General features: G+C 46.7%; 1 protein-coding gene across 2 annotated transcripts; it reads right to left on the bottom strand.

Moving 5' to 3' along the window:
• Positions 1 to 58,133: 58,133 nt before the first annotated feature.
• Positions 58,134 to 107,073, bottom strand: RRM2 (ribonucleotide reductase regulatory subunit M2). Of its 2 annotated transcripts, none has more exons than XM_029595863.1 (11): positions 107,055 to 107,073; positions 106,196 to 106,292; positions 106,021 to 106,098; positions 105,642 to 105,794; positions 100,141 to 100,257; positions 92,034 to 92,167; positions 73,236 to 73,330; positions 71,989 to 72,122; positions 59,374 to 59,478; positions 59,091 to 59,204; positions 58,134 to 58,958 (listed from the first exon to the last, which is right to left on the bottom strand). In XM_029595863.1, exons 2-11 carry the CDS (start codon positions 106,286 to 106,288, stop codon positions 58,806 to 58,808), a joined length of 1,176 nt encoding a protein of 391 aa, XP_029451723.1. In that variant the 5' UTR covers positions 106,289 to 106,292; positions 107,055 to 107,073; the 3' UTR covers positions 58,134 to 58,805. The 2 variants fall into 2 exon arrangements, with proteins under 2 accessions (XP_029451723.1, XP_029451722.1); XM_029595862.1 differs by lacking the exon at positions 107,055 to 107,073 and adding an exon at positions 106,741 to 106,856.
• Between the last annotated feature and the right edge of the window lie 37,106 nt (positions 107,074 to 144,179).

Below are 144,179 nucleotides of genomic sequence, written 5' to 3'. Positions count from 1 at the left end.
CGAGTTCCAAGGAATTCTGCACTGGTGTCACGATACATCGAGCCGCTGCAAAGAGGGCCGGGTTCATGAGTCATAATGACTCCCCTGTACCCAAGGCATTCCCCACCAACACTGGTGCGGGGTTCTGACCCTCCACAAATTACTGTGGTAGCGCCAGACATGCTCAGCCTGTCTCCTCTGTACCTGCGCTACCATACCAGGTTAAAGAGTTGAGTCGGACGTTTACGTCTTTCAGGCTGTCCCTTGATGCCTCCTGAAACCCACGGATCCATCGATCTTCACCAGCTCGTCCTTCTGCGATCCACGACGGATGGTAAGTACTCTAATCCCGCTTCAGCGACAATCCCATCGAGAACTGTTCTCTAAATCGGGCCATATGGTTCGAAAGGTTCTAGGTCGTCTTGTCTTCCAAGAACCGTATTAGTGTCACATATCACTATTGCCAGCTATGTCGGACACAATACCAAGAGAACCTCTCTACCAATCATTTGGGATTGCATCAGGACATCCTCCTGTTGTCAGCAACGGGACTCTGTACTGATTAATTCTCTGGCTTCTGGTTCCTAATTAAGGACTGAAATCCCAGATGCAATCACTGATCTGCTAAACACAAGATCCATCAAAAAACTGCCTCAATTGCAAATCCACCTCGAGGCCTGGCGACAGGTCTCGACGTTTTCTTGTACAGCACACAGAAATGCGGGTAAAACCTTTACCGCTCACGCTCCCGTGGGAGATTACGTGATATCCAGATTACATCAGCCCCGCCAGTTGGACACCTCCTGGTCTCTCAACTTGCCAGATATCAGAGCGGCCACCCCACTTGGTACCAAGGTTCAGGGTACAGTCCCCCAGATGCTACAAAGTGCAGTGGGGGGGGGGGGGAGTTTTAATCTCACTATTCTTTCTTTCAACAGAAAGTAGTTACTCTCTGCCCATCCTGGACCTCAGAAATATCAACTTTCTTCAGAAGGGACAGGTAAAATGGTGTCTCTCACCATACTTCCATACCACAGTAAGTAGGTTGCCTCTCTCCTCTAATCTTTCTATGTGCTTCATGGTGAGTCAACAATATTACAATCCCAAGCTCTGCCAGTTGCTCCAGCTTCGGCAACTTGGTATTTCATTAAATCACTAGCAGTGACTGCTGTTTCTCTATGGAGTAAAACATCATTCACGCTTTTCCTTGCATGGACAGCTGCATAACAACAGTCAATCCAAGCAAGGAGCTCTATCTTCTTCATGACTCACTATAAATCTACTACCTGGGATTGCTGTTAACTACCATAAATCCCACATAGAACACTTCTGGACACCACAGTCACAACAAACTTCCTGTCCAACAACCGCGCAGACATTCTGACAAATTCCTATATGTCTCTGCGCGCATACAACATAACCTCAGCCCCTCAATTCTTTCATTGCTGGGCCACGGGATTTTTTCATCATGCACTTACTCCTAGGTCCAGATTTGCTATGAGTAAGATTCAGTGAAATTTCAATTATCAGTGGATCTAAGCTGTTCAACCGCTTTCATCCCTGATCCATATTGCAGATCTAGAACCAAAACCTAGGCTGGTCCTGCTCATGCTCGCATTTACTCAGGGTTGCAGAGTTCGAACTAACATCTTCTCAACCCAATATGTGTATATTCCGCTCCATGCAGAGTTTCACATCAACTTCCTGGAGCTTCAAGTCATGAGTTACGCCTTTATGCCTTACAATACTGCCTCTGCAACAAACCTTTGTGCATACAGACAGCATAGTGACAATGTGGTGTTTCCAACGCACAAGCACGCACAACCTGCTTGTTGTAGAGCTGCTCTGTTAGGAAGCTGCGCAGCTCTACCCTTGGCCCTTGCTCAATCCATGCATCCCTGGGCCACTTATCTAACAGACTTACTGAACGCACTAGCAGACCTTCTCCATATAGGTTTCCATCCTCTCGGATGGTCTCGGACTACATGTGTAGCGAGAAAAATCTTCTAGCGCTGAGGTCAACCGACCTTGCCCTCTGCGTCTGAATCAAACCATACGGTGGACAGATTCTACTCCCTACACATGTCTCGAATGCATTCCCATGGATGCCTTTGCTGCAACAAAGGCCTCTTATATGTGTCTCTTTTGATGCCTCTCATAGCCAGCACTCTTATTATGCTGCACCGGGACGGGGTTCACTGTTTCTCAGACCCACGTCCTGGCCGAGACCAGTATGCTTTCCCATACTTCTCAATCTATCACACCAGTAACCAATTCGCCTTCTCACAGGTCAGTCTCATATCACGGACTCACTGATGTTCTCAGGTACTGGTAGCATCACAAAAACCTTCCACACATAAATCTTACCATTCAAAATGGCATGATTTGCCACATGGCACATACAGAAGGATATTATCCCCTTTTTTTTTTCTACACCACTCTTTTCTCTTACTCCCTCAGATTCTGCTCCCCAGACATCCTCCGCATGGGTACTGCTCAGTTCCAATTGGCGTACCACTTGGGAGAGGGGATACCCGATTAATGGTTCAACCCCTTCTGAGTCAGCTTACCATGGATTATCCACTGATTAAGCCACCTCTATTTTTACTGGTTATGGAATGGGGCCTATATTTAGTGCTTACAAGACTCATATGTTCCCCGTTCGAGCCTTTCCATTCCTCTCACTTAACAGTCTGGCATGAGAAATTCTTTCCCTCGTAGTCATCACTTCTGCCAACAGGGTCAGTGAGTTCCACACCTTGTTACATACTCACCCAACCCTGCGTTTCTCCGTGACCGAGTGGTCTTACGTATTCAACCACATATCCTTCTTAAGGTAGACGCAGCATCTCACCTTACTCAGAATATACTCTGCCCACTTTTTCCCAACACCTCTCTCTCACCAGGCGAGAGGGTTTTCCACTCCTTGGACTGTAAAAGTGCACTTGCATTCTATCTAGACCGCACTACATTCCATAGGAATTATACCTAACTCTTTCCTCCTGTGGCAAAAGCCAAGCTGCGAGTTCCAGTGGGCAAACAGACCTTTTCCTCCTAATTGACGGTCTGTATCTCTTTTTCCTACCAACAAGCAATGTAACCACACTCTGTTAGGGCCATACCAGCTTCAATAGCTCATCTTCAGCTGGTGCCACTTGTACATATTTGTAAGGCTGCGACCTGGAGCTCTCTCCATACCTTCGCAGCTCATTATTGCTTAGATACGACTAGCCGGCATGCTTTCATGTTTGGCCAGTCCATCTACTCATCTTCTTTTCGGTTTAACTACCCAACATCCTTCCACCAACCCGTTAAGGGTTTTAGGATGCCCTCCTTACCAAATTCCACCCCCTTCATTGCGCCTTTTGCACATCTTTGGGTGCATTTGGTGCACTCTTGGGCATCCTCAGCTCGGTACTCACCCATATGTGAGGACTACCATCCTGCTTGTCCTATGAGAAAGCAAATGTTGCTTACCTGTAACAGGTGTTCTCTCAGGATATCAGGATGGTAGTCCTCATGAAACCCACCCACCACCCCGCGGAATTGGGTCTACATATGTTTTACTATTTTAGTTTCGATTACGCTTTTTGCTATAAGACGAGACTGAGGGGAGACACCTGTGGTCACAGGGATAATTGCAGGCTAGGCATGCTCAGTGCACTCAGTGTGCCAGTGTCAAAGCTTTATAGAAACTTTGACAGAAAAGTTTTCCGTAGCAGGGCTCCATCCACTGATGTCACTCATATGTGAGGACTAACATCCTGCTGTCTTGTGAGAACACCTGTTACAGGTAAGCAACATTTGCTATATGCTTCATTGACTGAAATATCAACAGTGTCTTTTCCCATCATGGTCAGTATCCCAGGTGGAGAAGACTATTGAATAGTAGGCCTCTTGGAAATGTTCTTAATTTCCTGTATATGTCTGGGAAAACTGGACTACATATGTGTGGGAAAACTGACTTTCTCCTTTGGAGCAGCTATTTTGGTCTATAAATAGTGGGTTAAATTACTTTAAAACTCACTTTTATTCTTCCTGTAGTCTAAGAAGAGGATGTTTATGTCTACAATTGTTTTATTATTATAGAAAATAGAACATGATACATCCCTTCAAGTCTGCTCATCTACACCTCCCACTTAACTTTCCAATCACATCCTCTCGCGAAGAAGAAATTAAGGCACTTTTAGATTTTAAAAAAGACTTGAGATATTCTGGAAGAAAAAAAATGAAACAATCATTTCTATATCTAATAACATATTTGCAGGGATAGCGCAAGTCAAAGGATCACCCTATAGAAATAGCCTTAGGCCTAAGCTAGAAATTATTTTCTTCTCTTTTGCGTAGAATGAGCAAAATCAGGAAAAATATGTACCAACTGACCAATAAGTAAAGAAAGCATATTCCTAAAATATCTTTTCCTCACCTCACTTTGCTCTTGCTCAGAGATAAATGAGACTAGTAATGGTGAACGTTCAATAATCTCAATACCAAAATTTTCTAGGAAATCTGTCAAATTTTCAGCAACAGTTGGGTAATTCACAGAATGAGACTGCTGGGAGTTCAATCTATTTGATACAGGAAAATTGTAGACTCTGTTTATTGAAGAAATCTTCTCAGTGTCAAATTGTAAAATCTCCAGAAAATATTTCCACAAAGTAATATAAGGCATCTCCCCATTACTTTTGGAAAGTTTAAAAATTGGAGATTTAAATGTCTTATATGGTTTTCTCTGAGAGAGAATATTCCGATTTTTAAATGCCTGTGTGTCCTTAATAGCTGTTTCCATATCCACTATTTTAGTTTTAATATCAGCAATCTGAGAGTCACAATTTGTCCCCTGAGATTCCACTTTGTTGGATAAAAGATCTATTTTCGAATTGCAAGTTCCCAAAAAGTTACCAGAACTGATCAACAAGTCCCATATAGAGTCTGATATGACTGTCATCGATTTAGCCTGTAAAACAAAGATCTCACCAAGGGATTATTGCTAGCCCATTCATAAAATGGCAACAGAACCTGGCCCCAGCTCCATTGCCATCTCAACTTGATCCTCTGCCAGCAAACAAGAAGCCACACAAACAGCCAGCTGGAGTCTCTGATCAGGAGGACTAACTGTAGCTTCTCCAGGCAATTCTGGTGCTCCTCTACCTAGAACCGCAACAGAGCAAACAGTCCTCGAATCCACTGTCAGTGCAGGCATGAAAGATGGCATAAACTGCTGCCCAGGTAAAAGGAGGATGTCAGGGGGATACACCAGCATTTTCCCTTTATATTTAAATTGCATGATAAGTTAAAAGTTCAGCATACAACAGGAAAAAAGCAGGGAGCAGTTACCATGTCCTGACTCTTGCCACCAACTTGCCTCTCCAAGCTTCTCTTAGTAGCCAAACTTTGACCATTCCTCAAGCTTCACTAGATCCCTCCTCGTGTTTTTCACACCTTTCCTGGGAGGGGGGGGGGGGGGTGTCTATCTTTTTGTAGATTTTGGTATCATTTGCAAGTAGAGAACCCCCTATATATATATTTATACAAAAGGAAGACATTCTTTTGATACCTTAAAATTCTGGATTTATTATCCCAAGATGAGAACATGATTGCCTAAAGGAATTTTGCATAGGTTGAGTAGAAAATAAAAGATACCTTTTATGTAAGTATAAAAACTGCCAGGCAAACATTCAACACATATGAAATTGAGATTTCTATAGTGAGAATGTAAATACTTAGTGACAGGCAAGATCTACATCTCCACTCATGGATCCTTCCTTTAATCTGGGTCATCTACAGGCCAGGCTTATAGTATTGCAAGCACAGATCATGATAATAAAAAACTCAGGAAACTTGAGGACCAAATTCTCTGATCATACTGGGGAACATCCTCATTTTTAACCCATATTCCTGAATTCTCGTTTTTGTGATTTGTGGCCGCAATCCAATAAGCTCCAGCCACAGATGATCTTAACGATTATGGACAGGGTTTGTGCTCAGTTCATATTCTAGTAGTAACGAAACATTTCTGCAGCCCCCACTTTAGAAAATGCAATTGTACAGGGATTTCATAACTTCCAACCATTTATTGTAATGTAATGTAGATAGAAAAAAAAAAAAAAACATTCTCCCCTCAGTTCAACTGACCTCATTTTATGTGTGCAAAAGTAGCACATTCCTGCTCTGCTTGCCACAGTGCAGAATTGGAAGTATCAAGAGTATTAATATTATCTTTTCAGCTGTGACACTGTAGACTTTCCAATTTAAGTTTAAAACTTTCTGATATTCTTTTGATTTATTTTCCTGAGTATTGCGCTCTCAGCACCCTTTTCTCATACATTCCATTTACCTTAAAGTAAACTAACCACTTGACTAAACACAGCCCTGCAAACCCCTTTGTGACAGCGCATCAATTCTGCTGTGGAAAACAGTAAGTGAAGTGTCTGACTGGCAGGATGAGTTCCCCTCCTTTTGGGACTGGAGGGGGGGTGTGCGCAGGTTTGCCAAATGTCTCCCTTTTATTTATTTAATTTGTTTGACAGTTGCGATTTTAATTAGACCACGTCCACAGACCCCCTCCTGAAATGTGCTCCCCTCCAGGTCCTGTTCCGGCTCTATCGTTTCAGAGCTTATGATGTCTGTCCAGTGCTGTCGAGCACGTGCATGCACACCCAGAGGAGAGCAGCGTAGGCCGGCGGCCATCAATCATCTGCAAACCACCATCAACGCAGAGGTCCCTTTCCATAAAAGCAGGCTATGGTCAGCGGCAGTCAGTAACAAAAACAATAAATAGTGTGCACGTTTTTACCCCAGCCGTGACTACTACACAAGGGACCTCACAATACATTGATAAACTATAACAAGCAATCATTCCATTATCGAGGTAATACAGTGCTCGCAAGTTAAAGGAGCATTTCAACAAAGCAGACCTGACTGTAGGGGTGTGGGGATGCACAGCCTTCTGAAGTAAAAGAAAAAGTAACTTTGAAAGGTCTTGCCCTTTATATGGGGACCACAAAATGCTTTTTTTTTTTTTTTGGTTGGGGGAGCAATCAAGCTCCACCCACATCCCACTGCCAATTTTTTTACTTTACATTTAGTCATTCTTTCATACGTACATTCTTCTCATATATCATAAAATATAATTATTCATTCTCAGATCAATTGAATGCTTGATGCTAGAAATCCAGACATAGTGATAAAATAGAAAACGACAAAAAGAGAACAAGCCAAGCTGCTATAGATCCCTGCATAGAAACTACAGGCTAGCACACATGCAGAACATAGGACAGACCATCACCAAATACAGAATAAAGTGACAGTAAAGTATAAATAGAAACGTGAAGACAAAAACTGAACAGGAAACCGCAACAAGCTAGATTCTGTTTGTAGTGCAACAATGGAAAAACAGAAACATCACCATGCCTCATAGAATATCAAACAACAAAATCCATACACAACCAACTTCCTTTAGACCTTCGGTTCCCTCTCAAACTATACACTTCTGCAAGACCCATCAGAGCGGCACACAAAGGAACCCTTCAAGTTCCCCCAAATAAATCCACCCGTCTAACCTCCACGAAAGAACGAGCTTTCTCCACAGTTGGCCCCATCATCTGGAACAACCTGCCGACTGACCTAAGACTGGAACCCTGCCTGACTACCTTCCGAAAAAAACTCAAGACTTGGCTTTTCGTCCAAGCCTTCCCTGAAACCTAACAGTGCAACAGTTTTCGTCATATAGCTCAATAGACTAAATGTCCGACCCAGCCATTGTATATTCATTCGTGTTCATTCTCCAGTTCTTTCTGTCCTTTGTTTCCTGGCCACTCTAGCCCCCAAGTTTATTCTCCATGTTATTTGTATCTGCGCCTCGGCCTTCTTGTTATATGGTTCTGTCAAGTTAACCCCTAAGTTTGATGTAAACCGGCCTGATATGAAGCTTGTCATGAAGTTCGGTATAGAAAAATGTTAAATAAATAAAATAAATAAAATAAATAAAATAAATAAAGAAATATAAAATATCAATCATAATAGTAAAAACATACTAAAAAAAAGAATATTTCAAAACAGTTGACAAATAGAACATTCAATAATCAAACTCATATAAAAATATTTAGAAAGTTCCCAAAAATTAATGAAATAGTTCAAAAGATCAGACATTTGTTACAGGACGTTCTAATGATGGAAATGGTTTGGGCACCTATCTATTGTGTTATAGGTGTATAAATCAGGTGCCCTGTAGTGAATCCCACTTGGAAAGTAGGATGATGGGCAGTGTATACTTACAACTGAAAAAAGGAAACCATTCAATGTTAATTTATATCAAACGCCACTCACAACTTCAAACAACTCAAAAAAAAAGTCTTTCTTTGAACATTACTTAATTAATTATTTTAATTTTTTGCCGCATCATCAAGCCTGACAACGCACCTCACTAATTTTCAACAGTCTTCTAATCATTTGCGGTCTAAAGAAAATTTGAAAAAAATGTATTTTTTCAAAATGAATTTTTTCGAACCACGGTGAAGTATTAAGATCAAGCCTGTTTAAACTCTCCGCACTTGCTCAGCTCGACAACGGCCGATGTTTCGCAGATCACTGCTTCATCAGGAGCTATCAGTATATAATTTAAAATGAATTACTTCACCGCTGTTTCCAACTGTTTATATACCATTCATCAGGACAATCATTGTCTCGAACGCTTGAAAGACTTACCACTGGGCAGTACACACTCAGGTAGTTTGTAGATTATCTTTATTATTGATTTGATTTATTATATATCAGTGTAATGGTTCCACATTCCATATGATATGCATTATTTGTGCCTATCTACATTGTATGGTAGAGGGGCTTTTGGATACGAGGTCTTTTCTGATTGGTGTTCCCACATAGGATACTTCTCAGCCTTGGTTAAAACCAGGGCTGGCAGAACCACTAGGCGAACTAGGGGGGGCCTAGGACACCAGGGTGCCAGGGGTAGCAGCTGCAGCAGCAGGAGGCAGCAACCCATCCATCCTCACCTGACCCAGTGCTTCTCTCAGCCGTGCAATAACCTTGTCTCCCCCCCCCCCCCCCCCCCCCCACCATCGTGGCAGCTCCCTCAGGCCGGATCCCAGCTTGCGCCACCTCCCGCCATCTTGCTCCAGTTTCCTCCAAGCGAAGGATTAGAAGAGAATACGCGAGCCTGGGTTGGATAGGGCAGAGTGATGTGACGGGGGGAGCAGGGGCAAGGCAGAAGGCACCTAGGGCACCTAATATCCTTGCACCGGCCTTGGTTAAAACATACTCTCTGATATTTGTAATTTTCAGCTTTTCAATATTTTGCAATGCTGAAGCTACTGGCTTGTTCCCAATTATGTTCTTATCAGCTGGAAACTGCCAGTTGTCCACAGAGCATGTTTATTTTCCAGTGAACGGTCCAAATGAAACTTAGTCTCTTAAGTTTAATGACCATTATTCCTTACATTTTGTCCATCTGAGAGGCTTATATGGTAGGCCAGGATAAGACCTTCACTCCAGATGTTTCCCTAATCTATCTACTAAAACTTAATTATACTTCTCCAGCCCTAGCACTGTTATAACAAAATAATGCCTAATAATTAGAACTAATGAAATTTTCCGCTCTCCATACCTGAACCTTTGATTTCCAGTCACCCTCATATTGTTGTGGATTAGATGGGGGAGGAGAGGGATGCACAAACTTTGGCCTCTCTCTCTCCCTCTCTCTCATTTATACACACTAACACACACATGTTCATTCTCTTGTACATGCATGCTGACACTATCTCACATGCTCACAAACACAAAAATACATACGCGTTTCTCCTTCTCTGCAACACACAAGTTGCGGCAGCTTCCAACTTCAGCCCACGCAGCGATGGGACTCCTCTTTCATCTGGAGGTGTAGGCCGATGCTGCTCCTACTCCTTTCTTCTGGCCACATGGGACAATAATGCTCCTGATCCTTCCCTTTCACTCACCCAAACCCCTTTCTTTCCCCACTTCACTACCTCTCCCTCAGTCCCCCCCCCCCCCCTTTTTTCACTTCCCTCTCACTTCCTATCCCATCCGCACTGTTCCTCTTTTTCCTTCACTCCCGCTTACCTCCTTCCTTTTCACTCACTCCTCCTCCCTTTCCTTCCTTCTTCCTTACCTATTCCTCCTCCCTTTCCTTCCTACCCCTCTTAACCTCTTCCCTTACGTTTCCTTCCCCCAACCACCTTCCCTCTCACTCACTCCTCCTTCTCCCTTCCCTCCCCCTCACTCATCACCTTCTCCTCACTCACAATCCCTGCCCTTCCCTTTCACTTACTCAGCTCAGTTCCCCTTTCCTCCCCTCTCTTCTTAATATGAAGGAAGGGAAGGAAGGTAATATGAAGGTAGGGAAGGAAGGCAAGGTGAACTGAGTGAGGGAGAGAGATGGGATGGGATGGAGAGACAAGGCGGGGGAGTAAGAACTTCTCAATTCCCCTGCCTTCCCTTCCCTTTCACTGCCTGCCTCGGTCTTTTCACCTCTTCTGGCATGCTGACACCTCTTGGGTGTCGATGCGGTTTTCTTCAGCCCACAGGGGGTAGGGATTCTACAGGCATGTCATCACAGCACCGTCACGGTATTTTTCAGGTCTGCCCACGTGAGGATCATGGCCTTGGCAGTAGCTCAGGCCACTTCCTTCTCCTCAGCTGTCAGAGTCTGATGACGTCATTCGAGCGCCGGCAGCCGAGGAAGAGGAAGCAGCCACAGGCACTGCAAGGCCGCGATCCTCCTACTCTTTCAGCGCATGGAGGGTGTGTGAGGGTATCGGAGCAGGGGCAGGGGGCACAATAGCAGAGGCAGAAGCTGCCACAGGGGGGCACAGAAATTATGGGGGGGCATGGCTCCCCTGGCCCCCCCTCAAATGCCTATGCCTGCGTATGCCAAAAGGCAGCATGTCCTGGAGCCATTGACCCTCTAATAAGACTGCCTATGTTCCATCAGCAACTCCCTGATCGAGCACAGCAGGGAAGCATAGAGACACAAGAGGCGTAGCATGTGAAACAGCCATTTCAAAATATAAAATATAAAGGAAAATAATAATTATCCTCCAACAAGGACCCATGTTAACATTTCATGATGCAGACCATGATGCAGACCACTTTTTCAAAATGTTTGATGTCAACCAATGGCAAGACCGCTTTCAAGATGCTCAATAACATCAGCGTGCTCTCTGACCTTCCTGAGATGTCAGCTGAATTGCACTGGACTGACCTGTTTCCATACCTACAGAAAGAAAAAGAAACAGGGATTATAAGCATCTGTTGGCGATGGGAGAGGGGGTATCAGGGGGCACGTGAAAAATGTGAGCCAAGGGACACGGGGTATTTTACTATCTGTGACAGAAATTCAAATTAAATTCAGTGAACAGTTCAAAAGTTATTATTGGGGAACACACTTGCAGGAGAAACAGACTGACATGATGACTTTATAAGGTCAGTTATCCTGTAGAAAACTAGACTAAAAAGTTATTTTTACCTCTGGAGAGAATATGGTGACAATGACAGTGCTTTACACTAATGAGTATGTATTTCAAGTTTCAACATAGATGAGAATAAATTAGCAAGTTAGCAATGTTACTTTGAAAAGCCTTTAAATTGACAGCTTTTTCTTAAACCTCTTTCATGGGGGCATATCTAATGGCTATCCATATAGCAAGGCCACAGCAACAAAAACCAGATCCTGAATTCATTAGCAGACAGCTTGATCTTTGGAGGAGCAGAGCAGTGGAAGCAGAGGTAGCTGTCAGACAGGCTACCTAATTCTTGGAGGAACCCACCAGTGGAAGCAAAGTTTGCCTTCAGGCAGACAGCAAATAGACCCTCCATCTCACTATGTATTTGTGTGCCTGGTGGATTACATGGGGAGGGGGGGGGGGGAGGCGAGAGAGAGAGAGAGATAAAAAAGGAGGGATTATGCACAACAGCAAATAAACCCTACAGGATATTTCAATGCACAAATTAATTAAACACAAATAGAAGGCAAAGATGTAGGGAGAAGGAGTCTGGTAAAAATAAAACAGAGAAAAATCAATGCATTCAAAATTGTGATAAAACTGAGAGAAGTAGATAGGATTGTATACTCTTTGTTTTTCACTGACGTTTTCATATGGCATCCTCTACTCAGAAGGATGCGCCAGAGTAAATTTACTCTGGCGCATTCCCAGTGGACACTATCGTTTGCAGAAGAAAGAAGACAAGAGGTCCTAAGTGGCCCAAACATCAGGACCCGGTCCCTGGATCAGGCCCCAGCCTAGGATGAGGCCCTGGTGTTGAGACCCAGCCTCCAGACCGGGCCCCGGCCTTGGCCAGGCGAAAGCATTAGGAACCTGCTTCCAGACCAGGATCCAGCAGCAAGCCTGGGTTTGGGCTCTAGCTCAGACCCAGGCCCAGGCATCGCAACCCAACCTGACTGCAGCATCAGATACCCAATGGATCAATTAAGTAGCGATTGGGAAATTTCCAAACCCCAGCAACATTTTTCAGAGGGGCCTGGGCCTTTGTTGGGGGTCTCAGCTGAGGCCCCAGCATCTAGGCCTAGAGCGAAGCGCTGGCATCTTGCTTGGGCGCAGGCTGTGGTCCCTGCTTTGGGCCTTGGTCTATGCCCTAGGCCTAACCGGATGTTTTAACCAAATTAAATGAATGAGTCATTTAATTTGGGGGGGGGGGGCTCTCAGTTTGTTTCAGGGCCCCCAGAATGAAACAAATTGGTCCTTATTCATCATGTTTTGAAAATTCGGTTAAAACAAATGCACATCCCTAGAACTAGGACAGTTCTCATTACAACCCAACATGCAAAAAAATATATTCACATTCTGGTGTCACCTCAGCAAAACAAAATCCCTCCACTGCCAAACACTTTGCAAAATAACATTAACCCCTGAAAAAAAAAAGAGAGACATCCAGAACCTTGCCATACCATATCATAATAACACTAACCCTCAGGACTAAAACAGCAGAAACCGCATCTATGAAAAGACAGGGATAAAATATTATACCAGGCCCTAGATAATTAATACCCCACTTAATGGAGTAACACAACAAGCCAAACTGCTATATATCCCTACAGAGAAACTATACACTAGCAGAAATACTGCACCTCAGTCATACATGCAGAACATAGACTGACCCTTGCCTCTAATGTTGCACTTCCCGGCCGCATTGGTGCCGTGACATAAGAACATGCCATACTGGGTCAGACCAAGGGTCCATCAAGCCCAGCATCCTGTTTCCAACAGTGGCCAATCCAGGCCATAAGAACCTGGCAAGTACTCAAAAACTAAGTCTATTCCATGTTCCTGTTGCTAGTAATAGCAGTGGCTATTTTCTAAGTCAACTTAATTAATAGCAGGTAATGGACTTCTCCTCCAAGAACTTATCCAATCCTTTTTTGAACACAGCTACACTAACTGCACTAACCGCATCCTCTGGCAACAAATTCCAGAGTTTAATTGTGCATTGAGTGAAAAAAAACTTTCTCCAATTAGTTTTAAATGTGTCACATGCTAACTACATGGAGTGCCCCCTAGTCCTTCTATTATCCGAAAGAGTAAATAACTGTTTCATATTAACCTGTTCTAGACCTCTCATGATTTTAAACACCTCTATCATATCCCCCTTCAGCCGTCTCTTCTCCAAGCTGAAAAGTCCTAACCTCTTTAGTCTTTCCTCATAGGGGAGCTGTTCCATTCCCTTTATCATTTTGGTGACCCTTCTCTGTACCTTCTCCATCGCAACTATATCTTTTTTGAGATACGGCAACCAGAATTGTACACAGTATTCACCATGGAGCGATACAGAGGCATTATGACATTTTCCGTTTTATTCATTATTCCCTTCCTAATAATTCCCAACATTCTGTTTGCTTTCTTGACTGCTGCAGCACACTGAACTGATGATTTCAATGTGTTATCCACTATGACGCTCAGATCTCTTTCTTGGGTGGTAGCTCCTAATATGGAACTCAACATTGTGTAACTATAGCATGGGTTGTTTTTCCCTATATGCATCACCTTGCACTTATCCACATTAAATTTCATCCTTCATTTGGATGCCCAATTTTCCAGTCTCAGAAGGTCTTCCTGCAATTTATTACAATCTGCTTGTGATTTAACTACTCTGAACAATTTTGTATCATCTGAAACAATCACGGTGAACCTAGAAGATGTGGTAGGCCTGATTGACAATCTGAAGATTAGTAAATCACCTGGACCGGATGGCAATTAGAGAAGAGTACCTCCCCAACATCCTCTTCAGTAAACACCGAAGCAAAAAAATCATTTAATCTTTCCCCGATGGCCTTATCTTCTCTAATTGCCCCTTTAACTCCTCGATCATCTAACGGTCCAACTGACTCCCTCACAGGCTTTCTACTACGGATATATTTAAAAAAGCTTTTACTGTGAGTTTTTGCCTCTACGGCCAACTTCTTTTCAAATTCTCTCTTAGCCTGTCTTATCAATGTCTTACATTTAACTTGCCAACACTTATGCATTATCCTATTTTCTTCTGTTGGATCCTTCTTCCAATTTTTGAATGAAGATCTTTTGACTAAATAGCTTCTTTCACCTTCTCTTTTAACCATGCCAGTGATCGTTTTGCCTTCTTTCTCTCTTTCTTAATGCGTGGAATACATCTGGACTGTGCTTCTAGGATGGTATTTTTTAACAATGACCACACCTCTTGCATACTTTTTACCTTTGTAGCTGCTCCTTTCCGTTTTTTTCTAACAATTTTTCTTATTTTATCAGTTTCCCTTTTGAAAGTTTAGAATGAGGGCCGTGGATTTGCTTACTGTCCCCCTTCCAGCCATTAATTCAAATTTGATCATATTATAATCACTACTGCCAAGTGGCCACACCACCGTTACCTCTCTCACCAAATCCTGTGCTCCACTGAGAATTAGATCTAAAATTGCTCCCTCTCTTGTCAGTTCCTGTTCACCTGGCGTGCCCATCTACCAGCTCCTCACACGCAGTCTCCGCCAGCACTGCTCATCCGCGGCACCCCCGGGCGTCACCAGGCCCATCGGGGCCTTCTCCCTCGCAGAGCTCCTCACGTCAGGGCTCGGCATCCTCCACGGCGTTGGCCCCACCCCCTAGCGCATGCACAGAACTCCTGGACATTTAAAGGGCCAAGCGCAGGAAACTCACCCACGGCGCACCCCGTGATGTCACCTGAGCCCTTTATATAAGCAGGGCTCAATCCTCTGCTCTTTGCCTTGACAATCGGGCCATTCCATTGCTCCCTTTTCAGTTGCTTGTCAGGACCCATTCCTGGTTGACCGCATCCTGGGACCATCGTTCCATCTGGCGTCCGTTCCGCGGTGGCCAGGGTTCAGGTCTGGCAAGCACCTCGTTTGGGTCAACACCATTGGTGTGATAATTTGCCTCTGTTCCAAGTGTCTCCTGTTCCAGCATCTCCTTGTTCCTGTGTCCTTCCCAGGTAGTACCTATCTGGACTGACCTATCCGAACAGACGACTCTACTGCCTGCCTCATTGAACTGACCACTGCCTGTCTGACCACTCTGCTGTTTGCTGCCTGGAATTGACCACTGCCTGCCTGTCCACTCTACTGTCTGCCACCTGGAACCGACCCTCGCTTGTCACGACTACTCACGGACTGATTCTGGTATTGACCCCTGCTTTGGCTGACCTCTCTTGGACTGATACTCTGGCTCTGACCCTTGTGCTTCACTTGGACACTCTCTTCTGGCCCCTGATGACCATTGGTCCAATGTACTTGGATAACAACCGCGGCCTCCATGTGGCTAGACCTGCAGGCGCTGCCTGTCTCATCCAGAAGACCTCCATGATCTGTTGCCTTCTCGAGGTCTCTGGAGCTTCTGGTTCTAGTCTAGCTCATCCGCTCTGCATCAGCCATGCACCCTTGCTCGTGGTGGGCACACCTCTCCAATACCTCTCCAGGAGACCACCGGAGGCCCACCTAAGTCCAGGCAGTCCAGGTACCCAAGGGCTCAACCTGTGGAAATCCCGGACTGTTATTGGTGAAGCTCCAGTTATTTATTTATTTATTTATTTATTTAACATTTTCATATACCGAGGTTCTAGAGATAAAATCACTAAGCACTTCGGTTTACAGACAACAGATGAAATGACTGACGAGAGTCTTACAAAGAACAGGAGATAAGAACTGGGATAAAAACAATGAATTCGTAATGACTTAAAATCCTTAAGTAAGTAACAGAGTTAGTAAAGATTGGTAGTCAATACATGTAACAGGCGATTAAATGAGACAAGAATATTATGAGATTAAGTCTGTGGTTGTGCAACAGGTATGTAGGAATGATTACGTCTGTATTAGGCATAGGCTAGGGTGAAGAGCCAAGTCTTTAGTCTTTTTTTGAAAGTAATTGGACAATGCTCAAGTCCAAGTTCTGAAGGGAGAGAGTTCCAATGATTCGGGCCGACTGTAGAGAAGGCTCTTTTATTTGAGAATGCTTTGATTGGAGGTGTTTTAAGAGAGCCTTTTTGGGCAGCTCTCATCGGACGGGAAGATGAGAATAATTGTAAAGGGAATCTGAGGTCGAGGGGGGAGGATTTGTAGATGGATTTGTGTATGATAGAACAGGATTTATAGAGAATTCTATATTTTATAGGGAGCCAGTGGAGATACTTTAAAATTGGCATGATGTGGTCCCTTTTTTTTGCTTTTGTAAGAATCCTGGCTGTGGCATTTTGTAGAATTTGTAGCGGTTTAAGGGCAGTCGCTGGGAGACCAATTAAAAGGGCATTGCAATAGTCAATTTTAGAAAATATGATCACTTGCAGAACTGATCTGAAATCATGGGGGTGAAGAAGGGGTCTGAGTCGTTTTAAAACTTGAAGTTTGAAAAAGCAATCCTTCACTGTGTTATTGATGAAGCTTTTGAAATTGAGTTGGTTATCCATGATCACTCCTAAGTTTTTAACCATGGGAGAAAATGTAGGTGATTGAATTGGGTGAGATATAGAGTGTTGATAATTGCCATCTTGGGTGATGAGTAGAAATTCCGTTTTGTTGGAATTGAGAATTAAGCAGAGGTCCTTAAGGAGATTGGAGATGGAAGTAAAACATGTATTCCAAAAATGAAGAGTTTCTTGCAGGGATTTGGTAATTGGAATGAGTATTTGGACATCATCCGCGTAAAGGTAGTAGGTTAGATTCAGATTAGATAATAAGTTAGCCTCTGTCTCCTTGTTTGCTCCGCCTCCTAGTGGCAGGCACTCTCTGGGTCCGACCAGAGGGATTCAGGGTGAGAAGACAAGGGGTTCTGAAGCTGATTCATCTTTAGAATTAAAGCGGTAAGAAGAAATGTAAAAAAGCTAATTGTATTACAGAGGTCGCAGGTACTTCTAGCTTTGAAGCAGCATGGCTTAGACTGACTAAGTCTTGGAGAGTGATTACAGGAAACATCCCCACAAGCTGGGACTAGAGGGCGAGATCCAATGGTAGCGAACCTAGGATCCATGTGACGCAGGGGGAGCATGAAGGGCAGTCCCTTGAGCCAATAAGACACTCAAGAAGACTCAAGTTAGACTGAGAGGGTATACAAGCTCTTCCCATAGAGAGAAGGCAAAGGGGGAGGGAACTTCTCTTAAGGGCAAAGTTCCCCTTAAAGGCAAGGCTCACAGGCTTTTCTCATGGGTTACAAGGTAAGGACTGCACTAGACACAGTTAAACTGCAATGTATATACAGATGCCAACATGTACCCACTGCTGGGGACAGAACAGCATGCTGGCAGTTGGCTGGCGTGTATAAATTACTTCAGCTGAAGAACAAAATTGAAAAACAAAGAAAAAAAACCCCAAAAAGGTAGGGTTTAGGGGGTGGGGAGAAGAGGGGAAGAGGAAGGGGGTTTAGGTAGAGGGGTAGGAAAGTTTCCTCTCAGTCTGATCCTAAATTGGAGTGGACTAGAAGGGAATGGGGAAAGGCCCGATTTCGTCGCCACACATGCGCGTGCCAGCATGCGCATGTTATAAAATTGGCGCATCCATGTGTGCACGCCTTGAAGCACGTGCACATGGACACATGCCGCACCTTTTAAAATCTACCCCTATTTGAATACCCAACCTGTGAATCATGACTTGTCTATTCAGATACCTGTACCAAGGAGCTATGGTAACATACATACATGGGAGAACACTAATGCCTGGGCCAAGAAGATTAGCTTTTACCCCCACAGAAAAGACCCACACCTTGGGAATATAGGAGAGGGAAATGAGAAGTGTGAAGACAGCCCCAGTTATGAATTCTTTTATGGCCCTTCAGGAAATTCACCATCCACCAAGAAAGGGTTACAGAACTATTGGCATCCGATAAAGTTCCTCTAGTAATGATGAGACAAGATCATATTTTCAGGCTCCAAAACTCAATCTAACAGCCGTATTTTGAAGTAACTGAAGTCTTTTAAATTGAACCCCTAAAGACTCAGGAACAAACTGTTACAATAGTCTTCTGTATGCCCAGATTGGCAAGGGTTCAGCCAGTTTCTATCTGCCAATCAATTGTTTAGTTGAGCTTATAGTATTTGTTCTACTAGCTTCCCCAGGAATGGAATGTTAGACATTGGGCAATAGTTTTCAGGTTTTTCTGGATCCAGAGTGACCTTTTTTAGAAGGGGCCATACCATGGCTTTTTTCAGGTCTGTAGATAGCAATGTTTCAGAGAGGGAGGAATTTATAATTTTGGATGCCAGGCCCACACTTGATAGCTTCACTAATTTGAATGGGCAAGCGTTGAGGGGGCAGGTAGTTGGGTATAGGGCAGCCATAATTTTATCATTACCTTTTTCAGTGATTGAGGTAATGTTATGAACTAGCTCCTACGAAGGGAGGAGTTAGCAATCTGATGTAAATCTGATGCCTGGTGGGCGGAGCAATCAGATAGGAGTTAGCAATCTGTTGTAGAACGGCTCCTGAGGAGGAGGAGTTAGCATTCTGTTGTGAACCGCTAGGGAGTTAGCAATCTTGAATGCTATGACTCCTATGGAGGGAGGAGTAGCAAACTGTTATGCTCAGCTTCTGTAGAGGGAGTAGTAAACAAACTGTTAAGGTATAGACTACGAAGTAGCAATCTGTTATGAATCTGTTGCTGAAGACTCCTGATGGAGAGGAAGTAGCAATCTGTTACCAGCAGAGTGCTTGGGGAGGGCACTCGGCTGTAGAGGAATGTAGATAGGTGGATCCTTGGGCCAATGGCAGATGACTGCGTCCCCAAGAGGATATCTTGAGAGGGACCACCGGCTAGGCTTGGGTATGGAGACAGACACAGATAGTTCTTTTATTAGACTGGTTAATAGAACCACCAGAGGTGGCAGGAGTGAGCTGATATGCCCGGCAGGGCTGAAGTCCCTCAGGTACTGGAACAGCAATCCCAGGGTTGAGCTGTAGAGAAACTATAGACAGTGAGTAGATAGGGTATGCTGTGTTCATAGCCAGAACTGGATGACAAACTTACATAAGGTCTTTAAGAAGCTCAGTAGCTGGAAAGGGTTAGGCACTCGAGGAATGAGTACCTGGTTCCAGGGAAAGCTCTGAGAGAGCGGTGGTAACTCGCAATTGTCTGTATCTGCGATAGCTTCCAGGCAGTAGAGAATCTTCAGAGTGTTTAGGAACATGGGCCCTCAAGGAGCGAGTACCGGTTCCTATCAGCAATCTGAAATAAAGAAAAGAGAGCGAGGCCCCCGAAGTCCGAGGAGGCAGAGTAGCTTGGACAAATCCTTAGACGAATCCTTGCTAACTCGATGCATTAGCAAATTCTGAGACCTTTTATATTGGAAGCAGATGATGTCATCTCAGGGGGACGCCCCCGAGGTTCACGCCCTTGCTGGTACATCAATCGGAGCGCACGCCCTACGTCATCAGGAACATGGCGGATCCACAGCGTCATGCTGGTCCGTGGACACCGGAGAGAGACGGCATGAAGACGCCGCGGCTGCTAACCGTCCATCAGACCTGGAGGGTGTTGCTACAGAGGTAAAGAGGGCAGAGTGAGGGCGTCGAGCAGCGACGGATGCAACAGGTAAATGAGTCCTGTACCATTAAAGTACATGAGATGATCTTCATGTCTGTATAGAAACTGTCTTGAGAATTTCAACAAAGGCCCTTGAGTTTGTTCTTGAAGAAGGAGGAAAAATCATTTGATGTTAATTTAGATTGAGAGGTGGGGGTTGTAGAAGGTCACTTACTATTTCAAAGAGTTTCTTGGTTGGGTTTAGGGCAGGGCTTATTCAATACACCGAGAAAAGTATTTATTTACTTAAAAGATTTCTTACCCGCTCTTCCTGTTGCATCGGAGATGGACCCTTGGGCCAAGATGAGGTTAATGCAACCTGTAGGCAAGGACCTACGGGTCCCCACCGTCGGCAGGTGGAGTGGGCTGATAGGCAGAGGCCGCTGGAGCTTCACCTATACCAGCCTTTGTTCCCCATGGGTTGAGCCTTTGGGTGCCGGGGCCGGAAGGACTTAGGTGAGCCTCGAGGTAGGATAGTAAGAGAAGCTGGTTCAGCCCAGAGACAGCAGGCAAGGGATGGAATAGTCCTACTCTGGAATGGATAAGGTTCCGGAAACTTGGGCAACAATGAGACAAAGGCATACTGAGGGCGCTCGAGCAAAGATAGGCCGAAGCCTTAAAAGTCCACGTCCAGGGAGTAGGCAGAAGAGGCGTCCAATGGTAGGCTTGAGTCAGGGCCAGCGGCAATGCAGGGGCTGTGGCAAGCAATGCTGAGATCTGATCACGGAGATAGTCAGAAGTGTAGTCAATCAAGCTGAGGTCAAATCGCGGAGAAGTCAATAGCGTAGTCAGGCGAAGAGGAGCTCTGGGTCTGGAGATAGGCTGTAGTGAAGTCAGGTGAAGCGGAGGTCTGGGTCTGGAGATAGGCTGTAGCATAGTCAGGCAAAGCGAGGTCAAAGTCCGTGTAATCAATCCAAAGCATAGGCAGGGTAGGAACAAGGAAAACAGGAACCAGGAATGAAGAGGATCAGGAACAAGGAGTACTTGAGTAGCGAGGAGACCTGTTGCAAAGGCAACGCTATGGAGCGGGACCGCTGGAAGCTGCAGCGGGGCCGGAGGCACCGGGGGAGGCCCGAGGACGGAGCTGGCGGCCCACCACTGCCAGCGAGGAGGAACCAGAGGCTGGAGTCCTTAAGAAAAGGTGAGAGGGCCATGCCATGGGTCTGCCACGGACAGCATGCGTAACACTTCCACAGTTCAGGGCGGGTTACTAGAGATGTGAATCAGGTGCCGGAATCGGTTCCAATTTCGGGATCATGGACACGCAGGAAATTCCATTTCCCGTGGGTCTGGACATTTTTTGGGTTTTTTTGGCTGTCCTGAGCCAAAAAAAAACAAAACACCCCAACCCTTTAAATCTAATTATTTAGAATCCCCCACCCTCCCGACCCCCCCAAAACTTTCCTAAAGTACCTGGTGGTCCAGCGGGGGTCCCGGGAGCTCCCGCTCTCGGGCCGTCGGCTGCCAGTAAACAAAATGGGGCCGATGGCCCTTTGCCCTTACCATGTGACAGGGACTATCGGTGCCATTGGCCAGCCCCTGTCACAAGGTAGGAGCAATGGATGGCCGGCGCCATCTTAAAAAATGGTATTGAATTGTTAATAGGTTTTACGTGCATAAGTGCACTTTAAGAGGTGAATTTTAAGAGTTACTCATGTATAAAGGCCCACGTGAGTATATGGGCCGTGCGTATTGTGCGTATTGTGTGGATCCTTGGTCCGAGGCGGGGTTGATGCTACCCGTAGGAGGGATCCTATGGGTCCCCACCGTCGGCAGGCAGAGAGGGTTGATGGACGGAGGCTGGCTGGCGCTTCACCAATACCAACCCTCATTCCCCGCAGGTTGAGCCTTTGGGTGCCGGTGCCGACTGGACTTATTTTTTATTTTAGTGCTTTTTTTTATCGGCATTCATGATACAATCACATCATGTCGGTTTACAAGGAACCGGGGTACAAAAACCTTAAACATTAACATAACGAAGAGAGGCAAAAAGTTACAATGAAACAGGGGTAATGGAACTGGGGGAAGAAGAAGACAAAGCAGAAAGTAACTCAATGACCATAATAATTATTTACAGTGTGCTGAATGCTCAGTAATGATAGCTATGGCGGATCAGTCAATTTAGGGAAAGGCTTGTTTAAATAACCAAGTCTTAAACCTTTTTCTAAATGTCAACAGGCAGGGTTCTTGTCTGAGTTCAGGGGGAATAGCATTCCATATGGTTGGTCCCGCTGTGGAGAAGGCCCGTTCTCTGGTGGCTAGATGATGGGTGGATTTGGTTGGGGGGGCATGCAGGGATCCTCTGTAGGCTTCTCTGATAGGTTTGGACGAGGTGTGTAGTCTGAGTGGGAATTGAAAGTTAAGAGGGGCTTGGTTATGGATGGTTTTGTGGATGATGGTGAGGGACTTGTGTAGAATTCTGAAACTTATTGGTAGCCAGTGTAGATTTCTGAGGATGGGTGTGATGTGGTCTCTTCTGCAAGTGTTTGTTAGGATTCTGGCTGCCGTGTTTTGAAGCATCTGCAGAGGTTTGATTGGAGGAGGCGGGGAGACCTAGCAAAATGGAATTGCAGTAGTCTATCTTGGAGAATAGAACAGCTTGGAGGACAGTTCTGAAATCTTGGAAGTGTAGAAGCGGTTTAATTCTTTTTAGTACCTGCAGTTTATAGAAGCAGTCCTTGGTTGTGTGGTTGATGAATGTTTTTATATTCAGACGGTTGTCGATTAATACTCCCAGATCTTAGGTGGCCTCCGTCAGTGGTCATCGATGGATGGATCAAGGTCAGCCTAGAGGCAGCAACTAATGTAGTGATCAGTCTGCACTGGTCGAGGCGGAGTCCCGGAGACCCAGGAACACAGTCTGACAGAGGGCGCCCAAGCAAGAGCAGGCCGAAGCCTGAGTAAAACACGTCCAGGACAAAGGCTGAAGAGGTGTCTTGAAACAAGCTGGGATCAGGGCTGGTGGCAGTCTGGAAGCAGTGGCAAGTAAGCTGAGGTCAAACGAGGAGAGAATCAAGGATGGTCAAATGAAGCAGAAGTCCAGGGCTGGAGAGAAGCAAGGGCGTAGTCAAATGATGCAGAGGTCCGGGGGCTGGAGAGAGGCAATGGAGTAGTCAGGCAATGCAGAGGTCCAGGGCTGGAGAGAGGCAACGGAGTGGTCAGGCAATGCAGAGGTCCGGAGATGGAGAGAGGCAACGGTGTAGTCAGGCAATGCAGAGGTCCGGGGCTGAAGAGAGGCAATGGAGTAGTCAGGTGATGCAGAGGTCCAGGGCTGGAGAGAGGCAACAGAGTAGTCAGGCAGTGCAGAGATCCGGGGCCGGAGAGAGGCAATGGAGTAGTCAGGCGATGCAGAGGTCAGACCAAGTTAGCAATCTGAAGGAGAGACGAAGGAACAGGAACTCAGGAACAAGGAAACAGGAACGAAGACAATCAGGATCAGGAGAAGCAACGAGTACTCGACTAGCGAGGGGACCTGTTGCAAAGGCAATTTGAGAGAGCAGAGCCTGGGCTTAAATACTGGAGCTCAGCCGACGTCATCATTTGGGTCCTTGGCCAGGTTCCCACCGCGGGCCCTATTAAAGGATCAGCTGTGCGCGCGTGCCTAGGGAGGGGCGCGGCGCTGGTCGGGACGGCATCTCTCCACGGGCCACGTGGAGAGGCCCGATGCGGAGCATCAGAAGCTGTAGCAGAGCTGGAGGCCCTAGGGGCGGCCCAAGGATGGAACTGGCGGCCCACAGCCACCAGAGACGAGGAAACAGGTGCTGGATCACTTTGAGAGAAGTGAGGGGGCCGAGCCGTGGTTCTGCCGTGGCCAGCGCACGTAGCAGAGTGTGCACAGCTCTTATTTTAAAAGCTGCAATTTACACACGTATATGCATGTGCACGAGCAATAGAATGCACATAAAAAAGGGGCAGGTCAGGGGCCTTCCAGGGCGGGGCCAACATTAATGCTCATAAATCCCAATTTTAACTCCCTTTGTACGAATTAGGACTGTTACTTGTGCATATTACTTCTGCTCTTTATCAGGTATAAGTCTGAATAAAACTTATTATAACCGACTGGGTGAGGGATCTGGAAAACTGGGGGAAGTGCAGGCTGAAGAACCAGAGGGGTCTTGATGACAAAGAGATAGACTGGGCAAGCTGGAGGATTGTTTGGTAAAAATTTCCTTCATGCACGCATGTTATAAAATGTACTCCGTTACGCATGTAAATGCCGACAAGTCCTAAGGAAACATACGCAAATAGCATTTCCTTGTGTAACTGCTTAAAATTAGAAGCAGTCATATGTGCACTAGGTCTATTTTATAGAATATACACGCATTGCGTGAATGATTTAAAATTGCAGTACATCTGTGTTTTCGCCACATATGCACGTACATGGATGCGCATGTGCTCGGTTTTAAAATTACCATCCCTGCACATAAATGGGCTTTTGAAAATTGCTACAATATATGCTACTATTACATGTGTAACTCCTTTGAAAATTCAATCCTAAGTATACCATGTTTGATACAATGACATACACCACGCAATAGCTGTTGGATGTGCTGGGTAACAGAAACCTTATAAACATTTTTTAAAAATTGCTTTTGGAATAAAACAAGCTGGAAAGAAAGGGAATTCTTGTTTGTTTAAAGTGCTGACTGCACTATGAAATGTTTATTTTTTTTAAACCTATCAAGAGTCTTTTGCTTTTGGTAACTTTTCTCCAGTTCACCTCAATTAGTGCAGGAATTGCAGACTTGTCATTAAAAAAGGTTGCACATTGCAATTACCAAGCAGTGAAACCTCATTAACTGCCTCACTTCTCAACCCACAACAGACTTCACCAACAGAATAAAGAAAAACTTCACTCAGCAAGCTAATAATGAACTAATTATAGTACAATGTGATGGCAGCAATCACCTAAAATTCTTTACACATTCTTATATCAAATGACATAAACATGAATAAATGGCCAACAAACTCCTGACTAGTCTTCATTAACTTCATCTGAAAGCATGGATTGATAGAGATGTTGGCCCGGATATGATTTTACTGTATATTTCATCTACAGAAATGTAAATAGTTCTCAAGAGCTATACTGTTTGTTAATATCAGTGGGCTTTCATCCATTCATGGTTCTTGAACATAGCTGTTATGCTCAGGCTTGTGAACCCTTGGGCCGACGGGAGGATGGAATACCTTGGGATGATGGTCCGTAGGTTCTCCCGTCAGGTGGCGAGGCAGGAACAGAAGACGTGGCCAGCTGACCCTCGGCACAGGAGACAGAGGCGACTGTGAAGGCAGACGAAGAGTCATGAGATGAAGAAAGGAAGTGTGTCTTCGCCACTGGAAGTCCGCGGTCCCCCCAGGAGGAGCCCGTAGGACCTGGACCGCTGGGACTTTGGTGGACCTTTGAGAGGTCAAGAAGTCGGTGCAAGGGCTGACTGGAGCTTCACCCCTGGAAGCCCGTGGTCCCCCCGGGAGGAGCCTGTAGGGACCCGGGCCGCTGGGACTTAGGTGGGCCCTTGGAGACGATGGTCAAGAAGGAGTCCAAAGTAAAGTGCCAGAGGGTCGTCGCTTACCAGTCCGAAGTCACACACCAGAGAATCACCGCTTGCCAATCCGAAGTCAATACCAGGAATCACCGCTAGCCGATCCGAAGTCAGGATCCAGGAACTCCAAGACAAGACAGGAACGAGGATCAAAGCACAGGAATACTCACCGAAGCAAGCAGACCTGACGAACGAAGGACATTGCCAAGTCGAGGAATGAGCAGAGGAAGTCTCCTTTTATACTTCCTCTGCTCTGACTCATAGGGAACAGCTGAACCTGATTAAAGGGATCATGTCCCTTTAAAGCTAATGAGAAGGCGCGGCCTCACGCCTAAAGATGGCAGTGGCCATCTTGGATTTCCTCCACGGAGGAAATGCAGCCGGACGCCGCGAGGGAGGAGCAGGGATGGCTCCCTACCCGGCGGCCAGGGCGGGAGCATGCGCCGAAGTGTCAGGCATCGGGTCAGGGGTTTCCCCCAGAGTTCCCGTGGCGGGTCGCCGTCACGGGTGAGTAGGGAGCCGTGCTTATGGCCTTCCACGAGCGCGGAACACAACAATAGCTCCCTGGTATATTAGGGCACTTGTAGTCCTCCTTTCAGTTCTAGTCAATGCTAAAGATGCCATAATGCATCTGGGTTAGGGGGTAAAGGAGGGGAAGATATCAAAAAACAGGACTGACCTGAACTCTGCCTGAAGAACATGAATTATATGGCCACTGGGCTTATTAAGATATTAATAAATCCCCTATCAGACTATCCAGCATAGTCTGAAATATTTCAATGCACCAAATTTAAGCTACAGTGGCAGCATTCACAGCCCCTAGAAGGAGGGATTCATGGTCATCATTCAAAGGAAAACAAAACATAAAGATAGGGCTCATGATCATCATTCAAGGATGACAGCTTGTGGCCAGATTCAGGGTCCATGATCATTGATTACAGGGTTCTGAACATAAGAGCTTGCCATATTGGGCCAGACCAATGATCCTTCAAGCCCAGTATCCTGTTTCCAACAGTGATCAATCCAGATCACAAGTACCTGACAAGATTCCAAACAGTTTAATAATAGTTTATTTACTTCTCCTCCAGAAATTTGTCCAAATCTTTTTTAAACCCAGCTATACTAAATATCTTAACCACATCCTCCAGGAATAAATTCCAGAGCTTAATTGTGCATTGAGTGAAAAAGAATTTTCTCTAATTTGTTATGAATGTGCTACTTACTAACTTCATGGAGTGTCCCCCGTCTTTGTATTTTTTGAAAGAGTAAATAACTAATTTACATTTACCCATTCTATTCCACTCATCATTTTATAGACCTCTGTCATATCCCCCCACCCCCAGACATCTCTTCTCCAAGCTGAACAGACACAGCCTCTTTAGCCTTTCCTCATAGGGAAGCTGTTCGACCTTCTCTGTATCTTTTCCAATGCAACTATATCTTTTTGAGGTACAGTGACCAATGAAGCGAAACAGGGACATTATGACATTCACTATTTTATCTCCAGTCCTTTAACAATTCCTAACATTCTATGTGCTTTTTAGACCTCTGCCACACACTGAACTGAAGAATTCAAAGTATTTTATGATGCCCAAGTCCTTTTCCTGGGTGGTAACTCCTAATATGGAACTTATAATTGTGTAAGTACAATGTGGTTTATTTTTCCCCATGTGCATCACTTTGCACTTGTACACATTAAATTTAATTTGCCATTTAAATGCCCAGTCTTCTAGTCTCGCCAGATCTTCCTGCAATTTTTTCTCATTCCTCTTGTGATTTAACAACTCAAAATAATTTTCTATCATCTGCACATTTGATCACTTCACTCGTTGTTCCCTTTTCCAGATCATTTATAAATATATTAAAAAGCACCAGTACCAGTACAGATTCCTGAGACACTCCATTGTTTATCTTTCTCTACTGAGAAAAATGACCATTTGATCTTATTCTCTGCTTCCTATCTTTTAACCAGTTTGCAATCCACAATAGGACATTGCCTCCTATCCCATGACTTTTTAATTTTCTCAGAAATCTTTGATGGAGTACTTTGTCAAACACCTTTGGAAAATCCAAATACACTGTTGTGAAAAGAGTCTGTTAGTGGACCCTTGGGCCGGCTGACTGGAGACGGGCTCCAGTCAATGGTAAGGAAGCCGGGAGGCGGAACAAGGCTGGAGCGGGTGACAAAGTCTTCGCCCTGGAAACCCGAGACCCCCCCAGGAGGAGCCCGTAGGGGTCCGGGTCGCTGGGACTTAGGAGATCCGATAGTTAAGGCAGGCGAAAGGGCAGGAGAGTTGAGAGGAAGTCCGATGGTCGCGGCTGACTGAAGACGAGGAGAATCGAGAAGAAGTCCGAAGGTCGAGGCTGGCTGAAGACAAGGAGAATCGAGAAGAAGTCTGAAGGTCGAGGCTGGCGGAAGGCAAGGGGAATCGAGAAGAAGTCCGAAGGTCGAGGCTGGCAGAAGGCAAGGAGAATCGAGAAGAAGTCCGAAGGTCGAGACTGGCTGAAGATAAGGCAGGATGCTGGGAAGGCTGGAGCGGAACCACGGAGCGGAGGCTGGAACAGGCAGGGTCACGCAAGGCAGGACCAAGGCTGGAAGCAAGGCACGGCTGGAACAAGCTGGAACCAAGGCTGAAACGGCAACTAAGCACTCAGGAGAGTGACCTCGTTGCAAGGCAAGGTAGGGGAGACAGACGCCGGTTTAAATAGCCAGCCGGCGTCTGACGTCAGGAGAGGGGCGGTTCAGCACCGCCGCTACCATGCGGCCGGGTAGGCCCAACGGACCGCGGGTCGCGGCAGGAGCCGGGGGCCCGAAGAGCAGGTAAGGACCCGGTCGCTAGCCTGGCGACCGGGACCGCAACATACACTGCATCCACCAGCTCACCATTATCCACATATTTATTAACCCCTTCAAAAATGTGGCAGATTGGTGAGGCAAGATTTCCCTTGTGTAAATTCATGCTGACTGTGACCCATTAAAGGAAGGAGCACTAGTGCAAGGCCCCTGGCTAAAGGACTATCACTGCAATTATTCTAGGTATTTTGGATGCAATATATAAGAATAGGGAAAAAATCCTGGGCTGGTTGTGAATGCATGTTTATTGCTAAAATGACTAAAGAAAATAGTAATTAAATTAAATTTAACAATCTTTTATTATAAATCTATACATAATCTAAACAAAATTTTAAAGAATTGATTTATACATTTGGTTACAATAATGAAAATGTGCCCCAAACATTCTTACTAACCATATGTAAACATTACCTACAAATATAATAAAACCAGCTCTTAATCCTATATTGAACCATACACATTCACACTACACCCATACATATACACTCAATTTAAAATCATACATCAGTCGTGTTGATGTAACAATTTATTGTGTATTCCAACAGAGGCCACTGTTTCACCAAAGTTCAGCTTCTTCAAGGGGATTTTTTTTTTGTGAAATAGATATTAAACAAAGTTTTTAGGAGAAATATTCTCTGAAGGTAATGCTATCCATGGCACATGTCTGGGAACCTTTCACAAATGCTTCAAAGGATGTCTGATGGGATTAGAGAACAACTGCTATTGATGTGGAATCCCACCAATTTAATTTTTCAAGGGAATTTCTTGTACATCCGCATTCTATGATTCGACATGGAAGGATAACCTCTAATTTTGAAGTTCTGCAAGTTATGAGTCATAAGCCTTTACAACGCTCTAATACTTCACACTGTGGATAATACCTGATTTCAGAAGTGGGACAATGCCATTCTAAGCTAGAAGCCTTTTTTGTGCAACTTAAACCCGATCAGACATCCCAAAATCTTTATGAGAGAAGCAGAGAGTAAATTATAAACGCCACCTCGAGAAGAACACCCGGCTTGACAACCCGGATAACAGCTCTGAGGTGGAGGCCCAAAGGAACAGGAGGAGCGTTGGGGGAATAATATGAGATACCCATTAACGGGGCAATAATCAAAACATTTTACAGGGGAAAATGCATGTTTGCCCACATAAAGCCACGTTTTGATTATTGCTGCTCCTCAGTGCCAGTAAAAGTGTGTATGCTGTTCACAGTGCATGTAGTTTTACCTGCATAAAGAAAGGTCCTCTCTGTAAATTACTATCTGATCTCATCATAAACCTCATAATTTATGCCAACATCTTTCAGGGTTTTTTCCCACCGATATTCCTGGTCTTTTAAACTCAGTTCTCTGAGTATATACTTAAATGCAATACAATCTTGGCTGTTACATAATAAACTCGAGCTAAATGTGGATAAAACTAAAAACTGTAATTCTCTCAACTAAAAAAAAATGCAGAAACTATCTTCCCTACAACATTTTAATTTAAAGGTCAAAATATACCAGTGTAACCCCACCACGGTTACAACAAAGGGGTCAAGCACGGGTGAGTTCATAAAGTTATTTATACTCTTCGGGGCAGGGACCCTGACTGGCTCTTGTACTTCCTTTACTTCCCAAGGTGTGGATTCGTTGGACTTGGGGAAGAAAGGAATCCTTTTGGGTCCCGATATGATAGGAGTGGTTTCTTTACACCTTTCCATGTGTTTCCCGGATGTGGGTGCAGTGAGTGCAGAAATAAATACTCTGTAGCCACTTGGTTAGTGCCCAAAATAAAAGTCTTTACTGTTAATCACTGATGGTGAATGCCACAAAACTCAAACTGCAGCACCACAGAAGTCTCTCTTCAGTTCCTTTACAGCCTCTTCCCTCAATCTGTGCAGGACCCACTTACATCAGGACAGGGAAACCACGCCATCTCTTGGTTTAAAGTGAAGTGGAGCTCCCAGATGGGCAGCGTCTTTAGGATGGTCAAAACTCTTTCCAAGCTGGAAAAAAAAGAAGTCTACAGCACAGAGAGTAAATCCTCTCTTTCTCTCCCCAGGCTGGTGAATACCAGATGGGTGTCCTCAGTGATGTTATTGTCCTCTGCAGTCGGTTAGCAGATCTTCAGGATCTCCTTGATCTTTCCAGTCTCTTTAGTTCTCTCTCTGGATCTTTGATGGAAAGGATCTTCTCTGAAACAAGCAGTCCTCTTGCTTCTAGCAGGAAGGAAGGGGCAGCCAAACTTCCTCCTGGAGCTTCTAAATCAAAAAATCTTCCCCCCCCCAAACAACTGAATTTAACAGCGGAGTTGTTCCTTGCAGCAGGTCAACATCACTCCCTTTCTCACCGCGGTTATAGAGGGCAGGTCTTCCCTATCCCTGGGCATCCCAAACACAGGGTTCCCCAATCCCTCTGCCCAAGAAAGACCCAGGTATCTCACAAGGCTCCTCCCATGAAAAATCTCAAAACCTCAAAAACAACCCAAAGGGATATCCCAGCCAGCTAGTGAATAGAGAGAAAGGACTAGCCTGCTTTTACCGACTGGGCCTGCTAAACAATAAAAGCTAAAGTTCTCTACACCTTCTCTACACCTCTGCACTCTTTGAAAACCTAAAGGGACTGCTTCCCAAGCTGTAGCAAAGGCGCAGTAATTAACTGTTACAAGTGGGACAGTCGTTCCATACTCCACAGGAGGAGGGTCTGCATCTGAATGGAGCCTCCCTCTACTCTAACCTATTTTCTCTCTAGCTGAATTAAGGCCTCACCCAGGTCTTACTGGTAACCCGGAAAAATGCCCGGGTTACACCAGTCAAGCAACAAACCTGCAATATAGGAGTAATCCTAGACAATACAATATCCATGAAGCTAATGGGTAGATTTTAAATGCCTGGTGCTTGTAAATTCCGGCCTTTAAAGCTCGCCGGGCAAATTTTCCAAGAGGTCCTGCCATGCATGTAAAGGCCGGTACGTGCTCAAGTGCCTGGCCTCTTGGAAGGGGAGGGCCAGGGGGAGGGGCGGGCCGGGACAGCGGCATTGTTCACTGTCCTGGAGCCTCGCACGCTGGCAATTCTTTGAGAATTCCGGAGTTTCCGGGCCAAAACCGGAGAGTTCCCAGGTATGGTTATATCCAGCATCAATGTGGGACCCAATCAGAGTTCCTCAAATGCAGGTCATAGCATTCTGATGAAAGAGGCACCTGCTGAAGCCACCATCTCTATAGCTCACCAGGCTAGTTCTTGGTTTAAATTCTAGTCAGAGCCACATCCTGGTAGTTATATATTAAGACTAGCACATTACTCATTCTTCACAAAGGTGTACTCCATTGAGCATGCAAAATTTCCAAAGGTATTCTTTACTCATGGTGTACTCACCATGTGCTTTCACTGCCCACCCCCCCTCCCCCAATAATTTGAGAGGTTCAGGGGAATAAAGATAAGAGGATTTACATTCAGAAACTACCAACTAGGACTGAATTGCATAGTCTGGGAAAACAAATAAGCGTGGGAGTAGCTTGCTTGTTGCGGCGGTTACTACTCCACACCAATACTTCACTTTGAATACATATACAGCGCAGCTCACTGCTTCAACGGTAGGGGGGATGAAGAAAAGAGGATTTATATTAAGACAACCAACAAGGACTACATTGCACAGGCTGGGTAAACAAATAAGCATGGGAGTAGCTTGCTTATTGCAGCGGTTACTACCCCTAACAATTAGGCTTGATACTTCACTTTAATGCAGCTCCAGCACTGCTCTCTACATTAATGGCAGGGGTAGAAGGAAAATTAGAACCAAAAAGTTACCAAAAAGGACCCTGACCTCAGCAGTCAGAGTAACAGATAAGTATGATAAAAATAACTGTGAAAGCTTGCTGGGCAGACTGGATGGGCCATTTGGTCTGCTTTTGCTGTCACTTCTATGTTTCAGAGTATTTCTTCCATGCCAAGGGCACACACTATTCCCATGGAATCCTCTCTCTTCATACCACACCCCCTCCTACTCAGGTGAAGTCCTCTGCACTCCCCCCCCCCCCCTTCCTCCATTCACTCTTTTCTCCCTCCCTCATTCTCCCTTGGTAGTCTTCAGGGAGGAAGAAGAAAAGGTCATGTGATCACAGGATGGGGGACATTGAGGAGTCCCACCCCCAGAACCTTAGAATGCTCCAACCCATATCTACTGAGCACTTTTGCATTTTGTTTTTTTTTAACTGCTTCTAAAATAGATTTCTATTACTGAAATTACTGCAGAAATCTATTTTAAATCAAGTTTCCACTGTGTAGACATAAAGGCCACACTGTGCCTCTGTAGTGACTTTCAGAAACCAAAATGCATTCCAGAATTCAAAATGTTTGACTTATTTTTTTACCCTATATTTTTCAGTTGCCTTCTACGCAAGAAACAAGTTTTAAAAGACCAATTTTTGAAAAAATGCATAAACTTTTACCTTCCAAAGAACAAAATATATTTTATTTTAGTAGTATGTAAATTTTTATTTTAAAGCAGTTTGTTTGTTTTGTTTTTTTTTTTAGTTACCTGAACACAAAAATCTCATTTCTTAAGATTTATTTTATTTATTTATTTAACAGTTTTTTATACCGACCTTCATAGTAAATAACCATATCGGATCGGTTTACAATTAACAATGGTATAACAGTGGTAACAATTCGGGTAAACAAAAAATAAACAATAGGAAGGAATAAGTCAAAGTTACAATCAACAGGGAAAGAGAACTTGGAAGCTTGTAACAAGCTGGAAAGAAGATAAGGCAGGAAATAAATATAAAGTGATATCATAGAGCGTACGGGTTAAAGCTTAATGGTGCTTTAACCTGGAAGATGAAACTCATGATGCAGTAATATAATAGAGATTGGAAAGTTTAGTGTTTGTAAAACCTAGGTACTACTGGGTAATTTTCGGAGCTATTTACATGCATAAAACGCAGTTCTATGCACATAAATGGCCTTCTGAAAATTGCTCAGGGGTTGTGCTTGTGAAAATATGTGCAAAAGCGATTTTGCACATACTTGTCTGTGCACTACAAATAGACATTTGGGGAAACAGAATGGAGGCAGGGAAATCACTTACATGGATACTTTCAATTTCCAAAAGTATGCCTGTAAACCTACTCACATTTGCAGCTGCTCCTGAGCAGATGTAAAAGCGTGCGTTCATATGCTGGCACTGTTTCTGTGCACATTCAGAAGTTTTCAAAGTAGACCGATATGCAAAAGCCTGCTTTGAAAATTCAAGCTAAAGTCTGCATGTACTTTCTACATGCAGATATCAGCCCTATCTGGGCCGCAGGAAAATCACCCTCTCTAGGGTCTTGCAAGAGCATGATTTCTAAGTAGGTTTTTTTTTGGAGCAAGGACCTTACTAGTTATTCTAAGTAATGGTGGGGACATAACAGGGCCGGCGCGTCCATTAGGTGAACTTCGGCGGTCGCCTAGGGCGCCAAGCCATAGGGGGTGCCGAAGAGCAGCCACATGGTGCCACCGCAAGCGGGGCCTATCCCGCTCACGGCAAAGAGAAATAGAGACTGTGTGCTTCTCAGGGCCGTGAGCAGCGCGGGTTCTGCAACTGAGAAGGGCCTTTCGTAGTTAATGCCAAGGCTGGCTGCTTTAATAGAGGGAATTTCTAATAGATTTTTGCCTTCAACTCTAAGAACACGAGTTGGTTTGTAGGAATTGCAAAGGCCCACTTACACGGGTAAAATGCATTTACACTTTTAAAATTTATTTATTTATTCAAAAGCTTTTATATTCCACATATTCATTAGTTCATAGCAGAATACAAATTGACCTACAAATCAGAAGTCGTATAAAAACATTTAAGTCATATAGACATGAGGAAGTAAAAACAATAAAAGAAAAACAAAATAAATGAGATGAAACAAGTTAAATATAATAGTAAAAATATAAAAAAAGAATAAAATGTAGAAATAAGAACATTACAATTTTTACCTGTCTTCAAATGCAATTTTAAATAGGTGAGTTTTAAATGCCTTTTTAAACATCTTGCTGCAAGCTATTAAACATATGTTTTCTGGGATCACATTCCAAATAATGGGTTCTGCAACTGAGAAGGGCCTTTCATAGTTAATGCCAAGGCTGGCTGCTTTAATAGAGGGAATTTCTAATAGATTTTTGCCTTCAAATCTAAGAACACGAGTTGGTTTGTAAATGTGAAGGATAGCATCAGCCCATGGTGAAGAAGCATTTTTTGCAGAGTTTTATGTATTGTAGATATTATTTTGTAATAAATTCTTTGTTTTATTGGAAGCCAATGTAGGGCTTCTAAAAACTGGTGTGATATGTTCGTGCACTTTGGTTCCTGAAAGTAAGTGTGCCGCTGCATTCTGTACTATTTGTAAGGGTCTGAGAGTAGTATTAGGTAAACCATTTTATGTACGTAAAACTTGCCCCCTTATACACGTAACTGTCACCTTTACATGTGAATGTGGGTATATAAGGGCAAGTTTCCTAGTCTGTCTTCCTAAATGCACCATGCCTAAAGAAAACAGACCCTGCTTAGGAAGCCTAGTTTCCATCAGTGGGAAGTGGACCTTCTTGTCAGGGAGGTCTTGAAGCTCCAGGACATTCTGTATGGGCAGGAAAGGTAGGATCCTACAGAAAGGAGTAGACCTGGGAGAAGATACGCCATAGATTGACTGTTGTCTTTTACAATAACAGAAGTGTGCCATGACCTCAGTCACGTGGTGAGACCTTAAACACAAGATTAAGGACAGAATGAGAGTAGGGGGATCTACCAACCAGATAACCTTCACCCAGGCCTAACAGATGGGTCTGAGCACCATATCAGAGGCTGCAGTGTGAAGAGTCGTGAGCAGGACACCTCACGCTTTCATGGGCAACAAGGTGAACAGTCTTTATAATGAAACCTATATACAATTCTTGTATATAGTACCTACTGTAAAGTTTCTATCTATACAGATATATTTATATACCTATTTATAGATAGTATATGGTCCAAAACCAGTTAGGGCCTGCCATCATGAGAAACACCTTGCTGCCAGCCCTCTTTTTGTTCAAGCTAGGAGGTTTATTGGAAAAAAAAAAAAAGTGCTTATTGGTAGCATTTACACCCTAGGGATTGCTAGATTGTACAGTAGCTGCAGGCCATAGAGTGGGGTCCATGTAGCAGTTTTCCATGCCTATAATGAAGTGCCAGTGGGTGAGAAGAGAGAAGGCCAAATAGAGAGTTTGAGAATTTTACCTTCTTGCAGGAAATAATACACAACGTAACTGAGATGGCCCTGGATGCTTGGAACAACCTCCCCGTGGAGGTGGGAGAGGCCAAAGTAACCACTGAATGCGTGGAATCTTTCTTACATACGCAGTTTGTACTGCTTGGTTATAGGTCACTTGTTTCCCCCTTCTGGTTTTAGCCAGATTTGACCCTGCTTTACAAACGTATGAAAAAGGCTCCCAGTGAGAACACTGATCCAAATGCTCCCCCTGAGTCATAGGATAAGCACCTTTATCCTTAGATGCAAGGATAAAGCCTGAGATCAGGCAGGCTGAGCAGTATTGCATCAGGAACGGCAGACTAGATGGGCCCTGCAGTCCTCATCTGCCCTTCATTTTCTAGGTTTCTGTGCCTCAGAGGGTAAGCTTGTCTCACCTGGCATCAAATATGTGGATGCAGATCTTAAAACTGCAGGTGAAAGACTTAATGATGATTAGCCCTTCCGCAAATATGTTTTCTATATTATTTCCTGGGAAACTGAATTTAGGGATGTGAATCGTTTTTTGACGATTTAAAATATCGTCCGATATATTTTAAATCGTCAAAAAATCGTTAGGGCCACGATACAATACCAATTCTCCCGATTTATCGTTAAAAAATCGTAAATCGGGGGAAGGGGGAGGGCAGGAAAACCGGCATACTAAAACCCCCTAAAACCCACCCCCGACCCTTTAAATTAAATCCCCCACCCTCCCGAACCCCCCCCCCCAATGCTTTAAATTACCTGGGGATCCGGCGGTGGTCCAGAACGGCGGCGGTCCGGAACGGCCCCCTCAATAGAATCGTGTTGTCTTCAGCTGGTGCCATTTTTCAAAATGGCCGCCGCAAAATGGCGGCGGCCATAGACAAAAACAATTCGACGGAGGAGGTCGTTCCGGACCCCCGCTGGACTTTTGGCAAGTCTTGTGGGGGTCAGGAGGCCCCCCCAAGCTGGCCAAAAGTTTCCTGGGAGTCCAGCGGGGTTCTGGGAGCAATTTCTTGCCGCGAATCGTTTTCGTACGGAAAATGGCGCTGACCATACGCGTATGGCCGGCGCCATTTTCTGTACAGAAAATGGCGCCGGCAGGAGATCGAGTGCAGGAGGTCGTTCAGCGGCGGTCCGGAACCCCCGCTGAACGACCTCCTGCAGTCGATCTCCTGCCGGCGCCATTTTCCGTACGAAAACGATTCGCGGCAAGAAATCGCTCCCGGAACCCCGCTGGACTCCCAGGAAACTTTTGGCCAGCTTGGGGGGGCCTCCTGACCCCCACAAGACTTGCCAAAAGTCCAGAGGGGGTCCGGAACGACCTCCTCCGTTGAATCGTTTTTGTCTATGGCCGCCGCCATTTTGAAAAATGGCGCCGGCTGAAGACAACACGATTCTATTGAGGGGACCGTTCTGGACCACTGCCGGATCCCCAGGTAATTTAAAGCATTTGGGGGGGTTCGGGAGGGTGGGGGATTTAATTTAAAGGGTCGGGGTGGGTTTTAGGGGGGTTTAGTGTGCCGGCTCACGATTTTAACGATTTTTCACGATAGTTTACACACCCAAACGGCAACAATACGATTCCCTCCCCCTCCCAGCCGAAATCGATCGTTAAGACGATCGAGGACACGATTCACATCTCTAAACTGAATATTAAAATTGAAACAACTTAGGGTTACTGAGATGCCAAAGTTGATTATTGTTAATAAGTTGAATGTTGTTAATAACTTTAAAAATCCAGAATTTGTACATTTTTCATACTGTTATGGAAGCTATTTTACAGAGGGAATGGAAGAACAAAGCTGTCTTTTTAAAGCAGTTTTGTGCCCTCATGGGCTGGGGAAAGTCATACTAGCTGTAAGAAATAATGAACTCTGTATTTTAAAAGCTTCCTGGAGAGTGATTGTCAGAGAGTGCATTTAGATGGGAAAAATGAGCTGCCATTTCATTACTCCTGAAGGAGTTCACAAGGTGTACAAATCTGGTGCATCTTAAACTGACATAATCCCTCGTTGAAAAGTTCTGATATGTTTGCAAAGTGAAATATTCATGGGCATACCTGCAACAGAAAGGGTGTGGTGCACTTAGATTTCAGTATATAGCACTAAATTCAAACACACAGTCTCTTCTTACCCACAACAGGTCAGCAATTTGGGCAGGTACCTTTCCTCCCTGGGCCCTCCCAGTACTTTTTGGGTGAGGCTGATCTTTCCAGTTCCTCTCTCTCTCTTCTCTTGGATGAGCTTCTGGCAGCTTTGCTTGATCAGCCAGCTCTACACTCGTCCAAGATTCTGCGGAATCCCCTTCTCTCTTGGGTCTCCTCAGAATCTGACTGCACTAGAGAGGTGGCATCTGTCCTGAGGTTGACAGGTGAAACAGAACCTGGGTGATCCCGGTTTCTCTTCAGGGGCTCGAGCAGGATTTCATGAATAGGAATAGACATGACTTCCTTGGGAGCATCAAGAAACTGGAGTACTTCCAGCATCTTGTGCCTAGAGTCCTCTTCTGTCTGAAGTTGGAAAGGAATGGTTTCAGACATTTCCTTGATGAAATTAATGAAAGACAGATCCTCTGGTGGAGAGGGCTCTGATGGAAGATAATCATCTGTATCCTGGGAAGTATCATCTGTCCAGGGATCATAAGGTTGATCTCCAGCACTTAGTGGATCTCCAATAGAGAGAAAAGGTGCTAATCCTGAAGGACCTGGCCTGGGCATCAGAGGTGGCACCGAGGGCATCGATGGAAACACCGATGGGTCCAGTGACATCGATGGACGAGTCGGTGGTAAAATGCCATTCGGTGGAATAGGTATCTGTGATTCCACATCCGAAGATAATAGAATCTGAGAAGGCACTGGAGGTACCAGTGCTCTCTGTTCCATCGATGGCAGGGTACTGATCAACGCATCCAGTCTTCCCAGTAGCGGTGCGAGGGCTACGGGAATTGGATCAGTGATCAGTACCGGCGTTGACGGAGGCTGGAAGCCCTGAAGTGCTTTACCGACGGCCTCTTGGATCATCTGATCCAATTCCTCTCGGAAGCCTGAGACATGGAACCCCAGCTCCGGAGTAGGAGGCAGCACTGGCATCGCCGGAGGGTCCACCGGTGTAGGTGGAATCGCGGATCCCTGCACCACTGAACGTGGGAAACCCCTCGGTGACTCACGCCTTGGTGACCCAGTCACAGAAGAGGATGGGGACTTTTCTGTACGGGGCTTCTTTATCGATGGCTCTATCGACGCCAAGGACTGGCCTGGATCGGTGGACTGAGCCTTCCGATGACTGTGTCGACGCTTCTCACGAGGATCTCCTCTGTCCTTTTCCTGAGGAGGCAAGGAGGGAATCGACACCTTTGGGATTGATGGCAGTCAGGCAGCAGCAGTGTCCTGTTGCTGGCGAGAGGTCGATGGTATCGGCTCAGATGCCGCCGAAGCTTATCGATGGAGTCGGGGTTTTTAATTGAAAGAGAAACTCCATTTTCCCTAAACAAACCTTACGACCCTTCGGTGTCATTTGGGCACATTTGATGCAAGTTAAGACATCATGGTCTGACCCCAGACACAGAACACAGACCCCATGCGGGTCAGTGATGGACATTGATCGAGTGCAGTTGGGGCATCGATGAAAACCCGACGCCATGACTCAGACAAAAATTTACCCGCAGTGCAGTCTATGGCCGGTAGGCCCCGAAGAAAAAAAACTATGGGAATCGACTGCAACAAGGGTAAAACCTTACCTGTCACCCGCGGAGTGTGGATATCAATAGGGGGACCCCTTTGGGGTAGAATTGTTTGAAAATATTTGAAGTTCCATGAGGAAAATTCCTGTCAGGAATCTCAAGAGAGCTCCTTAACCCGCGTGGCTACTGCTGTGCGTAACAAAGAAGACTGAAGGGGGACCCCTGCTGGATGCAGGGTTGGTACTATACTGGGCATGTCCAGTAGGTGCCAGTCAAAGTTCTAGAAACTTTGATAAGTGTTCCATATGTGAGGACTACCATCCTGCTTGTCCTGTAAGAAGAAAAGCTCTACAGCACATACTGGGAAAACAAAAACTACATTGCTGCGCTAGACCCAACATTGGCCCGCAAATCTAACCCATTGGTTCGGCTCTGTACCAAAACTCATCCGATAGAGAAATGGCAAGAGGCTTATAAAGCAGCTGACTGCGGTCCCCCCACCACTGAGTGAGGGCTGCTGGGTAAGATTGATGCTTGCCCAAAGGGGATCCTGAACAAGAAAGCCCCTTTACCTGTTTGCTCTTGGCTGTGACTGGACTTAAAAAAAAACTTTTACTCCCCCCCCCCCCCCAAAAAAAAAAAAAAAAAAAAAAAAAAAGAGGAAGCTTTACAACTGCTGCTTCTCCCAGCTGGGCCCAAGAAATGAGGTAAAAGGTAAGGTAGGGACACAGGAGAAGTGGACTACCCTAGCCCCAGGAAGAAATCTGCCTAAGGGTACGTCTCCAGCGCATACCTGACTCCTCTCTGCTCAACCAGGTGAACCTGAGAGCCACCTCTCAGGCCCTGCTCTACATGGGAACTCCTGGAAGCCAGAGGCCACAGCCTACTCCACTAGAAAAACAAATTATTAAAATTCTAGGAGCTGAGATCATGCACTACCAGGAGCTGTTATCCTAGTAGCATGCTCTACCAAGAAGAAGGCCTGAAGACCAGCAACTGGGAGCTGAAGAATCCTGCTGCAGCATCCAGACCCTATCTAGCACCTGCTTCAGACAGAATATTGGCAAGTACTTGTGCTGTATATATACCTTATAGCAGTGATGATGTAATGGAAAAGATGTGGTCTTCTATCTCCATCTGCTGGCAAGTTGATATAAATTCACAAGTTTGGAGTGTTTAGCAAAAGTGAAAAAGGTACGTAAAGAACTGGTTGGTAGAGTTTCTTGTCAAAAGACATCAAACCTTTTCAGCCTAAACATTATATACCAAAGAACACTTTGAAGTTTTATAAAACTTCATGTTTCAAATAAAGTTCAGTACTAAATCAGAGTTTACCTATAATTACTAACCTTAATAATCTCTATAACCATATAAAATGAATTAACTATTTTAAATACAATTTTACAAAAATCAAAAAAAGATTTAAACTTTTTTTTTAAACTACAGTTCACAGAGAAAAAAAAAAAAAGTCTGCTAACATACTATACATCTGATATCCAAAACAGCCGATTCAATTCTCAAAGATGACTGATAAATTAAAGGCTTCAATCTGATCCATGTTTTGCCCATTTGGAAAACTTAGGAGTAGATTTTAAAAAGGTGCGTGTGGGTGTACATGTGCACGCGCTACCTGGCACGCGCATTTATACACCTGATTTTATAACTTGCACACGCAAGTTATAACATCAAGGGTCGGCACGCGCAAGTAGGTGCAGAATTGTGCACCTTGCGTGCACTGAGCCACGCTGCCTTCCCCCATACCTGACCTTCCCATCCCTACCCCTAACCTTTCCTCCCCCTAGCACTACTCTAAAATTTGTATTTTACCTCTTGCGTGCTGGCCCGTGTTGCAGGCCCCTGGCCCCGCCCATGACCCAGACCACCCCTTTAGTAAAGCCCCAGGACTTACACGCGTCCCGGGGCTTTACGCATGTCGCCGGGCCTTTTTAAAATAAGCAGTAAGGGCCGGATTTTTAAAAGCTTACGTACGCCGGGCCTAAGAAAAAAAAACAAAACACATGGGAAATATTTATATACAAGTGTGCAAATCCCAGCAACTTTGACATGTTCTCCTTCATAATAGTGTGTTTTCAAAAAGGTTTTTGATCATTTTTTGTTCCAGAAAGAATGAACTTAAGAAAATTAGTAATAAAACAGTGGCCAGTATAACTTCACATAGCAGGAAACATGGTATCAATCTGTTACAGCTGAGGATTCAGGAAGAAGTCAGTGCAGATGCCAGCAGTATTTGAAAAACTATGCTCAAAAATCACATCTAAATCCTGCAGTCATATTGACCAATTGTTTACTTCTTGGTTACATCCTGAACTGTACCAATCGTTATTCTGCAGCAATCAATGGTAAATGAAAAAAAATGTAGATATGGATAAATCTTTGAATATCATTTTGCCAGGGGAGGAAAAATGTTTATTGCAATACAAGCCAAAAGCTTGTACAGAAGAAAAATTTACCATTCAGATATATTGAACATTGTTTGTAATGTCTTGGCTGTTGCACCTCCCCAGGAACATTTTTTGAATGACCCAGCAGATGATTTATTGTAACTTTCACTATGGAGGATAGTTCTACAAGTTCTTTATAAGCTGTGACTTAACTTTCTGAATGTTATAGGTATTCATTTAGATTGTTTTAAGCTATGCTACTTAATAGGAAATTGGAATATGAAATAGTTGATGTTTTTTCAAGTTACACCCCCTCCAAAAAAAAAAAAAAAGACACCCTCTATTCTACTGTTTCCCCTTTATATCATAGGCTAAAAGGAGATGATATATGATATATTGGGGAACAGCTCAAGTGCCAGGACACATACAACTCAGTATCTGGTGCTAAAGGAGCTAGGGACAGGGGCAGGAACAGGAGCCACTCATACTAGAAAGCAGAGTATTTGTAACAGGTGTTCTCACAGGACAGGAGGATGTTAGTCCTCACATATGGGGGACATCATCAGGATGGAGCCCAATTACAGAACACTTGTCAAAGTTTCTAGAACTTTGACTGGCACCTACTGGGCATGCCCAGCATAGCACCAACCCTGCATCCAGCAGCGGTCCCCCTTCAGTCTCGTATTATAGCAAACAGTACATGTGAAAAATAAAATAAGAAAATGTAAACGAACCCAATACCACGGGGTGGCGGGTGGGTTTCGTGAGGACTACCATCCTGCTGTCCTGGGAGAACACCTGTTCCATGGTGAGACCGCACCTTGAATACTGTGTACAATTCTGGTCGCCGTATCTCAAAAAAGATATAATTGCAATGGAGAAGGTACAGAGAAGGGCTACCAAAATGATAAGGGGAATGGAACATCTCCCCTATGAGGAAAGACTAAAGAGGTTAGGACTTTTCAGCTTGGAGAAGAGACGTTTGAGGGGGGATATGATAGAGATGTTTAAAATCATGAGAGGTCTAGAACGGGGTAGATGTGAATCGGTTATTTACTCTTTCGGATAGTAGAAAGACTAGGGGGCACTCCATGAAGTTAGCATGGGGCACATTTAAAACTAATCGGAGAAAGTTCTTTTTTACTCAACGCACAATTAAACTCTGGAATTTGTTGCCAGAGGATGTGGTTAGTGCAGTTAGTATAGCTGTGTTTAAAAAAGGATTGGATAAGTTCTTGGAGTAGACGTCCATTACTGGCTATTAAGTTCACTTAGAGAATAGCCACTGCCATTAGCAATGGTAACATGGAATAGACTTAGTTTTTGGGTACTTGCCAGGTTCTTATGGCTTGAATTGGCCACTGTTGGAAACAGGATGCTGGGCTTGATGGACCCTTGGTCTGACCCAGTATGGCATTTTCTTATGTTCTTAGGTAAGTAACTCTGCTTTCTCCCAGGACAAGCAGGATGGTAGTCCTCACATATGGGTGAGTACCGAGCTGAGGATGCCCAAACAAAGCACAAAATGCACCCAAAGACATGCAACAGGCACAACAACAAGGGTGAAATTTGGTTAGGAGGGCATCCTAAACCCTGTACAGCTCAGTGGAAGGATATTGGGAAGTTAAACTGAAAACAGGTTGCGTAGAACAGACTGGCCAAAGATGGAATCCTGTCTGCCAGCCTTATCTAAGCAATAATGGGCTGCGAAGGTATGGAGAGAACTCCAGATCACAGCCTTACAAATATCAGCAAGTGGCACCAAACGGAGGTGCGCTACTGATGTCGCCATGCCCCTGACAGAGTGAGCTTTTACATGGTCTTGCAGCAGAATGCCTGCTTGCTGGTAGCAAAAAGAAATGCAGTCCGCGAAGCTGGAGGAGAGGGTCTGCTTTCCCACAGGATTTCCCAATTTGATGGTATCGAAAGAAACAAACAATTGAGTGGATTTCCTGTGGGCTGACCTGCGGTACAGATAGAAGGCTAGAGCATGTTTGCAGTCCAAGGAATTCAGAGTCTGTTCTCCAGGGTTTGTGTGGGGCCTGGGAAAAAAGGTAGATAGGATAAAAGATTGGTTAATATGAAATTCCGACACTACCTTCAGTAAAATTTTAGGGTGAGAGCAGAGCACTACCCTGTCATGCAGAATTTTAGTGTAAGGCGGGTAGGTAACTAATGCCTACAATTCACTAACTCTGCAAGCGGACGCGATAGCGAAAAGGAAAACTACTTTCCACGTGAGATAACGGAGATCACAGGAGTGGAGAGGCTCAAATGGAGGTTTGATGAGCCGCCCCAAAATGATAAGGTCCCAAGCAGGGGCTGGAGGGCACAGTGGATGTTTTAAGTGGAGCAAACCTCTCATAAAGCATGCTAAGGGTTGTGTCAAAATAGGAACATCCCCCATGCCTTTATGAAATGTGGCTACCGCATTGACATGGAGCCTGATGGAGGAAGTTTTCAGGCCTACTTCTGACAAGTGCCAGAGTTAGCCCAGAAACTTCGCCGTGGAACAAGTGAAGGGGTCTAAACACATAGGTGCGCACCATACTGTAAACCTCTTCCATTTGGAACGATAAGACCTTCTCGTGGAAGGCTTTTGTGAAGCTACCAGGACTCAGGACACAGGTTAAGCGGTTGGACTATTAACCTTTCAACATCCAGGCAGTCAGTGATAGGGCATGGAGGTTGGGGTGGCGCAGGCATCCTTTCTTCTGAGTTATCAGAAGTGGATCCTTCCCCAGAGGAACGTGGTGGCGTACTGATAAGTCCTGGAGGATTGGAAACCACACTGGGCATGGCCAGTGAGGCACTATCAGACTCATGACACCCTTGTCCTTCCATAACTTCATGAGAGTCTTCGATATGAGTGGAAATGGAGGGTATGCATAGAGGAGACCGCTAGCCCAGGAGAGGGCGAAAGCGTCTCAGTTGCGAGTGGTGACTGTGAGTGAGGGAGAAGTTTTCTACTTTGCAGTTGTGGACTGACAGAGAGTGGTCTATGTGAGGGTAACCCCAACATTGGAATATTGTGTCCGCTACCGTGGGGTTGAGACCACATGTGCGGAAGAAATATGCAGCTCAACTTATCCACCAACATATTGTCCATGCCTGACAAGTCTGTGGATGTGAGGTACATCGAGTGGGAAAGGGCCCTCGCCCATATCTGTGTAGCTTCCTGATACAGGAGGTAGGAGCCTGTTCCCCCTTGTTTGTTGATGTACCACATTGCCACCTGATTGTCAGTCTGAATCAGGATGGCCTTGTTTGAAAGGCAATCCTGAAAAACCCTGAGGGCATATCTGATCACCCGAAGCTCCAGGAAATTTATCTGGTGTTTGGCTTCCTCTGGAGACCAGGTACCCAGAGTCTGCAGGTTGCTGACATGAGCACCCCCACAGTAAGTTTGAGGCGGCTGTTAAGATAATTTGAGGTTCTATAGCCTGAAATGGAAGGCCTTGAGTTAGATTGGAGAGTTGCATCCACCAGGCCATCGATTGTTCTCATTACCACACAGTTCTGACTATGTTGGACATTGGCTGACAAGCTTGAACCCACTAGGATTTTAGGGTCCACTGGATGATGCTCATGGCTAGGCAGGCCATCGGAGTGACATGTACCAAGGATGCTATGTGGCCTAGCAGTATGAGGAAATGACGAGCAGTCGAGGATACTCAAGTCCAGGGGTGGGCAATTCCGGTCCTCGAGGGCTACAAACCAGGCGGGTTTTCAGGATATCATTAATGAATATGCATGAGAGAGACCTGCATACACACTGCCTCAGTTGTATGCAAATCTATTTCATGCATATTCATTAGGGGTATCCTGAAAACCCAACTGGTTTGCAGCCCTCGAGGACCGGACTTGCCCACCCCTACTCAAGTCTGTAAAAGATGCGCCAGAGAGGCCAGGGTGAAAGCCTGATCCTGAGGGAGGAAGGCTTTCGCCTGTATAGTGTCTAGGTCGGCCCCTATAAGAGAGAGGGTTTGGGATGGAACCATCTTGGATTTGGGATAGTTGATTAGAAACCCTAGGGAGATCTGGGTATAGAGAGAGAGACACAAGGACGCCAATGCGGCTTGCTGAGTCGGGGCCCTTATCAACCAATCGTCGAGATAAGGGTAGACATGGACACTCTGACTACTGAGGAAGGCTGCGACTACCACGAGGCACTTGGTGAATACTCATGGAGCAGACGCCAGGCCGAATGGCTGTATACGGTACTGGAAGTTACGAGGGCCTACCAGGAATTGCAGGAGTTTGCGATGAGATGGAATAATTGAGATGTGTGTGTATGCATCCTAGAGATTTAAAGAGCATAGCCAATCTCTTTTTGGAAGAAGTTCAGATCCCAAGGTTACCATCTTGAACTTCTCCCTTTACAGATATTTGTTTAGGGTGTGAAGGTCCAGAATTGAACTAATAGTACCTGACTTTTTTGGGATGAGGAAATACCAGGAATAGAATCCGTCCCCCCTTTGGGAGAGGGGCACTGGTTCTATTGCTCGGGACTGGAGGAGGGTTGATAGCTTCTGTTCCAGAAGAAGAGAGTGGTTGGATGATCCCCACCTCAGGGAGTCCGCCGGAACAGTCAGGGGAATCAGGAGAGTCTGCCAGAACAGTCAGGAAGTTGAGGTGGTAACCCTGAGTGACTACTGCAAGTACCCACTGATCAGTGGTGACTGTGTGCCAAGTGTTGGTGAAGTGGTACAACCGACCGCTGACCGGTACTGATGGAAAAGGAGGTTGGCCTATGCTCTCCAGGAAGGAGTTAAAACCCTGACACTGGTCCTGGCTGAGCAGCAGGTTGGGTCTTCTGAGGTCGGGACGATCTTTTTGATAAGACTTGAAAGGACGACATCAGGAAGCCAGAGGATAATACCTTCTTGGTTTGTAGGCCGGTCGCTTAATGTCTCACCTGAATGACCTCTTGGAGGTAGACGAGAACGCAGCAGGCACTGAAGAAAGTCGATGCAGTGTTCAGGGTGGTCCTTGAGCTGCACCAGTCTCCTGAATTTTGTCTCCGAAGAGATTATCCCCAGCACATAGCAGGTCAGCCAACCTGTCCTGTATCTCTGGGCTGAGGATTTCAACCAGGCCCACCTTCTTGCACTAATCCCCGCTGCAGCCACCCTAGAGGCAGTGTCAAATATGTCGTACGCAGCGCAGACCTCATGCTTACCAGTATCCAGGCCTTTCTGAGCTAGAGCATTAAGCTCATCCTGGAACTGGTCAGATAAAGGTTCAGAGAAATCCTGTATCTTCTTAAAAAGGTTTCTGTTATACTGGGTCATGTACAACTGGTAGGAAGCAATGCGCGATATAAGCACTGAGCCATGAAAAACCCGTCTGCCAAAAGCATCTAGGGATTTCTGTTCTGTTCCTGGAGGTATGGGTGAATGTCGTTTGGAATGTCATGCCTTTTTCTGGGCTGATTCCACAACCACAGCGTGATGATCCATTTGTGATCTTTGAAACCCAGGAGCTGACTGCACAAGATAGGTGGCATTTGTCTTACAGTTGACAGCTGGAACTGAACCTGGATGCTTCCAATTCCTCTTCAGCAGGTCAATTAGGATTTCATGTATGGGAATTTACATGATTTCCTTAGGAGCATCAACAAACTGGAGTACTCCCAGCATCTTGTGCCTTGAATCTTCTTCTGTCTGAAGGTGAAATGGAATTGTTTCAGACATTTCTTTAATGAAATTAAAGGACAGATCTTCTGGAGGAGAATGCCATCTCTCTTCAGGAGGGGAGGGCTCTGAAGGCAGATCATCGGTATCCTGGGAAAAATCATCAGTCCAAGGATGATCACCAGCTCCCTGAGGATCTTCAGAAGGGAGAAAAGGCATTAATCCTGAAGGACCAGGCCTAGGCATCGGAGGTGGTACCGCCGGAATCAGCGACATCAATGGTTGAGTCTGTGGAGGAATGCCAGATGGTGGTATGGATATCTGTGTTTCTTCATCTTCTGATGACACAGGTATTGAGAAAATGCGCTTGTATATTCTCTACCCCAGCAACATGCAAAGCGGCAATGCCCCCCGAGATGGCGTTCCGCCCAGGCAAACAGAAGTCGTGCCTCTAGCACTACAGCAGGACTTTGTGTCCCACCTTGCGAGTTAATGTACACCACTGTTGTCGCATTGTCTGAGTAGATTCACACCATTCTGCCCTGAATCCAAGGTAGAAAGGCTTGTAAGGCTAGACGCACCGTTCTAGTCTTGAGGCAATTGATGGACCACAGACATTTCCGCACAGACCGCTCCCCAACCGGAAAGACTGGCATCGGTGGAGATTAGCCGCCAATTCGGAGGGTCCAAATTCACCCCCCGTTCCAGATTGTTGTGCGACAGCCACCACGACAGACTGACATGGGACTCCCAAAGAAGTGGCATTGGGAGTTGGAACTGTTCCGACACCGGGCTCTACCAAGACAGAAGAGCCCGTTGTACTAGACGTTAAGTGAGCGAACACCCATGGAACCAAGTCCAGTGTGGAGGCCATGGAGCCCAGGACTTGAAGATTATGCCATACTGTGGGAGTGCACCTCTGAAGAAGCGAGTGGACCTGGTCTTGCAACTTTGTTATCTGATCAGCTGATAGAAACACCCTTCCTTGTATGGTATTGAATTGGGCTCCTAGATAAACCAACACCTGGGCGGGTTCCAAGTGACTCTTCTGGACATTGATCACCCAGCAACGTGAACACCGATCTCTTGCAGTCCTCCCGAGACTTTGCGCGAACCAACCAGTCGTCCAGGTATGGGAGGACCAATATTCCCTCCTTGTGAAGGAATGCCGCCACCATCACCATTACTTTCGTGAACGTTCGAGGAGCCATTGCAAGGCCAAAAGGAAGGGCTTGAAATTGGAAGAGTTGTCCCAACACCTCGAAACTTCTCGTGACTTAACCGGATAGGGATATGAAGATACACTTCGGTGAGATCCAGGGACACTAGAAATTCCCGTCCAAAACGCATCACCGTCCGCAATGTTTCCATCCGAAAACGAGGAATCTGGAGGCAACGGTTTACTTTCTGCAGATCAAGAATGGGACGAAATGTGCCCTCCTTTTTGGGGCAACAAATTAAATCGAGTATCGGCCTCTTCCTTGCTGCGTCTCCGGGACAATAGCCTTGAGGTCGAGAAGTCATTACAGGGTCCCCTGGACCACCTCATGCTTGCTGTGTCTAAGGCCAAACACCTCTCATACCAGTCGTGAGAATTCCAAGGCATATCCGTCTCTGATTACCTCTAAGACCCAATGGTTTGAGGTAATTCTTGCCCATTCCGTGTAAAAAATTGGACAATCTGCCTCCTACAGCTTAGACGACTGAATAGGTGCTCGTGGCTTCATTGGGAGGCTTTGGTGCTGCCTGCACCCAGATGTCCCGAGTCCCTACCCGGTCAGCGACCCCCGTGAAAGGACTGCTGGCGCCCTGTAGCCGGTTTAGAAGCGCCCGGTGCGGTGTATCTACTAGTCCTATAGAGACGTGTGTCCCGGGCAAAAGCTCGAGGGGGGAAGGCCTTCTTGGACGATCTCCTGTCTTCCGGCAACCGATTGCTCTTGGATTCAGCCAGCAGCTTTACCAGCTGGTCCAGTTCCTCCCCAAACAGGAGTTTGCCTTTAAAGTGCAGGTTGCACAGCTGGGATTTAGAGGACAAATCCACTACCCAATTCCTCAACCAGAGGAGACGCCGCACCGACACCATGGAGACCATACTCCTCACTGAGGTCCTCACCAGATCATACAGGGCTTCTGCCACATAGGCAACATCCGCCTCCAACTGGGTGGACTGTAACGCCCCTCCGCTGCCTGCTCCAGAACTGGCAGATGCCTCCTGAACCCAACACAGACATGCTCTCTGCCTCTGGCTGGCGCAGATTGCAGCTCGAAGACTCAGTACTGCGATCTCAAACACATGTTTCAACTGGATTTCCAGCTTCCGGTCCTGCATGTCTTTCAGGGCAGCCGCCCCAGCGACCGGATAGTGGTCGTCTTAGTGACTGCCTAGACCGCAGCATCTACCTTAGGGATCTTCAATAGGTCTAAGACATCCAACGACAGGGGATATATAGTTTAGCCATCGCTCTGCCCACTTTCAGACCGGCATCAGGAGCCCCCCCACTCCTGGGTCACCAATTTGTGTACTTTCTTCAGTAGAGGAAAAGAAGTACTGGGACCCCTAATGCCATCGAGGATGGATTAACCCCCTCATTGTCCGACTCCTGAGATAGCTTAAGGCCCAGGACCTGAGGAATAAGGGGATGCAGTTCATCTCATTTAAATAAAAATCGGACCACACTGGGATTGTCACCCTCTGCAAGTGGCGTATTGGGGTCATCTGTATCCACATCCGCCTGATCCGGGTCCGTCCCCACCCCTGCTCCCGCAGGCGGGCCAGACCCTGAACCCGGTAGTGGACCCTGAAGGCCCCGAGTGTCCTTTTGTGGGTGTACCGGATCCACAGGGCGCTGCCCAGGATCTGCAGCCCTATTTAATTTCTCAGAAGGGTGACCGATGTTCCCCTGGAATCCGGGTCTCTTTATCGGCAGGTTTGCGAGCTAAAAAGGCTTCGTGCATGAAGAGGACAAACGCTTGAGAAAACCCCCTTCGGAGCCCCCTCCCCTTCCGGGGAAATCACTGGAGGTGTAGCGCTCGCTCCCCCATAGGGTCCTCCCCGACTGGGGAGGGGGGATCCTCCTCCCCCGAAGCTAGGCCCAGGGCACCCAGGTCGTCCCGGGGGGGGGGGGGGGGGCCTTCCAGTCCCGATAACTCTACCTTCCTGAGCGCACTCAGGACACAAAAAAGCCGCATCTAGAGCCTGAGTGCCGCACACGCAGGCCGGCGATTTTGAGCGCAGCCCTATCTATGGAGTCACGCCGCCTCATGGACCAAGAAGGAAAAAAGGCCACGACTGCTGTACTACCACTCTCAGCTGCAGGGAAAAATTCAGGCAACGAGGTGAAAGGAAACCGGTCCTAAAACAGAGGAAAAAACCCTTGCACAGACGGGCTGCAGGAAAAAAACCTGTCTCCTATCGAAAACGCTGCTGCAGATAATTAAAAACAGCTGGGCTAACCAGAACTCTTACCCCGTCCCTTTCCCGGCAGCTGAAGGAACCAAAGACAGCCTCCCCACACGGCCTCTGAGGGTCCGATCCCACCACACCAATTCCTTACCTCAGAGTAGACTGCCTCCGGCCAGGCGCAGAAAATGAGAGTGACACTGCTAAAATTTTTTTTTTTTTTTTTAATGTATTACAACTTTACTGAGGCCAAAACCAGGGATGCCCTAGCAGGGATCAAGGGAGCAGCTGCAGCAGTGTCTGTGGTGAGTAACCAGGAGCCCCTGGCCTTCACACAAGGACCCGGAGCGGGCGAGACTGATGGAGATATCCAATCCCCCAGTTTCCACTGAGGGATGGCCCACAAAGGTGCCTAACACCTCAGGAAGCAACGGCAAGTAAAAGAAAAAAATTCCAAGTACTAAAAAATCAGATAAAAACTGCAGGTGTGCATCTCTGCCAGAGTCAGAGAAATACTGAGGGACTGCAGGTGGCACTCTTGTATATACAGCAGTGCCCAAAGCTCTGTTCTCTGACTCCATCTGCTGGTAGGGATACACAACCCTCTTCTCTGGACTGATCCTGGTACATACTGTGACCGTGGATTTAGGTGCACACATGCGTAGTCACAAAAATGTGAAGGAACTGCCATGGAATACAAGGCTTGGGAAGAAAGCATGAGAGCAGGGCCTAGCCAAAAGTATACTCAAACCGCTGTGCCTGAGCTGCCTCCACACATCAAACTCCCCAGAGATATGAGGAGATACTGAATGCTAAGAAGGTCCCGCTAGGACCTAGCCTTACCACAATTGTCTACTTTTTCCCATTAAAAACAAAAACACACACTTACCTGAGCTCAGCACTCCTTGGCTGAGAGCAGGACAGGTTACTGGCTTAGGGGAGGGGGGAGAAAGGGTGAAAGCCTTCACTGCTAAGCTTCTCTGGGCCTGTATTGCTTTAAAAAAAAAAGCCCATGCCAGAACAAGGCTAAGACTCAAGTGAGAGGGACCCAATGGTAGCATATCAGAAGGCAAGCGGTGTTATATAATCATTTTGTCGTTCTGTTTTCTTCACTCCACCCGTATTCTCCTTGAGTCAGCTTCTTACTGCATCTGCTGGCAGAGGCACATAACCCACTTGTGGGGATTGGCCTACCTGAATGCAGAGGAAGTTCCTGATAGATATGACCCTGCCACACAGGGTGACATCTCTTAGAAGCCATTAGTATACTTTCATCCAGCGAAGGATAAAACTAGGATAAAATCAAATTATGACTGCAGGAAGTGCACTAACCAGGAACAAAGGAACTTACACAAAAAATGAATATGGGGGGGGGGGGTAAGGGCAGGGAATGACACCTTGCTTAGGGACATTAACAGGGAGAAGAGACTGTATGGCCCCATGCTAAAATACTCATGCCTGTTTTTGAAGAACCCCCTCCCCAAAAAAAAAAAAAAGCAGGAGAGAGAATATGCAAGTAGTGGGTTCCTTGGAAGAGAGGCTGAGCAGCCCTGGGTGGACATGTGCAGGCTGCCATAACCACATGCCCACTAGGGCACATGGTCAGAATTATAGAAACTAAAAAATTCCAGGCCAGGAATCAGCTGTCACCCACACACACACACACACACACACACTTGAGGACTGTCACCCTACTTGGCTTCACAGAAACAGAGGACAGATGCAGAGTTAAGAAAACATGCATAACAGGAGAGGTATTTTATTCCAGCAATGTTGCACAAAGGCAGTAGGATAGCAGTGAGATGCTTATGTCAAATCAAGAACTACATTTTCCTTTAGGATAGGGCTAAAATTACAGTAAAGAAAAAGGGACACCTGACCCAAAAAGCACTAAGTAAGAAAGACACATACTGAGATAGGGTATTTTACAGCTTGGAGGATGTAATTCTGTTAATTATACACTACCTATGTTATGTAATGGGTTGAGATTTTTTTGGAACTTGCTTGGAGCTGTTTTGGTAGAGTTGAAAATAAAATTGATATCACAAACAAAAAAAACACTAAAGACAGGGAATGTGCCAAGAACCTTCATTTTCTGGTACATATTTATAATTTGTTAGTTGTTATAGTATGGGACAGCAACCCTGAGAGAAAAATGGAGGTGGTTTTGCTTTTCATAGGCCCTATGTACAGGCGAGGGCCAATATTATGCTACTTAGCTAGTAAATAGCAACTTTATCCAGCTGCAATCAGCCATCCCACTTAGGAAGATAAGAAAAGTATTCCTTGCCTGCTAATTTTCGTTCCTGTAATACCAAGGATCAGTCCAGACAGTGGGTTATCTCCCCCTTCCAGCAGATGGAGTCAATTAGAACGTTGAAGGATGCTTCCTTATAAGGTAGTGCACCCTCTACTAATCCTCAGTATGGAGTATATCAAAGCAAAGAGGAAAAGCAGGATGGATCAAGAACAGAATTAAGTAACAAATAACAGTGTGCAAAAGGCACAAAACAGTGTCAAACAAACTTGCAGAATGAACCATTAATCAGCCAAAGGAAAAAAGGCACTGAAGAACAATTTGAGCAGGGAGGCAATCCCAAACCCAATAAAACAGTCAGGGAGGTAGTCTGGACTGATCCTTTGTACTACAGGAATGAAAATTAGCAGGTAAGGAATAATTTTCTTTTCCCTGTACGTACCAGGATCAGTCCAGACAGTGGGATGTACCAAAGCTTCCTTACGTAGGGTGGGGCCCCAGAAAGCCCTGCTCAAATGACCCTAGAGCCAAAGGAGCCAAAAGTAGACGACTGTATGTGTAGACGACGAGCAAAGGTATGTAACGATTTCCAAGTTGCCGCTCGACAAATCTCCTGGAACGAGACCGATTGCATCTCCACCCAGGAAGCAGCCTGAGCTCGAAGAGAATGGGCCTCGACACCCACCGGAGATTGTCGACCCGCTCCAATGTAGGCCGAGATCGCCTCCTTCAGCCAGCGAGCAATGGTAGTTTGACGCCTTGGTCCCATTCCTTGGACCATGCCAGAGAACAAAAAGATGGTCTGACAAGCGAAAATCATTAGTGACTTCCAGATAGCGAATGAGGATCGCTTGACATCTAGCTTGCGTAGATCCACCGATGCGTCCGCTGAGAAGGACGGAAGCTCTACCATCAAGTGGAACTCTGAAACCACCTTGGGCAGAAAAGCAGGCACAGCGAGCAAGGAAATTCCCGAAGCTCCGAAATTCTGCGGGCAGAACAGATAGCTACCAGGAAAACAGTCTTGAGAGTGATATCCTTGAGGGTCGTGGAACACATGAGTTTCAAAGGGTGGACCGACCAAGATTCGGAGAACAAGATTGAGACTCCACGAAGGATAAAGAGCGTGGACCGGGGGTTTCACGTGCTTCACCCCCCTGAGGAATTGGATGATATTCGGGTGAGATGAGAGAGAAGTTCCCTCTCGTTGATGAAGTAGAGAGCCTAGGGCAAAGACTTGCACTCTCAGTGAGTTGTAGGCCAGACTGTTGAAGAAAGATAGGATCTGAGCCACCGAGGTGGTTCGTGGTGACACAGGTATGGAGGCACACCAGTTCTCAAAAACTTTCCATACCCTGATATAGGAGATGGAGGTAGACTTCTTTCTAGCCTTGAGGGTCGAGATAACAGCCTGTGGGTATCCACGCCTTCTCAGCCGGCGCCTCTCAAAAGCTAGGCTGCAAGACAAGTGATCGGCCTGGGCGAAAGATACCGGACCCTGATGCAGCAAGCGTGGAAGGTGACCCAGACGAAGAGGTCCATCCACTGCGAGGTTGATCAAGTCTGCAAACCAAGGACGACGGGGCCATTCCGGCACCACCAGCATTACCGGACCCTAGTGGGACTCTATTCTCCGGAGCACCTTGCCCACCAGAGGCCAAGGGGGAAACACGTAGAGAAGAACGTGACGGGGCCAGGGAAGGACTAAGGCATCCACTCCCTCTGCGCCATACTCTCTTCTGCGACTGAGGAACCGAGCTGCCTTGGCATTCCGGGAGGTTGCCATTCTGTGGAACAGGAGATTCACCGCCTCCTCTGAGATTTCCCACTCTCCGGGATCGTTCCAAGAGCCAGAAGCCTGTCGAGTGTCTGCCGGACTATGAGTTGTTTCTGGACTGGGCCACATGGAGAGAAGAGAAACCTGTCTCTTAGCGGCCGAGCAAATTCTAATGCATAGCCGTGTCTTAGAATATCCAGGACCCACTGATCTGACGTGATGTTGACCCACTCCTTGTAGAAAAGGGAGAGACATCCCCCTATCCTGGGGATCGGGGAGTGGGCCGGCATAGCTTCATTGTGAAGACTTGGAGGATGTCCCCAGTGTCAGACCAGAGCAGGGCTGTCTTCGAGCATGAAAGGACTGAGTCCAGGATTGAGATCGAGAGGACAGCTGATGAGGAGCTGCAGTCCTTGCCTGGCGGAAACGACGTTGATTCCTGAATCGGCTTCTAGTGGAATTAAAAGACCTAGAATAACGAGGGCAATCCTCTGGCAGTTTGTGTACCTTATTCTCTCCGAGGGACTTGATAATCTGGTCCAGATCCTCCCCAAATTGTAGCTTGCCCTTGAAGGGTAGGGATCCCAGCTGCGACTTGGAAGAAGAATATGCCGACCAGTTGCGAAGCCAGAGGAGGCATCTAGCCGAGACTGCAGAAACCATAGATCTGGCCAATACTCTCAGAATGTCATATAGAGCATCTGCTCCATATGCTATGACGGCCTCCAGGTGGTCTGCCTGAAGTGCTTCCTCAGGAGGCAACTCCTGGGAGCTGAGCAGCTGAAGCCAGCTGAGGCCTGCACGCTGAGCGAAGGAACTACAAATGGCCGCCTGGACCCCCAGGGCGGACACCTCAAACTCTTAAGATAAAACTTCCAGCTTTCGATCTTGAAGATCTCGCAAGGCTGCACCACCCGTTACTGGTAGTCACCGCTGAGACTGCAAAATCTACTTTGGGAACCTTAAGAAGCTCCAAGAAATCATCCGGGAGAGGATATAGCTTATCCATGGCTCTGCTGACCTTGAGTGAGGTCTCCGGAGAATCCCATTCCCTGGATAACAGTTGAAGGAATGTGGGATGGGAAGGAAAGGACCTACACTGCGGACGTAGACCAGCTAGAAGGGGGTCCCCTTTCTTCGCTGGTGGATTAGGCTCAGGTGGGTCCTGAGGAGCCTCAATGTCCAATTCCTGTAGGATATGTGGAATGAGGGGGTCCAGCTCATCCCTCTGGAAGATCCGCAGGACTCTAGGATCATCCCCTTCCAATTGAGCCGTAGTTGAAGGTTCATCCGGATCCTGAGGAAGAGCCCCCCCCCCCCCGCAGAGGGGTGTACCAAACGGACCCTCTGAGCGCTTGAGGTGGTCGGAGGTACCACTGGTCCCGGGACCACTGACCCTTGGGCACTCCCCACGGTCTGGGCATAGTGGAATCAGCCATTCTGGGTACCTTAGGAGGAGGAGGTCCCGCCAAAAATTCCTGGTGCTAGCCCATTCTGGCTAGGTAAGCATTGTGAAGCAGGAGAACAAAATCCATGGAAAATGGAGGTGGCCCCGATAGGGGATCTTCCCACTCTTCCTCCAACGGAGGAAAAGGCTCCAGAGGTAGATCGGATGTCAAAACCGGCAGCCGAGATGAAAAAGGAGCGTCCTGCTCTTCTCCTGTTAGCGCTGGAGCAGCTGAGTCTGGAGACAAAATGGCTGTCGTTCCCGTGGTCAGCAGGATTGGGGACGGCCCCTGAGCATCGAGGCACGCCAGAAGACTAGAACCAGAGTGGCCCGGTGGTTGAGAGGGTCCCTCCTCACCAGGGAGGCAAGCTGTGCAAATCCCCTCGCGGGAGAGCCTCAACCTGGGCTCTCCACAAGTGCAGCACCTGGACGAACAAGGCATGGGGAACCCCGGAGCCGCGTGGGAACCAGCTGTTCTTAATGCGAGAAACAGGTAAGGTTTAAAGCTGCGGGAAAAACCTCCGCTTCAGCCTGTTCTTCCTCACGCTCACCAGGTTCGAGGCTGTAAGAAGCGGGTATAGTCTCAGCTTCAGTCCTGCTCTCTCTATCCCTCAGTGACCCTCAGATAGAGGCAAAGAGGAATAACACCTCTGTGCCAGCTGCCCCGAGAAAAACGGCATCTCAGGGGCAGTGGGTCAGATAGCAGCCACAGGGGGAGAGGTCGGCACCACCAACTTGCACCCCGGAGAGAGGAAAAGAGGAGTCAAAAGGAAATAAAACAAACTTACCCCGACAACAGAGATGGGAGGGGTGGGGAGAGCTGCAAATAGTACTGCCTGCAAGCTATAGAATGCTCCCATTAAAACAGGAGCGGAGACTACAGGAAAGCTCTCCAAATAATTCCCTCAGAAAATTCAAAGATTTTTTTTTCTTTTTTTAATTAGACTTGATCCATCCAAAAGAAAGGAAAGCTGAGGAAAATAGAGAAAATTCCTAAAATAGCTTTCTAGTCATCTCAGTGGGGAACGAAAGCCACCACTGTCATCTGCTGGAGTCAAGAGAATACTGAGGATTAGTAGAGGATGCACTACCTTGTAAGGAAGCATCCTTCAAAGTTCTATTTGACTCCCATCTGCTGGAAGGGGGAGATAACCTACTGACTGGACTGATCCTGGTACGTACAGGGAAAAACAGTTAGCGAGATAACTTTAAGATGGATCAGGGAGGGATGACATCCAATTTACCACATAAGTGCAATATTTTGGCTTATGCAATTAAGTTAACCAGATAAGTTACACCTGCTCAACAGCATTGTCTAAAGTTAGCAGGATACATTTATAATCCAGCTAACTAGAACATCCGGTATATTCAGTGACATTGCTAACTGAGAAGGGATATTCAGCAGCATGGCTAAGTTATATCAACTTAACTTAGGCAGCCACGTATCTGAAAACTGGGCCCAACATCTGCTATGATTTCAATATAGAAACACTGAAGGGCAGACCTGGCAAGCCTAGCTCGTATGAAGAGTAAATATTGCAGTTTTAGTACACATGGTTTAATGCAAATTCCAACTAAATTCAAATGCAGGTAGCAAATACTGATATAGTCCATTCTTCATCTAGTTTCGTAAATAATTGTCATTTTATACTTTATAATCATGTTACTCTAATGTAAGTTTTGTGTACATCAACTATGAATCCAAGCAAGAAGTCCAGCATGACGACACAAAGATATGGCCTTAATATCTTCCAGCTAAAGTCAGCCAAGAGAGTGGTCAGATACAAATAAAGAATTTGCACTAATTTTGGCACCTATGAGGACACAGACTTTATATGGTATATTTACTGCATGCAAAATCCCCACCTTCTCTATACAAGTTAAGCAGAAGAGTCAACTATTCAAGCAACTTAATCAGTTGAACTTTACTGGAAGATTTATAGTACTTTAACAATGGAAGTAGTTCATTGATTGTGCCATCCAAAACTAGGTAGATATTATAGGATGGAAGCATTCCCTTACTAAGTCCCTAGCAATCCCTCCCCCCTCCCATTATTACAAACTATACAGTTGAAAAAAATGAAGGTACATGAATATGGTGTTTCACCATTTCCTCTTACAAATTAAGATGTTTAGTCATTTAATAAAGTGCCTTGTTTATATACAAACTTAAAGAATTTAAAAGTAAACCTAAAATCTGCTAACAAGTAGTGAGGTGATAAAGCTAATCCTGCAGTTTTCTTAATTAGATGTCCCATCACAATGTAAGTTTCTTTAAAAGGCTACACCATTTCCTAGACATGCACCTGTGTAGCCCACACAAAGAGCTACATGCTTTGCGGCTTGATGATGCAATTCAGACTTTGCTGAGATCTTATGAAAAACCTCGAAACACTTGCTCCCAAGTAGCAGTTACAACAAAACCATCTACAAATAGACCAACTCCAGTCTTTCAGGAATGCACCAATGCCAGAGGTAGTTTCTGAGCACTGCAGGGCTTCGCCGCATTCACCAATGTACTAAAAAATAACAGATGAGGTTTAGTGACCAAGATGACTAAGAGCTGTATTTTCACTGTTTAGAAGTCCGCATCCAGGGTAAAAGCATTCTCTGTTGGCTTGGACATTACTCCCATTCTCTGGTACTCGCCTACTCTCTTCTCAAAAAAGTTAGTCTTTCCTTCCAGTGAAATGTTCTCCATAAAATCAAATGGATTCTCCGACTTGAAAATCTGGGGAAGTATAGAGAGACCAGGTCAGAAATCAACTAATTCAAAAGAAAGCAACACTCTGGGCTATGCTTTGAAGTAGGTGTAACATATACAAAAAAAACCCCAAACCCACAAACATAGGGTTTTTTTTACCTTGTCAAAACCAAGCTCCAACATCAATCTGTCTGCTACAAATTCTATGTACTGTTTCATTAAAGTGCAGTTCATTCCAATCAGCTTTACAGGCAGTGCTTCTGTCAGGAATTCCTGCAAACACAAGAGAAATGCATAGGCCTTTGCTCTAAGAAAGTGAATCACTGCATGTACATAACATCAATATTAGTGCAGACTCCAAATTGAACCCACCCATAAAAAAAAAGTGGTAGGTTTTCATAATTCAAAAAGACACCTTTCATGTTTTCCCCAAGCAATTTACCTGTTCAATGTTGACAGCATCAATTATGAGTTCCCTCACCCTTTCCTCAGATGGCTTGTGTACCAGGTGTTTGAACATGAGGCAAGCAAAGTCACAGTGCAAACCCTTAAAGAAACAATTGGGAAACTAGATTATTAATGTCTTGTAGTAATTTTTTTAAACAGACTAAGAACCATTTTATGCTCAGCAAATGTAGTGCTATAATGTAGCTCATATTTCCACTATGGAAACCACAACCTAACAAAAGATGCTTCTACTGGATTTGGTTATACAATAGACTTGTGAGAAAGGTACAAGGGAAGCAGCAGATATGATCCTCCTGCCCTGATGAAGCATGCTTGGACATCACTTCACTTACTAAAGTCTTGGAGGGGGGAAGGAGAAAACTGGAATGGGCATCTCCCTTTATCATACTGATTACACTAACTCCCCATTCCATTACACACTAAACTTATAACCCTTTTACTTAAGGGAAAAAAAAAAGGGTATAGTATGCACCCTTCCCCCCATTTGACAGATAAAAAGGGATACCATCCCATCAAAAACCTATGTTCTTCCTATCCCTCAAGTCAAAAACAAGAACATTTGAGGGTGTAGCTCCCTCCCCCCTACCCAACTTGTGAGCAGATTACCAACAAAAAAAACCTGGCCCTACAGTCAAGAACTACAAGCTAAACAAAATACTCGATAGTTCAGATCACAGCGCACCAGACAAGACATCCCACTTACCTCCGAGAAACCACATAGATCAGATTCATGAGCCCAGACTCCATGTATACTATGATATTGCTATAAACCTAATGCATCTTACTTTCCGTAAGTAAATATGAGCAGGCACTTGCAGCAAGATAGTCTGCCTGGCCTCAATTTTTATCAAGTATTTTATTTAGCTGAAACTAATATGTACCTCCTCTGTTCTGACCTATAATATATTCCTCAGTTCTTTTTGTAAGTATGACTAACTTTAGCCACCTTTCCTTAATCCCATTTCACACTTTGGAGTGGGTGTACAGCCATGAAAGGTGGAACAGAAATAAGAAGTGTGTATTGCTTAGGTGAAAATATTTATATCCAGCTTTACCCAAGCTGCACAATGTACCTGAAGTGCAACTTGTACTCCAAGGAATTGGAACAAATTTTAATTTAGCTTCTCTATGCTGGAAATTATTTCAAGATGAATCCAGTGCACTGTAATCCTAATGTGCAGACTAATCCAATATCCATCATAGGAAAATTGGTTCTTACCTGCTAATTTTCGTTCCTGTAATACCACAGATCAGTCCAGACCAGTGGGGTGTGCATTCCTACCAGCAAATGGAGTCAGAGAACAATTAGAACTTTGGGCACTGCTACATAACGAGTGCGCCACCTGCAGTCCCTTAGTATTGACCTGTACCCAAGCCTACACAACCAAACTTTACTTAAAAGATGAAGGGGGTTGGAACCCCAAACTTAACCGCCAACCTCTCGCCTGGAACAGATAAAACAAAAAAACCCCACTAGACCACCTTGGAACTTGCCCCTTCTGGAGCATTTGCAAAAAGACTAAATTGTTTCTTCAGGAAATATCACCTCAAGGTAGTCTTTCGGAATCTGAAAAGGGGGGACGGGTCTCTGGACTGATCTGTGGTATTACAGGAACGAAAATTAGCAGGAAAGAACCAATTTCCCTTCCCTGAGCATACCCAGATCAGTGCAGACCAGTGTGATGTACCCAAGCTACTCTACACTGGGTGGGAACCCGGAAGACCCGCTCGCAGTACAATCTCCCCAAAGGACGATTCATCTTGCGCCCTCAAATGATAATGCTTGGTGAAAGTGTGCAGGGAGGACCAAACAGTTGCTCTGCAGATCTCCTGAGGCGACAGAAACTGACACTCTGGCCAGAAGTCATTAGTAACCTCCAAATAGTGCAAAAGAACGCAGCGCACATCCAAAAGATGAAGTTCCCTCTCCTGAGGAGAATCCCTGAACCAGTTCGGAAATCCTGGCATAACCACCGCATGATTGACATGAAAAGCAGAGGCCACCTTGGGCCCGAAAGAAGGAATAGTGCGCAGCAAAAAACTTACCGAAAATCCTAAGAAAAGTATCTCGACACAACAAAGCCTGTAACTCTGAAATGCGTCTAGCAGAACAAATGGCTAAGAGGAAAACTGTCTTTAAGGTCAAATCTTTAGTGGGAGCCCTCCTTAAAGGTTCAAAGGGGGCTCCGCAAAACACCCGAAGCACCAGGTTCAATCTCCAGTCCAGACATAACGGGCGTACGGGAGGAAGTAAATGTTTTACTCTTTTGAGAAAACGTGAAACGTATGGATGCACTGCCAGTGACCGATCATGAACTCTGCCCTTTAAGGCAGCTACCTGAATCCTAAGAGTTGAAAGCTAAACCTTTGGTCAACCCCTGTTGCAAGAAGTCCAACATCTGGGGAATCTCTGTTAAAAGATCCAAAAAGCGCTGGCAGCACCATGCCTCAAATAACTTCCAGACCCTAACAAAGGCCATAGACGTAGAAGGCCGACACGCCTGAAGAGTGGAAATGACCTGCTCTGAATATCCCCTCAATCGCAATTGCAGCCTCTCAAAAGCCAGGCCGCAAGAGAGAAGCAATCCTCCCAATCCGAAAATATGGGCCCCTGATGGAGTAGATATGGAAGATGCGCCAGCTGTAGAGGACCTTCCAAGGCTAATCGCACCATGTCTGCGAACCACGGGCGACGCAGCCACTCGAGCCACCAACATTACACTGCCTGGATGCCGCTCTATGTGTCGTAGAAGCCGACAGATGAGAGGCCAGGGAGGAAAGGCATAGAGAAGAATGCCAGTGGGCTACAGACAAACCAGAGCATCCAGTCCTACCGAGCCTATTTCTCGACTATGGCTGAAGAAGCACTCTGTCTTTGCATTGGCTCGAGTTGCCATCAGATCCAACTGGCGGAAATGAGGTTCCATGCTTCAGGAGCCAACTCCCACTCTCCTGGATCGAGCTGTTGCCTCCTGAGGAAGTCCGCCTGTATATTTTCCACGCCCGCGACATGAGATGCTGAAGCGAACAATAGCCTCTCCTCCAATGCCACCACAAGACTCCGTGTCCCGCTTTGCCAGTTTATGTAAGCTACCGTCGCCTTGTTGTCAAAGAACACTTGAATCATTGTGTCCTTGACCAGAGAAGAAATGCTCGGAGGGCCAGCCGGACAGCCCTCCTCTCGAGGCGGTTGATGGACCAGGATTTCTCTGTTGGAGACCAAAGCCCTTGGGTGGATTTGTTGAGGCAGACTGCTCCTCATCTGGATAGACTGGTATCCGTGGAGATAACCGCCCAATTCGGAGGGTCTACGTCTACTCCCTGTTCCAGGTTGCTGTGTGAAAGCCACCATGATAGACTGACTCTGGACTCTAGAAGGAGAGGTAACTGTATATGGAATTGTTCAGACACCGGACTCCACCACGATAAACAGCGCACGCTGCAATGGATGCAAATGAACAAACGTCCACATGACCAAATCCAAGGTGGAGGCCATGGATCCCAAAACCTGTAAATGATGCCAAATCGGATTCTTCCTCTGAAGCAGGGCTTGGACCTGATCCTGCAGCTTTATTACACGGTCCCACTGCCTCGGAAAGTGTCGAAGAGCGCTCCCAAGTAGACCAATGACTGCGTGGGCTCCAAATGACTTCTGGACATTTATGACCCAGCCAAGCGACTGCAAGGTGAGGATCACCCTCTGAACCGATCTTACACAGTCCTCCTGAGACTTTGCTCGGATTAGCCAGTCATCGAGATCTGGGTGAACAAGGACTCGCTCCTTACACAGGAACGCTGCCACGACCACCATGACCTGTGAAAGTACGTGGAGCTGTTGCCAGGCCGAAAGGAAGAGCTTGAAACTGGAAAAGTTGGCCCATCACTTTAAAGCAGAGGAACCGCTGGTGAGCCCGGTGAATCGGGATGTGGAGACACGCCTCGGCAAGGTCTAACAACGCAAGAAACTCTCCTCTGCATACTGCGGCCACCACAGTTGACGTCTCCATGCGAAAACGGGGAACTCGCAAACACCTGTTCACCTTCTGCAGATCCAGAATGGGACAAAAGGTGCCCTCTTTCTTGGGAACCACACAGTAGACCGAATACCGTCCCACCACAGAAACTGGAACAATGATCAGGAGATCGAGCAGCCATTGTTGCATCCCCTGTACTGCCTCACGCTTGACCCGCGAAGCAACGCAAGACTCCACAAAGGCCTCCCACACCTGGCGGGGGGGGGGGGGGGGGGGGGGGAACCTTCCCTGAAGGTTTCCTATCCTCTGGCAAATCTGTTGCCCTTGAACTCCCCCAGCAATTTCACCAACTGGTCGAGATCCTCCCCGAAGAGAAGCTGCCCTTAAAGGTTCTTGTGGCCTGGTTTGGCCTCTGTTGGAAACAGGATGCTGGGCTTGATGGACCCTTGATCTGACCCAGCATGTCAATTTCTTATGTTTCGTCATTAATGGCTGTGAGTGTTTCCACTGTCGTTTGAGTCCCCATTGCAGATGACGTATATAATCTCATGTTGGGAACAGTGTGAATGGTCACTGCCATGTGCCCCAACACCATGAGGATTTGATATGCTGAGGGCCTCTTCATTAACTGGATGGAGCGAAATAAGACACTGCATTTCTAGCCTCCGTTCCATCAGTCAGAAGGCTCTGGTTTTGATAGTGTCGAGACAAGCTCCTATGGATTGAAGAGATTGTGTCGGGACTAATATGGACTTTTGATAATTGACTACAATTCCAAAATTGTTCAAGCACTGAAATGTTTGGTGAAGGTAGTTGTTGAGAATCTGGGGTTCAGATGCTACTAAGAGCCAGTCGTCAAGGTATGGAAATATTCATATACCCCATTGACATAGATGCTCCACCACCACTGCCATACATTTGGTAAAAACCCTTGGGGCTGATGCGAAGCCAAACAGAAGGACTTTGTATTGATAATGTTTGCCCCGAAACTGGAAGGACAGGTACTGCCACGAAGAGTGGTGGATAGGAATATGGGTATAGGCATCCTTTAAGTCTATCTAGCACATCCAATCTTTGTGTTGAAGTGGTAAGATGGTTTTCAGCGATACCATCTTGAATTTCTCTTTGACCAGGTGTTTGTTCAACTTGCGGAGATCCGAAATGGGCCGGTGACCATTTGTCTTCTTGGGAATTAGGAAATATGGTGAATAGAATCTCTTGTTGCAAGCATACGGTGGAATAGTTTAAATTGCTTGCTGTTGCAGAAGGGACATTATTTCCTGTGCCAATTGATTCTGATGGCTTCGGGGTGTTTTTGCAAGTAGATGTGGAAGAAGTGCAGTTGGTACCCTTGCCTGACAATTTCTAGAACCCACTGATCAGTTATGGCCTCCCAGTGTGGCAGGCATGTTATTCTGCCTGGTGGGTTCTGTGGCAGTGATGGCAGGACTCCAATTAAGAAGATGGGGTTGTCGTGCTTGGGCGCGCTGCGCTCTAGGTCCACCTCTCCTATTCTGTAGCGGCTGAGGGTGAGCTTGTTGAGGAGAATTGTATGTGGTAGGCTTATACGTCTGATATTGCCGGAAAGGACGATGCTGATATTGCTGCCAGCGGTCTGCGGTAGGGATGTGAATCGTTTTAGGATGATTAAAATTATCGTCCGATAATTTTAATATCGTCTTAAACCGTTATGGAACACAATACAATAGAGATTCTAACGATTTATCGTTATAAATCGTTAGAATCGTGAGCCGGCACACTAAAACCCGCTAAAACCCATCCCCGACCCTTTAAATTAAATCCCCCACCCTCCCGAACCCCCCCCAAATAACTTAAACATTTCCTTGCCAAATCCTACCCCCTTCAATCCCCCCCCCCCCCAAATGACTTAAATTACCTGGGGGTCCGGAACGGCAGCGGTCCGGAACGGGCTCCTGCTACTGAATCTTGTCGTCTTCGGCCGGCGCCATTTTCCAAAATGGCGCCGAAAAATGGCGGCGGCCATAGACCAACAGGATTCGACGGCAGGAGGTCCTTCCGGACCCCCGCTGGACTTTTGGCAAGTCTTGTGGGGGTCAGGAGGCCCCCCCCCAAGCTGGCCAAAAGTTCCTGGAGGTCCAGCGGGGGTCAGGGGGCGATTTCCCGCCGCGAATCGTTTTCCGTACGGAAAATGGCGCCGGCAGGAGATCGACTGCAGGAGGTCGTTCAGCGAGGGTTCCGGCGCCTCGCTGAACGACCTCCTGCAGTCGATCTCCTGCCGGCGCCATTTTCCGTATGGAAAACGATTCGCGGCGGGAAATCGCTCCCTGACCCCCGCTGGACCTCCAGGAACTTTTGGCCAGCTTGGGGGGGGGGCCTCCTGACCCCCACAAGACTTGCCAAAAGTCCAGCGGGGGTCCGGAAGGACCTCCTGCCGTCGAATCCTGTTGGTCTATGGCCGGCGCCATTTTGGAAAATGGCGCCGGCCGAAGACAACAAGATTCAGAAGCAGGAGCCCGTTCCGGACCGCCGCTGGACCACCAGGTAATTTAAGTCATTTGGGGGGGGGTTCTAATTTAAAGGGTCGGGAGTGGGTTTTAGCGGGTTTTAACGATTTTAACGATATATCACGATATTTTACCCCCCCAAACGGCAACAATACGATTCCCTCCCCCTCCCAGCCGAAATCGATCGTTAAGACGATCGAGGACACGATTCACATCTCTAGTCTGCGGCATACTATCGTCGCTGTGTAGCGTAGGAAGATGGTTGGATTAGTGACTGCACTGCAACTGCTTGCTCTTTCAAAGTTGGCCACCATCTCTTGAAAGCGGTCACTGAACAGGTTATTGCCCTTGCACGGCAAGTTCGCAAGTTTGTCGTGCAGATCTCTTATTGCGCTGGAATGGAGCCAAGCTATTTTCCGAGCTGCTATGGCCGACGCTGATGCATGGACGAAGATTTGACTGCCTCGTACATGGTGCGTAGGAGGTGCTGTATGCCCTCTTCCATGTCTTGGATAGGCGATGCAGATTGATCTGCTGTAGGAAGTGCTGTCTTTACAGTTTGCAAGCACTTGTACAAATATTGTACCAGATAGAACTGATGTTGATTTATCTGAGCCAAGAGCATTGCTGACTGGAACGCCTTTTTTGCAGATGTGTCGAGGCATGCAACCTGGATTTTTTGGCACGTTGCATGGCCGATTCTACTACCAGGGACGAGTGTGGGAGTTGTGGCATGGAATAAGACTGATTGTTTCATCTTCAACATTAAATCAGCCTTTCTGGAGACTGGCGGGATGGTAAACTGCGTTTCCCACGATTTTTCTAGGACCGAATCCAACATCTTGTGTGATGAGGTGGGTTCAGCCGGCAAATCAAATATTTTGAAGAGACCCAATGTCTCCGCCCAATGATCTGGGATCTTCTATACATCCAGATTGAGGACTGCACCCATCTTCTCCAGGAATTTGGGGTATGAAATCTTCAGGTGGCGAGTATGGCTCAGTGGGATCTTCGGGAGGATCAGACTGGTATCCAGTAGATGATTGAGGGGAGTCTGAATCCCCCCGATAGAGTTGACTCCCATAAGACAGGGTGTGTCACTGGTTGGGGTGACAGGACCTGCAGTGAAGGGGTCCTTGGATGTTCAGGTGATTGTGGTTGAGGTGATCCAGGTTCGCTACCTGTTGGAGACTGAGGTAGAATGAATGTAGATTGTAAGATTTCAAAGAAACCAGAGAGAGGGCTGATAGCTGTGAAAAGGCTTGTTGCGTTTGTGGTGGCATACACGGTTTCGAAGGTTTCACAGGACCTGATGGTGATAATGCCGTAAGCAATAAATCCGTGCCTGGTGCATCAGACTGGATATGTCTGGGGTGTAGGTCCTCCGAGAATTTCCTTTTCTTTCGTAATGGTTCTTGTAGCCCCCTGTCGGAAGCCCGGTGTCCAGAGATGGACGAGAGATCCGAAAACACCCGTTGTGGTGAAGACGAGGAAGATGAAGTTATTCGAACGTACTCTTCGGACTGTACTGGAGAAGCATGGGAGTTTTTACCTCTGTGCGATGTTGCATGTCCTGATAGATGAGGGTTAGAAAGTCGTATCCCCTGATGTTTGGAAGGGTCTGATGATATTTTCCCTGAAGACGTGGAAGAGTGACGACTTCCATGAGCTGATTTGATAGAATGCTTTCCTTTCAGTTGCTCCTGCGTCAAGTGAGACTCCTCTCGTGGATGAATCGATGTGTGCATCATTGTTTGTTGAGGCGTTATCGGTACCCTGATTGGTGTTTGGGATACCACCTACACCATGCGCACTGATGAAGACGCTCCCCCTGCGTCGACTTCGACGCTGAACGTATCTATTGTTTTCCATGCGTCTATCCCGGTGCTGTAGATGTTGATTTCGACTTCTTGTGAGTCTATGATGGTGTCGACGCAATGGGATTTCTTTCCTGGTTCCTCCTGCCTTGACTTGTGCTTCGATTGGGAAGCGGAATGCGTCAGCTGGAGGGTTTGCGTCGGCACAGACACTAATGCGGGTTTTCTTTGTCGCAGGCTGCTATGGTTCACCCCCGTGCGCCGCGGACTCCTGGGACGAACGGCGCATCGATTGCCAGTCCTCCCCATGCGGCCTACCACTCAGTCACAGGTACTCTGGGCCTCCGGTGATTCCTCCAGTCCTGGAGATGGTGGGCTCCAGGGCCGCCGCTCTCCTTACCTTCGGGTTTTTTTTGTTTAGTTGGTCCCGGAGAGGAATGAGCCTCAGATGGTGGGGCATATGAGCCCCCTGATGCCATTCAAAGGTCCCAGATCATATACAGGCCACATGCACGCTGGGCTTGCGGTGACATCCTTCCACAGTGCGTGCATGTGGCCTGTACGTGGTCTGGTCTCAGACAGCGATAGTAACAATCATGTCCATCTGTAATTGACACGATCTTGCCACAATCACAAGGCTTAAAGCCAGTTGGCCTCTGTCTGACTTTAGACATTTTTTAGTGAAGAGAAAAATATTCAGTCTAAGGAGATGAAGGTCCGCGTGCAATCCCCGTGCGTGGAAAAAACAGACTGAGGAGAGTTTTTCTGCGTGGGAAGGCACGCGCAGCCGTACAGAGCAAAGCTCTGAACTCTTAGAAGCTCTGCCTCCTAGGCCCTGATAGTTCTCATGACAGCAGGGCTGAATTAGCACAGTGGACCTCCTACTGGAACATGCGATAGTGGAGGCTAAGTGCTGCTCTCTAGAAAAAAAAAAAGAAAGTCAAAAACCAGATGTTGGACTTGGCTGAGGGGCCGTCTGTGGTTTTTGTCTACGAGGTTGTCTGGACTGGCCTTTCTGGTAAGGCTTAGTTGAATGACCTCTGATCGGTGGCAGATATGACTTCCTTTGGCAGTAGAAAGACTTTTTGGAATCCTTTCTGAATGTTTGCTTAGCAGGTATTCAGAAGGCAACAAGGAGAGTTGGCGAAGAGTCTCATGGTGACCTTTGAGCTGTGCCACTGCTTGCTGTATCTGTTCTCCAAAAAGAAGATTGTCACCAGTGCAAGGCAAATCAGATAGTCTGTCCTGGACTTCAGGTCGTAGGTCTGAAGACTTTAGCCAGGCCCACCTCCTGGAAGCGGTGTCAAAAATGTCATATGCTGATCTTATTTCATGTTTGCTAGCTTCTAGGGACTCAAAGTCCTGCATTTGCTTAAAGAGGACCCTGTTGTACTGGGTCATATAGAGTTGGTAAGAGGCAATGCGGGATATAAGCATTCAAACGTGAAAGACGCCGACCTATGGCATCCAGGAACTTTTGCTCTTTCCCTGGAGGGAAAGAGGAATGAGGCTTAGAGTGTCGGGCCTTCTTTTGGGCTGACTCAACCACCACTGAATAGTGATCCAATTGAGTTTTCTGGAAACCTGGAGTTGACTAGATTAGGTATATGGTGTCTGCTTTTCGGTTGACTGGTGCCACCGAACCAGGGTGCTCCCAATTCCTCTTTAGAAGATCCAAGAGGACATCATGGATAGGGATAGAGGTGATTTCTTTAGGAGCATCCAGAAATTGCAGAAGTTCCATCATCTGGTGTCTAGCATCCTGTTCTGCCTGAAGCTGGAATGGAACCAATTCGGACATTTCCTTCACAAAATTAATGAAGGACAAGTCCTCTGGAGGAGAACACTTCCTGCTTTCGGTAGGAGAGGGTGGTGATGGTAAGTCATCAGTATCCTGGGATGAGTCATCGGTCCATGGATCATAGGGTTCATCACCAGCACCCCTAGGATCCTCAGAGGGACAGAATGTTGGTATTCCTGAAGGTCCTGGTTTAGGCACAGAGGGAGTCACCGGAGGCATCGATGGACGGATCGGAGGCACCGATGGCAGCAAAGACGCTATCGGTGACATTGATGGCTGAGGCATTGGTAGGACTCCCAATGGAGGAAGGAATAACTGTTTCTCCTTCTGTTGATGAGAGGAATTGGGGAGGAGGCCACCAGGCCCATCGGTGCCCCCGGATCCATCGGAGGAAAAGCGGCAAGCAGCGCTTCCATCCTCGTCCGTATCAGTGCCAGCGCTATGGGAATTGGATTGGTAGCCGGTTCAGGAACTGGCACAGCAGAATCTTGAAGCCTTGCATCGCTCTGCTGATGGCCTCTTGAATCATCTGATCCAATTCCTCACGGAAACCTGGAGCATGAAGCCCCAGTTCTGGAGGCGGCGGCGGAGGCATAGCCGGAGGAACTACCACTGAAGGTGGAATCACAGCTCTCAACACCTGTCCAGGTGAGGGTTGCCTCGGTGACCCAGACACAGAGAGAGACGGTGCTTTTTCTGGACGGGCTTTCTTCGGCGGCAGCTCAAACGATGGAGACGTTGAGGGCTTGCCTGCGTCGATGGTCTGAGGCTTACGGTGTCTATGTTTTTCTCTATGATCTCCTTGGTCCTTCTCCCGAGGAGGATTTGGGGGGGGGGGGGGGGGGGGGGTGTCGACAGCCGCAGAGTCGTTGACGCTGGTCAGACACTGGCATGATACTGGCGCGATGTAGACTGTGTCGGCTTGGACGGAGTTTGTGACCGAAAGAGAAGTTCCATCTTCTCCACTCTAGCCTTGCAAACTTTTGGTGTCATTAGGGCACATTTTGTGCAAGTAAGGACACCATGCTCGCTCCCTAAGCACATTACACAAGACCTTGTAAGGGTCTGTAAAGGACATTGTGGGAGAGCAGTCTGGGCATCAACGGAATCCTGATGCTATGGCCTCAAAAAATTTAGCTGCGGTGCGGTCGATGGCCAGTAGGCTGCGAGGGCAGAACTCGATGGGAATCGACCGGAACTGGGTCAAAAAAACACAAAACACACACACTTACCAGACCACCGTGGAAGTGAAAAATCAATAGGGGGACCCCTGTGGGGTATTAAATTATGAAGTAGCTCCATGAGGAAAATTCCTGTCAGGAATCTCTTTAGAGCTCCTTAACCTGCGTGGCTACTGCTGCGAGGAAAAAAGAAGACTGAAGAGGGACCCCTGCTGATTGCAGGCTTAGTGCCATCCTGGGCATGCCAGTAGGTGCTAGTCAAAGTTCTAGAAACTGACAAAAGAGTTACGTGATTGAGCTCCATCCTGTGATGTCACCCATATGTAAGGACTACCATTCTGCTTGTCCTGTGAGAAGCTACATTACTAACTACAAACTAGCCTATCCTAGGGAAAAAACCTTTCCCTAATAATTTTTTTTTTTTTTTAACTAATAGAAGCTGGATGGCACTCTTATATAGCAGTGCCCAAAGTTCTAATTGTTCTACGACTTCATCTGCTGGTAGGAATGCACAACCCACTGATCTGGGTATGTACAGAGTGGGTTGTGCATTCCTACCAGCAGATGAAGTCTGAGAACTTCACACAGGACAAGCAGAATGGTAGTCCTTACATATGGGTGACATCACAGGATGGAGCTCAATCACGTAACTCTTTTGTCAGTTTCTAGAACTTTGACTGGCACCTACTGGGCATGCCCAGGATGGCACTAAGCCTGCAACCAGCAGGGGTCCCTCTTCAGTCTTCTTTTTTCCGCGCAGCAGTAGCCACGCAGGTTAAGGAGCTCTAAAGAGATTCCTGACAGGAAGTGTTTAATTTAGACAAGGGAGAAACTACATTTTATCTCCATTTCTAGTTTTTGTGTAATCTAGGTGCTACAAATCTGGCACAGCTGCATGTTTCTGAAAACGTACAGCTTTAAACAGTTTTTTTTATATACCGTTTTTGGTTTGGTTTTTTTTACTGGAGAGTAGTCAAAACGGTTTACAGTGCATACATGCATAATAAAACAGTTAAAATGACATCACAGTAGCATGTTAAATAGGTATTAAAAAATAAAAAGGAATTAATAAAAATTAAAAATAACTTATAATTAAATTATAGTTTCCTGCGGCAATGTCGGAGAATGGAACTTTGTTAGACAAGGCAGGAGAAACAAAAATCAAAGACCTAAGGTAGCGGTCAGGACATGCATTTAGAGCTGGTTAATTATTTCTGGTAAATGCTTTGGTTGGATAGTACTACATAAATTTCTTGAACTGGAGCATTACCCTGTACAGGTCATATATACCAAAGTTTACAAAATTGCCCCAGATATATAAAGTCTTTACCTCATCTCTGCTGATAAGTTCATTAGAGAATGTGAGTCCTGGCATCAATCCTCGTTTCTTCAGCCAGAAGATAGATGCAAATGACCCTGAGAAGAAGATGCCTTCAACTGCTGCAAAGGCCACCACACGCTCCCCTGTTAAAGAGACAATTGAGTAGGAATATTGCTCAAGTCATTTTACTTCTACCCCTTTAGTGGACCCCCAACAGTATACAAAACCTTTTCATTACTGGTTTTTTTTTTCAAACCCAGATTAGAAATATACCAAGTGGGAGGGTACAGGGTGCACACAAATCTTGGGGCATCTTATCAGATTCTGGCTGGCAGCCCCTTTCCCTTCCCTCTTATCCGCAACAGCTTCCTACCAGTCCCTCTCCTTATAGCATCCCCCCCCCCCCCCCCCCAATCAACAAGACCCCATCCTCTGCATGTTCTAGAAGCCTGTATAAGTTAAGATATGCAGTATCTACAAAGTTCAGCAAAGTACCAGAACCAGTGTGAAAAGCAGTAGCCCCAAGTCCCTGCATCTTGCACTGGCAGAGCCAGGAAAGATGTCAGGACTAGCCTCCAGGGAGGAAGGGGATGGACAGAGGATAGTTGAGAAGAGTGAGTGAGAGACCATATAAAAGGGGAGAAGGGTAGTCCAATGATCATGGCTTTGCCATTTTCCTGTCATCTATTGGCAGGAAGACTGCATGCAATTCATTGGCCTAAAAAAACAAAAAAAAACAACCCCACTCAGTCACAGACAAGTGAAGTAACTTTTTCAAGACAATTAGTTTAAAATGAAAAATAGCATGGGTTAAATGTTTAAGGAGAGGTCATCTGTCTTTCTTCATGAAAGGCTCAGATAGAATTGCAGAGAATTTGAGATCTACCATCAAATGCAGCATTACTGATCATTTCCTATTAAACTGAAACAGTCTCTATCTACCAATCATTACAATGTTTTACTTCTCGTTAAACTGTTTATCTTTCCTCTAACTCTAATCCCAGTTAGAATGACCCCGTTTTATTGTAACTTTTTTCTTCCATGCACTTGTTTTACCTTTTAATGTATACTCTTATGTTATTAGTTATTTACGTTATAATGTATTTCTCACCCCTTGTTTTATGTAAACCGACATGATACGAACTCCGTGAATGCCGGTATAGAAAAATACAAATAAATAAAAAAAATAAATAAATAAAAAAATCTTTGCACCAGAGAAAGGCCCATGTCAATGAAACCCAAACAGAAGCGCTTACCATAGGTGGCCCTTTTGTCTGAGATCCAGCAAATTGCCCAGTCAGCCTTCTTTTTAACACATGGCAGTGTTTCAATTGCATTGAATAGGAATTCCCTATAACACAAGATATTAGAATACAGTTAATGCACTATAAGTAGCTCATTAAGATGAACTTTATTCATTGTGAAAAGTATGCAGAGGGAAAGTGATTGGATGTCTAGAAATTTCCATATAAAAAGCTTCAGACATGAGGGAATCCACGTCAGATGGCAGAAATCTCATTACCACCTTAATTTTAAATCAGCAAATCCAAGTGAAAATTGAATCTGAATTAAAACTGCACTTGAGATGGAGAAATTACTATTTACCTGATAATTTTCTTTCCTTTAAGGAAGGCAGGCCAATCCACACAAGCAGGTTATGCACCTCTAACAGAGGATGGAGACAGGAAAATTGGTTTTTACCTGCTAATTTTTGTTCCTGTAGTACCACGGATCAGTCCAAACAGTGGGTTGAGTCTCCTGTCCAGCAGATGGAGCCAGAGACAAAACTGAAAGGGCATCCCATATAAAGGCGTATGCTCACCCTGCGTCCCTCAGTATAAAACGTTAAAGCAGATAACCAAACTGGGAAATGAACCATATGAAAGTCAAGCAAGTAACTGATCCAAAAAGGATAAAACAATGCAAAAACTAGAAACAGTGCAAAAAAAACCAGCTCATCTAAAAGATATAAACATCCGGTGCCTTAAGGTCCTTCATATATAATAGTTCTGTAAGGAAAAGGCATTCTCCACAGCTGAAAAGACAGACAACAACAAGCGGACAGGATATCGGGAGGGAGTCTGGACTGATCCGTGGTACTACAGGAACGAAAATTAGCAGGTTAAGAAAGGAAAATTAGTTTCTTACCTGATAATTTTCGTTCCTGTAGTACCAAGGATCAGTCCAGGACACCTGGGTTGTGACTCCGCACCAGTAGATGGAGACAGACTAAAACTTGTGGGCGGAGCCATATATGCCCCTGTGCCAGTCACAGCCCCTCAGTCTTACGGAATGTCAAAGTAGAACACAACCAGAGAAGTGAACAAAACTAGATACCGCTAACTAACGGGGAAGAAACACCCCTTCTGGAACCGGGCTCTCCAACCGAGAGAGCGAACAAGCGAAACAGAGCAAATCAAAAACACAGAGCGGACTCCCCATTACTTCAGCGCAGCACTGCGGGCGGGATCCTGGACTGATCCTTGGTACTACAGGAACGAAAATTATCAGGTAAGAAACTAATTTTCCTTTCCCTGTACGTACCAGGATCAGTCCAGGACACCTGGGATGTACCAGAGCAACCTACTGAGGGGTGGGAAGCAGAGAGTCCCGCTCGGAGAACCCTCTCTCCAAAACCCCCGGAATCGGTAGCCCGGACATCCAGCCGGTAATGCCGGATAAAAGTATGCAACGACTTCCAGGTGGCCGCCCTACAAATCTCTTGAGGCGACACCTGAGAAGCTTCCGCCCAAGACGCTGCTTGAGATCGAGTCGAGTGAGCCCGCAGCCCCACAGGAAGAGGTTTTCCCCTCACCAAGTACGCTGAACCAATGGCCTCCTTGAGCCAACGAGCGATCGTTGTGCGGGACGCTGCAGCTCCTTTCTTTGGTCCAGAGAACAGGACAAACAGATGATCTGTGACCCGAAACGGATTAGTGACCTCCAGATATCGGAGAAGGGATCTCCGCACGTCAAGCTTCCGTAACTCCCTCTCTTCTGTAACAGAGGAGCCTCCGCACGCAAAAGCGGGCAACTCCACCGATTGATTCACATGAAACGACGAGACCACTTTCGGAAGAAAGGAAGGAACCGTCCGTAAGGAAACCCCCGAATCGGAGATACGCAAGAAAGGTTCCCTACAAGACAGGGCCTGTAACTCGGAAACCCGCCGTGCCGAGGCAATCGCCACCAAGAATGCCGTCTTTAAAGTGAGATCCTTAAGAGTTGCGCGTTTCAAGGGCTCAAACGGCGCCGTGCATAGAGCGGAAAGAACCCAATTGAGGTTCCAAGCCGGACAAGGAAGACGTAACGGGGGGCGAAGGTGCTTAGCACCCCGAAGGAAACGAGCAATATCCGGGTGAAGCGCCAGAGACTTACCTCGCAAACACCCAAGCGCCGCCACTTGGACCCGTAGGGAACTGCACGCCAGACCTTTGGCCAGACCCGCCTGGAGGAACGCCAGAACATCAGAGACGGAAGCCGAAGTGGGGACCACCCCGCGCTGCACGCACCAGTCTTCAAAGACTACCCAGACACGGACGTAAGCCAAAGACGTCGACTGCTTCCTGGAACGCAGCAGTGTGGCCACCACCGCATCTGAATAACCTTTTCTCTTCAGACGATTCCTCTCAAAAGCCATGCCGCGAGACAGAAGTGATCCGGATCCTCCAAACAGACGGGGCCCTGATGGAGTAGGGCCGCCATTCCCTGGAACCGAAGGGGTGCCGCTACTGCCAGTTGTACGAGGTCTGCGAACCACGGCCGGCGAGGCCACTCCGGTGCCACCAAGATCACGTTGGCCGGATGCAACTCTATGCGCCGTAGAATCTTGCCGATCATCGGCCACGGGGGAAACACGTAGAGCAGCACATCCGTAGGCCAGGGAAGCACCAACGCATCGACGCCTTCTGCCCCCCGCTCTCGACGTCGACTGTAAAAGCGCGGGGCCTTCGCGTTGTGCCACGTGGCCATCAGATCCATGTGGGGCACCCCCCACGTTTCGCAAATGAGAAGAAATGCTTCGTCCCCCAGCTCCCACTCTCCGGGATCCAGACGATGACGGCTGAGATAGTCCGCCTGCACGTTGTCGACTCCCGCTATGTGAGACGCTGCGAGGTTGCTGAGATGTAGCTCCGACCAGGCCATCAAGCGCTGAGCTTCTTCTGCCACCTGGGGGCTCCGTGTCCCCCCCTGCCGGTTGATGTATGCCACGGTGGTCGCATTGTCCGACAACACTCGGACTGCCTTTCCCCGCAGCAATGGTAGAAAAGCCTGCAGAGCCAGACGGACCGCCCTGGTCTCTAGGCGATTGATAGACCACTGGGCTTGCGACACTGACCACAGGCCTTGAACTGAGCTCCCTAGGCAGACCGCTCCCCAACCGGAGAGGCTGGCATCCGTGGTCACCACTGTCCAACTGGGCACCAGGAGAGAGACTCCGGCGGAAAGATGACTTGGATCCAGCCACCACCGCAGGCTGGACCTCGCGTGTCCCAGTAGAGGAAGCGGTAAATGGAAGTCCTCCGAGACCGGCTTCCAACGGGAAAGCAAGGATGACTGTAAGGGTCGCAGATGAGCGAACGCCCAGGGAACCAGCGCCAGCGTGGAAGCCATAGACCCCAGGACCGTAAGGTAGTCGCAGACCCGCGGCTGGCGAAGAGACAATAAGCGGTGCACCTGAGTTAGCAGTTTGCCCCTCCTTTCGAGCGACAGAAACACCTTGCCCTGCTTCGTGTCGAAAAGAGCTCCCAGATATTCCAAGGACTGCGTGGGTGTCAGATGACTCTTGCTGAAGTTGACCACCCATCCCAGGGACTGCAACAGATGGAGGACCCTGGCCACCGCCATCCGACACTGATCCTCGGACTTCGCCCGAATCAACCAATCGTCCAGATAAGGATGGACCAGAAGACCTTCTCGGCGCAGTTGCGCCGCCACCACGACCATCACCTTCGTGAATGTACGAGGGGCCGTTGCGAGCCCAAACGGGAGCGCCCGAAACTGGTAATGCCGGCCCAGAATGCAGAATCTGAGGAAGCGTTGGAACGACGGCTGAATGCCTATGTGAAGATACGCCTCCGTGAGGTCCAGGGAGGCCAGGAACTCGCCTGGCCGGACCGCGGCGATGACTGACCGGATCGTCTCCATTTTGAAGCGAGGAACGCGAAGGCATCGGTTCACCCCTTTGAGATCCAGAATTGGTCGGAACGTGCCGTCCTTCTTTGGTACGATGAAGTAAATGGAGTAACGGCCTTCGCCGTGCTGGCCGACCGGAACGGGGGAGATGGCTCCCAAGTCCTCTAGGCGGCGGATGGTGTCTAGCACCGCCGCCTTCTTCTCGGGAGCCTTGCAGGGTGACACAAGGAACTTGTCCACTGGAGTGCGAGCAAAATCGAACGCGTAGCCGTGTCTTATCACGGTGAGGACCCACTGGTCCGACGTTATTCCGGCCCATCTCTCGTAGAACGACAGCAACCGCGCCCCGACGTTGGGAACGGCGTGCTGAGGCTGCGGCGGGAGAAGGGCCGACCTCCTTTCATTGTGAAGATTTGGGCGCCATGATGGCCAGGGCACCTCCTGGTCTACCATAGCGCCTCCCACGAAAGGACTGCTGATGCTGCTGCTGCCGCCACTGTGGGGTACGGGAGGAGGAAGACCTGTACGATTGCCCCGACGACCTTTGAGGGCGCGCCTTCCTGGGCCCCCGAAAACGGGACCTGGATGCAAAGGAAGACCGCGACCTGGATCTATCTTCAGGCAACCTGAAAGCCCTATTTTCCCCCAGGGAAGCCATTAAATCATCTAATTCCTTGCCAAACAGTAACTTACCCTTGAAAGGCAGCGCCCCGAGGTGAGCCTTAGAAGAGCCATCCGCCGCCCAGTTGCGGAGCCACAGGAGGCGGCGCGCCGAGACAGCCGCCACCAGGGATCTAGACGAAGTGCGCAGTAGATCGTGGAGTGCATCTGCACCATATGCTATTGCCGCTTCCAACTTATCCGCTTGTGCTGCCTCCTCCGCCGAAAGATCCGCATTGGCTTGGAGGACCTGAGCCCAGCGCAAGCTAGCTCTCAAAGCGAAATTCGTACACATGGCGGCCCGAATTCCTAGCGCTGAAACCTCAAAAATCTTCTTGAGCTGTACTTCCAGCTTCCTGTCCTGAAGATCCCGAAGGGCTGTCGCTCCCGTAACTGGAATAGTAGATCTCTTGGTTACCGCCGAAACCGCTGAATCCACCTTGGGGAACTTGAGAAGGTCCAGCGCATCCTCCGGGAGAGGGTAAAGCTTGTCCATGGCCTTGCTGACCTTCAAACCTAACTCCGGAGTGTCCCATTCCCGGAACATGATGTCCGTCGAAGAAAAATGGAACGGAAAAGCCACTGCCGGACCCGTGAGGCCCAACAGGACCGGATCCATGTTCGCTTCTTGCCGAACCACCGGAGGAGGGGGGTCTATTCCCAGTTCCTGGAGAATGGCTGGAATTAGAGGTGGCAATTCTTCCCTACGGAATAGTCGTACCACCTTGGGATCGTCGCCCTCCGCTGCCTGTGACGCCTTTCCTGCTGCAGCTGGAGCGGATCCGTCCCCTGCCACGTCATCGGTCCCTTTTTGTGGCTCTTCAGAGGCATCAGTGTCTGCCCCCGTGGAGGAATCCAGGTCCGCCTCCTGTGGGACGCCACGCGGAGGACGTTTCCCCCTGGAAGCACTCGGGGCCCCACTGTTGGACTTCTTCAGCGGCGGAGCCCTGCGGGACTCCCTCCGGCCGCGCTTGCCCTTGCTTTTCCTGCATTTCAGGACTTTGCGCAGCAAAAGCGCAAAGTCCTCTGAAAAAGAGCTGGACCCCGAATCAGCCTCCGCTGGGCTCCCCGGGGACCCCGGGTCCCCCGAGGGACCCCCCCCCGCCGGGTCCCGCTGAGGAGACGGCGCCGGAGGCAAGGCCGCAGGCCCTGCCGCTTCCCGCGCCATTTCGCGGCCCGTGGCTAAAATGGCCGCCACTCCCGCGCTGAGCGGGAACAAATCCTGGGGCTTCTCCAACGCTCCCCCCCCGCTCGGCGGTGGTCGCGCGCGCCGCACACGAGCCCCCCGAGACGCCCCGGACGACCCTTCATCGCCCGGGATGCAGGAAGCGCAAAGACCGTCGCGAGAGAGACGCGCGCGCGCCGAGCCGCAGGCTCGGCAAGCGGAGCCACGAGGCATGCCGGCGAAAAACGGCGCGAAGAGGGCCGCAACAGAAATCAAAATGAAGAAGACAAAAGTCGCGCGAACGGCCTCCCCCCTGTCAGCGGCGCCCCCCCCGAGAGCGGCGACGCAAGGAGCAGCTTCCCCCCTGTCAGCGGCGCCCCCCCCGAGAGCGGCGATACAAGGAACAGAGAGCCGGACAAAACAAAAAACAGACAAAACTTTTTTTTTTTTTTTTTTTTTTTTTTACAAAAAACAAGGCCTGTCGCTGTCCGCGGTCCTGGAGCCCTAGTCCAGCAGGGGTGAGTGAACCGGGCTCCCCGGTGTCACCCCTGACACTGCTAAATGGCAAAACTGGGTCCTCGACCCTAGCAGTGGCCTCAACCGGGGGGGGGTAGTCCCCTCAGGACCTCTCAACCCCCCTGGGAGGCAGGGCAGACGGACGTCAGTGACAATTTGGCAAAAATTCCAATTACAAAACCAAAAGCCTAACCTGGCCTAACCCAAAGGAAAGAAAAACCAACCCTGACGGAGTACCAGAATCAGGGCAGGGAGGAGCTGTGACCGGACCTGCACCATCTACTGGAGACAGAGTAAGACTGAGGGGCTGTGACTGGCACAGGGGCATATATGGCTCCGCCCACAAGTTTTAGTCTGTCTCCATCTACTGGTGCGGAGTCACAACCCAGGTGTCCTGGACTGATCCTGGTACGTACAGGGAACCAATTTTCCTTTCCCTGTATGTACCCGATCTGTCCAGACAGTGGGATGTACCAAAGCTTCCTAACTAGGGTGGGACAGAGAAAGTCCCACTCTGAGTACCTGTCTGCCAAAAGAACCAAGCACTGGCGCCACTACGTTAAGACGGTAATGAGCAAAAGTATGCAACGACTTCCAAGTGGCTGCTCTGCAAATTTCCTGTGGAAAAACCAGCTGGCTCTCCACCCACGAGGTAGCCTACGAACGCAGAGAATGGGCTTTTAGACCCTTCGGGACCTGCCGACCCTGACAAATATACGCAGACACGATGGCTTCCTTTAGTCAATGAGCTATGGTGGCTTTAGAGACCTTCTGCCCCTTATGAGGCCCACTCCAGAAGACAAAAAGATCTAAGATCCTGAAGTAATTAGTAACCTGTAAATACTGCAGAAGAGCTCTCTTAACATCCAAACGGCAGAGGTCATCCCCCGTCGCACTAGCAATATCCTCCGGAGAGAAGGCAGGGAGCTCGACAGACTGATTTACATGAAGAAAGAAACCACATTTGGTAGGAAGGAAGAACCAGATTAAGACTCCAGGACGGACAAGGCGCCCGGACCGCCGGATTCAAATGCTTGGCGCCCTTAAGAAAACGTACAACATCCGGATGGGCCGCCACCAAGTAACTGTCAAGCCTCCCTAAGAGGGAACTGAGAGCTGAAACCTGAACACGCAAGGAATTAAAATACAAGTCTTTAGAGAGACCATTCTGAAGGAAGGAGAGAACCAAGGAGACAGAGGCCCTATGCGTCGATACCCCTGCATCCGCACACATTCTCAAACACCCTCCAGACTAGCACATAAGCCAGAGATGTAGCCCCTCCGTCTTAGGCGTCATCTCTCAAAAGCCAGGCCGCTAGACAAAAGCAATCCACCCGCTTGAAAAATACAGGACCTTGTCGGAGGAGATCGTGGAGGTGACAGAGCCGAAGAGGGCAATCAGACGCAAGATTCATGAGGTCCACGGGGCCACTCCGGCGCGATGAGAATTACCAGCCCATTGTGAACCTCTATCCGTCTGAGGACCTTTCCCACCAGAGGGCAAGGTGGGAACATATAAAGGAGGACATCGCTGGGCCAGGGTAGGGCCAGCGCGTCCACTCCCCCCTGAGCAGTGTTCCTGTCTTCGGCTGAAGATCCTGGGAGCCTTTGCATTCTTTAAGGTGACCATCAAGTTCAAGTGAGGAGCCCCCCACTTGCGTATGACCAGATGCATTGCTTCTTCCGACAACTCCCAGTCTCCGGGGGTCGAGATGTTGACGACTGAGAAAGTCTGCCTGAACATTCTCCTTCCCTGCAAAGTGGGAAGCCGCCAGGCGGTCCAGGTGGCGCTCCAATCATGCGAACAGTTTGCTGGCCTCCAGAGCCACCAGGCGACTCCTGCTGCCCCCCCCTGGCGGTTGATGTAAGCTACTTTGATAGCATTGTCTGAGAGGACTCTCACCGCTTTGCGCCTGACCAAGGGGAGGAAGAACTTGAGTGCCATTCTGGTGTTCCTTGCAAATCAGGATGTGTAGGTAAGCCTCCGTGAGGTCGAGAGAGGCCAGGAGCTCCCCGGAGCAAACTGCCGCTGACCATCCTCAGGTCTCCATTTGAAAATATGAAAAACCTTGAGGGCCCGGTTGACTCTTGAGGTCCAGGATTGGACAGAAGGTGCAGTTCTTTTTGGGAATGACCAAGTATATGGAATACTGGCCAGATCCCTGTTCTTTTCTGGGAACAGGGACTATGGCTACGAGCTCCAGGAGCTTGTCAAGAATCTGACACACCGCTGGTCGCTTTCGACTGCCACATGGCGAGATTAGATGTCGGTCAGGAAGCTCCCGAGCAAATTCTAACATAACCTTTTTCGATCACATCGAGGACCCACTGATCCGTAGTGATTTTGGCCCATTCCTCGAGAAAAAGGGACAGACGTCCACCTAAGGCACGAACGGAGGAAGGGGCCGGCCGCATCTCATTGAGAGGACTTTGTGGCGGATCTGGGAGGGTTGCCATCTCTGAAAGGCAGACGCTCCCGAAAGGAATGAGACCATGCCTGCGACCTGGTGGAGGAATTCCGCTAAAAAGACCCTTGGGGTTTATTGTAGCTGCGCTGACCCCTGAAACGGGAGCGCGAAGGAAAAAAAAAAAAGATTGACTGTTTAGGACTGTCCTCAGGCAGCTTATGAATCTTGTCGTCTCCCAAGGACTTAACAGCTGTTCCAAGTCCTCCCCAAAAAGCAACTTGCCCTTAAAAGGAAGAGTGCCCAATTGTGACTTAGAGGAATTGCCGCCGCCCATGTACGCAGCCAAAGGAGACCCCTGGCGGAAACCGCGGAGACCATAGCCCTGGCCTGTACTCTGAGATTTTTATTTATTTATTTATTTAACAGTTTTATATACCGACCTTCATAGTAAATAACCATATCAGATCGGTTTACAATAAACAAGAATATAATTGGGGTCACAATTCAAGAGAACGAAAGGTAAACAATAGGTAGGAATGAGTCAAAGTTACAATCAACAGGGTAAGGGAACTTGGAAGCTTGCAGGAAGCTGGAAGGAAGACAAGGCAGGAAATAAATAAAAACAAAGTGATAACATAGTGCGTACGGGTTAAAGCTTAATGGTGCTTTAATCTGGAAGAGTCAAAGTCCATTTGTAAGAATAAACACCGTGACGGGTAAGCATGAGAACAACTAGTGCTTGTCTGGTGGGTCGGCAAAGGCTTGGTGAAAGAGCCAGGTTTTAAGTCGTTTTCTAAAAGTTAACAGGCAAGGCTCTACTCTGAGGCTTGATGGGATGCTATTCCAAATAGATGGGCCAGCTATTGAAAAAGCTCTGTCCTTTGAGATCATAAAGGGCATCAGCTCCATACACAATTGCGCCTTCAAGTCGCTCCGCTTGCTCGGCCTCAGCAGCCGGGAGGTCCTGGGTGCTGAGCAATTGTTGATCCCACCTGAGGCTAGCCTGCTACAGTCCGTTGCCCAGACTCATAAGACCAACACCTCGAAGAGCCTTTTGAGATGAAGTTCCAACTTAAGATCTTGAAGATCTTTTAAGGCCATCGCCCTCACCACCGGGATAATGGTGTGCTTGGTGACCGTGGACACCAAATTGTCAACCTTGGGGACCTTTAACGTATCTATGGCCTGATCCGGCAGGGGGATATAGTTTATCCATTGCCCTGCCCACACAGAGGCCAGACTCGGGGGATTCCCATTCCTGGAGCTGCATATGCATATGGTGAAAAGGAAAAGTATGAGGAGGAGCTCGAAAGCCAGCTAAGACTGGGTCCACGGTCCGAGAAGTAGAGGTACTGGCAGGGTTCTCTGAGGGAAGCTCAATCCCAAGTTCATCCAGAACAAAAGGAATGAGTGGATCAAGTTCTTCCCGGTTAAACAATCTTAGGACCCATGGGTCATCTCCTTCCACAGGGGGATTACCTAGCGACTGATCCGGGTCGTCATCCTGATCTGGCAGCGTAGCGGGCTGAGGAGGATCAAGTGGGTCCGGACCATTGGGCACAGTCCTAACCATGGTCGCACCCTGCGAGTCTGGAGCACTAGAGCCCTGGCCACCAAATGAGGGATTTTTGCTGGGGGGAGGGTGTTCAGGGAGGGAACCCCTATTCCTCCAAGCTGGCCAAAAAAGATCTGTGCAACAGGAGCACAAACTCCGGGGAAAACCCAGGGAGTGCTCTGCCAGGCAAAGGGGGGAAGTCAGAAACAGGAGCAGGAGAGTCCATAGGACTTAAATTAGGCAGAGAATGGGTAAAATCCGGCTCCGGCTCCCCCCCCCCCCCCCAGGACTCCCAAGTCTGAAGAGAGGCCCAGGCACAAAATGGCCACCGCTCCCACAGATTTTTTTTTTTTTTTGAAGAGGACGGCCCGGACACTAGCTTGCCTACCCGACCTCAGGTCATCAAATTTAAAAGGTGCAACGGAGGGTCCCTCCCCTCTGGGCAAGCAGACTGAGCAAAGGCCATCGCAGGAGAGCCGCAAAGCAGGCTCCCCACAGGCCAGGCAAAGCGCTGATTTCGGCATCGGGATCGTGAGAAAAAACAAAAAGACAGCTGATGTTGCCTGCACAGAAGCGAGAGAGCCAGCGAAGGCTGTAAGCTGCTTCTTTCCCTGCCGGTCGGCAAAGTGCAGTAAAGAATAACCTTTTCCACTGCAAAATTAAACTTGAACTGAATAAGTAGTTTTGCTTTTTTTTCCCAAGAATTACTTAGCAGGCTTTATTGAGCCCTGACACAGCAGAAAAATGTCAAGCTTCTCTGCAATGGGACCCAAGGCATGCATATCTCAGGGGTCACCACAGGAAAAAGGAGGGGGGGAGGAGTGACTGGACCTACAGTATCACTCCTAGGGAAGGCCACTGGGAAAAAGGAGTCTTAGGCTGAAGTAATCAAGGGGAAAAATCCCCGCTAGGGCTCCACAAGAGCTAGGAGACAAAAACCTATCTCCTGTGAGAAAAGATATACTGTTTAACTTTTTTTTTTTTGTAGAAAATACTTGCTTGGCCCAGGAAATGTTGAAGAAAAGAAGTCTTTGAAGAGAAGAAATAGAAGATTCACTAAGGAGAGGGAATCACAGGTTCATCTGACCACATCTGCTAGAACTAGAGAAATACTGAGGGGCACAGGGTGAGCACACTCCTTATATGGTATGCCCTTTCAGTTTTTTTCTCTGGCTCCATCTGCTGGATAGGAAGCTCTACCCACCGTCTGGACTGCTCCGCGTACGTACAGGGAATAAGTAATACTGACCCACTGACATATAGCCTGCCCTGACAGCCTGCCAGTATTCTCTGGAAAAGTCAAACTGTGGACAAACTGATTATACTTGAACATGAATACTGACAACCACTCATGAATCCAAACAAATGGGAACACTGAGCTTAGTTAAAAGAATCAGGATGCAATAACTGTAGGGAGCTGGTTATGAGACTTACCAGCCCAGCAAATGTTACAGAAATAATACTCTCCATCATCCAACCTAAGGGATGAACTGAAAGCAAGTAGGCAGCCCAGGGAAGGTTGTGGATTGGCTTGCCTTTCTTAGATGAAAGGAAAATCAGATAAGTAGTAATTTCTCCTTCCTCTGAACTCAGGAAGGCCAATCCACACAAGTGGGATGTACCGAAAAGGGCAGGAGGCTGACCGTGGTCCCATCAACACTGCACACGCGAAGGCCACGTCCTCCTGGGCCTGAACATCCAAGTGGTAATTCTTGGAAAAAGTGTGTAAGGACCACATTGCTGCTTGGCAAATCTTGAAAGGAGACAACTGAAGCTCCGCCCACAATACTGCATGAGCCTTAGTAGAATGTGCCTTTACCCGGCTAATAAAGGAAAATTAGTTTCTTACCTGATAATTTTCGTTCCTGTAGTACCAAGGATCAGTCCAGGACACCTGGGTTGTGACTCCGCACCAGTAGATGGAGACAGACTAAAACTTGTGGGCGGAGCATATATGCCCCTGTGCCAGTCACAGCCCCTCAGTCATACGTAATGTCAAAGTAGACAAAAGCCAAAAGGCAACCATAGCTAACCATACAACTTGGTAGGGAAAAGAAAACCAACACCCCTACAGGAACCAGACTCCCCAACCGGGAGAGCGAATGGATCAGCGTACTGAAAAACACAATAATGAGCGGACTCTCCGTTACTATAACGCAACACTGCGGGCGGGATCCTGGACTGATCCTTGGTACTACAGGAACGAAAATTATCAGGTAAGAAACTAATTTTCCTTTCCCTGTACGTACCAGGATCAGTCCAGGACACCTGGGATGTACCAGAGCTAACTTACCGAGGGTGGGAAGCAGAGAGTCCCGCTCGGAGTACCCTCTCTCCAAAACCCCCAGCTTCAGTAGCCTGAACATCCAACCGGCAATGTTTAATGAAGGTATGCAACGACTTCCAGGTATCCGCCCTGCAAAGCGTGTCGAATGAGCCCGAAGACCCACCGGCGGCGATTTTCCGCGCAGAACGTACGCAGAACCAATGGCTTCCTTGAGCCAACGGGCAATTGTCGTGCGGGACGCCGCAGCACCTTTCTTTGGACCCGAAGTTAACACAAACAGAAGATCCGTCACCCGAAACGGATTAGTAACCTCCAGATAGCGAAGCCGGGACCTCCGCACATCTAGTTTTCTCAAGTCTTTTGTTTTCGGGTCCGAAGACTCCGCAACCGAGAAAGCGGGAAGTTCAATTGACTGATTCAAATGGAACGACGACACGACCTTAGGAAGGAAGGAGGTAACCGTCCGCAAGGAGACCACCGAATCGGAGATGCGCAAGAAGGTCTCCCTACAGGACAACGCCTGTAATTCTGAAAACACGACGGGCCGATGCAATCGCCACTAGGAATACGGTCTTCAAGGTGAAATCCTTGAGCGTAGAACGTTTCAGGGGCTCAAAACGGCACTGAGCATAAGGCTGAGAGTACCCAGTTGAGGTTCCAAGACGGGCAAGGGGGCCGCAACGGAGGACGGAGGTGCTTAGCCCCCCTAAGAAAGCGGGAGATATCCGGGTGGAGAGCCAGAGAGATCCCCGGACCTTACCACGCAAACAGCCAAGCGCCGCCACTTGAACCCGAAGGGAATTACACGCTAAACCTTCGGCGAGCCCCGCCTGGAAAAAAAAGCCAGAATATCGGGAATAGAAGCGGAAGTGGGGTCTAGGCCCCACTCCATGCACCATTCCTCAAAAAACTACCCAGACCCGAACATAAGCTAGGGACGTAGACTGTTTTCTGGATCTCAGCAACGTAGCAACGACCGCATCCGAATAGCCTTTTCTCTTCAACCGATACCTCTCAAAAACCATGCTGCGAGACAAAAGTGAGCCACATCCTCCAAACAGACGGGGCCCTGACGAAGGAACCCCGGGAATCCCTGTAGACGAAGGGGTGCGGCCACTGACAGCTGGACCAGGTCCGCAAACCACGGACGGCGTGGCCACTCCGGCGCCACCATGATCACATTGGATGGATGCAATTCTATGCGCCGTAGGATCTTTCCGATCATGGGCCACGGTGGGAACACATAGAGAAGCACATCCACCGGCCAGGGAAGCACCAACGCGTCGACTCCTTCTGCTCCCCTTTCGCGACGTCGACTGTAAAATCGCGGAGCCTTCGCGTCGTGCCAGGTGGCCATCAGATCCATGTGGGGCATTCCCCAAGTCCGGCGAATGAAGAGAAACGCCTCGTCCGCCAACTCCCACTCTCCGGGATCCAAGCGGTGACGACTGAGAAAATCCGCCTGGACGTTGTCGATTCCCACTATGTGGGAAGCCACGAGATGGCTGAGATGCCGTTCTGCCCAGAGCAGCCAGAGCCGCGCCTCCTCCGCCACTAGAGGACTTCTTGTCCCTCCCTGGCGATTGATGTAAGCCACGGTGGTAGCGTTGTCCGACCATACCCGGACCGCCTGTCCGCGCACGAGGGGTAGAAAAGCTTGCAGCGCCAGACGGACCGCTCTGGTCTCCAGCCGGTTGATAGACCACCGGGTCTGCGACTCTGACCACAGACCCTGAACCGACTTCCAGCTCAGGCTGGATCGCGCCTGCCCCTCGAGAGGTAGAGGTAGATAGAAATCCTCGGAAACCGGTTTCCAGCGGGAAAGCAATGAGGACTGCAGCGGCCATAGATGAGCGAACGCCCAAGGGACTAACGCCAGCTTGGATGCCATAGACCCCAGAACCGTCAGGTAATCGCAGACTCGTGGCCGGTGTAGCAACAAAAACGTAGCACCTGAGACTGCAGTTTGCATATCCGGTCCTGCGAGAGAATCACACTGCCTCGCTACGTGTCGAACAGGGCTCCAAGATATTCCAAGGACTGAGAGGTTCGAGATAACTCTTGTTGAAGTTGACCACCCAGCCCAGGGACTGCAAGAGCTGTAACACCCTGGCCACCGCCTGCCGACACAGACTCTGAGACTTCGCCCGGCTCAGCCAATCGTCGAGGTAAGGGTGAACCAGCAGGCCTTCCCGCCGCAACTGCGCCGCCACGACCACCATCACTTTCGTGAATGTCCGAGGCGCTGTCGCCAGGCCGAACGGAAGCGCCCGGAACTGGAAGTGCCTGCCCAGAATGCCAAACCTCAGAAACCGCTGAAACGCTGGTTGAATTTCCACATGAAGGTAAGCTTCTGTGAGATCTAGGGACGCCAGGAATTCGCCGGGACGCACTGACGAGATCACTGACCGAATGGTCTCCATTTTGAAGTGAGGGACTCGAAGGCATCTGTTGACTCCTTTCAGATCCAGAATTGGGCGGAAAGTGCCGTCTCTCTTGGGGACTAAGAAGTAAATGGAGTACCGGCCCTTGCCGTACTGAGCGGCCGGAACCGGCGAGATGGCTCCCAGTCTTTCTAGTCTTTGGATGGTATCTAGCACCGCCGCCTTCTTCTTGGGATCCTTGCAGGGTGAGACCAGGAATTTGTCCGTTGGGATGCGAGCCAAATCTAACTCGTAGCCATGTTTTATCACGTCGAGGACCCATTGATCCGATGTCACGCTGGCCCATTCCTCGAGGAATAAGGATAGACGCGTCCCCACGTTTGGAACAGCGTGCCGAGGACGCGACGAGGGATGGGCCGGCCGAACCTCATTGCGAAGGCTTGGACCCCGCACCCGACGGGGCCCCTCCTTGCCGGCCAAAACGTTTGCCCCGAAAGGACTGCTGCCACTGGGTGTACCGAGAGGAAGACGGCCTAGGGTCCAGAGGATCTTTGTGGCCTAGACTTCCTGGGCCCCCTGAACCGGGCTCTGCCTGAAAAGGAAAATCTCGACCGGGTCCTATCCTCCGGCAGCTTAAACGCTCGGTTCTCCCCCAGGTAAACCATCAAATCGTCCAACTCCTTGCCGAACAGCAATGTCCCCTTAAAAGGCAAAGCCCCGAGGTGAGCCTTGGAAGAGCCATCCGCTGCCCAATTGCGCAGCCAAAGGAGACGACGTGCCGACACCGCTGCCACCATGGACCTAGCTGAGGTGCGCAAAAGATCATGGAATGCATCCGCGCCATAGGCAATGGCCGCCTCCAATCTGTCAGCTTGGGAAGCCTCCTCTGAAGAGAGACCCGCATTCGCCTGCAGGACTTGAGTCCAGCGCAGACTAGCACGCATAGCAAAATTTGTGCAACTGGCGGCACGCACCCCTAGGGCAGAAACCTCAAAAATATTTTGAGTTGAACCTCCAACGTACGGTCTTGAATATCCCGGAGGGCTGTCGCTCCCGTGACCGGGATGGTAGACCTCTTCGTGACAGCTGACACTGCCGAATCCACCTTTGGGAGTCGGAGGAGCTCTAGCGCGTCCTCCGGCAAAGGGTAAAGTTTGTCCATGGCCTTGCTGACCTTCAGACCTAACTCCGGAGTATCCCATTCCTTGAAGAGGATATCCGTGGACGAAAAAATGAAAAACGACCGCCGGCCCTGTGAACCCAATCAGAACAGGATCCATATTTGCCTCCTGGCGGACCACCACCGGAGGAGCCTCAATCCCCAGCTCCTGGAGAATGGCCGGAATGAGTGGCGACAGTTCCTCTCTGCGGAACAGACGCACCACCTTGGGGTCATCCCCATCGACGGCCTGCGCTCCTTTACCTGTACTGGGCTGCGCCGAGCCATCTGCTGCTGCCGTCCCGGCCCCAGGCAGGGGCTCCTCGGAGGCCTCTGTGTCCGCCCCGGAGGTATCTTCGGAATCCGAGTTCTGCGGCACCCCTCGGGGAAGCCGTTTGCCCCAGGCCGCTCTCTGGGTGGTCTTCGCCACCCTCCTTGCCATCTTCTTCTGCGGCGGGGACCGGTGGACCCTTGAACGCGAGGCGTCCCCCCGTCTGCGCTTGCTGCGCTTAGAACGGCGCAGCAAAAGCGCCAAATCTTCAGAAAACTTGCCCCGAATCCGTTGCGTCGCTTTCCGAATGCCCCCGGGACTGGGGCCCCTCTGAAGGGACCTCCACCGCTGCACCCCGCTGCGGGGAAAGCGTAGGAGGTAAAACCGAGGCCCCCACCGTTTCCCGCGAAGCTACCCGGCCGGTAGACAAAATGGCCGCCATTCCCGCGCTGACCAGGAACGGGTCAGGAGGCCTATCAGGGGGACCCCCCCCTTGCGACGGCGATCGCGCGACCCGGGAACGGGCCCCCCGAGGAGCCGCCGACGATCCCTCGTCTCCCGGGACGCAGGCCGAGCAAAGCCCGTCCCGGGAGAGACGCGCGCGCGCCGAGTCGCAGGCCCTGCACTGCGAGCCGCGCGGCCCTGCAAAAAACCGCGGGAAACCAAAGACGCGCCGAAAAGCACTGAGGGACGCCGAATAAACACAAAAATTCAATGCGGCGAAAATCGGCGACCTCCCCCCTGCCGAAGACGCCCCCCCTCGAGTGGAACGGAGCGCAACGCCAGGGAACGGAGAGCCGACTGAAAACAAAAGTAAAAACACTTTTTTTTTTTTTTTTTTTTTAAATAAGAAAAAACGCTGTCCCAGGTGCTGAAAAGCCCTATGTCCTGCAGGGGTGAGTGAACCGGGCTCCCCGGTGTCACCCCTGATGCTGCTACTAGTCCAGCCGGGTCCTCAACCCTAGCAGCGGCCTCAACCTGGGGAGGGTAGTCCCCTCAGGACCTCTCAACTCCCCAGGGAGGCAGGGCAACTGGGACTAGAATTAAACAAGATTAAATAAAACCCAATTTGAAGAAAAAAACCAAGTTAGGCCTAATAAAATAAACCACAAAAGCGAACCTGACTAACCACACAGAATCAGGCCCGACAGGGCTGTGACCAGACCTGCACCACCTACTGGAGACAGAGTAAGACTGAGGGGCTGTGACTGGCACAGGGGCATATATGCTCCGCCCACAAGTTTTAGTCTGTCTCCATCTACTGGTGCGGAGTCACAACCCAGGTGTCCTGGACTGATCCTGGTACGTACAGGGAACAGGACATTGGAATCCACATAGGCGGCTGTGATGACTTCTTTAACCCAACAAGCAATAGTTGCCTGCATCATCTGTTCACCCCCACCATGGAGCAGACTATCAGATACCTGAAAGATTTAGTAATCTTTAAGTACTGCATCAGATGCCGCCTGACAGATAATCATGCTCATTCCTATCCCTGTCCAGAGTGGGCATGGAAATATAGTCTGATTCAAATGAAACTCTGAAACCACTTTTAGCAAAAAGGAAGGTGTTCTAGGCTGTACTGCCCCAGGAGTTATTTGTAGAAATGTCTACAGCACGAAAGAGCTTGCAGCTCAAAGATCCATTGTGCTGAATAGATTGCTATGAGAAAAAACGGTTTTCAAAGTGAGTAGTCATAAAGAGACCAGGCAGTGGCCAAAAAGTGGGACCTGCCAAAAAAGTCAAGCCCAGATTAAGGTACCAAAGAAGCACTGGTAACCATAAGGGATGATGCAGATGCTTAACTTCAAAAACCTGGACACATCTGGATGGGAAGACAATGCTCACCTATTGACTTGCCCCCTTTAATAAGCAATAGCTGCTACCAGCACTTTAGAGCGTGTTAAAGGCCAAGCCTTTAAGTTCTTCCTGTAAATTCCAGCATCAGAGAAGTTTCAACTTTGAGAGGTTGAGAACTTTGCTCCTCACACCAGCTCTCGAACACTCTCCAGGGAGAGCAGGGGGAAACTGGCTGTTCCTCAAGTGCGGTTTATTTATGGTGAAATCACACAAAAGTGCAGTGCACAGCAAATCAAAACAACTTAGGCAGCTCACCTTGGCTTCAGATATCTCACAATTAAAGGAAAGTACAAAGCAAAAAAATAATCACTTGGAGACACAGCTTACCTTAACTTCAGGCAAGTTCCCAACTTAAAGCTAACAGGTTTTAACAGTCACTTTCAACCTTAAACATAGCAGTCTCCTTATACTATGGGACTCTTCCTTGGGGCCGGTCTACCCCTTCTAGGCCCTGAGGTCTTATACTCTGGTGAAGGGCTCCTCCCTTCACCCAAGATTCCCTGCAGGTCTCAACCTAAAGGAGCACTTGGCAAGACAGCTGTGCCCGGTTCTTTAAGGTAGTCTGAGGGAGTTTTGTGTACCCTCCCTGAGAGTTTTAATAAAAGTTGTTGAAAACAAAAATTGCAGTTCAAAAGGTGTGTGAAGGCAGTTACCTCTCTTTTGGATCTTTAATGTAGGTATCGATGAGAAGACTGTACATTTCTGAGTGAATATTTTCCATTGCAATTTGGAAGCCATAGAAACAGCGAGCTTCTGTTACTTGCACTTCCTTGCTAAACCGCTCCACCTAGAGAATGCACACACATGATGCTGATCACTAACAATAGAGACTATACTAACCTAATAAGTCCCAACTCTATAGAAACAGCACTCCTTCAAACTTCGTTTAAATCTTGCATCTTATAAGCAGAATCATCTCACTTCTTTAAATATTCAACACCATAAAAAAATAAGCAATTCTGAACTACAGCTTAGAGCTTTAGTATACTCTAGTTTCAAATCAAAATGTGCTATTTATGTACTGAAAAATTCAATGTGCCATCAGTAGTTAAACACTGATTACAGAGCTAGATAACATACATGTTACATCTCAGACTCCCTGTAAAGTTTCATGTTTGTACCCGAGACATTTGACTAAACAAATTTAAGTTAAAAACTCTGGTGTCTGAAAGATGGAGAAATTTGTTCTAGGAATGAGAGTTTGCTTACCATAAACTGTTTTCTGTAGATAGCAGGATGACTTAGCCATGATCTCCAGGTGATATTATCTGGTAGCACTGAACAGGGATGTTGCTCCAAGCTATTAGAGCTTTGAGCTGAGCATGTGTAGGAGTTCACATGGGCATTGCCCCAGAGTCTCCTCAGTGTGTTCTATTCTACTAGCTTTGGAAACAGTCTGCTACACAGAGAGAAGGGCAGGCATCTTATAGCTAATTCATCCTAACTATGGAAAACACCATTTACAGTAAGCAAACTTGCTTTTTTCTGTCAATAAGCAGGGCTGAATTAGCCATGAATTGAGGGGAGTCCCAAGCTGAGGGTTGCAGCACAAATATAGCAACCCAGACTTGTCTATGGAGAGGAGACTATTTAGAAACCAAATGACAAGGCTATTCGCACTATCCGCAGGACACCAAGGAATCTATTCTAGACAATAGTGGGAATAAACGTATGAAAGGACCAGCTCACTCCTTTACATATGTCCTCTATGGGTAGTTCTATGTGTGTGCGAGCTACGGTTTCCTCCATCACGTTTGGTGGGCTTTGTCTGGACTGGCAAGATCAATTGTATATGCCCTGTATGCAACTGGTTATCCAATTTGACAGCGTCCTTTTCGCAATAGGTGCACCCAAATCTGGATTTGTTGATTAGATGAATAGTTCTGGACAACTGCCACAGAGGAAAAGTATCTTGTTTGCAGTATTCTAGAGCCCTTTTGTAATCTAATGTATGTAACAACCACTTTCCTTCATGTGTATGACGCTTTGGCTAGAAAGTTGGAAGAGTTATCAACTGGTTCAAGTGAAAAGCAGAGGCCAATTTTGGTAGAATTTTCAGGTGTGTGAATACCTTATTGTGAAAGAATTGCAAATAAGGTAGGTAATGAACCAGAGCCTGAAGTTTGCTTACTCTGCACGTTGAAGTGACTGCTATTAGAAAGAGAACCTTCCATGTTAAGTATTTTTATAGATGCAGATTCAAGAGGTTTGAAGAGGACTCATCTCAATGCTGAAATCCCATGGCACCAGTGGTTTTCTAACCTGTGGGCATAGGTATAGAAGCCCTTTCATGAATTTGCAGACCAGGAGATGCACAGAAATAGGTGCTCCATTGTCTGGTGAGCGATAAGCTACAATGGTGCTGACTAATGTTACCAACCCAAATTGAGAGGGGTGATGAAGATATGACAGTAAATGTCAAAAGTTCAGATTTAAGTTGTTTTAAGCACACCAATGTGAGTAAACTTTCCATTTGAAAGAGCAATTGCCTCGTGGATGGCTTCTGGGAGGAGAGGAAAGTTTGTTGAATTGGGTCCGGGAGAAACTAGTGTGCTAGGACTGAGCGCTCAACATCCAAGCTGTAAGGTGGAGTTTTGGAAGCGTCTGTATGTTCTACTGCACCTTATTGTTTAATCCACATCACCCACAGAATTATGAGCACAAATTTCTAAGAAAACCTATTTCACGGAGGAAAAGACTTCAGATGCCAGATAATCAATCTGGTAAAGGGCAAAATTAGTAGTCTAAAACACCTAATGTATTCATTGTTTTATAGATGGACATTCTCTTGAATTTTATCTATTTCTAAAAAGTTTTTGGTTTTTTTTTGTTTTACATTTTTGAAAAAAAGACCACCACCACCGTGGCTCATACTTGTTCCCATGCACTCTTTGAATATTTCACAAAGTCCATTATTCTCCTCTCATATGCACTTGATTGTTGCCCAAAGAGACTCTTCATGGGCTTGATATTCTGTTAGCATCTGTTCTTGCTATAAGAAGAGAAGAGTGCATGGGAACAAGTATGAGCCATGCATTGTTTTCAAAAATGTAAAAAAAAAAAAAATTTTTAGAAGCAGATTAAATAAAAGAAAGTTTCTATAAAATAATGAATAAATTAGGAGGTTTTTTAGACTAATGATTTTGCCCTTTACCAGATTGACTTTGTCAATCTGGCACCTGAAGTCTTTTCCTCCATGCAATAAAAGGTTTTGTTTTTTTAGAGATGTGTGTTCATTATAATTCTCTGGGTGATGTGGATTAAACAATAAGGACTGGATTTTAAAAAAGGTTACGCGCGCCGGGCCTATTTTAAAAGGCCCAGCGCGCGTGTCCCAGGGCATCTGAGTGGCCGGGGCTAGAGACCATTTGTTGCTGTGCACTACTTGCGCCTGCCTCCAGGGAATGGGGGGAAGGCCGCGGGCATCAGCATGCCCAAGTTGCACAATTGTGCAGCCCCTTGCACGCGCAGACCCCCGATTTTGTAACATGCGCGCACTATAAAATTGTGCGTCCATGTGTGCGCGCCGGATAGCACGTGCAGCTTTATAAAATCTACCCCTAAGGGGCGGCAGAATTTGGCAGTAGTATAACATGCATTAATTGCCTTGGTATTTTGAGGAAGCGTCTGGTATACCAACTTGCCATCCTCTTGTGTCAAAGCAACAGAATTGTCTCCCAATCTCATGGGAGGTTTGATGGAAAATTGTACTAGAGGCATACCACGGTTTGAGTCATGCTGGTGTGATAAAAATAGTCTCGGCCCAGTCTTGTATGAATTACTGAATTGTCTTCAGTATGAGTAGTATTGAAAAGAAAGCATACACAAGGTCTGTGTCCCAGGGTATTCAAACATGTCTGGAGCTTCTTGCAGATCGCTGGATCAAATGGAACAGAATCAGTTTAGCTTTCTGTTTTGTTCCATTGCAAAGAGATCCATGGGTATTCCCATAGCTGGAAGATATGGTCTGTTGTGAACTGAATCAGTGACCATTCATGCTGGCAATATCCCGAGCTTGTCTGCCATGGTGTTGGCTATGCCAGGTAAAAATACCACTTATGTATTTGTTCAGGACTGCCCAGTGCCATATATGTAGGGCTTCTTTACAGTGAGCACATGATCTGGCACCTCCTTGTTTGTTGATATAAAACATTGCAACCCGATTGCCTGTTTGGATCATGATGCATTTTCCTTAGAGATTATGCCAGAAAGCACATAATGCATCACTCTGTGCTCTAATAAGTTGATCTGCAGTTGACTTTCTTGAGCAGACCAGGCCCCCGTGTGTTTTAAACTGTCCAGTGTGGGCTTCCCAAAAGATGGAGGCGTCCATTAGCAGCAATACTTGTAGAACTGGTTGGAGGGAGTTCTCACCTTGCAACACCTCCAGCTATAACCACTAGAGTATTTGTTCCATTTCTATAGTTATGATTACTCTGGTGTGAAGGGGATATAGGAGCTGCTCCCATTGGGAGCTCAGTCTCTCTAAGTTAATGCATATGTAAGCATCTTAACAGAACCATGTGAATAGCTGCTGCCAGGTGTCTTTAGACAAAGTGGAGAGCCATTGTCCAAGCTCTTGTTAGTAATGACTTTGCAATCCTGGAGAGCATCTTGACTCTGTCAAGAGGAAGGAATGCTCTTGTTTTAGTGGTATCTATTAGCAACCTAGTGCATGGTGTGGGTTCCAGAACAAATATTTCTAAGTTGATGAGAAAACCCAGTGATCGAACGACCATACATCACCCTTCAGGCATGTGATTAAGGGGTATCCCTTGGGGGAGGGGGGGGCCTCTACCAGGAGCCAGTTGTCCAGGTATGAGAAAAGTCAAAACTCCTTAACTTAAGATGAGCTGTTTTGGTGCTTACAAGAACCACAACAGTGCGACTTACCATTGATAGGCATTTTGTAAAGACTGTGTGGGTAGACAAGAGCCTAAAACAGAAGAACCTTGTATTGATTATGATTGCAATACCTCTGCTTCAGGGTAGGCAAAGAACAGTGTATAGGTATGTGTGCATAAGCATCTTTGAGATCTAGAGAGTACATCCAGGTCATTGAGGTGGATGAATAGCAGGACTGGGCACAAGGAAGTTATCTTTAATTTCTCTGGACTAATGTGAGAGAGATTCCAAATATTCAAGATGGGTCGAACACCTCCTGTTTTCTTCAGTATCAAGAAATGTTAGGAGTAGAATCATAGTTGTGAAGGAGACTGATATGTGTGGAACTGCATGCTGCAGAAGTTGTTGCACCTCTTGCTTCAGGAGTGAGACATGAGATGGGTCGGTGAGTGGTAACAGCATTATGTGGGATTACGGCAAATTCAGAAAATTGAGAAAGTGCAACAAGGGTACCATCTTCCACACCCACTGATCTGTGGTTATTCAATTCCAGATTGTCCGGTACAATTGGATCCAACCCCCTACTAAAGAGGCTGACCCTCGTTTGAGTTGTCAAGAACTCTGTGCTGTTTTCGCTGGCTGCTGACATTGCTCAAGAGGTCGTGTGCACACTTGGGTTGCTTGAGGCCGAGGTTGACTGGCTTAAAAAGGTGGTAGTCTCTACTGGTGGTAGGAGCTATACAGATTCCTTGGATAAGGCAGCCTCTGTTATGAAGTATTGACTGCTTGTAGCATGAGGCTCTGCAGATGTAGACAAAGACTGAACTGTTACATTCTGCTCCTTTATTTAAGAAACTGTTTCCCTTATCTTTTTCCCTCAAGTTTGTCACCCAGACATAGGTGGTCCACTAACTTTTTGTGGACATGTGATGCTGCGGGTCCTGAGCAATGCTATCTAGCATGTTTCTATGGAGGCAGATGTGCACGCAGTTGTATCGAAAGACTCAAGATGGAGTGTAGGTGGTGTCTGATGGCTTCTTCTAGGTCATATAGATGGTTGGAGTTATTTGTTCCCCAGAGTCTAACCAAATAAACAGCTTGAGGTTTTTGACACACTCCTAAAACTGTACTGTACCATACAAAATTGATGAGTAATTCTTGCTGTCCGCATGGTGCCGTAAAAAAAAAACAAAAAAAAAAAAAAACCCACCACACCTTTCCCCCCAAATTATCCAGAATCCAGTGGACTTTACCCAGCGTGTTGGAATGGAGCTGGCTTTACTTTGCCTTTTTAGCTGCAGATCTGGACTTTTATCTTAGTTTTATTGGTATCTAATTTCTCTTCCACCCTTTTACTCCTTTTGGTCTGATATTCTATCAATTGTGTTCATTACATATTTATCGTGTAATTTTATTCCCTCACATGTTGTATCCCAATTTGCACTGGGATAAGTTCCTGTATCCCAGTTATTTATATTCCCTGTTCCTTGTAACGCTATCATGCGACCTTCAGTTTCATTGTAAACCGGTGTGATTTGTATTTTATACATGAATGTCAGTATAAAAAAGAAAAATAAATAAATAGCACCACTCCATATCCGTGATTTTTTCATTTGAAGTTTCAGATCCAGTTTCCAGGCTACAGTGTATCCTGAATAAGGAGTCTCCCACATCTTCATGAGCAGTGTCCATCACTGCATCAGTAGGCAATGCCGATGGCTCTTCTCGGATGTCCAGTAGAGTATGCTCATGATTTATGTTCGAAGATCCGGGTGCTTCCAAACCTCTACCTCAAAAGCATTGCTCCCATCTTCTTCACGAACCGTGAGGTCTTCCAGTGGAGACGTGTTGTCAAGCTGTCCTGGAGGTGGGTCCAAAGGGACAACAGTCGAGCTGCCTGGGGACTCTTCTGGGGAATGACGACTGGACCAGGAGGAATGTGGTGAGCCTCTAGGGCTGAGCATCTGAGAGGTCCAATGGTAAAGGAGGCTGCTCACTAGATGCTTATTTTCTTTGATCTGACGAGAAAGGAAAATGTGGAGCACAGACGTTACCCTTGGTGGGAAGGATTGGATGATCAGGGAAGCTGGTAAGAATAATTAGTGTTCCTCATGGACAGCAAAAAGATGAAGAAATTCCATCGCCTATTCAGTTCTCTGACCAGGTATTAGTGGAGAACATCTTCTGAAACAATAGGTTCATGCTCCAGCATTGGTGGTTGGTAAGGCAGCAGTGGAAGAATAGAATAGATAGGTTCTGGAGCCTAAAGGTGCATGCCTTGGATAAGGAGATGTGGCACCAGAAGAGCCCTTGTTATAGGAGGAAGGTGTCTGGTTTCTGTTAAGGAAGAAGCAGAAGCTGCATATTTTTGAGTTGGCAATCCCCTCTGCAATATTTCTTGAGCATGTCATTCATACAGGTGAACTGATAGCACTGGTGAAAGTACAGAAAAGTGTGACCAAAATGATAAAAGAGATGGAACGGCTCCCCCATCTGCTGGACGGGGGACATAACCCACCGTCTGGACTGATCCTGGTACGTACAGGGAACTGACGTTATGGCTACTAGAAAGAACACCTTCCAAGTGAGATGTCAAAGCTCGCAGGAATGTAATGGTTCGAAAAGATGTTTCATGAGTCGTGCCAGGACAACATTATGATCCCATGCTGGAACTGGAGGACACAGTGGAGGCTTAAGATATAGCAAGCCTCTCGTGAATCAAGCTACGAGTGGTTGTGTGGAAACTGAGGTACTCCCTATGCCCTTGTGGTAAGAGGCTATTGCACTAATGTGGACGTGTATGGAGGAGGTTTGTAGGCCAGACTCAGATTCCAAAGGTAGTCTAGGAACCTTGTTATGGGACAGGAAAAGGGATCTATTTCTTGTGTTATGCACCACGAAGAGAATCTCTTCCATTTTGAACTGTAAGATCTCCTAGTAAAAGGCTTTCATGAAGCTACGATGACTTGGTACACATTGTCAGAAAGGTTCAAAGATTGGAGAATCAACCTTTCAACATCCAAGCTGTAAGGGACAGTGAGTGGAGGTTGGGATGATGCAAGAGACCATTCTGTGTTAGAGTTGGATTTGTGCCCAGGCGAATTGGTTCTTGGACTGACAGGTCGCCCAGGATGGAGAACCAAATCTGCCGCAGCCAGTGAGGGGCTATGAGAATCATAGTGCCCTTGTGACGTAATTTTACGAGAGTCTTGCTGATGAGTGGAAGTGGAGATTAGATGTAGAGGAGACCCGTTGCCCACGAGTGGGCGAACGTAAGCTGTGGAGGTGTAGTGCTGCTGCGCTGCAGAGAGTAGAACTTCACAAAGGTTGCGGTGGCCCCACTGTTTAAATATTTTGTATCCTACAGTGGGATCCAGGGATCATTCATGGGAATGAAAGGCCCAGCTGAAGTTGTCCGCTATTACATTGTCCACATCCGCTAGATAAGTTGCTCTCAATAGCATGGAGTGGGAGAGAGCCCAGGCCCAGATTTGTGCTGCCTCCTAGCACAATAGGTAAGAGCCTGTGCCCCCTTGTTTGTTTAGATACCACATTGCTACCCGATTGTCTGTTTGGATCAGGATTACTTTCTTGGAAAGGCAATCTCGAAACTCGAAGACGGCATATCAAATTGCTCGGAGTTCCAGAAAGTTTATTTGGTGCTTTGCTTCCGCCTTGGTCCAGGTTCCCTGGGTTTAGAGGTTAACATGGGCTCTAGTCGCATTGCAGGAATACTGCCAGATATACACCCCCCAAGTTTGCAACAAGCCCAGATCAGCAACAAAGTAAAGTATATTCATTTAAAGCATTGTGTTATAGGGAATATAACACTCTGAAATAAGACCTTTGCAGAGTAGTACCTGGTTGCTAGTTTATTTACAAGCATTAAAGAGAACATATTTCAAACCATCTTACCAGGTTCTCATTTACAATGCCATCACTTGCTGCAAAAAATGCCAGTACATGAGAAATGAAGTATCTCTCCTCAGGCTTCAGAACCTCCCAGTGCTGAAGGTCTTTAGAAAGATCCACCTAAAAAAATTTTTGAAAAACAAAAAAAAAGTTAAGTATGTTCTAGAGTTCTACCACATTTTGCTCCCATGTGCATCACAAGGTGGTTGCATATAAATTTGCATAATACCATTACTTTAAGTATAAACTGCTATACAAAAAGACTATCAATTTAACTATTCCTGAATCAAAGCACTTACAGTTAAGCATGGGGAGGTTAAGTTACTTCCACAAGGTCACGAGTAGTGAATAGGGAACTGTGCCAGTCTTCAGGTTCACAGTTGGATTCTAACCACTATGTTACACTGCCAGGTATTTATTTATTATTTTTATATACCGACATTTGATCTCGATTGAGATATCACACCAGTTTACATTCAGGTACTGTAGGTATTTCCCTATCCCCAGAGGGCTTACAATCTAAGTTTTGTACCTGAGGCAATAGAGGGTAAAGTGACTTGCCCAAGGTCACAAGGAGCGACAGCAGGTTAATAAGAACATAAGAAACTGCCATGCTGGGTCAGACCAAGGGTCCAAACCCAGCATTCCGCTTCCAATAGAGGTCAAACCAGGCCACAAGAACCTGGCAAGTACCCAAACACTAAGAAGATCCCATGCTACTGATCAATTAATAGCAGTGGGTATTCCCCAAGTAAACTTGATTAATAGCAGTTAATGGACTTCTCCTCCAAGAACTTATCCAAACCTTTTTTAAACCCATCTGCACTAACCACATCCTCTGGCAACAAATTAATTGTGTGTTGAGTGAAAAAAGAATTTTCTCCAATAAGCCTTAAATGCACTATATGCTAACTTTATGGAATACCCCCTAGTCCTATTAACTGAAAATGTAAATAACCGATTTACATCTACTCGCTCAAGACATCTCATGATTTTAAAGACCTCTATCATATCCCCCCTCAGCAGTCTCTTCTCCAAGCTGAAGAACCCTAACCTCTTCAGCCATTCCTCATAGGGAAACTGTTCCATTCCCTTTATCATTTTGGTTGCCCTTCTCTGTACCTTCATCGCAACTATATCTTTAAGATGCAGCGACCAGAACTGTACATCAGGTGCGGTCTCACCATGGAGCAATACAGAGGCATTATGACATTTTCCATTTTGATAACCATTCCTTTCTTAAGAATTCCTAACATTGTTGTGCTTTTTTTGACTGCTGCAGCACACTGAGCAAATGATTTCAAAGCATTATCCACTATGATGCCTAGGATCTTTTTCCTGGGTGGTAGCTCCTAATATGGAACCTAACATCGTGTAACTACAGCAAGGGTTATTTTTCCCCGATATGCAACACCTTGCACTTGTCCACATTAAATTTCATCTGCCATTTGGATGCCCAATCTTCCAGTCTCGCAAGAACCTCCTGTAATGTACCACAATTCACTTGTGATTTAACTAATCTGAATAATTTTGTAACATCTTCAAATTTGATAACCTCTCGTATTCCTTTCCAGATCATTTATAAATATATTGAAAAGCACAAGTCCAAGTACAGATTCCTGAGGTACTCCCTTTTCCACTGCTAGGAGCAGGTCCACTGTCTGAATTGGAGGCACTCATGGATTCCTCAGGAGGGACCTCTATACCCACCTCGTCCAGAACAAAAGGAATGAGCAGGTCAAGTTCTTCCGTTGAAGTAATCGCAAAACCCGCGGGTTGTCCCCCTCGATGGGCGGATTCGGGAGTAGCAAATCTGCATCCTGATCTGGTCTGGCAGCGGAGAGGGTTGAGGCAGGTCAGGAGGGATCTGGTACGCCCGGTACAGTCCTGACTGTGACGGACCCGTGAATCCGGGGCTTGAGGGGTCTGCCCAGCGGACACGCGAGGGATCTTTGCCAAGGGGAGGGGGGGTGGATTGTTCTGCTCTTCCAGGCTGGCTAGAAGATTTGTGCAGCAAGAGAACAAACTCAGGGGGAAAAAACAGTGATGGTTTTCATGGGTAGGGGGTTGGGGGGGAAGACCTGGAGGGAAGGGTCAAGGACTGTCCCCGGAGAGTCCACAGGGCTTAGATCCAGGGCAGAATCGCAAAAAATGTTCTTTTCCCCCCTCCAGCCCCAAATCTGCTGCAAGATCTGAAGATAAAATGGCCGCGAACCAGGCTTCCTGCAGGCTAGGCAGACAGTTGAGAAAGGCATGAGCAAACAAGCTACCATGGAGAAAAAAAAAATCAGCTAAGCCGGGCTGAGAGTGCGAGCGGGAGCAGGCGAATCAGCCCTGCTACGCTCCTCTTCCCACTGCACTTCGAAAATCAATTGCGGGAACCTGCAAAAGTACTTTTCAATATTTACTTCTTAATCTCAGACCAGAGGCATGGATTCATCTCTGCAGTGGGACCAGAGGCATGAGTCTTCGCAGGGGTCACCCAAGCACAAGGGGGAGTGACTGGACCACCAGTATCACCCCCAGTCAGGCAGAAGGCACCAGGAATAAAAGAGTTCTAAGGCAGAACAAATCAAGGGGAAACCCCCCCCCCCTCCCAGGACCCTGTAAAAATTGTGAAACAGAACTGTCTCACTTAAGGACAAAACCTTGTTTCCTCTTTTTTTTTTTTTGTATAGTAATTTATGTAACCAATACTTGCTTGATTCTGAAGAAAAAAGAACCCAAAAGGTAGGAAGAAATTCCCAGAGAGAAAAAAAAACAGCTAGAGAGAGGGAACCGCAGGTTCAACTGCCTTCATCTGCTGGACAGGAGGCTCAACCCACTATCTGGACTGATCCGGGTACATACAGGGAACTTCCTTTATCCTGTTCCTTCGGCAGTACCAGCACAATCGTCACATATTTCAAACCGCCTCTTGCTTGGCGCAGGACATGCTGTGGGACAGCATGAAGACCTCTGACTGGTTGAGAAAATTCTAAGGCGTAGCAGTCTTATTGCCTCCAGGACCCATTGATCTGACATGATCCTGGTCCCCTCGTAAAACAGGATTAATCTCCTTCCAATAGATTCCAAGAAGAGTGGACCAGCCTGACTTCATTAGATATTAAGTGACAGTCTCAGTGTGGGGTATTTAAAAACAGCCTCTTTGTAAACCAAAATGTGGTCTAGTCCCCAACCGCTCCCACTACTCACCCAGCCCATATTCTTTGTTCTCTTATATAGATTTTGTTTGTGGCCTGGTAACCAAAGGTCTTGCAGCTTTGCCCAATTAAAGTGTACTTGCCCTCAGTTAAGATTTAAAATGTGGGTTTATCTATTTAGAATTACAGAGAACTGTATTAATACAATTAAGCGTTAGTCTAGGTGTCAATTTGACTACTCTAGTCTGATAACCCAAACTTCATTAAGGACACAGCCATATCATCCTTCCCCACTGGCCTTTTCTTATATGAACTCTTAAGCCTCCTTCCTTGTAGTTTAACTTAAAAATTACCCCTTCTTCATTTATTCCTATCTAAAATAGAGTTTTATTCCCTCATCATGCTTCCCTAATTCATGGCCTCTTATTTGGTTTCTCATCTGTCTTGTCCCATTGTCTTAACTAGATTATAAACTTCATGGAGCAAGGACCATCTTACATCTGGTATGCACTATACTAGGGCATTCTGACCTTTTAGCCAGTGTAATCCCATTATAGCACTTGAAAAGTAGCATGATCCCAGAGGATAGCCAAAACAAATTAGCAGGGTGTAGTTCACTTCCAACAATCACTCACCTTCCTTGCACTCCAGCTTATCCCTTTCTCAAGGTCCATCCTCTCATCTCCCATCCTCCATTCTTCTCATTTCCAAAGTCCAACCCCTCTCACAACCTTCAGCTCTTTTGCATCCCCTAGCTGACCCTCTCACCCCTTCCCTCTTACTCTCCACCTTATCCAACCCCCTCCCCTCCCTCAAGCCCTCTCTTTAAATAGTCCCTCCTTCAAATACTTCCATGACCAGGATTAGAGGCAATATTTTTCTTTGGGCAATAAATACCGCACATCCCCCACTTACTGCTGATCTACCTAGAAATGGTTACCTTTTGCCTAAGTAATGTTACTTCCCCAAACACCATTTCTTGCAACTACACTTACAATAAAACATGGATTATTCATAAAGGAATCATTTTTACCCAAAACCCCCATCACTCAACACCTACTGAAATGCAATTGTACGATTATTTCCCTTTCCATAACTGTTAGTCCACTCTGTCTCACATGTGTATTAACTTTATCCGAAAGTTAATACACATGTGAGACAGAGTGGACTAACAGTTATGGAAAGGGAAATAATCGTACAATTGCATTTCAGTAGGGGTTGAGTGAAGAGAGTAGGCTGATGGCAGGGGCAATGTTTTTCTCTTAGGTAAGCTCAGGCGTGGGTGAGAAAAGAAGGGCAGTGGCAATCTCCACTGGCCCATGCATATTCAGCCCTCCCCTCACCTTTTGGCTGGCCTCAAGCCCAACTATTATTTGTAATTAGTAGCAGCATTACTAATGAAAGTCAATACAGGGCCTGTGGGCTAATGCAAGCTTGAAAACTTTACAGTGGATTTTATTCCTTCTTGTATCGGGCTTCCTGCTATCACAAGGGTATGCAAGAGCAGTGCCACTGGATAGCTTATGAGTGCATCCTGCCTCACATGCCCCAAACACTGGATTTCCACTATTAATGCTGCTGATGCTAGCACCTAGAGAATGCTGCTATGTGAGGTGATCCTAGCTCCAGTTTGGGTGACCCTATTTGGGGTCCCGACCCACAGTTTGGGAAACTCCATACTATACAAATCATAATTCCTGGTTACTAATGGCAAGTCAGTGGCCAAAATACATCCTTTAAAAAAAAAAAAAAAACCCACACACACCAATAGAAAACAGAACACAGATTCAGTAGAACCTTCACTCCCCCATCCTCCCCTCAAAATATTTTTTTCAGATTCCACTCCCATCTTGATATTCTCCCTAAAGCGGCAAGAAGCTCAGCTAACACAATGCACTAATCATACTACAGCAAAATTGTTGGCAATTTAAAGTCACTTTTCTTTTAAGCCTTTGTTATAAGGTGATCAAATGTTTGAAGGCTATTTAAATCTCATTATGGATTTATGTAGATGAGTGATGCTAAATTGACTTCTGAGTGCAAACAGTACACCATTAACTGAAGAATGCACTTTAGAATATGACTTAAGGACTGCGGATGTAGAAATAAAGTGTCAACATGAAAAAAATAGGACTGGGGAAGAGACAAAAGATTAAGACAAACAACTGTTTAAGAGTCAAATGCATTAACCCATCCACCTACAAAGGTAGCACGCACGTAGAGATCTTGCTGGATCATTAGATTACAAGTTTAACAGGAAAAACTATTCCTTAAGCAGGTTTGAATTCTCAATGCCTCTTCAAATTATATCTGGAAATGAAGCAAGAAAAGTGGTACACTCAGTCTCTCGTCCATCCTCACCTCCTCTGCAGTCCAAAACGAAGCCTCCGCTTTCTTGTACATCTGCCAGATATCGTGATACTGGATGGGGAAAATCACGAACCGGTGGGGATTATCCCTCAGCAGCGGCTCATCTTGAAGATTGGAGGGTTGTACTGCTTCCTTTAATTTCGTCTTTAAAAAAAAACAAAAAATGAATAAAGCACCATTCGGTGAAACATTTAATATAAAAGCCTCACTCAAAAGAACACAAGAAACCCTATACAGAGATATCCGCTACTATATAGGATTTGGCGGGCTGAACAGTAACCACAAGACAATGGAGCGGCTTTGGCGCCACGCCAAGGCTCGTCGCCCAGTCAGCCTCCTCCCAGGCACGAAAAACTCAGCCTGTACTCACCGCTCCATGCTCCACATCATGGAAAATCCTCCGAGCCGTTTTAGTAGCCAACACGCGCGAGCAGTTCAGAGTAGGCGGCTGAAAAATAAACGTGTTTACAACCATTACACAGCGGTTACAAGAAACGCCTTCATATTCAGGCTCGCAATTAGAAGCCCAGGCAGCAGGCTCTCACCGTGTTCTCTTTGTCAGTCAAAGTCAGGTTCTTCAGCGGCGAAACGTGGACACTGCTGTTTTTCTGCGAGAGAGGATTACGCACGGAGAGCATCTTCCTGGCGTATTTCAATAAATTGAATAAAAAGAGGGGAAAGCTGTTATACAGGTTAGTTAGATTTAACGTCGTCGTTTAAGACACTCAAAAAATTTGAGAAAAAAAAATTCTGTACAAAAAAACTAAACACATATATCGTTCTTCTTTTTTTTTCCCCCCCTTACTGAAGTGGAAAAGCAAGTGCAGCTTAAATTTTATAGATTTGCACTTGGCGCCATAAAGCGTAAAGCCAATGGGGAAAAGGCGAGTGCACAAATACCGACCAATGAGATTCCATCTTGGTGGACGCGCACAAAAACTGGGAGAGGAGGGGGTGGCAGTTGATCACCTCTCGACCAATCAGAGACTTTGCGGGAAACAAGTTTGCACAGCTGACCTGTAATCTGGAAGTGCGCGCGTTTTTCCAGTCAGTAAATACATTAAGATTAATTTTATAGACTATATTTTACCATGTAGTTGTTCTAGATAGATTAATAGCAGACTTGGCTTTAGCATAAGAAAACTGTCATTGTAGAAACTGATGACGTGCTATTTTTGTGTTACATGTGTTCTCAGATTTCAGGGAAAAAAAACCTTTTCTTTGACCCGCCTCAAATCATGTTGTTTTGTTTTGGTTTTTTTTTTTTTGTCTGGGAAGATCGATATGGATGCGCCTCCTAGTTACCAACTACCCAGCTCTGGACTAAATAATTCGGTTTCAGAAACTTTGACCGGACACTAAAACTCCGGTTCCCTCAGCAGGCAGCTCCATTCCTCTACGAACCTGCATCACTTCCGGTACAGGAAGGGAGTAAAGCAGCACGAAGCGGAGCTACAGTTCCGCTCTCTGCTCGCCCCATGCTGTGATTGGCGGCTGTAAGGAGTGGGGGTGGGAACTCAACCGAGCACACTCTTTAGTAGTTGCTCTGTGGCTCTTCCCCACTACCTCTTTCCTCTGCTGTGACTCGACTGAGGGGAGAGGGACTATTTAGGGAGGCGGGGGTCGACCGAGGGGAGAGGGAGTAATAGCTCAATCTCAAGAATGTCCCAGAGGACATAAAGTGAAAAAGGAAGGGATGGGCGAGAAAAATATGGTACGGGCTCTAGAGAGGGAGAAATAGAGGGAGAAGCACAGGCTGGAAGAGAGCTAGAGAAGGAAGAAGAGACCAGAGGAGAGCAACTGGAGGGAGAGCGAATAGGACACAGGAGATGTTGGAGGAAGAGAGAATTGGAGTATTAGGGATAAGGATAGCAAGAAGGGTCATGGGGGGGCACATGGATTGGAGGAAGAAGGGAAACATACATGGGAGAGGAGCTAGAAAATTGAAGCACAAGAAACGGAAAAGAGAGCAGCAGGGGGCAAATATATGCATATTCATACTAATGTGGAGGAGCGATTGGGCATCTCCTCCCAGTCCTTAAGTGAGCCACCATGACCTTTGGAAAAGTTGGTAACCCCGAGATTAATATTCTGGAGAAGCTGTTAAAGCCCCATGGAATGTTTTTCACCTATATTAACTAGTCTTATTTCCGCTTGCTCCAATCTTTTTTATTCTCATTTGTATTTTACCCCTTTTCATGGTGGACTAACTTTTGAGTATGTGAAGTCATATTTTGTGGATATGTTACTTTGTAATTGATTTCTACTTCAGTTCCTTGGGCTTTAATGCTCGTATCTGGATTAGAAATAATGTTAAACTCTTATTGTAAAAACTCAACAAGAGCTGGGGAAGTGAGCGAAGAACAGGCTAAACAATGGAGACTGCGATTTCTTTATCTGTTACTGGGTTCCTTTCTCTTAAATTGCTTTCCTGCTCTGTTTTAGCACTTCTTAGTCTCGTAGCTGGTACAAGCTATGCAAAATCCTTTCTCATAACATATACTAATTAATAAACAGTAGTATTTTATAAATAAGCTTTGAAACGTTGCATTTATGTACTTCTACAGGTATTTGTGGATGCAACAAATACTATTAAACGAAATATAAGGACATAAAGTCCTAAGGTCTGTAAAACTAAAGAATGCTTTGTTTTCTGAAAGTAACCTAGTAAATATATTACTGTTCTGTGATTAAATTGGACGTCACGGGTCAGGGAGGGAATGTTACGTTTCCTTTGGTTTGATTTCAGAATTATTTAAAACTATGCACTGGAAGGATAGCTAATAGTAACCGGAGTTTCTTCCAACCGCTATAACCCATAATTCTATAGGATAGGGGGCGACTTTTTTTCTTTCCTTTTTGCTATAATTTTTTACGGTCTTGGCGCTTTCCGATGCCCGCCAGCCGGGTCTTTTCTCCGGGTGCGTTAACAGCGCCCCAGTGGCAGCGTCGCAAAAACAAAGGCCACAATGGCGGCTGTTCAACCCACCAATCCCGCTCCACCCCCGTGCTTTATTTCGTTCTTACTCTTTTCACAGTCCAGCCTAAAAGAAGCTTTCTTTGGTAGATAAAAGCCGAAATAATCATTCACGTTGCATTGCTTTGCGTGCTAGTTCATTTATAAACCATGTCTTCCTTTTTTTGTTTCTTTAGTATCTGATGCCAGAAAGAAAATGTTTACTTAAGACAATAGCAACAGTCTGTTTTGAATTTGTTGTAAGAATAGTTTTGCTGGCTGCCAAAATATTTTATTATCTCTGCATTTCTCTGAAATTAAAACATACCATTGGTGGATTTATGAATACAAGAAAGGTAAACATATTTGTATTTTATAAAATAAGAAATCCAGCGAAAGTTTCTACCTTTTAATGATTGTCAAAGAAATGCTAATCTCTCCTGGACTTTTATTTAGATTTTTTTTTTTTAAATATATTATGCAAGGAATAGTAGTGGGGTGGGTGAAAGTGGAGAAAATTCTGCAGATCAAAGCTGTTGATGTAACTGATTAGCCCATACTGGTTAGGTGGTGGGGTTTTGTTTTTTTTTTTGGGGGGGGGGGGGGTTCTGTATACTGGGAATAGATACAGGACTCCTGCTATATATTAGGCTATCCTAGGTGTTACACTTTGGTTTGGTTTTTATTAGTCTTTCCAAAATCATTCTCCAGGCATGTTACAATTTGTACAATAGTTAGGTCCTTGGTACCTGAAGCAGTGGAGGGGTGAAATGACTTGTCCAATGTCACAAGTAGCACAGAGGGAGAAGCAAGATTTGAACTGATGTGAGAGCAGGGGTATATATATATGTTGGTAGAGGTGCATAACCCACTGGTTGTGGATTAACCTGTCTTCATTAGAAAAAAAAAGAAATTATCAGGCAAGTAGTAACTTCTCAGTATAGTTACTGTCTTCCTGTTGCTATGGCCAAGCCCCTTCTGCATTCACCCCTTTTCATTTTTTTACTGTTCTTAAATTTGGGCCCTCGAGGCAGGCAAATCCTGGTTTTTTTGGATATCATTAATGACTATTTGAGTTTAACCTGTTTCTTAATATGGTCATAATGTTTGTTTTTGATTAGATTTTGTGTTTCAGTTCTATGAATTAAAACACCATCTGAATTGTTAGACCTTTTCCAGTTTTCACCTATCTAATAGCCACTTTTTGTTTCAGAAGGAAAACATTTTCCTAATTCTTCTGCACCATTGTACTTTTGGTTGAAGATACTGATTTTGTTTCCTCATAAGTAATCATTAGTCATAAGTAAATGGGAAAGAGATGGTTTATCATCATCCAATATAAGTTTATTAAGCTGCATTTAATGCAAAAAAATTGTTACCATGTGACAAATGAACTGCATTATATGCAAATACATACAAAGGAGCTAATTAATATTAAAATGGATTAATGAAGATCACATTAAACTATAGAGTTGCATTAAGCCATGGAAAGTTGACCCCTCGAGTGCCCCCACCCAAAGGGCAAAAGATCACCCATACCCAATGTTCCCCTAAGGATTAAGTTGCTGAATACAAACATTTTTGCTCTTGAGTAAAAATGTTTGGTATCATAACCCTGTGAGCACTATTTTCTTTGATGCAAAAAGCCTATCAATTTTATGCTCACAGCAACCTAATCCTTAGCGGGAACATTGGAGCAGCATACACACAAACTTTCTTACATACACACATTTGCATATTCACTCATACATGCTCATTATCACAAATACACACTCATTCTCATGCCTCTCATTTACTCCACAGACTCTCATACACATTCACTCAGTTCTCCTCCTCTTCCATACATACTCATCTCAGTTACCGCAAAGTGCCAAACACTTTGAGAAGTAACCCCTGCAAAAAAAAGACACCTAGATCCTTGCCATACCATAGCAGCACTGTCTCAGGACTCAGCCTCACAGCAAAACTACATGCCAGTAGCCATACTGCACCTCAGTCCCACATGCAGAACACAGGATAGAACCTTACTCAAAACAATAAGGGACTACAAATATGAAACAGGTAGACAAAAAATAAAATGGAAAGCCCTAGAAACCAGACTCTGAACAGTAGGAATACTGAAGCTGGTGAAGCTTCACCAGATAGAGACGCCCTGTGCCTAGGCCCCGTGTGAGGGAGGACACAGCTCTTTCAGCCCGGTAGTGGAAACTACCAGCGTTCACCTTGCGTCCCCCGCACGGATCCTAACATCTGCCTACGTGAAATCAAGTCGAGGAGGCCGCAGTGGCACCTGGAGAGACAATGGGCGAGTCTCACGCAGTTCAGGAGACTTGCAGGAAGGGACGTCAGGTCCTGTCGATCTGAGGCCAGGATAGCTCCAACTCGAGCACCGATTACGGACACCTCAGAACCATTGACCCCAAAAAGAGGAAGATGTTGCACGAAGAGAGACAGATCGAGAAACACCATCGTCTGCAACCCCATCCAATGCACGGCACCCAGCTGTCCCCCCATGCGGCACGGATGTCCCAGATAGAGGATTCTACGATACAGTTGGCCCCATGGAAACAATGAGAGTAGAAGCATATGATTTAGAGACAGCAATACGGGACCTAACAATCACCTGACAGGCGCTTTCTTTGGCCAAAGTACTATACACTTTGGTCCTACGGCGGATAACGCAGGAGCGGCTGATGGTGCCACAAGGATTGGACAGTACAGCGAGGACTTCAGGCCAGCATTGGAGGAGCCAGTTGACCTCAGATCCCCAGCTAGCAGACAGGCAAGACAGTGGCATAGCAGGGTCAACGCTTCGACTGCAGGCCACTCGGGTGAGTGGGGTCTGGTCTCGAGGGTTCAAGGGGATCGAGGTCATTACGTCCCCATCTCCAAAGATAATTACAATCATTCAGGATCGTTGCCTAGGTTCAGCCTGGGGACACGGAACGGTCTTGGTCCCCTGTGCGGATTGCCGTCCCCTATGAGTGGTTCGGGTGACCCACCCAGCCATTGGCCAACAGGTGGATTTCCTTATGGTTACCCGCCCCCGGGAGCGGGGAGGCCCACAGAATCACAGCCAGGTCACTATCCTTATAGGGATGCCCTAGATACACTAGGTCCTGCAGCGTCTGCTGTCTTTCTCTTCACAGAGACCAATTACATCGGAGGGGTGGCTTTATGACATCGAACAGAACAAAGTGTGTAAGGCGGAGGGTATCTCCAGACATTTGGCTTTGGTAGCTGGCTCCATAACCAGAGAGGTCTCGAACTCAGGTGAGATGGGTATTGGGTCGGGGTTACACATCGTATTTGCTAATACATTAAATGCTAGTGTGCAGCCTGACTTCTCTGCTGATATATCAAATGCATGTACTGCGCAGCCTGAGGGGGTTAGAACAGAGCAGGTCACAAGCAAGAAATCTAGGCAGCGCGATAAGGCCAAGTGTAAGTGCAAGCGCACTAGGTCTAGCTCGTCAGATTCCTCTGCATCCTCTTCCTCCTCAAGTTCGAGCTCATCCAGATCGTCCTCTAGCAATGACGCAGAAAAGGGGGACAAGGGGCAAGACAGAGGTGCGCCTGCGTTAGATACATTTTCAGAACTTTGGGAGGATGTGCCCAAGGTGACTCGCAAGAAAATTAGACAAAGGAAATATATTGACCTCTTCCGTCTGCTCGAAGGTAGGAGAGGCAGGGAAAAAGTTAAAAAAAAAAAAGTGAAGAGCGCTTCCCAGGTACACAGAAGAAAACAATAGCAAGGAATGTATTAAATTGGACCCATTCATTCCTGAGACTAGTGAGTGATAGGCCGTCATGATAGCTTCCAGTATGGCCCGATGTTAGCATACGCAGATACGATATTGGCAGCCAGCAAGGACTACGAGGGTTTGTCCTGGCTAAGTTACGATGAGCGCTTCCGAGACCGTATGGAAGAGAATAAATTTCTCTCCTGGCACACGAGGGATGTGGGCTTATGGCTAACACAGATGAAAGCAAAGATTCCTTCCTATGCTCCGAGCGTCTCAGTGATTGCTAACATAGTGAGGGGCGGGCGTTCCTTTCATGCTAGCACCACTCTAGGTGGTTCCGGAAGAGTCTGCGCAGATTTGTCAGATATTTGCTGGCGGTTCAACCGCTCGTCTTGCAACTACTCGAAATGTAAATTCCACCACAGCTATCTCAACTGCGGAGCAGGTCATCCAGCTTCAAAATGCGGAAAGCACTCAGGAGAAGAGGGTACAGGCGCAGGGTCTACCTTGGGAGGAGTGCCAAAAGGTACTCAGAAATGAGGACCTCGGGATAGCGCCTACACTGGTTCAAGTTGCGTCATTGAAGCCGTGGTTGCTTAGGTACCCGAATACAGAGACCTCGTTGTTATTGTTGAAAGGATTCTCAGACTGTTTTGTTATCCCATTCATGGGCCCCGCTGGAGTCGGGGGGTGGTGCAAATCGCCCCTCTGCACGCAGCATGTCTAGGATCGTCAAGGATAAACTGTCCACAGAGATTACATTAGGGCACATAGTGGGACCTTTCCATGAGCCCCCCTTTCTGGACTTGGTATTCTTCCCCCCCCTTGCAGTAATCCCTAAAAAAGAGACAGGCAAGTTTAGACTCATCCACAATTTGTCCTTCCCTGAGGGTGGATCGGTCAATGACTTCATCCCTCATGAGCTCTGTGTGGTAAAATACCAGTCGTTCAGCTCAGCAGTTCGGCTAGTGCAGAGATGCGGTCAGGGGGCATTGATGGCAAAGGTAGATATTGAATCAGCTTTCCGTCTATTGCCGATACATCCGGAGAGTTTCCCATTGTTGGGTTTTCGATCTGAGGGAGGTTACTTCGTGGACAAATGCCTACCAATGGGTTGCTCTATCACGTGTGCCTTCTTCAAAGCTTTCAGCTCTTTTATACATTGGGTGATCGAACAAGAATCAGGATTGTCGAACATAGTGCATTATTTAGACAACTTCCTATTCATGGGTCGTCTACATGCAAGAGACTGCGAAGACCTATTGCATTGCTTTCACCAGGTTGCTGACAAGTTTATACATTGCGGAAAACAAAACAGTAGTGCCCTTCACACAGCTGGTTTTCTTGGGCATCGACATAGACTCTATCCATGCAGTCATAGTTACCAGAAGAAAAGGTGAACGAACTAAAACGACTGATCTCACAAGCACAGAACGTGAAGAAATTGACGCTAAAGCAGGTCCATTCACTAGTGGGTAGCCTAAACTTCACTTGTAGGGTTATCCCAATGGGAACAGCCTTCTTGCGGCGACTGTCAGCCGCAGTGTCCGGAGTCAAGTAAAGTTTCCACCATATCAGCATCTCAAAGGGAATTCACGAGGATTTGGTTATCTGGAACAGATTTCTGTCGAACTTCAGTGGAATGTTGTAGTGGCAGTCTGAAGCGGTTTCAAATTATGAGTTAGAACTGTTTACTGATGTGGCGGGATCGGTTGGGTTTGGTGCATATTTTCAAGGAGCATGGTGCGTGGCTCAGTGGCCTGAGGAGTGGGTGCATTCTGGCACCACCAGGAATATCACCTTCCTAGAGTTTTTCCTCCATCGTCGTAGCAGTTGTACTATGGGCGAGCGGATCAGAAACAAAAAGTGATTTTCTGATGTGATAACCAGGGTGTAGTCGAGGTTATCAACAAGAGAGCAGCAAAAAACATGTTAGTCTCGGATTTACTGTGCGAATTCATCCTTCGCTGCATGGAATTAAATGTGACTGCGTGGGCACGGCACGGCACATGATGGGCGATTCTAACACTTTGGCTGATTCTCTTTCTCGTTCAAAGTGTGACACGTTCTGGAAACTCGCACCAGAAGCGGATCCACAGGGAGCTTCAGTGCCTGCTTTCCTTTAGCAGTTTGGTATCTAGAAGCCTGGAGGTTGCTACAAATGTCACTAGTCCCTTCCACGTGGTCTGCATATTTAAAAGGGGCTGAGAAGGTAGTGTCCTTTTTCTCCAAATGGGGGTGGCGCGGGGGACCAGTTTTGGAGTGGGGCATAATGTGATTATATAGAGGTGGCAAAAGCAGAAGGGACATCAAGAGCAGCAGTGGCAAGACAACTAACGGGCTTTTCCTTCTTTATGAGGGCTCATGGTTGGGGTTTCCCGGGTGGACAATTTTTGATACATCGTGTATTGTTGGGTTGGGCAAAAGAAGAAGCATCAGCAGTAAAGGGGAAACATCCCATTACCCATGATACTCTACAGAGACTATGGGACAGTTTAACAAACATATGTAGTTCTGAATACGAAACATACTTGTTTCGCATAGCTTTCGTTTTTGCATTCTTTGGAGCTTTTCGGGTCAGCAAACTAGTGGCTAGGACTACCAAAGGTTGGGAGTACTCCAGATTGCGCTCACAGTACGTCACCCGGATGGCAGATTCCATCATACTGTTTATACATTGCTCCAAAACAGATCAGATGGGAAAAGGTTCATACATAGTCCTTCGCGCCATCCCAACCGCAGGACCTGTCCTTTGGCTAACTACAGGGCTTTTGTAGACCTTCGCCCCTCTGAGGGATCCAGATTTTTGGTTCACTCAGATGGCAGACCACTCACCAAATTTCAATTCGATGCGGTGCTACGCAAGTGTTTTAACGTACTTTGGGTTGGACTCGTCCCATTTTGGAACACATTCCTTCCGAATAGGTGCAGCTACCTCAGCCGCTCAAGCTGGATTATCGGGAGGTGTAATTCAGCAGATCGGGTGCTGGAAATCAGGCACCTTCAAAGGCTACATACGCCCGGGACATCAATAACCAATGCAATATACTAACACTTCTCTCATTTCAGGTGCTAGAAATCAGGGACATCGAATATGGATTGTGGGACACTCCATCACGTGGGCTTTCAAGCATGCCCAGGAGCATCCTTATTGGGTGCACTTGAACTTAACACAGTATAAGGCGACGATCCGTTGGCTGGGACGCAGGGGCATGGGCTGGAACGAATTGCTTCCCTGCCTGCAGAGGAGCATAGTGCGATTTGGGCAACCACGGATTCCGATTATCCACCTAGATGGATAATCAACTAAAGACTGTTTCTACCAACTACAGGTGCTGAAAAGAATTAGACCTCTTTTCCATGCACAAGATTTCAGAACCATCCTGCAAGCAATCATTTTCTCTAAATTAGACTATTGTAACACCATCCTACTTGGACTTCCCGCCTCTTACACCAAACCGCTTCAGATGGTACAAAATACAGCTGCACGAATACTGACAAATTCCAGGAGAAGGGATCACATAACCCCCATCCTAAAGAGCCTCCATTGGTTACCTATACACTTTAGAATAATATACAAAGCCATTCTTACCACATACAAAAATATCCACCTACTGGCTCCCATTGACCTACCGATCCCTCTCCAAATACATAATTCATCAAGACCAACAAGAGATGCCTACAAAGGATCGCTACAGGTACCACCGCCCAAATCTACCAGACACATCACGCTAAGAGATCAGGCATTCTCTACAGCCATTCCACCGTTATGGAACTCCATCCCCTCAAACCTCAGACTGGAAACATGCATCTCAACTTTTAAAAAAAGACTAAAAACATGGATATTCATACAAGCATTCCCGGACTCAAACTGACCTATCTCTTCCTCACCAATCCTTATCACCACCTACACCATGATTAACCACCTCCACTATTGTTCACATGTTTAAATTAATTAATTAACCTGTCCTTTCTCTTCTTTCTCTGCCAAGTTCTAATCACCCTGTTATATGTAACTGCCTTTTCCGCACCATTGTTTTAGTTTATGTTCACAATGCACCCCTGTTTTATGTGAACCAGCATGATGGGACTGCGCTCTCGAATGCCGGTATATAAAAACCTGAAATAAATAAATGGTAATGATTGGGGTTCGAAGTCTGGACGCCAGTTTATTGCTATGGTACAGAAGGACTTGACATCTGCCACGGTCTTGCTACAGTCTACAGTAATTTGTTGGTCAGACATTATTCCAAGGCCTGCTGTAATGAAAAGAAGGATTTGGAAACTCTGCCGGGCAAAGGTGAACAGCCAAATTGGTTCCTGGCTTACATTATTAGGGGGTCATCACATTCGTCACGAGTGGTCATGGGAATGCGGGAAAGGGCTTTTTCGCCCAGACGGGTTATATCTATCCTTTATAGAACAGGACTTGTTCCTAAAATCATTTCAGGATGCCTTGGAAGCGTTGCTGCAGTAGGGATCTAGGCTGCATCTTTGGGGGGTCACAGGATGAGTCCATCCTGTGCCGTGGTGGGTTGCCCGAGCCGATTGAGATGCAATGTGTTGATAGCGGGACAAATGGGTGCAGTTGTCCTGCGGGAGGCTCCTTGCTGTAGGTGGCGGGAGCTGGTGGTCATAACCCCTTGCTGATGGTGGTGGGGGTCATGGGTATAGTGCAATGTTAATGGTTTGAACTGGATCTGTGCACCTTGCTGGCTGGTGGCGGGTACGCAAGGAAGCAAATGTAAAGTCCTGGCTCGGGCACCTAATTGTTGTACAATAAAGTTGCGGCCTGTTTGATCCCACTCTTGCCTAAGTCTCGCTGATGTTATTGACTTGTGAGAGGGTGGGTACTGGGAGAAAAGCCAGTCCTGGCTACTGAGATAAAAAAAGATTACAAATGTAGTAACCCCAGCCCTAACTAATATCATAAACCTATCCCTAACTGAAGGATTAATGCCAGATATACTAAAAGGGGCAATCATTAAACCAATCATCAAAAAGAAAAACAGTGACCCACTAATCCTCATTAACTACCACCTAGTCTCAAACCTCCCATTATTAGCTAAATTAATAGAGAAAATGGTACAGAAACAGCTAGCTGAACACCTAGACAATAACATACTGTACCCTTCACAACACGGCTTCCGAAAACACTACAGCACTGAGACATTACTTCTCTCACTAACAGACAACATACTAAGGTTTTGATAACAGTAAACATTACATCCTTATAATGCTAGACTTATCTGCAGCCTTTGATACAGTAAACCACAAAATACTACTAAAAAGACTTGAAGAAATTGGATTATGTGACAAAACAAACTGGTTCAGATCCTACCTAAACAGGTTCTGTCAAGTCCAGATAAACACATTATCAGAAAAATTTAAACTTGAAACAGGAGTACCTCAGGGTTCAGCGCTGTCTGTTACCCTCTTTAACATATATATGCTACCCTTATGTCATCTGCTGGCAGGCCTAGGGATAATACGTTACATTTACGCAGACTACATTCAATTAATTCTACCAGTAGACGACACAATTGAAAAAGCATTAAGTCTAGCTAACATGTACCTAGACATAATTAAACAACTACTAAACCAAATGGAACTGGTTATCAACATTGACAAAACTGAATTCCTTCACCTTGAGAGAAAACATACTGGAATCATTCAAACACTGATAACCCTAAGAAATAACCCAAAAATTGAGCTAGCCAAAAAAGTAAGGAAGCTGGGAGTAATAATGGATCCAGAAATCAACCTGAAGCAACATATCTATAAAAGTAAGTGAAGGCTACGCAAAACTTATGGTCCTCAGAAGATTGAAACCATTACTCACACCTGCCCACTTCAGAACAGTATTGCAAACACTTATCTTTTCCAGCACTGACTACTGCAATGCACTCTTACTAGGACTCCAAGCACATTGATAAGACCACTCCAGATACTTCAAAGTACTGCAGCCAGAATACTGATGGGGAAAAAAGAGGAGGGACCATATAACTGAAACTCTAGTAGACTTACATTGGTTATCCATCGAATACAGGATAAAATACAAGGCCTTATGCACCATACACAAACTAATATATGATAAAGAAACAGACTGGCTACACACAGCCTTACGAGTACACGTTCCACAAAAAAAACCTCTGCTCAGCAAACAAAGCACTACTAACAATCCCTTCAGTAAAGTCAGCAAAATTAACCCAAGTGAGAGAAAGGGCTTTATCATTGGCTGGGCCCATACTATGGAACACGATGCCCCCTGAACTCAGATTACAGAATAATCTGAAAACTTTTAAGAAAAATTTAAAAACATGGCTCTTTAAAAAAGCCTTCACTAAAGAGTGTGGAGGGTAGAGAATGAAAGTACAGGATAATGCAGATGAGAATGAATTTACTCAATCCTACATTTAAGAAGTAATATCTCAAAGAGATAGTAACTCAATAATATACCTGGACGAACAACATTACTCAAATAATGATTTTATTTATGAAATTGTAACTGAACTTTATTGGCACCTGTTAGAATGTACGATATCCTACATTTACTTACCTTAGTCTATGTGCCTATTTGTAAACCGTTGCGATGGTATATAACTTAGCAACGGTATAGAAAAGTTTTTAAATAAATTAAATAAATACCCATATTAAAGAATCAATTGTGATGGCCAAGATAAGGCCACCTAACAGTAAACAGCTTATGGTTGCACTTTGAAGGGCAGGCCAAGGCATTGCAATGGAAGGTCTTGATTAGGACATAGAAATAGAAGACTACTGTGAGAACTACAAAATAGGATTAAATAAACAAAAATTAAAACTGCTGATTTCCTATCGTGTAGCAGATGGACTCAGGACCAATGGGTATAGTGTACTCGTGCTAGCAGTTGGAGACGGATCAGATTTCAATCTGACGTCAGCACCTAGTACATATACCCCTGCAGGAAGTGCAGCAGATCAGTATTTTCCGTCTCCAAAGCAGTTAGGAGCTATCTCACACTCGCTGAGCGTTCTACCAAATTTTAAAAGAAAATTCCTACCTGAAGACGAGCCCCGCACTCCTGTGGTGATACCCTCGGGTCCCTCCCCCAGTTGAGTTTCCCGAGGTGATTTCCGTGGTCCCTCGGAGGTAAGAGCCTCTGTCCGGTGGCCGATTCACAGCAGGGACCTAGCCCCCGAGTGAGAAGGGCTCGGGCGCGGCATAGAGGCAGCCTCAGTCCGGAGCCGTTTGCGGCGAGGACTTTTGCCCCTGAGCGAGACGAGTTCTCAGGCACGGCTTAGAGGCGGGGGGCGCACTTCCTCGAGCGCGGCGATGAAGGTAATCACCCTCTCCCCCCGCAGCCGGAGACCGCCCGGGTCGCAACCGGGAAGCGCCGAAGACAAGGTAAGGCGTACATCTTTTACTTATTGGTCTCCGAGGATCGAGGATTAGCAGGGTCCGCCCACGTGGAGACCCTCCAAGGAGGTCGCCATCTTGCTTGCCTGCTCGCCGTCGCCATCTTGGCTTTGTTCGCCGCCCGCTCGAGCGCTCAAATAAAGCTAAGTGCACAAGTTAGTGGGCACGTATCTTAGGCGCCCGAAAATAGTTGGGCGCATATTTAGGACAGGCGCTGATATTTGGGCTCGTATTATAGGCGCCGATAATTGGGTGCACGTTATAGGCGCACATTAACTGGCGCACATTAAAAATCCTCCGCTCATAAGCTCGCGCATACTACAAAGCGTATATATACGACTGGGAGCGCACCGGCGCATATATATATATATATATATATATATATATATATATATGGCGCAATGGATCGCATAAGAGAAGCGGCTCCTCCAGAGTCAGGCATAATAGCTCTAGGCCCCTGCTCAGCATGCCACCTCAGAGCCGTTCAGAGTGAGGAAGTTGGCCCTTATGCGCCCAATGTGAGGAGGCCCTGGGAGCTCCAGGCCACGGCCAGTCTCACCCAAGGTTAAGTGCTAGCTTCTCAGGAAACACCCGGACCTAGCAGGCCCCAGTGAGACCATCCCTCAGATGGGGATCCCCAGAGACCTGGCACCCCTCAACTTAGAGCCTGCCTCGCTCTCCTGGGTGGAATTATTCAAAGGGATTCACGCCTTTGTCAAGATGCAGTCTGAGTCCCGAGCGGACCCATACCCACCGGAAGACCCTTATGCCCCAGGACCCTCGAGGCCTAGGCACAGGCCCCCACTGCCCAGAAGCCCCATCTACGGGGACACGGATTACTCCGAGGAAGAAGTCTAGCCCCTCGAGGAGGGAGCACTTCCCTCGGGGACAGAGCCGCATCGAACAATGAGACGCTTCTTCATTGAGATACCAGATCTTCCGGATCTGGTATCTCAATACCTATCGGAACTCGCTATCCCAGGTCAAGGCACCCCCGGGGGACCTAGAATGAACCCCCTGCTAGAGGGCCTTCGACAGACGGCCCACCATTTTCCCCTCCTACAGGCGGCACAACAGCTAATCGACCTGGAATGGAATGCTCCAGAGTCCTCATTCAAAGGGGGCTGAGCCTTATCCACCATGTACCCCCTGGACCCAGTGACCAAAGAGCTGCTAGCGTGCCCCAAAGTGGACGCCATAGTTTGCGCAGTCGCTAAGCCCACCACCATACCAGTGGAGGGAGGGGCGGCCCTCAAGGACACACATGACCGGCGCCTGGAAGCCATACTGAAACAAGCCTTTGAGGTGACAGCTATGTCCCTACAAATTGCGACCTGCTGCACCGTGGTGACACGTTCCTGTTTATCTCAAGCCAGGAACAACACCCCGGGAGAAGTCATGGAATCAGCTCTCTCATTCCTCACTGACGCTGCCTCCGATCTGGTACGCACAGCAGCCAGAGGAGTGTCATCCACAGTGGCAGCCAGGAGACAACTCTGGCTGCGAAATTGGTCGGCCGACGCCTCCTCCAAGACACACCTCACAAGAATGCCCTTCAAGGGTTCCCTCCTGTTCGGCAGCAAACTAGAGAAGTTGGCTAACAAATGGGGCGACTCTCCATTACCTCGTCTGCCAGAAGACAAGTCAAAGAGAAACCAGCGCCCCTTTCCCAGGCCATCCAGATGCAGAAGCTCACAACGCTTCAACCCTTACAGGAATACCTACCAAGCACCGCGTCCTCCAGCCAGAAATCAGTCCTTTCGGAACAGGCACAGCAAGAGGGGAACCGGCTCGGGTTCAGGTCCCAGCTGCACCCCACAATGAGAATCAGCCGACACATCCAAGGGAAGAAGCCATAGGGGGCAGACTAACCCTATTCTACTGCAGATGGGTCGAGATAACTTCGGACAAGTGGGTCCTAGCCATCATACGCGAAGGGTACTACCTGGACTTCCTCCGAATCCCTCCGGACAAGTTTGTGGAATCTCCCTGCCACGACCCCTTCAAGAGAACAGCAGTGGAAGCTACGCTGACCAGACTCCTCACCCTAAAGGCCATAACCCCAGTGCCTTCACGGGAGATAAATTCTGGACATTACTCCATTTACTTCATTGTACCCAAGAAAGAGGGCACCTTCAGGCCCATCCAGGACCTCAAGTCAGTCAACCGACACCTAAGGGTCCCAAGATTTCGCATGGAAACCCTGCGGTCAGTCATACGTGCAATACAGCCAGGAGAGTTCCTCACATCCCTGGACCTGTCAGAGGCCTACCTGCACATCCCAATCCATCAGGAACGCCAGCGCTACTTACGCTTCAAGGTCCTGAACCAACACTTCCAATTCCGGGCACTACCATTCGGGTTAGCCACCGCACCGCGGACCTTTACCAAGGTAATAGTAGTGGTAGCGGCGACACTCAGGAAGGAAGGAATCCTCGTCCATCCCTACCTGGATGACTGGCTGATCAGGGCAAAGTCACCGGAGGAGAGCCACCGAGCAACCAACAGTCATAACTCTACTGGAAAGCCTAGGATGGGTAGTCAACACGAACAAGAGCTCCCTACAGCCATCGCAGTCTCTGGAATACCAAGGAGGACAAGGTCAGCCTGACCCCCACGAGGAGATCAAAACTGCGGAACAGACTCCAGACCCTGCTGAGCGCCACCCGGCCCACAGCTTGGGATTATCTACAAGTTCTCGGTCTAATGGCATCCATATTGGAAGTGGTACCATGGGCGCGAGCTCACATGAGACCCCTGCAACGCTCCCTCCTATCTCGGTGGAATCCACGGTCACAGAACTACACCGTACGTCTACTCTACCGACCAGAGTGCGGACTCAGCTACGGTGGTGGCTACAATCCAACCACATGAGCCAGGGATAAAGAATATCCTCCCCAACCTGGACCCTGCTCACCACAGATGCCAGCCTAAGCGGATGGGGAGCACACTGCGAAGAGCTAACCACCTAAGGGCGGTGGAACAAAGTCGAGTCTGGGTGGAACATCAGCCAACTAGAGGCACGGGCAGTCAGGCTAGGCTGCCTGCGATTTGCCCACAGACTTCGAAACAAAGCGGTCAGAGTGATGTCGGACAACACCACCACGGTGGCATACATCAACCGACAGGGCAGAACCAGAAGCCAACAGGTATCCTTAGAAATAGCCCCCCTGATGTCCTGGGCGGAAGCAAATCTCCAGGACATCTCCGCCATCCACATCGCCGGGAAAGACAACACCACGGCAGACTTCCTCAGCAAGAAAGCCTAAACCCGGGAGAATGGAAGCTGTCATCCACAGCCTTCAAGATGATATGGATCGGTGGGGGACTCCGGACATGGACCTGCTAGCGAACAGATCCAACACTCAAGTACCCAGATACTTCAGTCGCAGGCGAGACCCACAGTCACAAGGGATTGACGCCCTGGTACAGAACTGGCCACCGGGGACCCTGCTATACGCCTTTCCCCCATGGCCCCTGCTGAGCGCAATCATTCACAAGATTCGACGACATAGAGGCCTGGTCCTTCTGGTGGCCCCGGACTGGCCAAGAAGACCCTGGTACGCAGCATGAGAAGACTACTGGCAGGGGATCCTCTACCCCTGCCCCCACTCAGGGATCTACTACAACAAGGCCCCATCCTCCACGAGGACCCAGCTCAATTCTCTCTTATGGTCTGGCCATTGAGAGGGCCCGACTGAGGAAGAGGGGATACTCGGGGTCAGTAATAGATACCCTCCTCCGAGCACACAAGTTCTCCACATCTCTAACGTACACAAGGATCTGGAGAGTATTTGAAGCCTGGTGCGAAGATCACAGCACCAAACCACACTCCGCTAAAGTTCCCATGATTTTGGAGTTCTTACAGAATGGACTACAGAAGGGCCTGTCCCTCAACTCAATCAAGGTTCAGGTGGCAGCACTGTCATGCTACGGTCCCAGGAACGAGGGCAACAGCATCGCCAAGCACCCAGATGTTTCACGCTTCCTGAAAGGGGTCAAACATATCCGCCCGCCACTGAAGTGGCCAGTGCCCCTGTGGAACCTCAACCTAGTTTTGAAATTCCTAGCGGGACCCGCCTTCAGACCCCTCCGAGGCCTGCCTCTCCGCCTACTAACCCTTAAGATGGTGTTCTTGCTGGCCATATGCTCGGCCCGCCGCATCTCAGAGCTACAAGCGCTGTCCTGCCATGATCCATTCCTCAGAATCACCCCAGGGATCATCCATCTACGCACGGTTCCCTTCTTCTTACCCAAGTAGTCTCACACTTCCACCTCAACCAAACCATATCATTGCCAACCATGGAAGGTTTGAAGAAGTCGGAAGAAGGTCGATCCCTGCGCCATCTCGACATCGGCAGGTTGCTATCCAGATACCTGGAAATGTCGGAACCAGTACGAAAGACGGACCACCTGTTCGTCCTCCACAGCAGGAAGAAGCAAGGGGAAGCGGCCTCACGGGCAACCATTGCCCGCTGGATCAAAGAAGTAATCAAGGCGGCCTATGTAGAAGCGGGAAAACCACCACCTCTACAGATCAAGGCCCACTCTACCAGAGCTCAAGCGGTCTCCTGGGCAGAAACTAGATTGCTGTCACCTGCCGAGATCTGCAGAGCGGCAACATGGTCCTCCATCCATACCTCTCCAGATTCTACCGTCTGGATGTTCAGGCCTGGGAGGACACAGCATTTGCAAGAGCTATCCTAATCGGACCTCGGGCAGCCTCCCACCCAGTTCGGGAGTAGCTTTTATACATCCCATTGGTCCTGAGTCCATCTGCTACACGATAGGAAATGGAGAAATTACTTACCTGATAATTTCATTTTCCTTAGTGTAGACAGATGGACTCAGCAGCCCACCCTCAGCTGCCGTTATACATGGTTGTTCATCAAATCAAGGTAAGCCATGTTTTTCCTTTACATAGGGCATCCACCCTGCCAGGTGTCGACGCTTTCCGGTTGAAGATACTGGCGGTCTCCAGCTATAGTCAATCAACTAGTTCAATTAATCAAAATTTTAACATTGCACCTAAATTAAGTTAATCAATCACACATATATCCATACTGCTTTGCAAGGAAGAATACTGATCTGCTGCACTTCCTGCAGGGGTATATGTACTAGGTGCTGATGTCAGATTGAAATCTGATCCGTCTCCAACTGCTAGCACGAGTACACTATACCCATTGGTCCTGAGTCCATCTGTCTACACTAAGGAAAACAAAATTATCAGGTAAGTAATTTCTCCAATTAGCATCTGCTTCAAAGGACATATATGGACCTATGTACTAATGTGCATTAAATTTGTGCCATTTGCTGCAAGACCTGCTAATGTGGCCGCTCTGAAAAATAACAAGTGTTTTTAGCATGTCAACTCATGCAAAATATGTAAATACCATGGGACTGAGCTCATTACCACTGAATTTACAAAGTGGCAGTAAATTTGCCATGGGTACATTGCCCATTGTGAGGTGTATGCCAGCAACTTCAATGTGTGCTATCTGTTAATTTGAGGAGGCTGGGTACTGGCCCTCGCTGCTGGGAATGTATCACCACATAAGGAGTCCTGGAGGCATTTCCACAATCAATCACAACCTCTTTCTCTTGACCCCAAAATAAATAAATTCCCTTCCATTCACAACCCCCTCCCACTCAGATCAGAGAAGAATTGTCTCGGTGATAAGTTGACACAAGTTTTTTCTTTCCCTGGTCTCACTTGTTATTGATCCACCATCCTGGTTGCTGAATGGGTTCAGCTTTCCAAATGAAGATTGTCCTTTGAAATGTTTGCTTTCCTTTTGATACACTTGAGCTCGTCTCCTTATACTTCTTGCTGAATACAATGGAAGATAAATTATTTTGGCTTGCAAAAGTTCATCAGCTGTGTGTGGTTTGGTGCAGACATGCCAGCAGCAGTAGCATAGCATGTTCCTTCCCCTCCTCAGGCACTCCTCTTTGGACCTCTCTCTACCTTTCTAATAGATGCTCTCTGATAGCTCTGCCCCATTTTAAATCCCACGCCCCCATCTCAATATCTGGATTAACCCTGACCCTACTCCCCGCCCCTTCCACCAAGCCCCCTTATTCCCTCTCAGGAGCCTATGGGTCCATCTGAGGCAGAACTGATGCACAGTCACTCCTGCTCCACTGATACTAAAACTTTAAAATGGCACCAGCTGATCCAAGTTTCCCCTTTGTTCCCTCACAAGGGGAACCTCAGATCAGCTGACACCACTGAATTTTGTCATCTGTGGGGCAGGAGCAACTAGGTATTGCTATTGCCCAAAAGTAACCCAGAGGCTCCTGAGAGGGGACTAGGGATAATTGAGCAGGTAAGCTAATTTTTAATATTCAGTTGGAGGTGGAGTTTAAGATGTGTTGGGATGTCTGTTGTGGAGGGTTAAGGAGACCTTGGGGTGGAGTAGATGTGCCAGGTCTGAGAGCTGGGAGGAATCTGCTTTTTCCCTGTACATACCAAGATCATTCCAGACTCTGGGTTATGTCCCCTGTCCAGCAGATGGAGTCGGAACACAAAATTCCCAGGGGAAGACCCATATAACCATGCCTCCCCTGTAACAGATCTCTAACGTTCTGACTCCAGCAGATGTGAGCAGGGGACTTGTGGTCCCCAGCTTGTTAGCTTAGGGCTACCTCCTCAGGGGGATCAAGTTAAAAAAAAAAAAAAATAGGAAGTTTTAAATTTACAGTTTAGGTCACTTTGCTAAGGCTCCTCTTACAGCAGGGGGAGAGCTGTTGCCTGTTTCTTTCTTTCTTTTCTCATTTTCCTCACTGAGGGCTCAGTTGGGGTAAGTGTATTTTTTTTCATCTTCTTTTTCAGCAGAAGACTGCAATTTTTGGACTCCGTTCGGCTCTCTGAGGTGAAAGTCGGTAGCACTGGCCTCTCCCTCCTGACCCAGGTTTTCCCCCCTCCCTTTTGGGGAGCGACCGACGTCCTGACCTGCGGCCCCGCGAAGCACAATTCCCCGGGGCCGCCTGGGGTCAGGAGGTAATTCCCCATCAGTTCTTCTTTAGGTCGGTGGGGGACCGCGGCAAGCGTCCGTTGCCGGGTCGGCGCTCATTTTAGGCGCGAGCCACCTGTAGAGCCTCCCCCCCCCCCCCCCCCGTCTCTCTCACCCTGCGGCGATGCAGTCCGCGGCGCCTTGTGAGGGCTCCGACAGGGCCGGATTATTTTCTGAAGAGGGTCTGTGCTCAGGCTGTTTCCCCGAGGGGGAATGTGCGCCAGTTACTAGCAGGGACGTTCGAGCTGCAGACCGCGTGGGAAGGAAGCGCCAGGCCCCGTTCCCTCTCAACGCGGGAACGGTGGCCATTTTGTTGCAAGATTCTGATGCTGCGCTTTCTGAGGAGGACACGGATAATCCATTCCCCACTTCTAGGCCCGTTTTGGACCCTTACTCAGAGTCTAATCCTGGTAGGCAGAGGGGGGATCCCCCGGGGGTGACCCCTCAGGATGCCAGGCCTTTTCCCCTGAATTCATAGTCATGATGCACAGGGCTTTTCTTCAGAGCAGAGACACGACCTTCGGGACCTGGGGACCCTCTCCCCCCAAGATACCATGTCCTGCCCCCCTCCTGGGTGGGACCCTCCCTCAGGCTCGCCCCCTTTTAGTAGGCGGGGGAGCGGGGACATCTCGTGGTCCTACCCGGGACACCATCGATGATACAGACTCCGGGGAAAGGACGACCCCTCCCTGGCAGCCCAGGTGGAGGGCGACGACCCTAGGGTCCTCTGCATCTTCCAAGTGGCTGAGTTAGATGACCTCATTTCCTACATCCTCCAGGAAATGGATATTGATCCCCCTCCGGAACCGGTGGGGCCTGACCCGGCTCTCAAGAAGGGGGATCCCCTCCTAGCAGGACTGCGGCCTCTAGCCAAGTCTTTTCCCACTCATCACAAGATCTTGCAGTTGATCACTCGGGAATGGGATTCCCCGGAGGCCAACCTTAGGGTTGGTAGAGCCATGGAAAAATTGTATCCTCTGCCGGACGATTTTTTGGAAATTCTCAAAGTTCCCGCCGTAGATTCTGTGGTATCAGCGGTCACAAAGCATAAGGGGGTGTCACTGGATGACCTGGATTGGGTGATTATCACCACGGACGCCAACCTCACAGGCTGGGGAGCGGTCTGTCGGGACAGCTCAACCCAGGGTCGATGGACGGAGGAACAGTCGAAGTGGCCCATCAACCGCTTGGAGGCCAGGGCGGTCCGTCTGGCGTTACAGGGTTTCTTCCCCATAGTACGCCATCAAGCAGTCAGGGTGCTATCGGACAATGCGACTACAGTGGCGTACATCAATCGCCAGGGAGGCACGAGAAGTCGGTTGGTCTCTCTGGAAACCGACAAATTGATGGAGTGGGCAGAGCTTCACCTCCACCGACTAGCGGCCTTGCATATAGCGGGAGTGGACAACGTACAGGTGGACTTTCTCAGCCGACAAAACTTGGATCCCGGAGAGTGGGAACTCTCGCAGCAGGCGATGCGGATAATAGTTTGGTGATGGGGGACACTGCACGTAGACCTAATGGCAACCGCCGGAAATGCAAAGGCCGCCCGCTTCTTCAGGCGGGAGCGCAGCGCCGAGGGCGTGGACGCGCTGGTCCTGCCCTGGCCACGCCAGTGTCTCTTATATGTTTTCCCACCGTGGCCCCTCGTGGGCAAGGTCATCCGCAGGATAGAGGCACACCAAGGGCCGGTGATCCTTATGGCGCCAGAGTGGCCCCGACGACCGTGGTTCGCGGATCTGCGAAATTTGACGGTGGAGGGTCCCGGTCGTCTCTGTCGGCTGCCACGTCTTCTACGCCAGGGACCAATATTTTTCAAGGAGGCAGATCGCTTCTGTCTTGCGGCCTGGCTTTTGAGAGGCGTCAGTTGAGGAGGCGCGGTTATCCGGAGCCGGTTATTTCAATGCTACTGAAAGCACGTAAGATGTCCACCTCTGTTACCTATGTTCGAGTCTGGAAGGTCTTTGAGAATTGGTGTGGAGCGAATGACATTCTTCCCATGCAGGCCTCACTGCCACAAGTCCTTTCCTTCTTGCAGGCAGGTTTGGATTTGGGTCTTGCTTACAATTCTCTTCGGGTTCAGGTGGCGGCCTTGGGGGCTTTTCTTCACAGTGGAAATAAGGAGTTTCTGTTCTCGCATCCGGACGTCTCCCGTTTCCTTAAAGGAGTGAAACACTTGAAGCCTCCGATTCGCCCACCTTGTCCGTCGTGGAATCTGAATCTGGTGCTCCGAGTCCTCTGTGGTTCGCCGTTCGAACCTCTAAGCTCAGCTACCATCAAGGACTTCACTCTCAAGACCATTTTTCTCGTGGCAATCAGTTCAGCAAGACGTATTTCCGAGCTGCAGGCCCTATCCTTTCGTGAACCATACCTTCGTTTCACGCCTGAAGGGGTTTCGCTGAGGACGGTTCCTTCTTTTCTCCCTAAAGTGGTTTCGGCATTCCACCTCAACCAATCGGTGGAATTACCATCTTTTGCCTCTTCTGTCTGGAGACCTGCATAGACTTGGATGTACGGCGGTCTCTGATACGCTATCTGGAGGTGACTAATGATTTTCGGCTCTCCGATCATCTGTTTATCCTCTGGTCCGGACCCCGGAAGGGTTGCATGGCCTCCAAACAATCTATAGCGCGGTGGTTGAAGGGAGCGATCATAGCGGCGTACCTTGGCGTAGGTAAGTCCCCTCCGCTGGTTGTCAAGGCTCATTCTCTTCGAGCCCAGGCGACATCTTGGGCGGAGAGCTCCTCCGTCTCCACTCAGGAGATTTGTAGGTCGGCCACCTGGAAGTCGATCCATACTTTTGCGAGACATTATCGCCTGGACGTCGGTGCTCCGTCGGGCGGTCAGCTTGGAGACAAGGTAATACGAGCAGGGCTGTCTGCAGCCCATCCGTGATGGGAAAGCTTTGGTGCATCCCACAGTCTGGAATGATCCTGGTATGTACAGGAAAAAGAAAATTATTCCTTACCTGCTGATTTTTGTTCCTGTAATACCATGGATCATTCCAGACACCCTCCCTTGGTTTGGGGGTTTGCTTGTGGGACATCCCTGCTTCTACCTGTCTTAACAATCTTTTACTCTGTATTTCGAATACTGCGCGTCTTTTTTGTTCACGCACTGCTGTTCGCAAGTTCACTGTTCAGAATTTAGTTGCTGTTTATTTGGACAGCGGTTATTTCAATTCCTTCTTTGATTACTTGATCCCTCTGTTTTTGGTCTCTCTCTTTTGGGCTTTGTTAGTCTAGTTACTGAGAGCTGTTACAGGGGAGGCGTGGTTATATGGGTCCTCCCCTGGGAATTTTGTGTTCTGACTCCATCTGCTGGACAGGGGACATAACCCACAGTCTGGAATGATCCATGGTATTACAGGAACGAAAATTAGCAGGTAAGGAATAATTTTCTTGTGGGGCAAGTTGGATTTGGGAGACGAGGGAGTGTCACTTTGGGATAGTTACCTCAGTTTAAATCACAGGAGGTGGAGGGGAAGGTCTGTGAGCAGTGCCTGTAGTTCCAGAAGACAAACTGGTGCTCATCTGTAGGTTTAGATTCTACCTTAACGTGATGCTTGTGGGCTTATAACAATGTTAACAAGGGATCAAGATTTAAAAACCCCCTTAGTAGTTAACCAAGTAACTTATTTTATCTTTACACATATTCGGCTGCACTTATCCAGCTTGTTGAGCAACTGATTTTCCAACTAAATCTATCTACTCAAAGGTTTAGTGGGTCCTTTTTTTTTTAAGCCTTCCATTTGCATGGACAGCGTTACCTGGCTAAATTTAGTTGGTTACCACTGAATAGTGCACTGTCCAGCTAAATTTGAAAGCCTTCCCCAAGAACGCTTCCAATCCTGCCCCCTTGTTTAATCCGGCTAAATTTAGAACGTTTGCAATTTTAACTGCACTGATAAGAGGGCAGGCTCGCTGGGTACTGTAGATTTACCCAACTAAAACCCAGTTTTAGCCTGGATAAATCTTTTGCACATTGTCCCCTTAGAGAATATTACCTTGCAGCAGAAATGAAGGCTGACAGGTTTCAGCTAGTGCTGATTACTAGAGATGTGAATCGTGTGATCGATCGTCTTAACGATCGATTTCGGCTGGGGGGGGGGAGGGAATCGGATCGTCGCGGTTTTGTTTTTGTAAATATCGGGGGAGGGCGGGAAAACCGGCACACTAAAACAACCCTAAAACCCACCCCGACCCTTTAAAATAAATCCCCCACCCTCCCGAACCCCCCCAAAATGCCTTAAATTACCTGGGGTCCAGAGCGGGAGTCCCGGTGTGATCTTTTACTTTCGGGCCTGCGGTGCATTGTAGAAATGGCGCCGGCGCTACCTTTGCCCTGTCATGACAGGGCAAAATGGCGCCGGCCATACAGCGTATGGCCGGCGCCATTTTGTACGGCAAAACGATTCGAGTGCAGGAGGTCGCTCCCAGACCCCCGCTGGACTTTTGGCAAGTCTTGTGGGGGTCAGGAGGCCCCCCCCAAGCTGGCCAAAAGTCCCTGGGGGTCCAGCGGGGGTCCGGGAGCGATCTCCTACGCTCCTGACGTCGGGGGACAAAAAACAAAATGGTGCCGGCGCTACCTTTTGACCTGTCATATGACAGGGCAAAGGTAGCGCCGGCGCCATTTCTACAACGCACCGCAGGCCCGAGAGTAAAAGATCACACCGGGACCCCCGCTCTGGACCCCAGGTAACTTAAGGCATTTTGGGGGGGTTCGGGAGGGTGGGGGATTTATTTTAAAGGGTCGGGGTGGGTTTTAGGGTTGTTTTAGTGTGCCGGTTTTTGACGATAAATCGGGGGAATTCCTATTGTATCGCGCTTCTAACTATTTTTGACGATTTAAAATATATCGGACGATATTTTAAATCGTCAAAAAACGATTCACATCCCTACTGATTACTATCCTGTTATGGATAAGTAATGCTGATGGCTGATATTTGCAGTGTCAGCCTCGTGCTGCTGCAGAAGGCACACGGGGCTCAGTGAAACATTATTGCTTGGAGTCCATTCCAATCCTGGCCAACTATGCCTGAAGCATGGCTGTGTCAGTAAGTCTTGCTGAAGAGACCTAGCTACGGGGTGTGAATCTATGGTGCTTGATCCAGCTGAGTAGCTGCTGTTTAAGTAGAACCCCCAAGGTAGCTGGTATTCTGTTCTTGCCGCATAACTATGGTTATTCTCATTCAGCTTTATACAATGGACTGACCCAAACTCCAAAACATTTATTGAGGAGGCAAACTTCAGAAACATAAACCTTTCTGCTGAAGGAAATAGAAATAAGAATACAGGAACAGTCTCCAACCTGGATCCCAGCTGGATTAAAACTGCCTTTGAATATTGGATGAACCAGGTGAAAAAGGCATTCCTTCTGTGGGGTCTTGGTAAAGGTAACAAGAAGCTGCAGCTTTAGCTGACAATTAGACTTAACCAACCAGAGCAAGGCTACAAATTTCAGCTAACAAAAATAAACTTGTACCTGTAATACACAATGCTGCCACTGGGTGGCAACATAGTTCAAATTAAAGAAATTCTATGACTACAAAACATTCAGTATGTCCTGATACATATTTGAGGTATACAGAGGAGTCACCATAGAAACTCCCATTAACGGGTGGTGCTCTGCTCAGACATTTTCATTCTATTTCTTGATTTATATTACTTTTCTGTAAACCTCACCCCAGGGCAGTTTCATGGAACTATGTGAAAGAAGTGGCTTCCATACAAAAAGTGGCTTCTATATACTAAGCTAAGTATTAGCACTAATACGTTTTGGTTAAAAGTGCACATTATTGGTGGTATCATTATTGGAGAAGCTTTTACAAACAAAAAATACAACAAAAAATAACATCAATATTGACCAATAATTAAATATAAGGTGGAGTGTGAAAGTGAAATTATGCTATACGATGAAACCTATTATGATGGTCAATGAAGCCTAGTAGGTACACTAATTTGTAAGGTTCTTGGTGAAGGATATAATTATTGGGACACTGTGGTACTCTTTGTGATTTTGAGAATTTTAAATTGGGCCACCAATTGGAATCATAGAATACATTATCAGCATCATCAATATGTGTATGATTGTCATTTATCACCTTTTCAAATATGTGCTCTCAAGCATATCAACCTCTGGAACTAGGTGAAGGAAAACATTGCTTTTGCTCCTGCTGTGATGTCAGGGCCCTGCACTGCACCATTTAAATATGTTCACAAATGCCAATACAGTTCTGCTGCACAGGAGTCAATGGGAAAAATGAAAGAGAGAGGAAAATAGAAGTCCTTAATTCCAGGTGGAAAAAAAAACTAGTCACACTAGAAAGAAATTTAAGAAAATGCTATATAGGAATTATGGAAAATGTGCAGGTTAGAAATTAAATAAATAAATATGCATCTGTGTATATCTATTTGTGTTGTATGTTTCAGACCATTTGGAATAGTAATAGCTAAGGATGACGGTTGTATGAGGCAGAAGGCATTTCAGTCCCCTATCTTTCCTGTGCTATTTGAGCTATAATGGCATCATGATACCCTTAGGAATGGTGTGGAGATTGAAGATTCAGAGTAGGAAAAACGTTCTGTGTGTGAGGTATAATGGAATTAGTGCAAGAAGTGTAAAAGTTCTGAATGACTGTACATAAAACAAAATAAAGGTAAGAGGCTTAGATGAAGATAAGAAAGATGATGTGAATGTTGTATAGGGTAATGTAAGCATGACAGTAAGGCAAAGTGGTTTTCATTCTATTTTTTAGTTTATAAGGTTCGAAATCAATTGATAAAAGGAACAGCTTTGCCTTATAAAGGTTGTTCCTTAAATATAAACAATGTATTATAGTTCAAGAAAAAAAAATCAATGCAATAATGAAGCAAAAAGAACAATTTAACATTTATCATGTCCATCAGCAAGGAAGTAGGGGGGAAAGAGAGGAATGCGCTCTAATAATATGGAGAAACAATGAGGATAAAAATCAAACCTAGTTATTCGCGCACCCCATTGTAATTCATAGTTAATTAATTATAAGCTATGTCCTAAGAAAGCGGAAATTAGAGAACAGCATCCTTAGCTATAGCTCAACAAGCAATCAGAAAAATCCTAATGAGAAAACTCAGCAGCTGGAGTAAGAACACATCTCGCTGTGGATAATGATTACCATGCAGTGCGATTAGACACTTTCAGGGGACTTTAAAAGTTCAAGTGATGCCACCATCTGCCTGCAAGGCTAAAATTTAGTCGTACTTGCTTTCTGTCACCTGATGCCCATCTGGGAAAATGTGTACATTGCAACCCAGTGAATTAAAGGCTCCATGACTGAAAATATTCCTTAACATTCGTTTCTTATATGGCTCCAATGCGAGTGCCACTGGCAGGGCTGCCTTGGTTGCTCCCTCCTCTTGACTTCCAAAAATTGGGTCAGTTTTCAACTGTCCAACAGCATCAGCTGTCCTTCACCTGCCACCCCCTGGGTATTATTGTAGCTATAGATACAGATACAGCCTTATTTAAAGCTCCTTAAACAGTAGGAGCCTAAATGTAACTTTAATTATCTTAATGTGAGGCACCTAACGTTAGGACAGCTATTGGGATGACCTAAAATTAGGCACCTTAGTTAGGCATTCAGCACCAACTATCAGCACTGAACCCCTAAATTAGTTTCCATACCCTGGCCTGCTTTTTAGCAGCTCTAATTTAGATGCCTTATGGTTTAAGATGCTTTTTAGGTTCTAAGCCTTTGGAAATTTTTTAATTCAAGAGTACAGGCACCTAGCTCTTAAAGTTAGGCACCCCATTTCCTTTGAAAATAAGGCTCAGTGGAAATTTTGAGCAGTGACAGGATTGCTTCTTTTTAAAATCCTAAAGATTCTCATGGGTACTGCTTGAACAATTCCTGTGGGGCAATATCAAGAATTTTGAAATTCTCTTTCCTGTTGGTGTTTTGTAATTGTTCAATTTTAGTAGCTTAGATAGCATCTCTAATGAGAATCAATTTTGAGATTTAGAAAACCAAGCTGTCCTTAATCAATTGGACCTAGTAAGAAAACTTTTATTCAGTTACTTGAGAGTTTCTAAATCTTCCAAAGAGTGAGCTAAAACCATTACAATCAGAGTACAGCTTTCCAGATAGTTTCTAGGGTAAAAACATTGGGGTACAGACTACGCGAGAATGTACTTTCCTTCCAGTTTCACCCTACTGGTTCTAGCCAGCCGAACTCCAATGGGCCTTCACATTTCCATCACCTCTAGAAGTGGTCCTAAAAAAAAAAGGAATGAAAGATGCCCTAGGAACAGAAGCATAAGCAGCATCCTCTTTTGAAATTGATTCAATTAATGGTTCAATTAAAGTTGATCTGGGCTTGAGGTTTTCCCATTAACAGAGAGATGCAGCCACACTGCTTCAGAAGCTTCTGTGTGCTCTTAAGCTTTTGGTTGTGCGCTCTTGGGGGCAGAGAGGGAGAAACTCATATTTTGGGGCTTGGTAGTTTCCAGCTTCAGGCAATGTTCTTCAGCCAGGACATCCCAAGTTCACCAGGCTGCTGCTCCATAAAGGAGTCCATTAGGCCAGTCCTTATTGGAGAGGATGTTGAGGGATACACACTCATCTTGATCTATTTTTTTCCTCATACCAAGTGTCAGACTGAGAAATAGATTGTAACATCAAGACAACAGAATTTGCAGCCTTGCAGATAGCATATGGGCAGCCATATTGGATCCCCCTCTTGACAAAGTGGTTTATAAAAACTTGAGCACTACCATCTTGGGGGGGAAAGGTGACACTGGACATTTAAAAGTAACTTTTGGATGGGGAATTGTAGATAGTGTTTAACTGATAGCTGAAACCAGTCCTTATACTTTCTTATTTTTCAGAATGCAAAAGAAATATTTAAGGCACTGATTCACTAAGGCTTTTTTCTCCCATTCTGTATCTATGAGAAAAAGCATATGACTCAGGCACTAAATGTGTCTGTGATGACATGGGGTTTCACATTGGCAGAAACAGTTTGATAAGAATGGCAGCTAAACTGTCCAGAAGACAGAGGGTGATCTAAAGAATTCCAGGGGGAACACTGCTTTAAGGCCAAAAGAAAAAGTGAACATAAGTTGGCTAGGGGACTGTAAAGCCAGAAAGAAAAGGAAACACAGCTACTAGGAAATGCAGTTTGGAGATACTTGGCAAAAAAAACTAATTAGGATGACGGTAACAGCCACAGAAAAGTGTGCTACTAATTGGGAGGCACAACCGAGGCTAATTACTGAGCTCTGCAGGAGATCAGTATGTCTCTTAAGAGAGAAAAGGAGATGCAGGTGTAGATCCAGATGCAGAGATGCCCACGGGCTTTGGTTAGAGACTTTGAATCTGCAAAGGTACCATTGAAAAGATTTTATATGACCTTGGGGAATTGGGCTGGCCTGTGAGTGACTACCAATGTATCCTATCAGGGTGATCCTGCTAGTGTTTCAGGAAAGGAATTGAAAGCTGTAAGTGAATACTGATGCATGGAATAAAGTTGCAAACAGCTGCCTCTAATCTGTATGTCCCAGAGAACTGGCAGTAGGCCGTGCAGAGCCCAGGCACTGATCTGTGATAACGGCAAGATAGTTCTCATAGAAAATAATGGGAGCTGCAGCAACATTCCATTCTAGATTTATACCAGACTCAGTCAAGAGTAAGTATGCTGAGATCTAATAGCTCCTAGAAGAGAATAAACAATGCACATGCTATTGGTTGAATAGATGCTTGTGGCCATGTCTGTACTTTGAATGGTATTAATCATTCGCAGTTACACATATCACAGAGGCAGGGTAAAATACAATGCTATGTCTGGCATCTATAAACTCTCTTCACTATAATGGATCAAAAAAAAAAAAAAAGAAACCTAGAAGTGTCAAGATTTATAGTATATTTACAGGGGTGATGAATAACGCATGAAGCCTCAAGAGACAATATTTCAGGATTCATGGTGAGAAACTTCCTCCTATGTACCTGAGTGGCTTTGGCAAGATCAGAAACATCCAAATTTTCTGTCCTTTGAACAAAACATCCTTTTGATGAAAATAAAGATGGAAAATATTGTTACAATCTTGCAAAAAGACAAAACTTACAAGTAATGGCTTGCCCAACCACATTTTCCTCTCCAGAATTCTCCAAAAAATTGGATAAATCGGTAGGGACTTCCATCAGAACAGCTCCAATAGCTTTCTTAGGAGTAGGTAAATAATAAATCTTCCCAACAGGAGCCAAAACAGCTTCTGGAGGTTGCAAAACCTTTAAGTAAGAGGTAAAGAGCTCAGATGGAAAAGTTTAAAACAATGAGGAAATTTAAGAACTCTCAAATTTTAAAGATTTGAGAGAATTCTCAATGTTTTTTCAATCCTTCAAGAAGACAAAGATAAATCTTTAATCATATTGATCTGTACCTCTTTAACTTGCACTATGGAAGTCTCTACTTCAGATATCTTCTCACAAATAAAAATATGCTCTTGAGATTGAAGTTTGGACAGTAACTTTTAAACCGATGCATGGGCTCACATGCGCGCGTTTCTCAGCCGGCGTCCAGGGACATGTCTATTTTATAACACGCAGGCATACATGTTATAAAATAGCCTTGCTGCGCACACAAGTGTGTCGAATTTTAAGTGGGCATGTACCTGTGCATGCAAATCCCACTTCTGCGTAAGTGGGGGGATTTTAAAAGGGATGTGTGCTAACGCATTTGCCGGTTTTATCAGTTCGTTCCCAGTTAACAGATCATTCCTTCAACCTCCCTTGGTGTGATGACCTGTACATGCCCCAGTTACCCCAGACCCTTTAAACCCCTCCAAAATGTCTCATTATATATATTTTTTTCTTATACACCATCCATAGCAGAACATAAGAAATTGCCATGCTAGGTCAGACCAAGGGTCCATCAAGCCCAGCATCCTGTTTCCAACAGAGGCCAAACCAGGCCACAAGAACCTGGGAATTACCCAAACACTAAGAAGATCCCATGCTACTGATGCAATTAATAGCAGTGGCTATTTCCTAAGTAAACTTGATTAATAGCCATTAATGGACTTCTCCTCCAAGAACTTATCCAAACCTTTTTTGAACCCAGCTACACTAACTGCACTAACCACATCCTCTGGCAACAAATTCCAGAGCTTTATTGTGCATTGAGTGAAAAAGAATTTTCTCCGATTAGTCTTAAATGTGCTACTTGCTAACTTCATGGAATGCCCCCTAGTCCTTCTATTATTCGAAAGTGTAAATAACCGATTCACATCTACTCATTCAAGACCGCTCAAAATAAAGGACTCTATCATATCCCCCCTCAGCCGTCTCTTCTCCAAGCTGAACAGCCATATCCTCTTCAGCCTTTCCTCATAGGGGAGCTGTTCCATCCCCTTTATCATTTTGGTTGCCCTTCTCTGTACCTTCTCCATTGCGACTATATCTTTTTTGAGATGTGGCGACCAGAATTGTACACAGTATTCAAGGTGCGATCTCACCATGGAGCGATATAGAGGCATTATGACACTTTCTGTTTTATTAACCATTCCCTTCCTAATAATTCCTAACATTCTGTTTGCTTTTTTGACTGCTGCAGCACACTGAGCTGATGATTTTAAAATATTATCCACTATAATGCCTAGATCTTTTTCCTGGGTGGTAGCTCCTAATATGGAACCTAATATTGTGAAACTACAGTAAGGGTTATTTTTCCTTATATGCAACACCTTGCACTTGTCCACATTAAATTTCATCTGCCATTTGGATGCCCAATCTTCCAGTCTTGCAAGGTCCTCCTGTAATGTATCACATTCCGCTTGTGATTTAACTACTCTGAATAATTTTGTATCATCTGCAAATTTGATAACCTCACTCACCGTATTCCTTTCCAGATCATTTATATATATATATTGAAAAGCACCAGTCCAAGTACAGATCCCGGAGGCACTCCACTGTTTACCCTTTTCCACTGAGAAAATTGGCCATTTAATCTTACTCTCTGTTTCCTGTCTTTTAACCACTTTGTAATCCACGAAAGGACATCGCCTCCTACCCCATGACTTTTTAGCTTTCTTAGAAGCCTCTCATGAGGCAGAGGGCCTTGGTGCATGCTGGATCATGTAAGTATTTACGCTCAAATTTCTGGTTAAAGTCCTGAAATGCCCATGTACCATCCATGCTATGTCCAGATCATGCCCATGTCCTGCCCCTTTTTGAGAAGTTCTGAGGTGTGCGCACAGCAGCATTTACATGCGTATCCGGGCGGTTTTTTAAAATCCGCTCGGTGTGCGAGCCCGACATATTCACGCATCCCCTAATTTTGGCACGTGTTGGGCTTTTAAAATTCACCTTTTAAAATGCAAATCTGTGGCCAAAACAACAAAAGACGAAAATTATTTTTCAATTGCCATCTTTACTGTCCATAAACTCTCTAGGGTTATTACAGCAGGGCTCTCAAAGGGAGTCCTGGCCTGGAGACCAGAAATAAGATCCAAAGATTGAGGCAACAAAATCACAGGACTTACTGCAGTTTTCTCAACTGATGCCACAGATTGTTCACCAAAAGCCTCGGTGTTTTCCCAGCAGCTCCCGGCAGTCTTGGCCCACACCCAACAAACTCAACCGTGAGTCTTTCATCGACCGAGAGGGAAAAGCGCTGCCTGTAGATGCCGGGGGGTGCCAGAACTCTCCACATACTCCAGTGAATCTCCTGTGAAGAAAGCAGCGCTACCGGGGGGGCTGCGGTGTACATGAACATTCAGGGCTGAGTGACACCTCAGCAGCCGATAGGCTAGCAGCCCCCACTTTCAGCCAAGTTGGACTCCTCTGTCGAGGTCTGGGCAAGCGCATGTTCCAGCATGGTGGATTGACAAAGGGTTAACCAATGCCATAAATGGCTTCCCCTTCTGAACAAGAAAGTAAAACTTAGGCTGAAGAAAAAAAATGGGAAAGTCATAGGAGTTGCTGCGATCCCGTCTGCTCAGACGATGCCATCTTGGATCCCCCCTCCCCCCCCCCTCCGGAGATCTATTTCATACTAGCGCATATTTCTCGAAAGGAAGGTACTCTCAAAAGGCATCTCTGAAAGGTGTAAAGCTCTTGCTTAGAAGTATACCACTCCAATCTACTGGAAAATAAGGCCTAAAGGTTTGAAGTTTGCTCTAGCTGCAGCTGGGAACCAGCTGCTACTATGACATTTTGTATCTTTGAATGCTGTATTTTATGTTGGTTGTTCTGTAATGTCACAATGAACAATTTGCAAGCAAGGGGACAGCACAACCTCTGCTTGGCCTCCCAGTCTACATCAGCTGACATCACATGACTTACAGTCCTGGAGAAACGGTAGTTGTTGCGTAGAAAATGGGTACGGTGCCAAGAGAGATGAATAGAGAAAGGGTAAGCCCTTTCCTGTGTAAAAGAGAATGCAGGGATTTTGCAATTTAAGGTAGTTTTCATAATGCCTATGTCTGTGTGTATACAGAAATAATAAAGGATTAACATGGAAAGTGGATTTACAATAGAGAATTAAGTTTCAACATTTACTGGGGCCAAAGAAATGAGACCTAAGGATGAAGGATAGAATATAAGGAGAAAATCTGTAAGTTGATTTTGAAATACTTACTTTCCACTAAGACTTGGATACTCGGAGGAGTTGCAGATCTTTGATCACCAAAAACACTTGGCTATTGGTGTAGGAACACGTTCCAGGAATACTTTAGTTGTTAATATTAACTCCCTCTCTTAACTCTGACTTCAGATGGGTAACCAGATTGCAAATTGTTTTACGTTAGATTTGTTTTAATTAACAAGCAAAATATGTCTCGTGCTGTATTAGGTTTTTGAGACATTTTGCCTAAGATAAGCATAACTCAATTTTTCTCTTATTGCTCCACCAGGATAAACCACATTTTTATGCTGCTAAAAGCAAAAGTAAGAGGAGGATCAGATGATGCCATATTCCATTTAACACTGCAGCTTTCCAACTAGAATTGTGCTGTGGAAGTCCAAAGGCAGCATAGCAGCTCAAACATTGTGGCACTAAGTAGCAGCTTATTTATGCTTCAGAAACTAGATTTTTAAATTCAAAATGGCATCTTTTTGTGGTAAAAGGTGGGAAACATCAAGAGGTTCATCGAGCCATAGGATAGTCTACCTTCATGGGTCAGCCATAGCTCTCTTCTAGTCTGCTGTCAGCTGGGACCAGCTGGGGCTAGGTACACCAGAAAGGTGATGCATTCAGTCCCAGAGAGGGAAGGAAGAAAGTGGCTGCTGCTGCTGCTACTGTGACAGCTCTTGACAATCAGAAAGAGCAGTGTTCACGTATCATCTCAGAGGAGAGGTCCCCTTGGGCCCTTGGAGCCTGCAAGGTTTCTTGATTCTGCCCAGGGATGGGAAATTAAAGAGGGGAACTGGGGGATTCTGTTTATTTATGCTATTTATATTTTTATGCTAGCTATTTATGTTACGTCTATTGATTGTCTACCATGACATTTTGTATCTTTGAATGCTGTATTTTATATTGGTTGTTCTGTAATGTCACAATGAACTATTTACGAATTGTGGCTTATAAGAAAATAAATTGAAAACAAATTGGAAGATGTTACTTTTCCCTTTAAAGAAGTATACTTTTCCTTTTAAAGAAGTAACTTAACATAGTTCAAAATTAATTCCAATTGATGCACCCTTGTTTCTTGAATTTTACTTTACAATATTCTTTTAATTGTATTGTTCATTTGAATAATAAAGATTTCCAGGTGATTAAGCCTTAATTTAAAATGATAAATTTAAAATTATCTTAGACACTCATGAGTAATAACACAGTTAACTGTATGTTGTCATAAACCTCACATTCTAACACTAGTTAGTTAATCATGGAGCTCAAACTTTTAAAAGCTTCTCTCAGACTAAACTTAGCATGATATACTGTTGAAATGTTTACTGTGTTATGTCTAGAGTTTGAGAGCCTTTCAAAAGTTTCATTGTGACTAATAATAAAGTATTATCTCTGGTAACTTAGCATTTCATTTGAAAGCTAAGTTGCAACAAAGCAAACATTTTTGTCCTCTAGTTCTGATCTGTTAGTATGTTAGGAGAAACAAGTGACTTCCCTGAGGGCATTTTGCTAGTTAGAATGAATATACAACGAAACAATCTTAGTTGGCTTTGTTTTTATGATTTGATTTAAAATGTATTTTATGTTTAGCTGATTTTAGTTATTTTATTGCTTTTACATTCTGAATTTTGGTTTTAAGACTGTAAATCATTTTGGTTTTCTTATGTCAGAAAGGCGATTTAAGAAACTGAACGGAAGTTCACATGCCTGACCACTGACTTGTAAGCCCTTCAGTCTTTCTTTGTTTGAGCTATTGACACAGACTGATTCCTTCTCTCTCAATATTTTTGGTGAAAAGTTTTTTCTTTTCATGCTGCTGCCTCGGCAGCCTCTTAAAAAGAACTTTTAAGTTCTGCTTTAAAATAAAATTGACATAGAAAGATCAAATTGAAGAAACTTTTATTTAGTGGGAGGAGGAATAGCCTAGTGGTTAGAGCAGTAGACAATGAACCAGAAGACCAGGGTTCGAGTCCCACTGTCACTCCTTGTGACCTTGGGCAAGTCACTTTACCCTGCATTGCCTCAGGTACAAACTTAGATTGTAAGCTCTCTGGGGATAGAAAAATACCTACAGTACCTGAATATAAACTGGTGTGATATCTCAATTGAGATCAAACGTCAGTATAAATAAATAAGACCTGTGGAGTAATAGTGGACTGCAGGAAAATATCAGCTTGGGGGATTTATTTCAAAACCTGCCCCCCCCCTCCCCCGTGGTATCTGTCTGACTCCCTTGTGCGCTTTCCCTTCAGAGGTACATCATATGACCTGAAGCCTTGCAGAATTGAGCCAAAAAAATCTTTAACATAGATTTCACATTTTAACTAAATAACTAAGTAGTAGAACATACTCTAGACCAGGGGTGAGCAAACAGAGCTTCAGGCCCTCTTCCATCCATGCAATCAGTTGCCATCTGTCGCCAAGTCTAGTTACATCTCTCATATACATCTTGGATTCATAGTCTGATATTAAAGTCTCTTGTGACCCAATCATCTCTTGAACTAGTTGCCAAGTAATGTGACAACCACATTACCAGCCAGTATCAAATACATACAGTCTCTCAGACACAAACACCCTCACACATTCTTTCAGACACCCACTTTGTGTCTGTCTCTGATACGAAGACATCCACACTCACACTCTCATTCTGCGTATGGGTATGTCATAGAGAAAGAGTGTGTAAGGGTGTCTTTCTGTGTCAGGGAGAAAGACACCCACCCACACACACACACAGTCTCTCTCTTTCTCTCTCTGGGACTCTTATTCCATCATTGTGCTGCTGCTCATATGCTCACATACGGTCCGATTTTAATAGGCCAGTGTGCATAAAAACCGGGAGATACATGTGTGGCCAAGCCTCGCAAGTATCTCGGTACACGCCAAAGACCAGCTTGAGCAAAAAGATTCGGGCTAGGGGTGGAAGTCTGGGTGGGGCGTGGGTGGGCCGAGACAGCACCACTAGGGATGGGACCGGCATGTGCAACCTGCTGCTGCACGGCAGAGAGGGTAAATATTAAAACAATAAAAAAAAGATGGAGGGGTTTTAGGGGTTGCAGTGGATACCGAGAAAGGGAGGCAGGTTTAGCTAGGGGGTTTAGCAATAATAGCCAGCATTCAAACAGTGACAACCCTATCTGTGAAAAGGCAATGCTCCAAATATTATACCAGGTCCTAACTGTTGTGCAGGGAGGTGGACCCTTGGCCTAGTACAGGGTTGATAGGCTCCCTGGTCAGACCCAGAGAGCACCTGCCACCAGGAGGCAGAGCACAGGAGGTTAGCTGGGGCTTCGCCACTAGCAACCCGGGATTCCCTTGGGTTGAACCCTTGGTTACCCGGGTCACCTGGTCTTAGGTGGACATCGCAGGATCTCCTTGAGAGAAAGTTCAGAGGTGTGCCCACCATGATCAAGGGTGCACGGTCGATGTTCAGGCTTGGAAACTGAGGAACAAGAGCAGGCCAGAAAAGAGTCTCTGAATGTATGGCAAGGATCAAGGCCAGAGTCAAGGTAACAAAGTCAGCCAAAGCAGGGGTCAATATCAGTGGTCAGTCTATGGGTCGTCAGCCAAAGCAGAGGTCAAGTTCCAAAGGTCAGTCCATGGGTAGTCAGCCAAAGCAGAGGTCAGGTTCCAGGTGGCAGTCAGACGTAGTCGGTGGTCAGGCAGAGGTCAGTTCCAGGCAGCGTGCAGACGTGGTCGAGGAAACAGGCAAAGGTCAAATCCAGGTGGCGATCAAACGTAGTAAAGAACAGGCAGAGGTCAATACTGAGAAGACAGTACCTGTGGAGACGCAGGAACAGAAGGATGC

The sequence above is a fragment of the Rhinatrema bivittatum genome, chromosome 3, assembly GCF_901001135.1.
Source record: "Rhinatrema bivittatum chromosome 3, aRhiBiv1.1, whole genome shotgun sequence".
Lineage (NCBI taxonomy): Eukaryota > Metazoa > Chordata > Amphibia > Gymnophiona > Rhinatrematidae > Rhinatrema > Rhinatrema bivittatum.
This window is presented reverse-complemented; position numbering and strand designations above follow the sequence as displayed.

Excerpts from the sequence above, each read along its gene's own strand:
- RRM2 (XM_029595863.1), bottom strand. The coding sequence starts at position 106,288 with ATGCTCTCCGTGCGTAATCCTCTCTCGCAGAAAAACAGCAGTGTCCAC. Across the intron at positions 72,123-73,235 it reads AGACAAAAGGGCCACCTATG|GGGAGCGTGTGGTGGCCTTT; the intron begins GTAAGCGCTTCT and ends TCTCTTTAACAG. Across the intron at positions 58,959-59,090 it reads TGGAGCTTGGTTTTGACAAG|ATTTTCAAGTCGGAGAATCC; the intron begins GTAAAAAAAACC and ends ATACTTCCCCAG.